Source organism: Nansenia antarctica (assembly GCF_963989245.1).
Source record: "Nansenia antarctica genome assembly, chromosome: 1".
Taxonomy (NCBI): domain Eukaryota; kingdom Metazoa; phylum Chordata; class Actinopteri; order Argentiniformes; family Microstomatidae; genus Nansenia; species Nansenia antarctica.
Genome location: NC_137674.1, coordinates 65,855,526 through 65,961,141, shown reverse-complemented (window position 1 = coordinate 65,961,141; position 105,616 = coordinate 65,855,526). Strand labels below are relative to the sequence as shown.

The 105,616-nt window shown below is 44.3% G+C and overlaps 2 protein-coding genes across 2 annotated transcripts; one reads left to right on the top strand and one right to left on the bottom strand.

The window, feature by feature from the left end:
• Window positions 1-32,214: 32,214 nt before the first annotated feature.
• Window positions 32,215-69,725, top strand: LOC308152186 (hydroperoxide isomerase ALOXE3-like; the record flags this gene model as incomplete). The annotated part of the gene is made up of 13 exons (XM_080525107.1): window positions 32,215-32,361; window positions 33,422-33,626; window positions 36,975-37,147; window positions 37,632-37,775; window positions 38,091-38,294; window positions 38,989-39,155; window positions 39,540-39,661; window positions 39,916-40,016; window positions 46,859-47,029; window positions 47,159-47,324; window positions 52,712-52,852; window positions 53,007-53,269; window positions 69,582-69,725. The coding sequence occupies 13 exons, from the start codon at window positions 32,215-32,217 to the stop codon at window positions 69,723-69,725; spliced, it is 2,148 nt and encodes a 715-aa protein (XP_080381233.1).
• A 2,936-nt stretch (window positions 69,726-72,661) lies between these two features.
• On the bottom strand, window positions 72,662-100,762 carry LOC308152175 (DBH-like monooxygenase protein 2 homolog; the record flags this gene model as incomplete). Its single annotated transcript, XM_080525095.1, has 9 exons — window positions 72,662-72,796; window positions 73,450-73,510; window positions 73,924-74,015; window positions 74,197-74,369; window positions 74,551-74,653; window positions 74,809-74,970; window positions 75,530-75,601; window positions 76,672-76,818; window positions 100,484-100,762. 9 exons carry the CDS (start codon window positions 100,760-100,762, stop codon window positions 72,662-72,664), a joined length of 1,224 nt encoding a protein of 407 aa, XP_080381221.1.
• Between the last annotated feature and the right edge of the window lie 4,854 nt (window positions 100,763-105,616).

Below are 105,616 nucleotides of genomic sequence, written 5' to 3'. Positions count from 1 at the left end.
CAAAATGCGTTAAGTTAAAACACACACCCTAGTAGCCTGTGTGCAGGTTGTTTCCCTCCAAATTGTACAAACATCATTGGCAATAAGACATACAGTTTAGGGGCAGGAGATGGGCACCTGCCCAGTAGTAATTAGCGGTTTTCTGACAATATAGGTTTTGGGCTGTTTTTTTGTGAATTTTGCCGGTTTTTAGACTGTGTTTAGGCTGGAAATTGTCAATCCCACCTGGCAACCCTGAACGCGAGCCACCTTGGTGAATAAAGAACCAGGAAGCAAGGAAACATGTCACTTACTTAGTTACTTTACTGTTTCCTTCTCATTACATTTCAGTGTAAAACATACATTAGGCATACATAATTGCTTGTTGTCACCTTGTGTTTCAAGAATGATTTAGGTTGTTGTGCGAAACTTTTTTTATTTGCATTTCACATCAACAGCAGAAGAAGTACTCGACCGAGAACAAAGTTGCTGTGTTCTTCTCCGTAGGTTACACTGCCATCTAGTGGGGGAATGGCATCTCAACTTGCCAGAGGTGATGTGAAGCACCATCCAATCAACTTTGCTGAATTTGTCTGAATCTGAGCAGACAGTATATCCCTAAACACTTCAGAATTCATCCGTCTGCTTCTGTCTTCTGTCACATCATCAATAAACACTAGTGACCCAGTGCCATTGGAAGCCAGGCATGCCCATGTCATCACACTGCCTCTACGTTTTTTTTACAGATGATGTGGTATGCGTCGGATCATGAGCCGTTCCAAGCCTTCTCCATACTTTTTTCTTCCCATCATTCTGGTACAGGTTGATCTTAGTTTCATCGGTCCAAAGAATGCTGTTCCAGAACAGGGCTGGCTTTTTTAGATATTTTTGGCAAAGTCTAATCTGGCCTTTCTATTCTTGAGGCTTATGAATGGCTTGCACCTTGTGATGAACCCTCTGTATTTGTTTGTGTGAAGTCTTCCCTTTATGGTACACTTGGATAATGATATGCCTACCTCCTGGAGACTGTTCTTCACTTGGCTGGATGTTGTGAAGGGGTTTTTCTTACCATGTAAAGGATCCTGTGATCATCCACCACTCTTGTCTTACATGGACGTCCAGACCTTTTTGTGGTGCCGAGCTCACCAGTGCGTTCTTTTTTTTCTCAGAATGTACCAAACAGTTAATTTGGCCACTATTAATGTTCCCGCTATATCTCTCATGGATTTTATTGCTGTTTTTGCAGCCTAAGGAAGGCCCGTTTCACTTGCATTGAGAGCTCCGTTGACTGCATGTTGTGCGTATAAAGCAACAGCTTCCAACTGCAAATGCCACACTTGGAATCAACTCAGACCTTTTACCTGCTTAATTGATAAAGAAATAATGAAGGAATAGCCCACACTTGCCCATGAAACAGCTTTTGAGTCAATTGTCCAATTACTTTTGGTCCCTTGAAAAAGAGGGAGTTACATATCAAAGAGCTGTAATTCCTAAACCCTTCCTTCAATTTGGATGTGAATAACCCTATCCTAAAGCTGAGAGTCTGCACTTTAAGCCCATATTCATTATATAACTGTAACTTGAAGATGTTTTGGTAAACAGTTAAAATAACACAAATTCTGTCTGTGTCCAAATATATATGGACCTAACTGTATGTCAGCTGCTTGTCTGGTTCAGGATCCTGACTTTAAGCAAAGACATATTACCGAACGGGCCTACCGGGCCCAGGCCCAGGGGCCCAAGAGCTCAAGGGACCCTTTGCATTTCTTGTCGCAGGGACGCCGGTAGAATTTTGGGCCCTACGAAAGAATATAGTATTGGACCCCACCAAAACAAGATCTTATCATAGCATTAGAAGCTCTTTTGTGGCTTCTGTGATTGGCTTTGGCTGCGGGTCCAGAAGTAGTAAGATGTTGACAGGTTCCGTGATTTATCTCCAATGGTCACTTAGTTAATCTCCTTCCATATTCATCCGATGTTATTGCGCAAGATTTCAGTCCTTCATAGACCTTCTTCAGGCATATCCGCTACCAAAAACAATTTGTATTGTATCCTACAGACTGTAGCAGTCACAGTGGGCATACACAGTGGGCCCGGTAGGGCATACACAGTGGGCCCGTTTGGTAATATGTCTTTGCAGGTAGGCTACCTGTGTATGTGCATTAAGCTGTGTATTAATGGATGGTATACGGTTTGCATATTCACTTATATTTATGAAACTATGAAGTAGTCTAGTTGTGTTAATGTATTGTAATAGTATAATAAGGCTTCATTATTTGAAATTGGCGGCTCAACAATGCCATTTTGAATCCCGGTTAACCGGAAGCCTGTCGGCTTCAATTTCTAGTTATTGTGCTGTTGGTTTTGAGTATTCCTGCGTAAATCCTGTTGAGATGCAGGTGAATGTTGGCTATGTCTTAGGTATATGCTGTTGGTATTATGTTTATGTGCACGGTAAAATGTTGTGTGTGTGCACTGGGGGGGGGCCCATTTTTTCATAATCCGTCTATGACTTTAAGCACATTTTTTTGTGTTGTCTTTGCCTGGTGATTCAGTCCCTCCCTTCTGTCTCCTTCCCCTGGCTCTCTTCACCGTCTTCATTTGCTTCCTAGGCGCCTTGGTTGCTGAGGTGTGCGGTGCCTGGGGGGGGGGGGGGGTGCTGATGTGGAGAGTTGGTTGTGGTGTCTATGTTCATTTTGTGTTTTGTATGTTATTTTTGTGTCCTGTATGTTTCGGGTCCTTTTGGTCCCTGATTTGTATGGGGGGGGGGGGGGGGGGGGGGGGGTGGTATTTAGGCTGTGCTGGTGCTCTCTCTCTCTCCATGCATGCAGGAGCATACTTTTGACCCTTTTGTTTGTGGCAGACCTTTTCTTGTTTTTACACCTTACAACATTCGTTAGTAATCAAATATTGAGTATTTTCTCTACCCCTGACTTGTCCCTTCTTGTCACTCCTTTGAGTTGGGTTAGTGACACTGTGCAATACATTTTACCAGAGTGAGATTGTTATCGCATTCTAATTCGGGGAATTGCTGTTGCATTAAATAGTATGGATCTACTGAAATTCTTTCAACCATTTGTGTTTGTGTTCGATCAACTGTGTGTGCATAAAAACAATGTAGGTGGAAATAGATATGAGTATTGAGGATATTAAGGAGCGTGAGAGGTTTATGTTTGAGAAAAAGTTGTGGGAAACCTGGAATGAGCTCATTATCAGTTCATTCAGTAAACAACCAATTATGCCCATTAAACTTGCTACAGCCTGTCACATCAACTAGGATGGAAACAAAATGAACGAGCCAAGTCGCAACCTCATCCTGTGAAATCAATTCTACCACCATGAGATTGTTATCGGTTCAAACTGCCGAACCGCCCCCGAGAATCAGTAAAGTATTCAGTAAACAACTAAAGGCCTACAATGTCCTATTTATAGGACAGTAGGATGTCCTCTTTACAGGACAGTAGGACTCAAATAGATTGCATAAATGGTGCTTGACTTAGTAACTTCCTGAGACTCAGCAATTCATTTTTGTCCTCTGTGGGGGACATGAGTCTGAGATCTCTAAGTCAAGCATCATTTATGCAATTTATTTGAGTCCTACTGTCTTGTACAGAGCACATCCTGGGCTTTCTAATAATATCACAGTTGTGTGGGTGTGGCTAATAGAGCACATGGACTTTTTTTTCCAAATGGCTTGTATCCCATCATGTTCCATGTTACACCCCTGCAAAGGCAGCATGGGCTGACCAGGCAGATATCTACTTTAAATGTGACATAGTCACATTTGTGGTCCATCTGCTTTTGTCCACTATGCAGAAAGGGAACATATTCCTTTGCGACTACAAAAGTCTTGATGGTCTTCCCACAAATGTGGACAATGGTAAACCACTGCCTCTCACTGCTGCTCTCTGCCTGCTCTACAAGAACCCAGATGACAAATTGCTGCCCATCGCCATCCAGGTCAACATTCAAGCATATGTCATGGACATAGGTGACAGTGCAGTATACATTACATGAAGACAACAGGAACCTGTGTTTATTTGAACCACCATTACTGTTCTTCCTTTTATGTGAGTTAACAGCCCAGTCAATCTGTTCCCCAGGGTTAAGGCCTTTGCACACCAATGCGTGCGTTTACGCCTGCGTATTTTTAATCCGTCATCCGAAAAAAAACGTTACGCACAGAGACCTTGCACACCGGTCCGTTGCGGAGTCCGTTGCGTTTTTTTACGTTGCGAACTTTCAGGGTCTGTTGACACTCCTACTCTCCTCTCCTCTCCTAACCCTTTCGCAATACGCAACATGGAGTCTTCAAGCAGTGAGGATGATTTTGTGCTCCTCTCACTTCTTGAAAATAGGAAAAGGAAAAGGAAATATTGGATCCACCCCATCGTCAGAACTCGTCGGCAGCAAGGGGAGTTTCAACTGCTAATAAAATATCTGAGGAATTATCCAGATCGTTTCCAGGTTTACCTCAGAGATGTGTGTCTCTCACTATTTACCGCAGAGATGTGTGTCTCTCACTATTTACCTCAGAGATGTGTGTCTCTCACTATTTACCTCAGAGATGTCTCTCACTGTTTACCTCAGTGTACATTCGTACGGTGGCCAGAGTTGGCCAGAGTAAAAAATAAAAAACTACTCTCAAAACGCTTTTGACGGACGCGAAAACGCAGAAAATCGAACCTGTTGCGTTTTTTTTTTTGACGGACGAATAATTACGGATTGGTGTGCAAGCGTGGTTGACACAACATGAGTTCTAATTTATTTTTTTAACGGACGTAAAAAACGCGCGTAAAAAACGCGTTGGTGTGCAAGGGCCTTTAGTGAGCAGTGGCCACTATGATCACTATGATACTATGATGTCATACATAGTAAACATGCAAAAATTAAGCTCATCCCATCCAAACGTTAAATCAGTTGTGACATTCATGACAAATATCTTCCTCTCTCACTCTCTTCTCTCCACTATCTTGGTTACTCTGACCTCACAGCTTGGGCAGAAGCCCTCAGAGCAGAACCCTATATTTTTGCCCAGCGACTCAGAGCACGACTGGCTCTTAGCCAAGATATTTCTGAGGAACGCAGATTTCAATGAATACCAGATTAACTACCATCTGCTTGCAACTCATTTCCTGGACGAGGCCTTCGCAATTGCAACCTTCCGCAACCTTCCTGCGGTACACCCCCTCTACAAGGTATGGTAACCAACAGTAGCAGAAATTGGGGGCCCAACATGAATAGTTTCCTAACTGGATGTAAGGGTCCATCAAACTTGATGTTGTCAATATAGTCATGAAGTGCCTTTTTCAACATTAGCTTACTTGTTATTGCTTATTTCAAATGAAATATGATCTAGCCTGCATTTATTGAATGTAAACATATAAACACGTATTTCTTTCCTATAAAATGCATTAATCACTGTGTTTTTTCTTCTTATGTCTCACTCCCTTCTTCTCTCTGTCTGTCCTTTTTCCAGTTGCTGAAACCTCACTTGTGGTACACCCTGCATGTAAACATTGTTGGTCGTCAGAGACTCATCGGTCCTATCGGAATCTTATCTAATGTATGAACCTTATGTAGCCAGTGGAATATGCTACTTCATAAATATAATTCAGATTGCAATGAATATAACCCAGGCAGTTTTTTTCCACTGGCTCCTGGAGGACCCTCTTCCACAGCACCTGGCCACTCAGGTGAGTCTACACGCATCCCTTCACCAAGTCAAATACTGAGTCTTTATTGCGATAATGGGCACAAGCTTAATACTGCTTTTTAGGCTTTCTTTTTACGGCATATTTCATTGGACGGACTCCACTGACCGCAGACAGGGCCACCACACTGTACTCTGAGTGAGGGATGGGGAGAGAGAAACAGAGAAGGTATGAACAAAAGGGAAAGAGATGCAAAGAAAGCATAGAGAACAGAGAGAAAAAGAGCAAGAGAAAGAGGGAAGGGGAAGGAGCAGGAGGAAGTGGGAAAGAGGATGGGGAGAGAGAAAGGAGAGAGTAATACAGGTGGGTTGGATTTATTGCATGTTTACAGTAAAATAGTGTGTCTCAGCAGCTTACCTGGACTAGCAGGATTAAATATGGAGATTAATATTACATAATGACAGATAGCCCACTGTGGTGTACGGGGGTTAGAGGAAGAGGGACATGAGAGAGGAAAACAATAAATATCAACGCTTTCTCTAAACCCCAATAATTTCCTTCAACAGCAGAGGCCAGTAGGGATGTCAAGTGGCATCCGTATTAACATGCCAAACAGGGGCGGCCAACTTGGCGACGATGATGACGACATACCTAGTAACCAGATGAAGACGACCACTGGCAGCAATATGCTGCAGTCACGGGTGAGCAAGCAATCCTATAGTCAGGGGTGCACATAACTGGTGCGCCAGTGCGCATGCGTCGCCAAAATGCATGCTGCGCGGCAGATCAGCCGCATGAAGGCGCTCTTGCGCACCCACAGCTGGAACCGCTGGGAGAGGAATTAACTTCCTAAAAATCCAACTGCTAACTGCTGACTGCTGCATCACTGAGGCACCCGATGACCGTCAAAATGTCCAAGAAGCAAGCCCTAAGTAAGGGCACTAAGTAATTATTTTGGTGTTCCGCCACCTCCTAAAAAAAAAACACCAGACTGAGCCATTACCTGAGCTGCACAGAAAACTTGCATTTGTTGAAAAGTGGCTGCAGGATGTCGGCTGGCTAATGGCTAATGATGAGCGCACCGTGATGTGGTGCAAAATATGCCGTGAGCATCCCCATCTGGCCAATAAAAGCAACGCTTTTTATTTGGGGACAAAGAATTTCAGTCATCCACCGTTTGATAAGCATGAGAAAAGCAAAGAGCACATTAAGATAGTTGAAACTATTGATAACAGGAGCAGCCAGGATCGCAGTCGCCCGCTTGACAGGTGGCAGGACAACATTAGTGAAGAACAGCGTCAAGGACTGTGTAATATATTTCTCCTGGCCTTTCACAAAGCGAAACATGCACGCCCAATGCGTTCATTTGAAGAGGACATTCCTCTATTCGAGAGGCTTGGAGTTAATGTCGGGAGTGCATATCATACACGAGAAGCAGGGTCCCGCATCGAGCAGACTATCGCACAGACAATCAGCTCGGAACTGTTTAAGAAATTAAAAGCAGCAGAATTCTGGGGTCTGCTCTTTGACGGATCAGAAGACATCAACAAAACCGAGCAGGAAATCGTGTACATTGTGTCGGTGTCGAGCAACGGAGAGGTTAGCTCAGATTTCCTTGGATTCATTAATCTGGGGGTGAAGCGATCAGCACAGGACATAGTATGCATTGTATCTATTTTGCAGGGCAGCCAAACTACAGAAACTACGAACCAACATTGTAGCTCTGCTACAGAAAGTACAGGAGGACTTTGACATAAACACAGATGATGAACTGGACGCTTACATAGAAGACTTGCTCACCGAAGAATGAACAGAGACAAACACAGACAAAGAGTCTTCACTCAGTTCCTTACTTGCAAGACAGCTCTCCACTCTATTTTATTCTAGACTCTGGTTGGTCTGTGCTTCCGTTCATATAGGGTGAGGGTGTCCATGTTTGTGGGGCAAAAGGTGTGGCCGATACATGCACAGTTCCCTGAGCATCTGAGGATGACCTCTGTTTGGTTTGTTTTTCATAAAACTGCAGTATCTTTATCTTTCTGTTTCTGTTAAGTTAGCATCTCCATCCTCTCTGGGTTTGTACAGGTTTTATGGTGGTCCGACTGAGACTAGCCCATTAGCGTGTAGCGCATGTCTCATTTTAGTCCTTTTATATAGCCGTTATGTATGCTAATCTGTATTAAACCAAGAAGTCTTGATTGACTGTAGAACAAAACAGTCTTGAATAGGTTATCCCAGTATTCCCAGCCCAGCCCAGTTCTAAAGCTTATCAGGTTTACCATCTCTCTTTGTGTATTGAATAAATCACTTTGAACAGTCACAAGCTTGCTTTTCCAACAGTGGATGTCCTACCCATGTGCTTTGCTTTTGCTCTGCATTAAGTCCAATACTGTTCAAGTTCCTCAGTTTACTATCTGTTTAATGGAAACTTGCTGTGGATTTGGGTGATTTATGGAAGTTAAGCTGAAGCCCATGTATTTTTCTTTTCGTTCACAGTGAACTGTGCTTTTCAAATTCTTCAGCCAGTGTTCAAGCATGATAGTCCAATGGATTCCACCTTTGCTGTCACATTACATTTCAATTTCTATGGTTTCACTGAGCTTTCTTTTTTGTAACCAAACCTGATGTGATGTATATTGCTCAGATTTTTTAGATCTCTATTCCTAGTCAGAAAATTGGATTTCTTGTTCAGAAGAGGCATGTTGTGGATTTGTCACCTCCGTTTCAGACATCATATTAAGGTTTTCCCATAGATTCCTCTAGTTCTGTTAGAATGCAATGAATATAACCCAGGCAGTTTTTTCCACTGGCTCCTGGAGGACCCTCTTCCACAGCACCTGGCCACTCAGGTGAGTCTACACGCATCCCTTCACCAAGTCAAATACTGAGTCTTTATTGCGATAATGGGCACAAGCTTAATACTGCTTTTTAGGCTTTCTTTTTACGGCTTATTTGGACGGACTCCACTGGCTCCTGGAGGACCCTCTTCCACAGCACCTGGCCACTGACCGCAGACAGGGCCACCACACTGTACTCTGAGTGAGGGATGGGGAGAGAGAAACAGAGAAGGTATGAACAAAAGGGAAAGAGATGCAAAGAAAGCATAGAGAACAGAGAGAAAAAGAGCAAGAGAAAGAGGGAAGGGGAAGGAGCAGGAGGAAGTGGGAAAGAGGATGGGGAGAGAGAAAGGAGAGAGTAATACAGGTGGGTTGGATTTATTGCATGTTTACAGTAAAATAGTGTGTCTCAGCAGCTTACCTGGACTAGCAGGATTAAATATGGAGATTAATATTACATAATGACAGATAGCCCACTGTGGTGTACGGGGGTTAGAGGAAGAGGGACATGAGAGAGGAAAACAATAAATATCAACGCTTTCTCTAAACCCCAATAATTTCCTTCAACAGCAGAGGCCAGTAGGGATGTCAAGTGGCATCCGTATTAACATGCCAAACAGGGGCGGCCAACTTGGCGACGATGATGACGACATACCTAGTAACCAGATGAAGACGACCACTGGCAGCAATATGCTGCAGTCACGGGTGAGCAAGCAATCCTATAGTCAGGGGTGCACATAACTGGTGCGCCAGTGCGCATGCGTCGCCAAAATGCATGCTGCGCGGCAGATCAGCCGCATGAAGGCGCTCTTGCGCACCAACAGCTGGAACCGCTGGGAGAGGAATTTACTTCCTAAAAATCCAACTGCTAACTGCTGACTGCTGCATCACTGAGGCACCCGACGAGCCGTCAACATGTCCAAGAAGCAAGCCCTAAGTAAGGGCACTAAGTAATTATTTTGGTGTTCCGCCACCTCCTAAAAAAAAAACACCAGACTGAGCCATTACCTGAGCTGCACAGAAAACTTGCATTTGTTGAAAAGTGGCTGCAGGATGTCGGCTGGCTAATGGCTAATGATGAGCGCACCGTGATGTGGTGCAAAATATGCCGTGAGCATCCCCATCTGGCCGATAAAAGCAACGCTTTTTATTTGGGGACAAAGAATTTCAGTCATCCACCGTTTGATAAGCATGAGAAAAGCAAAGAGCACATTAAAATAGTTGAAACTATTGATAACAGGAGCAGCCAGGATCGCAGTCGCCCGCTTGACAGGTGGCAGGACAACATTAGTGAAGAACAGCGTCAAGGACCGTGTAATATATTTCTCCTGGCCTTTCACAAAGCGAAACATGCACGCCCAATGCGTTCATTTGAAGAGGACATTCCTCTATTCGAGAGGCTTGGAGTTAATGTCGGGAGTGCATATCATACACGAGAAGCAGGGTCCCGCATCGTGCAGACTATCGCACAGACAATCAGCTCGGAACTGTTTAAGAAATTAAAAGCAGCAGAATTCTGGGGTCTGCTCTTTGACGGATCAGAAGACATCAACAAAACCGAGCAGGAAATCGTGTACATTGTGTCGGTGTCGAGCAACGGAGAGGTTAGCTCAGATTTCCTTGGATTCATTAATCTGGGGGTGAAGCGATCAGCACAGGACATAGTATGCATTGTATCTATTTTGCAGGGCAGCCAAACTACAGAAACTACGAACCAACATTGTAGCTCTGCTACAGAAAGTACAGGAGGACTTTGACATAAACACAGATGATGAACTGGACGCTTACATAGAAGACTTGCTCACCGAAGAATGAACAGAGACAAACACAGACAAAGAGTCTTCACTCAGTTCCTTACTTGCAAGACAGCTCTCCACTCTATTTTATTCTAGACTCTGGTTGGTCTGTGCTTCCGTTCATATAGGGTGAGGGTGTCCATGTTTGTGGGGCAAAAGGTGTGGCCGATACATGCACAGTTCCCTGAGCATCTGAGGATGACCTCTGTTTGGTTTGTTTTTCATAAAACTGCAGTATCTTTATCTTTCTGTTTCTGTTAAGTTAGCATCTCCATCCTCTCTGGGTTTGTACAGGTTTTATGGTGGTCCGACTGAGACTAGCCCATTAGCGTGTAGCGCATGTCTCATTTTAGTCCCTTTATATAGCCGTTATGTATGCTAATCTGTATTAAACCAAGAAGTCTTGATTGACTGTAGAACAAAACAGTCTTGAATAGGTTATCCCAGTATTCCCAGCCCAGCCCAGTTCTAAAGCTTATCAGGTTTACCATCTCTCTTTGTGTATTGAATAAATCACTTTGAACAGTCACAAGCTTGCTTTTCCAACAGTGGATGTCCTACCCATGTGCTTTGCTTTTGCTCTGCATTAAGTCCAATACTGTTCAAGTTCCTCAGTTTACTATCTGTTTAATGGAAACTTGCTGTGGATTTGGGTGATTTATGGAAGTTAAGCTGAAGCCCATGTATTTTTCTTTTCGTTCACAGTGAATTGTGCTTTTCAAATTCTTCAGCCAGTGTTCAAGCATGATAGTCCAATGGATTCCACCTTTGCTGTCACATTACATTTCAATTTCTATGGTTTCACTGAGCTTTCTTTTTTGTAACCAAACCTGATGTGATGTATATTGCTCAGATTTTTTAGATCTCTATTCCTAGTCAGAAAATGGGATTTCTTGTTCAGAAGAGGCATGTTGTGGATTTGTCACCTCCGTTTCAGACATCATATTAAGGTTTTCCCATAGATTCCTCTAGTTCTGTTAGAATGCAATGAATATAACCCAGGCAGTTTTTTTCCACTGGCTCCTGGAGGACCCTCTTCCACAGCACCTGGCCACTCAGGTGAGTCTACACGCATCCCTTCACCAAGTCAAATACTGAGTCTTTATTGCGATAATGGGCACAAGCTTAATACTGCTTTTTAGGCTTTCTTTTTACGGCTTATTTCATTGGACAGACTCCACTGGCTCCTGGAGGACCCTCTTCCACAGCACCTGGCCACTGACCGCAGACAGGGCCACCACACTGTACTCTGAGTGAGGGATGGGGAGAGAGAAAAAGAGAAGGTATGAACAAAAGGGAAAGAGATGCAAAGAAAGCATAGAGAACAGAGAGAAAAAGAGCAAGAGAAAGAGGGAAGGGGAAGGAGCAGGAGGAAGTGGGAAAGAGGATGGGGAGAGAGAAAGGAGAGAGTAATACAGGTGGGTTGGATTTATTGCATGTTTACAGTAAAATAGTGTGTCTCAGCAGCTTACCTGGACTAGCAGGATTAAATATGGAGATTAATATTACATAATGACAGATAGCCCACTGTGGTGTACGGGGGTTAGAGGAAGAGGGACATGAGAGAGGAAAACAATAAATATCAACGCTTTCTCTAAACCCCAATAATTTCCTTCAACAGCAGAGGCCAGTAGGGATGTCAAGTGGCATCCGTATTAACATGCCAAACAGGGGCGGCCAACTTGGCGACGATGATGACGACATACCTAGTAACCAGATGAAGACGACCACTGGCAGCAATATGCTGCAGTCACGGGTGAGCAAGCAATCCTATAGTCAGGGGTGCACATAACTGGTGCGCCAGTGCGCATGCGTCGCCAAAATGCATGCTGCGCGGCAGATCAGCCGCATGAAGGCGCTCTTGCGCACCCACAGCTGGAACCGCTGGGAGAGGAATTAACTTCCTAAAAATCCAACTGCTAACTGCTGACTGCTGCATCACTGAGGCACCCGATGACCGTCAAAATGTCCAAGAAGCAAGCCCTAAGTAAGGGCACTAAGTAATTATTTTGGTGTTCCGCCACCTCCTAAAAAAAAAACACCAGACTGAGCCATTACCTGAGCTGCACAGAAAACTTGCATTTGTTGAAAAGTGGCTGCAGGATGTCGGCTGGCTAATGGCTAATGATGAGCGCACCGTGATGTGGTGCAAAATATGCCGTGAGCATCCCCATCTGGCCGATAAAAGCAACGCTTTTTATTTGGGGACAAAGAATGTCAGTCATCCACCGTTTGATAAGCATGAGAAAAGCAAAGAGCACATTAAGATAGTTGAAACTATTGATAACAGGAGCAGCCAGGATCGCAGTCGCCCGCTTGACAGGTGGCAGGACAACATTAGTGAAGAACAGCGTCAAGGACTGTGTAATATATTTCTCCTGGCCTTTCACAAAGCGAAACATGCACGCCCAATGCGTTCATTTGAAGAGGACATTCCTCTATTCGAGAGGCTTGGAGTTAATGTCGGGAGTGCATATCATACACGAGAAGCAGGGTCCCGCATCGTGCAGACTATCGCACAGACAATCAGCTCGGAACTGTTTAAGAAATTAAAAGCAGCAGAATTCTGGGGTCTGCTCTTTGACGGATCAGAAGACATCAACAAAACCGAGCAGGAAATCGTGTACATTGTGTCGGTGTCGAGCAACGGAGAGGTTAGCTCAGATTTCCTTGGATTAATTAATCTGGGGGTGAAGCGATCAGCACAGGACATAGTATGCATTGTATCTATTTTGCAGGGCTCCCTACATGGTTTGTCCTCATCTCTCTTTGTGTATTGAATAAATCACTTTGAACAGTCACAAGCTTGCTTTTCCAACAGTGGATGTCCTACCCATGTGCTTTGCTTTTGCTCTGCATTTGTTACGGCTGGGCCTTCACACACGCCCTCCCCCGCCCCCACAGCTCGAGCACCCGCCCCCACAACTCGAGCACAGCGTGCTCTCCGCCGCAGGTGAAGCTCGTTCCCGGTAATTGGATGGTTATCCAGCCACAACCAAACCAGCACACCTGTCTCCACTCCCAATCAACCCTCTGGCTACATCTACCCTGGACTCCCTTCATTCATCGTCAGTTCTTCCCTAAGAATGACCTGGCAAGTATCCTCTGTGACTAGTCGTGAACTTTGCTCTCGTGCCTAATTTTGTGATTCGTTTATATCTTATGTACTGGCCTACCGTGGAGACTTACCCTGTTTTTCTGTTCCTCCACAGCCCACGCCAACCACTACCGCCAGCCCGCCAGGTTGAAACCCCCGGACTCATCCTTTCAGTTTTTCCACTGTAAATAAATACCCTACGGGGCTTCACAGTATTCTGCCTCCGTTGTCGTGTCCTTGAGCCCCCTCACCACCGTGGCATAACAGCATTAAGTCCAATACTGTTCAATTCCTCAGTTTACTATCTGTTTAATGGAAACTTGCTGTGGATTTGGGTGATTTATGGAAGTTAAGCTGAAGCCCATGTATTTTTCTTTTCGTTCACAGTGAATTGTGCTTTTCAAATTCTTCAGCCAGTGTTCAAGCATGATAGTCCAATGGATTCCACCTTTGCTGTCACATTACATTTCAATTTCTATGGTTTCACTGAGCTTTCATTTTTGTAACCAAACCTGATGTGATGTATATTGCTCAGATTTTTTAGATCTCTATTCCTAGTCAGAAAATTGGATTTCTTGTTCAGAAGAGGCATGTTGTGGATTTGTCACCTCCATTTCAGACATCATATTAAGGTTTTCCCATAGATTCCTCTAGTTCTGTTAGAATGCAATGAATATAACCCAGGCAGTTTTTTTCCACTGGCTCCTGGAGGACCCTCTTCCACAGCACCTGGCCACTCAGGTGAGTCTACACGCATCCCTTCACCAAGTCAAATACTGAGTCTTTATTGCGATAATGGGCACAAGCTTAATACTGCTTTTTAGGCTTTCTTTTTACGGCTTATTTCATTGGACGGACTCCACTGGCTCCTGGAGGACCCTCTTCCACAGCACCTGGCCACTGACCGCAGACAGGGCCACCACACTGTACTCTGAGTGAGGGATGGGGAGAGAGAAACAGAGAAGGTATGAACAAAAGGGAAAGAGATGCAAAGAAAGCATAGAGAACAGAGAGAAAAAGAGCAAGAGAAAGAGGGAAGGGGAAGGAGCAGGAGGAAGTGGGAAAGAGGATGGGGAGAGAGAAAGGAGAGAGTAATACAGGTGGGTTGGATTTATTGCATGTTTACAGTAAAATAGTGTGTCTCAGCAGCTTACCTGGACTAGCAGGATTAAATATGGAGATTAATATTACATAATGACAGATAGCCCACTGTGGTGTACGGGGGTTAGAGGAAGAGGGACATGAGAGAGGAAAACAATAAATATCAACTCTCATCATTGTGGACAACATTGGCTTACTTTTGCCATAGATACCTTTGCTGTTCCCCATTGAGCTGGAGGGTTGGGTGTCGTTGGACCTCTTGGTGACTCCTATCAGCACGTCCTCTACTGAGTCATCATCAACATCCCACAGTGCTAGAGGAGGTGACGTGACACCTTGACATAATTCAAAAAACTGTGTGTTACAGATGTACGGTTTGTATAACCAGTTTATAAGTAACTACACCTACAGTTTGTATAACCATTTTATAACTACACCAACAGTTTGTATAACCAGTTTATAACACTCTTCCTCTGGTGAGAGGAAGGTCTGGTGGTGTAAGCAGCAGCGCACAGACAGGCTGATAACTCTAGATCCTGTATAGTTTTTCTACGCTTGTAACTCACCTCCTACATCACCCAGCTCTCCCACTGCGGCCGTGTGTCCGACTCCCCCTTCTGGCAAGGCACCAGAAATGCACCGAGCAGCACCAGCAGCATGGCAGACACCAGAGGCACCAGGAAGAACGCTGTCCGGATGGTACTCCTCATTCTTGCCTTCTTCCCATCCAGATCAGCACCGGAGCCCACACCCAGTCCATGGCCCCCAGAGGCCCCAGGAATCCCTTCATCCTCCCCTCCCCCGTCCCTGCTCCCCTCCTCTTCCTCCACTTCATCTTCGTCCCCCCCCACTAGCCGCCCTGTTCTGCATCCCCGCAGCTCAGAGGACCCTGCCCCTATGCAGTTGCCCCTGCCGAGGCCGTTACGGGGATAGTTCAGGACCCTCGGCACATACTAGTTGTTTTGTCCCACCCCCCTACCTGGTCTACACTCTGAGCAAACGCAATGTTATTATGTCGCCCCCCCCCCCCCTCCCCCCCGCCTAAATCTACTGGTGTTTTTGTACCCCCCCCCCCCCACCATGACCACACACTGTACATACTTGTTGTTTTGTCCCCCTGCCCGAACTACCCACTGTACATACTTTTTGTTTTGTCCCCCGCCCCCACCTGTGGTGTATGTCCCCACCTGTCCTACCCGCTGTACATACCTTATGTTTTGTTGTATTGTTCTTCCCATGTTGGATGTATGTTTATCTTGTAGATAGTACTAGTTATTTGTCTGTATTATCTTGTAGATAGTACTAGTTTTTTTTTGTCTGTCTTACATGTAATGATGAATTGAGAATCAAGGACCCCAATTGAAATAAGCCAGTGGCTTTCTTGGGTTTTTATCCTGTTAGTTGACCTTGTATGTAATATGTACTTTCATGTACCTACTTCTGCAAATCTTCTAATAAAGTTTTCAATCAATCAATCAATCAATAGGCTAGGAAAAATCACAGAAGAACAAAGGTCGTCTCAGGGAGCCCAGTGTGTGTGAGTGCCAAAGTTATGAGGAGACGAGGTAAAGTTCATATGAATGTTTATATAAGAGCAATTAGAAAATAAGAAATAAACAAACCAAATATGGATCAAATATAAATCAAATAGATCAAATATAAATCAAATATAGGCCTTTACAGTTATACTATTTAGTCACACAAATACAATGTACAATGTTCAATGTAGTCACAATTCATAATTCACACAGTTACACAATTTAGTCCGTTCGTTATTCACGATTCAGATTCACACTTCCATAATCCATGTTCAAGTGGGAAGGTTAGTTTCCGTCCTACCACACAAAAGTTCCTTTACGGAAGTTCCATTATTAGTTCCATTCCATTGGGTTCAGGGTTAGCTCGCCATCCAATAAATCCAACAATCCATCCTGGTCCACAGGTATGAGGTAGAAAAGAGGTAGAAGAGAAGTAGAAAAACCTGACCGTTGAATCTCTGCAGAGGTGTCAAAAGTATTCACATTCATTACTCAAGTAGAAGTATAGATACTATGGTTTAAAAAGACTTCTGTAGAAGTTGAAGTATCAACTCAAGCTTTTTACTCAAGTAAAAGTATAAAAGTACTGGTTTCAAAACTACTTAAAGTATAAAAGTAAAAGTAATGTAAGGGGGGAAAAATGCCATTAAGGACAAAAGCTTAGGCCACGCCACAGGGGCCTATAGTGCACTACCCCACCTCCCCCCAAAAAAACATTTTTCTAAAGGCCATAATGACTATTATGTTATTATTAAAATGTTAATGTTGAAACATTTGGGATGCACTTGTTTCAGACGCATTTATGCCCATTGAAAATGAACACATTTTAGTACAATGCAAATACATTAAAGAACCATATATGTGTACTACTGAGCATTAACATGTGAACACGGAAGATATGATGACTAGTTGCCTAAGTATTGTAATGGTGCAAAAAGTCAAACGTCAAAAGTCAAACGTCAAAAGTCAAACGTCAAAAGTCAAAAGTCAATAGCCTTTATTGGAACTGTGAGGGCAAAACCATACAAACCATAACAAAGTAGTGATTCAATATTTCCTGAAAAAACACACACATACACACAATCTACATCAGCATCAGAGTTACCAATAAGCTTTGTTCAGCCGCAAAAGCAGCAGGTTCTCAAAGTTCTTTGAGCCAATGCATGCTCTTTTTGGCCTGAAGATCAGCCCTGCGACACTAAACAGTCTTTCACAGGCTGCTGAGGCAGGGAGTCCCGTATTAAGTTTGAGTGATAGTTGGCACACAGCTGGGAAGGTCTTCAGTACCTCTACTGTGTCTCCTGGGCACCCCAAGTACGCATCCAACTGCTGGGACGTTTCAAGAGGGCCGGTCTTCTTCAAGGAGGAAAATAAGTCCTCTTCCTCAGACGATTGGGAGCCCTCACTGAAGTGTTTCTCGGCCTGACAGTCCAAGTGGCTTCTGATATAGTGAAGGCCTGTGGAATAAAAAACAAAAATCATGACAATTTAGACTATATGGCAGTATTGTAACTGTGTATTGGATAGTGTTGTGTGTGTGTGTGTGTCATTAAATGTAATTTCAAACTAATTTCACTGTCTTCATAGAAATTACACATATTAAGCGGAAGTGAGACACTTACCAAGTTTGAGGATATTTTCGTCACTTGTCCAACAGGTCTTACATTTGGGAACTAGAATGGCTGCGGCTATCAGTTCTGGATCTGCAAGCATCTCTCCGAAGCGTTTCTCAAGGCCTGAAAGAAGTGCAGCAATCAAAGGCTCACAGAACTTGGAGGCGACTTGAAGGTGCTGTAGCTTGGTCCTTAGCAGAGTTATGGTGGGGACCAACCATCCCATCTGCACACTGGTTTCTCCCTGAAGAACATCCAGTGCCTTTGCAACTGGGCTCATTGTCTTCGCATATTCTGCAAGAAATGCAAGTTCCACTGGAGTAAACCTGTACAAAGAAGAAGAGAAAAACACAACATGGAACATTAAGTCTACTTGATGTAGCACCTTCAACTGGAGGAACTGATCATTAAAAAGGAAAAATATTGTCATCTGAGACTTTTAGAAATGAAGTTGTGTTGCTACAAATCACATTCATAGTAAATATGGGGACTGCATATTGGCATAGTGCATACGTGTTCTACAGTATTCCAAGTATAAAACTGTGACTTAATCTATTGTTAATCACTTCATTAACTGTAAGGCAGAAAAACAAGCACTTACTTGGGTGTATCTAGTTCACTGCAGACAGCTGCAAGGGCTCCCTCGTTCTCGTGTTATTCTCACTATTCTTTCTACGGCTGAGAAGAGTGAATTCCACCTTGTAGCAACAGGCCTTACGAGTTGGAGTTTGCAGTGGTCTTCAATTACTTCAGATGCGGTGGTTGATCTTGAACTTTTATTCCACAGGCTAGAGCATTTGGCAAATGTGGACCTTGACACGCGCTTGTACAGTGGGTTGACCTCTGCTTTTGAAGCTTCAACTGTGGACACTAAATTGAGGAGGTGGCAGGCGCAGCGATGGTGCTTGGGTAGCTGGTATTCTAAGTAGTCATCTTCTTCCAACAGGGCTCCGGCATCAACAAATTCAACACCCTCAAGGCTTTCCTCTTCTTCATCGTTATCATCATTTTGGCCACCATCATCCTCTTCTCCATCACCCTCTCCTACAGGTTCAGCATTGTTGTTCTCGTCAGTCTGCCCATAAACTCTGAAGGCTTTCAGGAAGTTTGATCCGTTGTCAGTTGTAGTGCGAACGATCTTCTCTCTGACATTGAATTCTGTGTGAATATCATTTAGGGCACCAGCCAGGGCAGAAAAGGTATGTGACCCTTTAAGTTGCTTGCATGCCAGGGCAGCACAGGATCTCTGCATGGTCTGGGGGTTAAACCAGTGCGCAGTGACACCAATGAAACCGCGACGGTGTGCCGTCCAGCAGTCTGTTGTTGTTGCTATGAACTCAATTTCACTAAGGGCAGCTTTCAGTTTTCTTTTCATTTCAACAGAGGCCTTTGTGACTTTGTTAACAACAGTATTACGCGTCATGACATTTGTATTTGGCTGAAGATGTTGCACAAGCTCAATGAAGCCCTGTTGCTGAACAATGTGTGGTGGGTGCAAGCCTTGGACAATGAATTTGAGGACTACTTCATCCACACTTGCCTGGGACACTCTTCGAGCCTCCCACAGCTTGGTTTGTTTGGAGGGTGGGGTCAAAGAACCTTCAGTGGATGACTTCCTTTTGAGGGCTGTTGAAGAAAGTTGCGTGTACCTCTCTAGACGAATGGGGTGTTTCTTCTGTGGAGAAAATGAATGCACAGGCACAGATTGAGATTCATATTATTTCTCTCAAACCACAAGCTGAGACTATCTAGGACTTCCGCTGTATTAAATGTCACGCTGGAAGTTCATGAATGGAGGTCAGACTACAAGTTAGGGAGCAGTTTCACTGGTCTATGCAATTATGTTGAGCAGACCAGAATATTGCCACTTAAAGCTGTTTTAGGACCACAAGCAGCTGCTGGTATGACTGAAAAGTAACATTATTGTTAATGGCACACACCGCGCACATTTCTTCTCCCGTGGGAACATAATTAACTCTTTACAGCAACAAACACGGTAAAACTCCGACCTCAACACATGAAGGATTACAAATGAAACATTGAATCATAGCCTACTGCTAGCAAGCAAACCATGGCATGTTCTTAGCCATAGCAAACATTGCAAATTTACCATTAGTACGTTACTAGGTTACTACAAAATGTCGACTGATAATAACAAACTTTCAGCTTACCTCAATATGCTTTTTCAAATTAGACGGTGAGTTTTTGAAGGCCATTAGCTCGTGGTACTTGGGTGCGCAGAGCTTGCAGCGCATTCGAAAGGAGTTGTTTTTGCATCCAACCATTTCAAAAAATTCTTCCAGGTACGGCCAGGGATGGAGAAGGGTTGGCTGATCTTCCTGGCTATCAACCTGGTTGATGCTGGTGCTTGGTTGGGACATTTCGCTGTTATTTTGAGTCTCTGGCACGGTGACGGACATCTTTGGCTACATACATCTGCTTTCCTTGCTGGAGTGTGATTTGTGTCATGTGCAGCAGATGGAATGCATCTCGTACAAACCAATAGGGTGTCGGAATGGTATAATGTTTATACTTCTCATCCAACCACAATCAAATTCACTCTATCCGGATGGCGCGACTTATCTGGATAGTTTTTTTTTGTGTGTGTTTTTTTTAACGATGAAAAGCTGTAATGAAAACAAGCTGAAATGAAATAGGAGTAACGAGGCTATTTTTAAAATGTAAGGAGTAGAAAGTACAGATAATTGCGTGAAAATGTAAGGAGTAGAAGTAAAAAGTCGGCTGAAAAATAATTACTCCAGTAAAGTATAGATACCCAAAATGTCTACTTAAGTAAGGTAACGAAGTATTTGTACTTCGTTACTTGACACCTCTGAATCTCTGTTCTATTAGTCAAACACCGCCGTAGTCACCACGCCAAACACACCAGCCAGCTCACAGGTAGAGAGGGAGTGACCAACAACTCTCGACCCGGATGTTATAGGCGTGCTGTGGAATTAGGTAACCAGTTGCTGCTGGGTATTGTAGTTTTAACCATGGGTTACACTTTCCCCCCCTGAATTCATGTACGTCCCGTCACATGGAGCTGGCTGGGTGTCAATAGTTGGCGGCGGCGCGTCACAACCCAGAACCTCTGAGTCAGATAGCGCACATGCAAACGCAGTGGCCAACTACTAGACCTGGGTCTATCACACTCTATATGTGCGTGGATCAAGGACTTCCTGACCGACCGCCCCCAGAGGGTGCGGGTGGGCCCCCACACCTCCACAGCCCTCAGACTCAGCACTGGGTCCCCCCAGGGCTGCGTGCTAAGCCCCATCCTCTACAACCTCTACACCTACGACTTCACCCCCGTCCACCCCAGCAACTCCATCGTAAAGTTTGCAGACGACACCACCGTGGTGGGATGTATCTCGGGGGGGGGACGAGGCGGCGTACAGGGATGAGGTAGAGCAACTGAGCAAGCTGTGCAAGGTTAACAACCTGCTGCTGAACAAGTCAAAGACCCAGGAAATCGGAGTCACGTGACCACTCGTTGACGATGCACACGTAGTCTTCTTGTCTGCTCAATTTGCCACTTAATTGCACTAATACTTTACAATTTATCGAATAATATATTAGAAACAGCAATGACCACATCCCTTGCTATGGGAAGTCGCAAAAGAGAGGTTGAAAACTCTCCAACTAAGAAGAAATGTAAAGATACATCCATCTCTAAAGAAGACCTCGACGTCGCCATTGCTGACGGTATCAGGCTAGCGCTGCAAGAACAGCAATCCATCCTGAACGCAGCTATTACTTCGGCCATCAAAGATGCTGTGGATTCCATCCTAACCCCTCAGCTTTGCTCAATCAAAATCGACATCGAAAAGACCAATGAGTTTGTCCGAGGTATGAAAACGGATATCGAGCACCAAGCTAAGCTAGCCCAAAAGACCCAGAGCCGCATCGACTCCGTTCAGTTGGCTGTGCGCGAGGACAGACATAGCATTGCTGAACTCCGAAAGCAGGTGGAACAACTCACAGAGAAAACAGCTGACATGGAAGATAGGGCTCGGCGAAATAATCTACGTCTGGTAGGCTTACCAGAGTCGTTGGAGGGCTCTGATGCTGCAGGTTACCTCAAAGCCAACCTGGTGAAGGGGATTCCCTCCTTGGCTGGCCGAGTCATCGAGATTGACCGTGCTCACCGCATATATAACGGCCGCGAGAAAAACAGCAATCGCCCCCGTACCCTCATCTTCCGTCTACTGAGATGGCAGGACAGGACCACCATCCAAAGGAAGCTAGGAAGATATATCCAGCGAAGCAAGACAAATCCACCCTCCTGTTCTTCCCAGACTACAGTGCCCCAACTACAACCAAGAGGAAGGGGTTCAACACGGTTATCAAGGATGCGCATGCCATGGGTCTGCAGCCTTTCCTAATCTACCCCGCTATTCTCAAAATGGAGCACGATCACAATAAGATGTCCTTCGACTGTCCGTCCAGAGCAGAGGACTTCATCCGATCCTTGAAGTCACCACTTCAGCCACACCAATCCGAATCCTACGCCGGTGCTGTGCGGCGCGACCCAACAACGAAGCTGTCTACAGGACCCGTGCGACCCACACCTGCCAGGCGGCCCGGCCGAGAGGACTCTACCGCTGTCAATGATCCGGTGATCGAGGATGGTGACGGGATGGAACTGACCACCTAATCAGCCACGACATTGCCATGGGGACTGCTTTAGATTTCAACGATAGAAATGACTATTTTACTTTATTTTCCCCCAGGATATGCAATTGCTTATGGATGTTTACTTTGACTAACGCTGGGTCTAACGAGGTATGGTTGTTATGTTCCCCTATCTCAAACTATCATTTTTCACCATTATGATGGCCTGCTGATATCCCGTTATTTTCATTATTTAATGCCATGTCTAGGCTACCTTTTTTTGAGGGGATGATATGATTCTTTAAGTTCGATAAAGACTCATTGTTATAACTAGCAGGTGGTGTATTGAGCCGATTTGTGGGCTACAGCGTTGCAATAGACTGAGTCACGTCTCAGAGAATGTTTATGTTTTGGCAAGCCTGTAGGTTACCTTCGCGGTTTGCTAACTTTTTTGTACATTGTATTTTTCTCTTCATTTGTTTTTCTCCCTCCCCACGGACAAGTCGCGTAACGGATTGGACTTTTACTGTACTGATAGAAATACTAAGTAGTCATGACCAAAACTTTCATTTCATTCAGATATTCTGTATTTGCTCATTAGAATCCCATGGCGTCTGACCTAACTGTTATGTGCTGGAATGTGAACGGGCTTAACTCGGCTATAAAGAGAACGCGGATTCTAGAATTCCTCCACCGTAAGAAAGTCTCCATAGCTCTAATACAGGAATCACATCTTAAGGAATGTGACGTTACACGTTTTCAGAACAAACATTCAAGTTATTGCGCACTCTTGCGCTCAAAATAAGACCCGGGGTGTGCTCGTCTTGGTTGACAGGAGGTTGCATTTGACTCTTGATCAGATAAGAAATGACAAACAGGGCCGATTTGTTTACATAAAGACGATAATAAACCAGGTTAAATTGATGCTAGCCTCCATTTATGCCCCTAATGAAGTCGACGCAGAGTTTCTACCAGATATCAGTAACACATTGTTAGAAAACTCTGTAGGCTATCATTTAATAGTAGGTGGTGACTTCAATTCTGTCCTCGATCCCTCATTAGACAGGTCCTCTCCAGTTAATGTAAGCTCACAATCAACTGCACTTCTAAATTCATTTATAACGGATTTAAACGTTGTTGATGTGTGGAGAATTCAGAATAATAAGGCCAGAAATTATACATTTTATTCTAACAGACATAAATCTTTTTCCAGAATTGATTTCATTTTTGTAAGCCCATCCCTCATTCCCTCCATGTCCCCAATTGATATTCTGCCAATACTGTTGTCTGATCACTCACCTGTGTCATGCAAGATTCAGCTCTCTGCTAATACTGACAAGGCCACTAGGTGGCGGTTTAACACCACTTTGTTGACAGTTACTTTTCTCACTTTTCGATCTTTCTTAAAGCTGAACTTGAAGTATTTCTTGCTATAAACAGAGCACAGTGTGACAATCCTCAAATTTTGTGGGAAACAACCAAATGTTTTCTCAGGGGCCTTTGTATTTCGTTCTCCTCCACTCTCTCTAAAGCACGTAACAAGCGTTTTAATGAGCTAGAGAAGGAAATAAAAACAGTAGAACATTTACAAAAACAAAATTTTACAGAAGATCAAGCCACACGGCTCGCTTGTCTCAAAGGAGAATATAATGCTATATCTCTCTCAAAGGCTGAATTTATCTTTCTTAGAACGAGACAGAGATATTATTTTGATGCTGAAAGGCCCAGCCGCTTATTGGCACTGAGACTGAAGGAGAATGAAAGCAAAGCCTCTATAAATGCTATTAGAGACTCTGCGGGCACTGTTCATACTGCTCCCCAAGCTGTGAATAGTATATTTCAAACATTTTACTCCAACCTGTACCAATCTGACATAGATTATGATACATCTCGCTGCAAGGCGTTCCTTCATGGCCTCAATTTACCTAAGATATCACAGACTGAAAGGGAAGTTCTTGACTGCCCTCTTGACTTAAAGGAGCTACACAATGCCCTTCAATCTCTACAGAAAGGAAAATCGCCGGGCTTAGATGGTCTTCCACCAGAACTGTATTTAGTACTTTGGGAGTTGATAGGTCCTCTTATTATGGACTCCTTTAATGATGCTATATCTAGAGGTGATTTTCACAGAGATCAAAAAGTTGCCCTTATCTCTCTTTTGTTAAAAAAGGGGAGAGACTCTTTGGAGTGCTCTAGCTACAGGCCTATCTCCCTGATCTCGTGTGACCAGAAACTGTATGCTAAGGTTTTGGCTATACGATTGGAGGCTGTAACAGACGCCTTGATCAGTGAAGACCAGACAGGGTTCATGAAGGGACGCCTTGCATCTGACAATATGCGCAGACTGCTTCATATCATCAATTTAACCGATAGCTCTCCCAGCCCCTGTGCAGTATTCTCGCTTGACGCTGAGAAGGCTTTCGATCGGCTTGAATGGAACTACATGTGGGCTGTTTTAGACCATCTTGGCTTTAGGGTTAATTTCATTGCTATGATTAAGACTTTGTATAATGCACCAACCGCTTCTGTTCTCACAGGTAATGTTATTTCCCCTCCAATCCAACTGGAGCGCTCGGCTAGGCAGGGCTGCCCATTGTCACCATTCCTGTTCTGTCTCTCTCTTGAGCCCTTAGCCGAGGCCATCAGACAGAGTACTTGCATTTCCACCATTTAAATTCTAGATCATAGCCACTACATCTCATTGCTGATGACATTCTATTATTTCTAGATAATATTGATACTTCTGCCCCCCATGTGTTAGAAATGTTTGAAGATTTCGGTAGATTGTCAGGCTATAAGATTAACTGGACGAAGTCAATTCTAATGCCCCTTAGTCCTTCAGCAAGAACCTCCTGTCTCCCTAGACATATCCCAGTGAAAGATAAATTTACTTACCTTGGCATCACTATATACCCAACCATACCACGGATAATTAAAGACAACTTTGATGTAACCTTGAACAAAATCAAAACGGACATTCAAAGATGGGATAGCCTCAAAATATCTCTTCAGGGCAGAGCCACGATAATCAAGATGAATGTTTTGCCAAGGATCAACTTCCTGTTTTCCATGTTACCATTACCCCCACCACCCAAATACTTTGATGATATTAATTCGTTGGTCTCAAGGTTCATATGGGCTGGCAAACGCTCGAGAATCCGTCTTACAACTTTGCAACAACCCAAATTGTCGGGTGGGATGGCAATTCCAGATTTTAAGATGTATTATTTAGCTTTCCAGACTCAAGCCTTACGCACCTGGGTGAATCCAAATTCAAAAGTACCTTGGAGGTCAATAGAGGCAGGCCTGGTCAGTCCAGTCAGATTAGAGGACTTACTTTTCTCAGGCACTGGACGTAGGACTCTCAGTCATAGATTTGGTTGCATTATAGATAACGCCCTTAAGGTGTGGAAAGCGTCTGAGAAAATCATGGGAGGTTCCTTGCGATTCTGTTCCTCCACTCCTCTATGGAATAACCAAAACGTAATGTCGGGTAACCGACCATTCACCCAGCAAACATGGAGCTCTCGGGGTGTAAATACTCTCAGAGACCTGTATGACAATGATGGCCTAGTTTAATTCCAGCACCTCCAAACTAAGTTTGTCCTTCCAGCGTCATCATATTTTGTCTATCTACAGCTGAGGTCCTCACTCAAGGCCTATGGAGTGCCTTGGCGCTCCCCACTTCCAACTCACCCCATGATAGCCTGGATTGAACATACCCCAACCTCTCGTGGCTGTGTATCCAGAATATATCGCAATCTAATGGACGCAATTAAAAAACCACTTGCGGTTGAGGCTTTATGGAGCCGAGAGCTTGGTGAATTGGATTTCCACCCAAACTGGGACACAATAACTTAGCTCATCAGTTAATTCATTTTAAAGTCATCCACAGGGCCTATGCTACACCATATAGAAGATACTTAATGAAACTACAACCCAACTACTACTGTCAATTCTGCCCTACCCCCACACCGGGTTCATTTCTCCATATGTTCTGGGAGTGTCCAGTCGTGGCCAACTTTTGGAACCATGTCAATTCTGTAATGTCCAAGTTATTTAAGATTGACTATGTTCCTAATCCATGTTTATGTTTGCTCAATGATGACTCTGATTTCGATTTAAGTATTACGCAAAAGAAAATGCTATTTGCTGGTTTCACCTCTGCAAAAAAAACTATTCTTCAACATTGGATGACACCTGATTTCAGTATGAACACTTTTTGGTTTTACTCTTTACAGGGGATTGTGAATCTTGAGTGCACAACGGCCAGATTGAACAAAGCAAGGCCCAGTACAGTTGATGCGTGGAAGGCTTATTCATTGAACTTGACTAACCTGACTGCTCTATGATTTGATTTTCCACTTACCCCAATCCGGATTGTGTTGTATTTCTACTATTTGGCTGTGACTTGTCTGCTACACTACCCCTTTTCTTTTTTGTTTTCTTTATTTTTTCCCTCCCTTCCTTTCTTGTTCTGTATTGTCGTTGTTATGTGTTGCTAAAAGCAATAAAAAATCTTGATCACAAAAAAAAGACCCAGGAAATCATCGTAGACTTCAGGAGGAAAAAGTCCGAGATCCAGCCCCTGCTCATAGACGGAGAGAGCGTGGAGAGAGTCTCAACCCTCCGATTCCTGGGGATGCACATGCGGGATGACCTGACCTGGAAGGACAACACAAAAGGCACCATCAAGAGGGCACAACAGCGGCTATACACCCTGAGATGCCTCAGGAAGGAACACAGCAAGCAGGAGATACTGGTGACCTTTTACCGCGGCGCAGTGGAGAGCATCCTCACCTACGGCATCTGCAACTGGTTCTCCAGCTGCACAACAGCGGAGAGAAATGCGCTACAGAGAGTCGTGAGAACAGCACAGAAGATCACCGGCGCCCCCCTCCCCTCTCTGGAAGAGCTGTACAACACACGCTGTCTCAGGAAGGCCTCCAAGATCTCCAGGGACCCGACCCACCCTGGGTACGTACACTTTACCAGGCTGCCCTCGAAAAGGCGGTTCAGGACCCTGGCCGCTAAGACAAACAGACTGAAGAACAGCTTCTACCACAGGGCCGTCCAGGCCCTGAACACAGCAAAGACCTAAGTTCTGGGCCCTGGACAGTCTGGACGGATTGTATGGCAGCTGCTGGACTGAAAAAATCAGGTGTAGTGCTGAGGCACAAACATGTACATTTCAAGCCTGCAAACTGTGACACTTTAAATAACGTGAAACAATACTATTGTGCAATATGACAACCCTAGTCGTCTATCTGTACAGTATAGTACAGTGGATTGTGTACATAGCCTTTATTTATGTAAACCAGCTCCTTCCCTTCTTGTGATTTTTTTTTTTTAAGTTTTTTTTTCTTTCCCTTTCCTAACACCAGGGGAGCCACCCCTCCTAAATTTCGTTGTTTGGTACCTGTACTGTAGCAATGACAATAAAGTCCATTCATTCATAAAGTCCATTCATTCATTCATTCATTCATTCATTCATTCAACCCCTGAAACAGCGACTGGACAGCATCTACCACAGAGTGTCCAGGCCCTGCACAGTCCAGTCGATCCGGAGGTTCCCCGGTTCCACTCGAACGTCCAGGGAGTCCAAGCTCGCCGTCGTCAGAAGATGCAAGAGAATTGGCTCCGTCTCCAGCAGCGTCAACGGCTGCCACATTTAAATCGGGCCCAACAGCCAAGTTTGAACGATCAGCAGCCTCAGCAACGTCAGGTGAGTTTGATCTCTCAGGGCTGTCATCTAGTTCAGACACGTCAGATAGACTCTGAACAGTAGGCTCAGCCCCATCCTCCAAAGGAGTAGGGACACCATTATAAGGTACTTTTGGAATGTCAATTACAGTTGTGAATCTGCATGGCTCAGAGCTACCCGACCCACTGTACCAGTGGGGTGTAAAGATTTCATCCTCCTCCAAGAGATCTGTAGAAGTGTCTGGATCCAGATTCAAGCGAGTTCTTGGTCGATTTTGTTTCACAGATGGAATTTCGGTTTCTTTTGGTGCAGGTAAGTACCCACAAGGAAGTAGAAGGTCTCTGTGTAGTGTTCGAAGAGGACTATCTTTATCTTCGGCCCTGACTGTATAGACAGGCAGAGTTCCAGCTCTCTTTACAACAACATAAACATCAGATTCCCATTTGTCTGCAAGTTTATGTTTTCCTCTCAGACGTACATTTCTGACCAAGACACAATCTCCCATAGTTAAATCAGAGGCCCTGACATGCTTGTCGAATCTGGTTTTGTTTCTTTGCATGACTTTCTCTGCATTTCTAGTCGCCATTTTGTAGCTTTCCTCTAAGTGAGACTTAAGATTCTGAACATACTGAGAATGAGAAGTATGTTGATTCTCAACAAGAGGTAGCCCAAAAGCTAAGTCGACTGGGAGTCGTGGTTGGCGTCCGAACGTTAGTTCGTAAGGTGAAAATCCGGTGACATCATTTTTAGTGCAATTGTATGCATGTACAAGAGGTTTCACAAAATCCTTCCAGTGAGTTTTGTTTTGATCCGTGAGAGTTCCAAGCATATCCAACAATGTCCGGTTGAATCGTTCAACTGGGTTCCCTCTCGGATGATATGGAGTGGTTCTTACTTTGTGGATTCCAGCCATGTCCAGTGGCGGACTGGCCACCGGGCAAGCCTGGCAAATGCCAGGAGGGCCGCGAGACTCTGGGCCGCTCAGAATGTATTATATAAAAAATATATATATAATTGTAATTTTGTCTCTGGTGATTTTCATTGAAAATAACTTACTTCAGCAGACCGCGGCCCAAAACATTTGATATCGTCCGGGCCATCCACGCAGTTCTGCATCGCGGATGCCCAGGGCCCTAAACCAATAGGAGCAGAGCTCCCCTATGGGGCGGAGCTCCATGATATAGAAGGATAGTTATGGAGATATACTCCAGTTCTATGAGTGGAGCGGAGCCCCATAGGGCTGCTGGCCCACTTCGACTTGTTCAAACCCGGCTGTATTGTATGTTTGGGAGAATGAGGGAACGAAGGACGTCCCTTTTATAGCACCCCAGGGCGGGCGCGGACATCGACAAATTCAGTCATTGGCTACTTTAGGTAGCGGGGTAAACCAATAGGAGCAGAGCTCCCCTATGGGGCTCCGCTCCACTCATAGAACTGGAGTATATCTCCATAACTATCGTAGTCAGCTCTATATCGCCAGTGGACACGCACCTCATGTCATCATTCCGTTTATAACAGCAGTTAACGTTACACTGCTTTCATTTTCAGAATGGGGGAATTTGATGAGAGCGATGCAGTTAATGTGCAACAACTGGATGCAGGGAGCAAGTGTAGTTGGAAGTAGGAATGCACCGAAATTCGCATGTATTGGGCCGAAAATAGCACAAAAAAGTACATTCGGTGTGAAAAGGCTATTGAAAGAGATATTGACTGATGACTGCCTACTGATAATACATATAATTACAGCAAACATGTCGGTAGTTTGGCATCTGTCCTCTGACTTTTTATGTTAACAATCCGTGTTGCGTGTTGCGTTTGGAAATAGGGCTGTTGTGTCGCAAATGCCAGGGCTGATTTTTTATCCCAGTCCGCCCCTGCAGGTAGATAATGACAGGTAGTGTAATGGGGGAGTGGTTGTCTTGAGGGTGTGGTTGTCTTGAGGGAGTGACTAGGGTGGAGTTAACCAGCTATTGTTCCCACCCATTACCTCTGTGAAAAACGTCTCTGAAGACTTTGAGGCTGGATATCTCAGTACAGTGGTTCAGGGGGTATCAACATTCAAATATCCATGACTTTCAGATTTCAATGTATGACACATCATTTTAAAGCTTACAATCTACCCTTTCATAATCTGGAAAAAACGATTTGAAAAATGATTTTGCCCTACTTGCGGACTTTTTAACCATGCCCTGTCACATATGGAGCCTATCTCCTGTTTCCGTAGCGTGAGGCGGCTTGATGTACAAATACACCCCCTGGACATGACACTAGTATGTCGTAGGGTCTTACCCCCAATCCAACCCTTAATGCTGAGTTATCTTCACCCCCCCCCCCCTAGGGGAAACACTGCTCTGCAACAGGATCCTAGACTTCCTAACCATCAGACCCCACCTCGTCATGGTAGACAACCACTCCTCCTCCAACACCAGCGTGCCTCAAGGCTGCCTGCTGAGCCCTCTCTTCTACTCCCTCTTCACCTACGACTGCGTGTCGATGCATGGCTCTAACTCCATCATCAAGTTCACAGTTAAGCCAGTTTCTTTTTTTTCGTGTTGTCTTAGCCTGGTTATTCAGCCCCTCCCTTCTGTCTCCTTCCCCTGGCTCTCTTCACCCTCTTAATTTGCTTCCTAGGCGCCATGGTTGCTGAGGTGTGCGGTGTGGCCTGGGGAGGACGCACACCGCCGAACTGCCCCCATCCAGGAATCTGTTAAGTATTCAGTAAACAACCAAAGGCCAGAATTAGACATGCTTCAGCCTGTCACACCTGCTAGGATGGATCCAGAATTTCCTTCCAACCTTCTGAGACCCAGAAGATTTTATTTTTTTGACATTCTGGAGCACTTTGAGCTGCAACGTTTGTTATACGCGTTATATATATAATTGAAGTATTGGGGTTGAAAAAAACATGTTGCAGCAACATTAAAAAACAAATTATGTCCCTTGTAGTGGACATCGGGTCCAGGTTTGATCACAGTCACAGAATATAATGTTGTAATGTAATGATTGCATACATTTTCATGTGGATTTCTGTTAAAATTATTGCACTCTGTTTAAGAGGTTTAATCTTCCAAAGGGCATCATTCTTTGTTGTTCATCCCTTTTTGACCATGAAAAGGAAAAACGGAAAATGTTCGATTTAAAAAATAAAATCCAATAACCACTATTTTTTGTTTTTGTTTTATATCCGTTTCTGAAAGGAAAATCGAATGACCAAGACTGACCAACGAACCAAGACGCAACCTGATCCTGTGCAATCAATTTGACCAGAGTGAGATTATTATCCCATTCTAATTTGGGGAATCTTTCTGACATTGCTGTTGCATTAAATAGCATGGATGTGTTGAAATTCTTTCAACCATTTATGTTTGTGTTCTAGGTGCATAAAAACGATGTAGGTGGAAATAGATATGAGTATTGAGAATATCAGGAAGGAGCAGGAGAGGTTCTCCTTCTCAGGTGTTGAGGAATGCTAAGTCTGCGACCTATGTGTACAACAAGTCCCTTACGAATGCAAGAGACCCCCATTATGACACAATTTCTTCCTCTTTTATCTCTCTCTCTCTCTCTCTCAAAATCCAGTAGCCTCTAAAAATGTGTAAGTGATGTGTACATCTCATTCAAGTAATACATACATATGTAAATGAACATACATACAATAATATTTAAATGAAAATGTGCAAGTGACATTTAAGTCAATACGTAATATCAATTGTAAATAACAATGCAGTAATGTGTCAATGAAAATGTGTAAGTGAGGTGTCAAGTAATGTATAAATAAATGTGCTGAATGTATGCCCTTTTGTGTTTTCATATGGGGGTAATTCTTTCAACCATTTATGTTGGTGTTCTATCAACTGTAGGTGCATAAAAACGAGGTAGGTCGAAATACATGTGAGTATTGAGGATATCAGGAAGGAGCAGATGACAGAGAAGTGCGCAACCTGGAATCAGCAAACAACCACCATAAACATGCTTCAGCCTGTCACAACAGATAGGATGAAACCAGAATTTCCTGCTAGGCTTGGTATTGGATACAAACGTATCAGAGTATAACATTCTCTGTCACTTCTCAGGTAAGGTCGAACGAGAGAGAGACAGAGAGACATTTGTGATATTGGTACGTTCTTCTTTAGCCTCTGTTTCTAAACCATTGGGTGAATTCTTAAAAATATGATAACGTGATAATGCTATCAAATGACTAATAATCTTGTAAGAATTAGAAATAATCTTTATTGCTACTTTCTCTGTGATTTTTCAGTGATCTTACACTAAACTGCCATGGCTGAGTACAAACTGGAGGTGACTACAGGTGATATGTCACTTGCATGCACGTCTGACTACATATACGCCACACTTTTTGGAACCGAGGGAGAGAGCGAGCGCACAAACCTGGACAGCTATGGCAGAGACTTCAGATCTGGGACGGTGAGATTTTTTGGGGGAATGAAGGTTTAAATATAGTAGTTAATCATGTTCACTTATTCTTTTATTAATTAATCACGTCAGATTATCAAAATAAAAAACAGGGTAAGACTTGAATACTAGAATGACACGATGATGTGGACATACAGCAGTGGAGGCAGAAATCGGAGGGGGTCTCGATGCAATGCATGGAAAGGAATCAGGACACTTTTGACACCTACTCTACCTATGATATTATGGTTATTGTATGTATGAATTATTTTTTTTACTGTGTGCTAATTCATTCCATTACAAGGAGCCCATCCTCCAATTTCTGCCTCCACCAGCCTGCACTGCTCTATATCGTATAAAAACATATACATTTCCAAATATGTTATTATTATTTCATTTTCCTGATCAATATCTATTGAAATCAAATATAGTTGTTATTAAAAATATATATATATTTATACAAAAAAAAAGTTGTATGTTTGTCCCTGCGGTCACTGTCCACCCTGTTAAGCTGTGATATTTAAAAGAAAACCATATTTCTCAATCACATCACTCTCATGAGGTGACATCACATCAGTGGAGGGGATTTCAAATGTGCTAAGCTGTGTGATTTTCTACCTCTTTTACCATCTGATTTTGATGTTTTTATCAAGTGAGTTTAATGTGGTTGACCATAACGTGTTCACCCTGTTAGGCCTAAATATTGAGGAGATCAATCAAATGTAATAATTTCAAAAAAAGTATTTAGTGCAAATTAGATTCCTCATCAAGTATTCATGGTCATTCTAGGCATTATGCTAACACAGGCAGGCTAAAGGCTAACTTTAACTCAACATGTCCACCCTGTTAGTGTCCACTCTGTTAGCCCTATTCAACTAACAGAGGGTATTCTAAATAAAATACAATTTAGGTGCCTGAGCTCGACCACTATGTTTTTCAGTAAGCTAGATATGTCCTTTATATAATAGAACATAAAATATAGATTAAATAAATTTCTTTTTCACAAGTTATGAAGTCCAAATGGCATCCTATAAAAAAAAATGACCCTGCTATGACTCCATTCTCCACACAGACGGGGACCTACACCGTGACCACCAGCTCCTGTCTAGGCCGCCTCCTTCTAGTCAAGCTAGAGAAAGAGCAGTACCTTCTCCTGCCGGAAGAAGAGTGGTTCTGCTCCAAGGTGGTTGTGACGACGCCCGAGGATGATGTCATCCTCTTTCCCTGTCACAGATGGGTGTCCAGGGGGGAGCTTGTGGAGCTGAGAGGGGGGAAAGGTTTGTCCTTAGCCCAGTATAGTCCAGTGTTCCCATCCTTGATGTCTGTTATCAGCAGATGTGATGATTATTATATCTTTTGACTGTTTCATTCTAGTCCATGGCCTTACATAAATGTAAGCAGCAGTTACATTTCCATATGTAAATGAAACAAGTTTGGCCATTTTCTCTGACTTGTCTCACCTAACATCAATTATTTGTCTTTGCTGTGGCCTTCTTCACTTCACAGCCACAAGATTTTTTGAGGATGAGCATTCCATGCTGGTGGAACACCGGATAAAGGAGGTGGAGCTTCGTAAGGAACTGTACAAGTGAGTGGTGACTAGGAGGGCTCCACAGAGCAACATGGCACACCATCAATCCTCATTTGTGCGATGTAGTTTTTTATGGGTTGTAGTATGCCCTCGCCTGGACCGGCGTCAACACACCCCCCGGCTAGAGATCACACAAGTCAGAGTACAGTATATAGAGTATTGGTAGGATTTCTCTACTGGTTCACTCGAACCCTGCCCTCGCCTGGAGGGGGCGTAAAAAAGGGTAATCCAAGGGTAAAATCCAAAAGGGAAAAACAGGAATAAACCACTGACATAAACCAGAGGGGAACACACGATTAGTCCATTAATATAATCCAAATGAGAAAACAAGAATAATCCAACAAGCAACAAGGGGTTAACTGATATACGTCCTCTCTCAGAGGGTAAAAGCAGATTTAAACTTCTGCGTGGCCTTGCGTTGCCTACGGAGAGGGTTGACGCGCACATCTCCAAAAATGTAACTACGCGTCAGTTTCTACGCAACCGTAAGCTCTGTGATTGGTCCGCTTGGTAGCACATGATTCCGACAAGATTCCGACTCTCGTAGGCCAAAATGCGGAAGCCATGACAGAAATGTCATTTACCTTTTCTGTAGTTACTTATTAATAAAGATTTGAAAAATTATGATAACCATCGTATTATCTTAGTTTAATGTCATTTCAATGCATCATAGAACTTTTATTTACAACAAGCATAACAAACAAAAAAAATCGCTATTATGCCGCTTTGAGTAGAGCACCCTATGGAAGCCTAAGCCTTCCTATAAGGAGCGCGATTCACATTTACGAGGCACCCTTTGCGGGTTAATAACTGTGGTTTACCGTGGGTTAGGATGACAATTCAAACGTGTCCGGATAGGGGAGAGGACAGGGAATCTGAAACCATTTGAATGGTGTCGATACGACACTCCTATCACGATCGACACAGCTAGGAGCGAATTCCCGGGAAGAACTTGCTGTCAACGGGAGTTTCATCCACCAGGAAGCGGTGGTGCGCGCAGCAGCGCGGGGGGGGGGGGACCCGTCACTTACGGCCGAATATCTCCGTGTCAGAATGGGTTAGAATTCCAAACTAAAATTCTCCATGACGAGAATAGCATGCTGAACACACTGAACTTTGAATGGAGTCTTAGTAATGTACCGTTAACGAGATAGAATAAGAAAAGCATATTTTCTATGCCGCTATGAGTACACCGACCAACGCGACGCGGTCCGCGGACCAACGTCGTAGAACTATAAACTTGGAGACCCCTTACGTAGGCTACGTAGGCTACGCGCGTAAATTCGACGCAGAAGCTTAAATCGGCCTTAACTTAGGATACAGTCCTTCACGTGCACCAGGCTGGCTCGCTCCAAGTCAGGGCAGGGGGAGGAGAGGGACTCAGGTAGCGCTCGTCTTGCGTTCGGGGTTGGGGGAGCCGTTCTCGTTCTGCGTACTCTCGTCACCATCCCCCCTCATCTGCTGGTTATCGGCCCCTTTTCAGCCCGCTCCTCCGAACCACCCAGATGCGCCGAGTCGGGCTGATTGGGTAGCGTTGCGGTGATTGCCTTCTCCGCGGCACCTGTTGTCTGGCCGAGGCGAGGGAATGCTACAGTGTGTATTTATGTACATAGAGTGTCACGACCAGAGGGCGGAACCCAGAAGCAGACACCAGAGAACAGGTAGTACAGCAATATAGTAATTTATTATATAAGGGTAGGGGTGTCAGGGGAAGCAGGCTGGAGGTTGGTAGAACAGGCAGGGGGTCAGGCAGGCAGGCAGGTAGTCAGACAGGCAGGGGATCAGGCAGGCGGAGTGGTCGTCAGACAGGCGGTGGGTCAGGCAGGAGGAAGGGTCGTCAGACAGGCGGTGGGTCAGGCAGGAGGAATGGTCGGCAGGCAGGCAGAGGATCAGACAGGAGGAGTAGTATCAGGCAGGCAGGGGTCAGGCAGGAAGCAGGGTAGTCAGGCAGGCAGGAGGTCGGCAGGCAGGGAATCCTTCAACGGGGAACAGGGAGAATAGGGTTAGGCTAGGGTAACGGGTAACGAGTAGAATAGAGGGTACGAGCACTTGAACCAACCATAAATGGCTACGATCTGGCATTGACTGGAAGCAGGTGCAGAGCTTAAGTAGAAGCCAGTCGCGGTCTTAACCGGCCACACCTGGCACCACTGATAGAAGGCTGATGAGCCAGGGGCGGAGTTGTGACATAGAGTATGTGTACCTGAATGTGTGTGTTTGTGTGTGTGTGTGTGTGTGTGTGTGTGTGTGTGCATGTGTGTGCATGTTTGCATCCTGCCCATAGGTGGACTGAGTATTCTGAGGGAGCGCCTCATTGCATCGTTGACAAAGACACCTCCAACCTTCCCTCTGAGGTTAAATTTTCCTTCTCCAAGATCTCAGAGTTTGTCTACACGAAAAAAGTAGCGTGAGTTCATAGTAGACAGCACCACCACTGCTACTACTACTACAGCACATTTGCCTTTTCAGAGATGAATGCTAAAAACCATCGCTCCAGGTCAACCCATAACACTTTTCACCCTGTCCATTCTAGATGATGAGGGGAGGATGGTGGAGGTAGACACCTGAGAATTAACACATGATGCCATTCCTTATTCTACTTCATGCATTGCAAACATACTTCAAACATCCCTGCATTACACAGGAGATATTGTTGCATTCTACAATATGTAATATAACCCTTGGGTGAAATGGTCACCATATTGCTTACACCCAACCAATCATTTCAGTTCTACTGGAGATTAGGGTTAGCAGTTGATTAAGAATTCAACATACAAATTGGAAATACAATGAATTGATATTTCCATGACCAACAACCCTTTACCCCTCTCCTCGGCTCTGTCCCCACTAGTATCGCTGAGCTCAAACTGAAGGGTTTAGCCACCTCCACCGAGAAGTGGAAAGACTTGGAAAAGCTTACGGAAGTATTTTGGTTCAACAGAACACCCATCTCAGGTACTAAGAGGGACACCGTTAAAATGAACATGGATATGCAAGACAAACTATACATTATTGATGAATGTCTCCCTCCTAGAGTATGTCTCTGAACACTGGAAGGAAGATGACTTTTTCGGGTCCCAGTTTCTGAATGGAACCAACCCCAATGTGATCCAGCGTTGCTCAAAGCTTCCTCACAACTTCCCTGTCACAGAGGAGATGGTACAGCCCTTCCTGGAGGGCGGGAGTTCCCTGGCAATGGAAATGCAGGTATGTAAATAAACCCTTAGGAGCCAAGGCTAAAACTTCTAAATATACTGTATGTTAAGGATTTTAACATACAAATGCAGCCCATGCTGCATTTGCCTGGCAACATTTTGCTTTGTTCACTATAATTTTATTAATAATTAAAAATAATAAATTGTCAGTCATAATCAGGGGGTGTAATGCAAAATAAATTAATCAGCAATTAGATTGTCCCTAACCAATCAGAGGCCTTTGACATAATTGGAAGCGCCACGATCCACACATGGGTTAAAGTTTCTGAAAGGACGCTGATTGGCAAGAATGGATTTTCATTTGGGGAGATCTCAGGGACGAAAGCATCAGACAATAACAATAATGGGCAGAGTGTTTTAACTAAGGATGGGTTGCCAGGCAAAGGCAGCATGGGCTGACTAGGCAGATATCTACTTTAAATGTGACATAACAATTTCCAGCATTTGTGGTCCATCTGCTTTTGTCCACTATGCAGAAAGGGAACATATTCCTTTGCGACTACAAGAGTCTTGATGGTCTTCCCACAAATGTGGACAATGGTAAACCACTGCCTCTCACTGCTGCTCTCTGCCTGCTCTACAAGAACCCAGATGACAAATTGCTGCCCATCGCCATCCAGGTACATTCAAGCATATTTCATGGACATAGGTGACAGTGCAGTATACATTACATGAAGACAACAGGAACCTGTGTTTATTTGAACCACCATTACTGTTCTTCCTTTTATGTCTGAGTTAACAGCCCAGTGAATCTGTTCCCAGGGTTAGTGAGCAGTGGCCACTATGATCACTATGATACTATGATGTCATACATAGTAAACATGCAAAAATTAAGCTCATCCCATCCAAACGTTAAATCAGTTGTGACATTCATGACAAATATCTTCCTCTCTCACTCTCTTCTCTCCACTATCTTGGTTACTCTGACCTCACAGCTTGGGCAGAAGCCCTCAGAGCAGAACCCTATATTTTTGCCCAGCGACTCAGAGCACGACTGGCTCTTAGCCAAGATATTTCTGAGGAACGCAGATTTCAATGAATACCAGATTAACTACCATCTGCTTGCAACTCATTTCCTGGGCGAGGCCTTCGCAATTGCAACCTTCCGCAACTTTCCTGCGGTACACCCCCTCTACAAGGTATGGTAACCAACAGTAGCAGAAATTGGGGGCCCAACATTAATAGTTTCCTAACTGGATGTAATGGTCCATCAAACTTGATGTTGTCAATATAGTCATGAAGTGCCCTTTTCAACATTAGCTTACCTGTTATTGCTTATTTCAAATTAAATATGATCAGGCTGCATTTATTGAATGTAAACATATAAACATTCTTTCTTTCCTATAAAATGCATTAATCACTGTGTTTTTTCTTCCTATGCCTTCTCCTCACTCCCTTCTTCTCTCTGTCTGTCCTTTTTCCAGTTGCTGAAACCTCACTTGCGGTACACCCTGCATATAAACATTATTGGTCGTGAGAAACTCATCGGTCCTGATGGAATCCTAACTAATGTATGAACCTTAACATTAACATTAATTCTTCTAGCAAATTAAAAATTCACAACATTATGTAAAGTGTAACTAAAGAGGCACAACCGGTAGATCCAAATGAATAATTAATGATTAATAAACTAATGCAGTCATACCTGAGAGCTTGATAGTAACCGTATAAACAGTGTTTTAAAAAAACGGCAATTTACATGTAGATAAAGGGAGCAGCACCAGCTAGGGGTCTAAGTCTAGAACAAAGGTAATCCTTGTTAGTTAATTCATGTACAGGCTAACACTAGCATGCTGCATCACAGTTAACTTGTAGGCCTATTCATTTCCTTAGGGGACTTTGACACCGGAGGCGTTCAAGAAACTGATAAAGACGTCTCACTCAGACAGGACCTACAGCTCTCTCTGTCTGTCGGAGAACATCGCTGCACGAGGACTGGAATCAATCCCTAACTTCTACTACAGGGATGACGGCCTGAAGCTGTGGAACATTATCAACAGGTGGCGCTATAGTGTTGGATATGCTGTTCATCATGTTGGTTGAAAAGTTAACGTCAGACACTATACATCACTAATTTAATGTCAAAATAGCACCATACCATGTGCATGATATGAGTGATGAATGTTACATTGTTCCCCACACTGATGTCTTTTCTGATTTCTTGAAGTATACAAGTGGAAGAAATACAATAAAAATGGTTGTATATAGACCTCCAGATTTCGCAAAGAGACCAATTCCTACCCTTGAGGAAGAATTCTTACGTCATGAAAAAGCTTTCACAGATTTGGGAAGTGTTATTGAAAATGTGAGGTAAAATATTATTTTAATGAATACTATGAGACATACTGATGTTTCAGCATTCTGTGCTGTGTTATGGTGTCCAGCTTTGTCCAGGGGATGTTGGAGCACTATTACCCCTCAGATAATGACGTGTCCATGGACTCTGAGCTTCAGGAGTGGATTGGTGAGATCTTCACCCATGGGTTCCTCGGAAACAGCAGCACAGGTACAGGATTTTTTAAAGTTGTGTGAAACTGTGCCCTTAAAGGTGCAATAATAAAGGTGCAAGCTTTAAAATGGTTGTAATGGCTATGTTTAATCGGTAGTGATCGGGAAATGAGATCCCTTGAAATAAATATTTAACTATTTATGTATTTAACTTAAATATTGCAACAGACTTACACACAGCTCCTTTAATGTGGGGCATTGAGACATGCTATTGGCTTCCCTACTCCTCATCCACCAATGTTACCCCCGCAGGATTCCCTCAGTCCTTTTGCACAGTGGAGGAGGTTGTCAGATTTGTTACCGTGGTGATCTTCACAGTGTCAGCTCAACATAACGCCGTCAATATGGGGCAGGTGAGATGATGTGGAAAACAATACTGGAAAAGTTAAAACTCTGCTATACAGTGAGTGCCCTCCATAAGTATTGGAATGAGGAAGCTTTTTGTCTTCCTTTAGCTCTATACCCTATAACAGTTTGGATTTGAAATCACACAATTACTATGAGGTTAAAGTAGGGATTCTCAGCATGTTTTCTTTCTTCAGAATGTTTTCACTATTTAGAAATTACAACCCTTTTTATACATAGTCCCCGTGTTTCAGGGACCCAGTACTATTGGAAAATTTGCTTGACAGTCTTTAGGTGTGTTCTTATGGAAGCATAGTGGACTTGCATATATGTTAATGCAATTTGAGATTGCAATTGCATGTTCCACTTTTGCATGCATTATTTCAGTCAATATTCAAATTCAAATGCAATCATATGATTTTCATGTACCTGGTATGCACATTCGCTGTCAATATTAAAATGATAATGCAAAGCCATTTGACATTTCATTTTAAAAGTCATGCGCTGCTTTATAACTGACAAAATTCAAAAGTTCATTCTAAAGTGACAATCCCAGGCATCGGGCAATCTCTAACAATGTTTCATGCTGGGACCAAACTATCAACATTCTCAAGACGCTACTATAGGCTAATCAATTTGCTCCTTCTACGGGGTCCTGTGGGGTGGGGGTGGGTGGCGGGGGGGTTGTGATTGGGCGGGTGGGTGGGAGGTATCTGGCGGGAGGGATATTTGTGGGAGAAGGGGGAGGTGGGACTACCCAAGTTAATTAATGGGGGGTAGTGGTGGTCTAGTGGATAGTGATTACACACAGTTGGACTTGTGATCGGAAGGTTGCGAGTTCAAATCCCGCCTGAAACCTCACCACTACTAGTGTGCCCTTGAGTAAGGCACTTAGCCTTCAGTTACTCCAGGGGGAATGTCCCTGTAATTCGTAATTGTAAATCGCTTTGGATTAAAAGCGTCTGCTAAATGGCAAAATTAATTAAATAAAAATTAATCAGGCACTTACGTAATTACACCCTACGTAATTACGTAATTACACCCTATCACATGATTTCACCCTCTCAGTAGGCACACATGATTAGGGCGCTTGGATTAACAGGTACGACCAGCCTGCCTTTGACCAACCCCACAGCTAACTTCCCCCAGCCTCAGATCCCACCAATTAACCCCGCTGCTTTAGACTATTTAAAAACCTAACCCCCCCCCCCTCAAACACAGACACGGACAATAACCACACACAATATATATGTTCACATTTAAAAAGGCACTTAACTTGCCCAGATGGCAAGACCCTCCCCCGGGGTCTGCGCATTGTGGCACCGTGTCGACTCGGCTCATAGTGACGGAGCCGTCGACACAGTGCTTAAGGTGGAACGCTCCTAAGCTGTAGGAGCGCCCCAAACTGGAGTCGGAGAGTGGCTGTATGGCACCTATTCCCAGTCCCTAACACTATTCTTAGCCTACCGGCCTACAAGAGATCTCCCCCTCACTCGCTATCTTCGCCGCCGGCAGCCCTAAACGACTGCGAACGGCCCCACCCCCCAGTATGTGCAGGACTTTCAGTAAAGTCGGTGTATATAATTCTGTAATAAAGTTTATCTGGTAGGTATGAAACCTGGATAGGCTGAGAGCCGCTGCCACCACCTTTGTTTTACCGGTATGGTCCGGATGTCAGAACCCTGAGAATACCACTCACACGACCACAGTGTACCAAAAAGATATATCACTTTATTTCGATACGCTATACAAATCAAATTTGATTTGAATTTGATTTATTTCATAAAACACAATTTAATCAGCTCTGCGCGGGTTACTAGTGGGCCGCTAGGAGACCGGCCCTGCCACGACCTATCCCCCCTCCACACAGTCTGTTTCCCCCCCCCCCCCCCCCCCGAGTTAACTAGTTCCTTAATTTAAGGCAATCCCATGCAGTTCACACCCCCATTGGACCAGGCATTAACACACACACACACACACACACACTCATGCCTATGTAGAATTTCCCCCCCATACTCAGCACTCCAAATGTCACCCTCTCACTGGGCACATAGTGTATCACCCTCTCAATAGGCACACAGTATCACCCTCTCACTAGGCACTCTGAGCACACCGTTTCACACACTTAGGAGGTCCTAATTAACGGGGACGACCAAACTGTATTCCTCCCTATCGACTACTAACTTTCCCCGGTCCCCCTTGATCCCACTAATTCCCCCCCCCCCCCCTACAATCGCTGTACAATAAATAAAACCCTACATTTACTTTTGCCCCCACCCAGACACGGACAACACGACCACATACAACAAACAAACAACAAGACACAACACTTCCTAATTAAAAGGACCACTTTTTTTTTTCTCCCGTGGTCCGAGATCTGAGCATTGGCGCTGGCCTGGTCTAGTCTCCCAAAAGTCTTTCAGACCTCCGATCCAGCGCAGTGAGATATCCCCCCAGGCAGTAGGAGAACCTCGTCCCACACTCTGGAAGCGGAAGGCACTCCTAGTCCCCGCTAACTTGCCCCCCTTAAGCCCAATTTATACTTCTGTGTAAAATCTACGCCGTAGCCTGCGTAGGCCCGGAGCCTACGCCGTACCTTTTCGGGCACCTCTCAGAAAATGTAACTACGCAGCACACCTACGCAGACCGTAAGAACTGTGATTGGTCCGCTTGGTAGCGTCACATGATTCCAACTTCTTTCTTCTGCTTCTCATCCGCTGCTAGACCGCCATATTTGAAACATGGATCAAGTGGAAGAGAGACTTGCCGAGGAGATCCGCAAATACGTACATTTGTACGACTCCTCTTCGCACAATTACAAAGATAGCCAGATGGTCGCCAATTCGTGGAGAGAGATTTCGCGATGTGACGGTGTAATTGCAGGGTGACGCAGACCGACCAACGCAGAACTATAAATTGGGAGAGCCCTTGCATAGGCTACGGCGTAGCCGCACGTAAATTTGATGCAGAAGTATACAGTAAATTGGGCTTTACCCTGCCTATCACTGGAACCTCGCCCTGCAACCCCGGCTGCCTAGCTTCGCGTCGGCAGCCCTACACAGCATGCGAATGGCACCCACCCCCAATAAGTTTGTTAAGTGCAATTGTTTGGTTGCTCGGCGGGGCATAAGCCCGGTATCATACACCAAGCTCTGCTCCAAGACACAAGCTGCCCTCGTTCGGCTCTCATTTATCCCTCGCATACCCAGCAATCAAAATCAGCTGGGCATGATCAATTCCGAGAGTCTCAGGCCCTGTCCACACAGCCCCATAGCCCCGCTGGCCAATCAGACGCCTCTGTCTCTCAATGTTCTCGATCATTAACTGTGCATTTATCTATAAACAGGTTAAAAGTCCAGTTAACAGTGAAAGAACTAGTTAGCCTGGGGTGGTCCAGTGGTCTAGTACTGCGGTCTACAGTGCACACATATGCCCATGTTGGCATGGGTTCGAATCCGGCCCATGCCCCGCTGACATGCCCTCTCTCCCTTCTTCTCCTACTTTCCTGTCTGTCTTCACTGAATCTGTCAAATAAAATGAAAAATATGAGTGGTACTGCCCCACTTAGAAAAAATTACTTAAAAAAAACAAACTGTGAAAGAACTAGAAGCACTTTGTTCACATCCATTTTCCTCGCTTGTGTTGCCTCGACCACCGTTGCCTGTTGTAAACAAAGTAGTTACTGGTGCCAGTATATGACGTTGGAGGGAACAGCAAACAGCTGCAGTGCACATGATCATAGAAATCTACGCGGATGATGACGTGACGAATACCAAAAACTCTGTTTATCTCGTACCACACGTCAAAAATATACAGCATTTTCAAAAATCTTCACTCTTGGCAGGTGTTTTTAAAAATCTTCATTTAAAAAAAAAAAAACTTGTTTGCGTCTGGACGAACCCCCCAAAACGAATATAAAAATCCAAGTTGATCAAAAAAACATATAGGTGTGGACAGGGCCTCAGTCAGTGAACCCCATATCCCTAATTACTTGTCCCACTCCCATGGGAACTAAAGGTCACTACAATTCTATGGAATGTCACATCCTCAGCGGTAGACACACCGCTCAGCCGCTCCCCTCCTGGCTCTGTCTATTTATTGGTTTCCATGAGCGGGTGCAGGTGCAGCTCATCAAAGCCTGCAGCGGTCTATAAAAAGGTATTGTGGCCAGATAATATGAATATTAGATAATATGAATATTATCTTGTCTCAGAGTTATTGCAAGTGGAATGTTTGGAGAAAGAAGGATCTGCCTGTCTAGTTGATGATGTTACTGCTGATGGCAGCAGCAAAATGTATTCTGAAGTGTACAGGAACATCTTGTCTGCTGGAGTACAAGCAAATAATTAATTGGATGGCGCTCCATCGTACAGTAAGATAATGACCCAAAACAGGGCCAAAAGTGGAAGATTCTTGACTGTTACGTTTATGCTAAAGTTTCAATGTGTATGATGGTGTTGGACCCAGGTGGGGTGCAGCTCAGAGTAACGGAGAGCGAAACGAGAGTAATAAAGTTTCTCTTTACTTGAGATAACAGCGCATAATCAAAACATGGCATGGGCACAGGTCAAAAGTAAAGGTGAGCAATAAAGGGCTCCAAACAGCGAGTAAACAATAACGTCAATACGAAACCAAACTTGCGACTCAGTTTGAAAACAAAGGAGAGCAAAACCAGGCTCCGTAAACTATAACAGCAAGTGGCTACGAAAAACAAGATAAACAAACAAACTATAGAAAGTCAAGGTACCTGAGTTAACGCAACAGGCAGTATTAGTCCTCCGGGGCCCTGTTCCTACAACCCTGATTAAATCTGATCCAGGTTTAAATCAGATCCGGGCGCTAATTTCAGCTTGCGTTCCGTTCCATCAATGTGGCTCAAATAATTTGCTGCTTGGTTGCTATGCAACCAATCCTTCTGAACAAACCTGGTAGCGACGAGGTTTACAGGCTGGTTTAGGTAATACGTGCGTCAGAAATTTCTCCACAGGTGGAAACTACATCCCGAACGACAGTTCCGTCAAGTGTCTTTTAGGAAATATTAGTTCCCACTTTTTACGAGATAGATAGATAGTTTGGTTGTGTGATAGATAGATAATTTGATATTTTGAAAGTGTGATCGATAGATAGATAGATAGATAGATAGTTTGATTGTGTGATAGATAACTTGATATTTTGAAAGTGTGATAGATAAAAAAGTGTAATTTAAAAAATAATAATAATAGGTATGTCTATCAACTTGCATTGCCATCATCACAGTGGTGTATTTGGCGCAGGGGTTTAGGCAGCCAGCTAGAGGTCCGAAGGTTGCCGGTTCGATACTTGATTTAATTTAATGTTGTTGTTTTTTTCATTTAACCGAAGCCTTCATGCAAATCGATTTACAATAACATTGAAAAAATGTCTGTCTAAGTGAATCATTTATCCATCAGTAATCATAAGAAAAAATGATCTATGCCAATTCCAGGGTCCAGTTAGAAGAACATAATTTACTAGTCAGAAAGGCTTCAAACACCATTGTAATCGTGTCAGTTCGTGTTAGCCTACACCATCATTTTATAGCCAAACTTTTTTAGATGAGATTTTAGATTAGATTCAGACAACGAAATGCAGTAAAAAAGTGTGTCAGAAGAGGGATTTGAACCACTGTCTTAAAATGACAAATTAATACTATGGCAGCGGTAAATACAACTATGTCGTCTGACAAAATGACTGTATGTAGTCTGCTGCTGATATCACCACAGTAGTAAATATTCATTTATTAAAATATGAACATATAACAATAACTGGGGCTAGTATGTCCTACGCATTTAATCGGTCAGCAATTTCTTGCCAAACCATTTTCCTCGCCTTGTTAATTGCGGCAGCATTGCACTGTTTTACATCTTATTTTTCATCTTCATAAAGATCAATAAGTAGACCACTGCGCAATAAGTGGGACCGCTGCGCAGGCTAGTATCTTCATTTCGACAGTTCGACTCTCTGGGCTCTTTATGTCTGCGTGCACGCGCCCAAATCGAGTATTTCCAAACCGGTGTTCTGTGAACACTGATGACACAAGGCTGATCCTCATTCGAGGAATCACTTGAGGCTTGAATCCCAATCACGAGTTGCCTGAACAAGGCTTTTATTTTAATCGCCGATATATATAGCCCCCTGGACAGGTTGTACAAAGTCTATTAGATATAGGCTATTCCAATGACAGGCAAATAATTCTCACCACGTATACAAGTATGAACGACTGACAAGGGAACAGGGAAATGGGACACACCTGTAGGCACATACAAACACACACAGGTGACAATCATCAGGTAATTAGTCCAGAGACAGTAATGCTCCACATCGCCAGCAGGAGGCATCGGGGAGTCGTCAATACTGACTCCCCTTGTAACACTTGACTGTCCAAGACAGTCAATCTTCAGATTTAAATCCAATTGAACATGCATTTCATTTTCTGAAGAGGGAACTTAAGGCATGGCAGAGCATCACCAGAGAATATACCCAGCGTCAACAATGGGGTCAATGGGTCACAGACGTCAGGAAGTTATTGCATGCGAAGGATTGTTGACCAAATACTAACCATGAGTGCTTTATTTGGACCTTATATGATTTTTTACAATATTTTTGGAGTATGTTTCAAAAGTGTTAATAGAATTAAAGCTGAAAATCTCTAATCTGACCCCACAGTAACTGTTTGATTTAAAATCCAAACTGTTGGAGTACAGGGTTAAAAGAAGACAAATGCTTCCTCTTTCCAATACTTATGGAGGGCAGTATATTAGATTCCCCATGATCAGCAATATATTGATCGTGTTACCATTGCCTTTTACATTACTGTCTCTCTCTTTTCTAGTTTGACTATGGCAGTTGGATACCCAACAACCCCTTAAGTCTATACAAAGCTCCTCCAACCACTAAGGGGAGCACTAGTATGGAAACCATTTTGGAGACACTGCCAAACATCGGTGTCTCAACCAACCTCATCGCCTCTGGATGGCTGCTTAGCAAGCAATTCTCAGACTTTGTAAGTTTGTTATAGCCAATGTTCCTCTTTTTTATCCAACATGGGTCCATCTACATGCATGGTGAGTTTATTTCCTTACAAATGCTAATGTTATGATGAAATCAGCCATGTTTGTTTTACCTTCCTCAGATTCCTCTCGGTACATACCCTGATGAATACTTTGATGAGCCTGCCCCCAAGCTGATGATTAAGACATTTCAAGCAGAGTTATCACTCCTCAGCAAGTTCATCATAGAGAGGAACACCAAGCTTGCACTGCCATATACCTACCTGAACCCCGCAACTATGGAGAACAGTGTGGCCATTGAGCTTGGGAGAATGGTTGGAAATGTGTCTGTTTGCCCCTCACAGTCACAAATCTTTGAATTTTTGTTGAGTACTCTTTTATGTTAAGCCTGTGGCATGAAACAAAAAAAACTTAGTATAAAACTTTCTGTATATCTTTACTGTAAACCGTTTCTATTATCTATTCTCTTTCGATTTATATGAAGAAAAAAAAATCTGTTTCTGATTGTTCAGTGTCCCCAGTTAAAGGGTTTACTGTTACTATTATTAGGGGGGGTTGTGGAGTTCAGACAGTTCTTAAAACTTAGTTTAGTAAAAAAGAAAAAGAGAGTGTATGTCAATATAATGTTGTATTAAATAATTTATTCCGATATAAACCACGATCAATTCAAGTCTTCTAATCCGAATACAGATGTTGTGGAAAGCAAAAAAAAAAAAAGGCCTTCCCCCGACCTGCAATGCAATCTGGGGGGTTATGTGGCAGGCGTCCATATATGATCTGTGTCTAAATTATAGGGTTTAAATATCCTACAAAGTGATCAGATATATGACCAATTACATAATCAGATAGTAAAGTAACGTAATCACTATACTAAGTATTGATTGTTTACTAACCAGTATAGTGTTTTTACTAATCAGTTTTTACAACAAAGTAACCATAATCAAAGTAATCAAATATGTCTAACAAAATGTACTTAAGAATGAATAATGTTGAAATCAAATGTATTGTTTAATGTTAATGGGATTTTGGGGGTTTTCTTAATTACTGTGTGCATGAAATATGTCTTCTTAATTTGGAGTATGTATTAAATGTTGACTAATGTTGAAATGTCACCAAGACTTGTACAGAACTAGACTCGTGAGCAGAGGTTAGTTGAGGACAATGCTGTTTAGCTGAGGTTAACGGAGGACAGTTGTTCACTAGAACTACAAATATGGTGAGGGTTTCAAGTCCTAAGTACTACAAATTAGAAATAACTACAAATCAAAAGCCCCAAGCCTATCAGAGCTGAGAGGGAAGGTACTGAGTTTCCAGACTAAGATAGTATAAAAAGAGATGTCAGAGGCATCTCAACAGGTTTTCCAACTCCGGGGAGGCATTGTTGAGACCTAGGATCAGGTCTAGCCCAGTCAGGGCAGGGTCTTGGTTGGCGAGGTTTTCAATGAGCCAAAGTCCTCTCAGGGAAATTCGGACCAGGAATCCCCCAGCCTATAAGTAGACTCCCTCGGCTACCTTGAGACTTAGCCCTCACTCTATCACCACTTGACATCGGCCATAGGTGTTAGTAGTTGGGACTTTGGCAAGAGGCTTGCTGGAGGTAGAGGTAACCGCTTCACTTGGAAGGGGAAGCGCGAGTCAAGGGCACAGCGTTGCTCCGAAGCCACAGTGTTGGGCTGAGGGAGGAACCGAGAGTGTTGGGTGGATGTATGTTGGCACTGTTCTGGGCCTCTCTAAATGTAGTATTAGTTCAGACAGAGTAGGAAGAGCGGTACGGTTTTATTCTATTTCATTTTATTTTCACTTACATTATCTGTCTGATTAATTTGCTAAGCTGTAACCCTTTAAAAGCTATTAATAAAGACATAACCTGCATTTAAAGAGAGTCTAGTTCTCAGTACCCCCCCCCAAGAAAAAGGCATTATTAAACAATCTGACAAGCAGTTTTAAACGCACTCAACCCGAATCTGGCGACAGTGGCAAGCCCATGGGCTCCAGGCCCGTAGCCAGCCTGGTGGAAGGGTTGGGTCTTTTTTCACAACCTGAGGGGTTGTGGACCATCTGAAAACATATAAGGCCTAGATCGATCTTGGTCAATGGTGTAGTGGAGGGTATCCACCACCATTTTGAAGGCATGCTTTGTGGTCAGTGCATGCTAATTTTAAACAGTCAACAACAAAGTCATGCACAAAAAAAAAAAATATATAATTTACTTAGTAAATGGAGAACATAGTATGTATTGGTGAAGAGATGTTCAACAGCGTGAGCTGTCAGATAAAATGCTGGCTGTGTTATCCAGACTGTAGGAGGAGATACTTAGCACTCAAAATGCTTACAGTAATAATATGTAGCCTAGATGACGTACAGCAAGACACTCTTTTACCTACAGCATAACCACTGAACCGGATAATAATTATATCATGGTGATCATATGATAATTAGAATAACTGAACGTTTTCTTCTCAAATGTAATTTTATTAATTAAAATAAAATACATGCCATCCTATTACAGTACAGCATTATAATTTGAGAAATGCCTTTTGCCAGCTGTGTTTTATTTTATTCAAATTCTGTATGTATAGGTTTTCTGGGTTACGACGAGTGTTTGTTTTGCTATTGTAGCTCGACAGCGCTAGAATCTTAAAAATTGCTATCTATACAGAGCTCTATTGAGAAAGCATTTTTAAATAAATTAATAGCTTGTAGTGACCGCTCATTAGCGAGCAAAGTATTCTTAATTCACGGCGTTCCAGCCTTATACAAAGCATTGTTATATGTTTGTGTTTACTCAATCACCCAGGCTGCTTAGCGGGTGATATGACGGGATATAAGTGGGAAAGAGATGAATGAATGTGGTTGTTGTCAGTACGTATGCAGAGAGTGAGAATAAAGCGCACATGATTGTTTTTCTACCGGCAAAACGACTACATCGTCCAGTTATTGCCGTCACTCCTACATTGGTGACCCTGAATTTCTCTCGAACGTTTTCGGAGATCATTGAACATGACAACAAAAAAAGAGTTTTGGGAACAAAATGCCATAGCATGGTTTGCACAAGCTGAAGCTCAATTCGCCCTCAGGGATGTTACCGTGGATAATACCAAATACTACTACGTGGTAGCAGCTCTTACCAATTCAACGGCAGCGAGAGTGGTGAGTCTTATTGAAAACCCACCGGCACAGAACACATATGTTACCTTGAAGGCACACCTCATAGATACGTTTTGTCTGTCTGAATCTGAACGTGCACGCCAGCTCCTCTCTCTCCCTGGGCTCGGTGACACAAAACCCTCTGAACTGATGGACCACATGCTAGCTCTGCTGGGCGACCATCAGCCGTGTTTTCTTTTTAAAGAGCTTTTTCTGCAACAGTTGCCAGACCAGGTTCGTTTTTCTATGGCTAATTCAATCACTACAGACATTCGGCATGTGGCGGGAAAGGACAACCCCGTAGCTGACTGCCTCTCTCGTGCCACTATCGGGGCTGTCCATCTCGGCATCGACTACGCCCGTATGGCTGCGGATCAGGCTTCGGACCCAGACATCCAGGAATGCAGGACTAAAGTTTCTGGCCTCCAGTTGGCGGACATCCCCTTCAGCGACGACTGCACGGAGCTGCTTTGTGACGTGTCCATGGAGCAGCCGCGCCCAGTGGTTCCACATGCTTGGAGACGGCAAGTTTTCGAGGTCATACATAGCCTCTCACACCCAGGCAGAAAACCTTCGCAGCGCCTGATTGCAGCGAAATTCGTCTGACCCAGGATGAAGGTTGACATTGGTGGGTGGGTCAGGACCTGCGTGCCATGCCAACGGGCAAAGGTCCATCGTCATGTTAAGGCCCCGCTGGAGCGGTTCACGGTCCCTGAAAGACGCTTCGACCACGTCAACATTGATCTGGTGGGTCCCCTTCCCGCCTCCAGGGGGTACACTCACCTTCTGACGATGGTGGACAGAACCACCCGTTGGCCAGAGGCCGTCCCACTGACGGAGACTACCACAGTTGAGGTGGCCCGCGCATTCATCGGCACCTGGGTCGCCCGGTTTGGGGTCCCCTCAGACCTGTCCTCTGATCGGGGGGCCCAGTTCACTTCTGGCTTATGGACTTCCATTACTCAGCAGCTGGGTGTCTCCCTCCACCGCACTACGGCTTATCACCCACAGGCTAATGGCCTGTGTGAACGTTTTCACCGGTCCATGAAGGCTGCTCTTAAAGCCGATCTCCGTGGCGGCGGCTGGGTCGACAGGCTTCCTTGGGTGATGCTGGGACTCCGTACTGCACCTAAAGAGGACCTTCTTTCATCCTCTGCTGAGCTGGTGTACGGCCAACCCCTCCGGGTTCCGGGGGATTTCCTCCCTTGTGCTACGGTCCCCTGGTCAGCACCAGAACAGCGAAGTGCTCTGCTGGACAAGGCCAAGTCGTTCCGGCCGATCCCTACCTCATGCCACGGCGTTCCTAAGGTACGTGTCCCGCCTGATCTGAAGGCAGCGGGGTATGTCTTCATCCGCCAAGACGCCCATCGAGCCCCCCTGCAACCGCCCTATGATGGTCCCTACCGGGTCGTGGAGACAGGCGACAAATTCTTTATTATCGACATGGGGGGTAGTAAGGAACGCATCTCGGTGGATCGCCTTAAGCCAGCTCATCTGGACTTGGACCGTCCCGTCGAGGTGGCCCTCCCGCCCCGCCGCGGTCGCCCCCCTGTTAAAACAGCCCCGACCCTAGCTCCTGCAGACCCCCTGCCCTGCCTTCCGAGGCCGGCCAAACGTTCGCCTGTGGTTTTTCCCCTGCCTCGGTCTCCTGTGCCTGCTCAAGGGCGCCAGAGTCGCTTTGGGCGAGTTATCAGAGTCCCTGACCGTTTTTTGGGGCCGGTTCTTGTGAATTCTGGGGGGACGTGTGTAGTGACCGCTCGTTAGCGAGCAAAGTATTCATAATTCATGGCGTTCCAGCCTTATACAAAGCATTGTTATATGTTTGTGTTTACTCAATCACCCAGGCTGCTTAGCGGGTGATATGACGGGATATAAGTGGGACAGAGATGAATGAATGTGGTTGTTGTCAGTACGTATGCAGAGAGTGAGAATAAAGCGCACATGATTGTTTTTCTACCGGCAAAACGACTACATCGTCCAGTTATTGCCGTCACTCCTACAAGCTTTCCTATCCTATATAACATCGGGACCTTGTTCCTCCGAATCCGACGCCGGGAGGCTGAGTCGGGATTACCAGCGTTATTAGCTAGCTACCGCGGCTAACCAGCTAGACACCTTTACACTTTTTAAACAGGCTTTTTTCTATCGGGATACCTCCCCGAACTACTAACAACCTTATATACTCTTATACCACATATCTCTGTAATACTCCTAGCTCACCATAATCAAATTGTTTTTCCATAATCAAATTGTTTTTCTCTCTCTGCAAATAACACCACTTTTCTCTTTCATGGCCTACCAGCGCTGCCTGGAGCTTAGCTACCAGGTTGAGGAGATGAAGGGACGAATCTCGAATCTACACCAGATCAGACAAGGGGAGTCGCTTCTTAGTTCACTTTTTGACACATTACATAAAACAATAATTACAGACATAGAAAGCACACAAACCACAACATCAACATCAAAGCCTCCACCTCCACCTGTAAGCCCAATCCCAGGTGAAACTCACTCTGTCCCTACATCACCAGGGACTTGGACCACCATCAGGAAGAGGAGTCGTACCATCAACTCCCCTGGCACCAACCCCCATGAGGCCCTCCTGCTGCGGAACAGCTACGAGGCGCTGCAGAGCCACCAGTCCACACCGAAGCCGAAGAGAGCCAGGGCCTGCACCCCCCCCCCCCCCCTCTCTCTCTCCCCCTCTCCCACCCTGTGTCCCCTACAGGTCCATCACACCGCCAGCCGAGGAAACTACGCTTCATGTCTCCTCCCCGCCCCCCCTCCGCTCTTCTCCCCCCCCCACCCCCCCTGTGCTTGTAATAGGCTCGTCCATGGTACGCCATGTTGCAGTCCCGAAGGCCAGAAACCTCTGCATCCCAGGTGCCAAGGTGAAGGACGTCGCCGCGGTCGTCCGGATGATGGTGGAAGAAGACCCCCAGGCCACCTCCGTCATCGTCCACGTGGGTGCCAACGACATCGGACGGGAGAGGTCGGAGGAGCTGAAGGACGACTTCCGAGCCCTCATCACCACCGTCAAAGATATAGGTAAGACCTGCATCATCTCGGGCCCCTTCCCCGAGTCCCAGGTATGGCGACACCAAATACAGTAGAATTCGAAGTCTTCACCTTTGGCTACAGGGATACTGCTGTCGTATGCAAATCCCATTTATAGACAATTTCACCACGTTCTTTAACCGTAGTGAGCTGTTTGCGAGAGATAGGTTTCACCCAAACAGGTATGGTGCCCGCCTGCTGTCCATGTCCATGGACCTCGCTGTCCAGCCCTGGACCTGGCCGGTGCCCTGTCGACGCTGATGTGGGATGAGTCCGATCCATTCCTCTAACACCAAACATGCCATCCAGACTATTGTCTCCCATCGGACTCCCACCACCACAAATAAGGTAATACATGGCGCAAATTTGAGAAACGTATTACCCATTTCATTAAGTATTCCCTCGAGTCAGTCCCAGTGTCAAAATGACATCTCCATGGCAATTTTGAATATCAGGTCCCTATCGAACAAAAAAACATTTATCATAAATGAGCTCATTTGTGATAGAAAACTCGACTGTATGCTACTCACAGAAACCTGGCTAGATGCAAATGGAGCAGCAGCCCTTATTGAGGCATCTCCCCCCAACTACAGTTTTTTCCAATCAATCAGAAATGGAAAAAAGGGGGAGGAACAGCTACCATAGCTTCAAATAACCTAAACTGCAGGAGCATATCCTTTGATATATTCTCCTCCTTTGAATATCATGCCACAGTTATGGCATGCCAACCACCTATTCTAACGGTAACTGTATACAGGCCGCCGAAACCAGCCCCTACCTTCCTACCTGACTTCTCTGAGTTCCTATCCATTATCCATCCCAACTATGATAGGATTATTATCACTGGTGATTTTAACTTTCATGTTGATAATGAGGCTGACTTGAGGGCTAGGAATTTTATTGACCTCTTGAAATCTATGGATTTTATCCAACATGTCAATGAACCCACTCACAATCATGGCCATACCCTTGATCTTGTGATTACAAAGGGTCTTGAGGTCTCAATATCAGGTATCAGCGACCTGGCCCTCTCTGACCATTTCTGTATTTTCTTTACCATTGTAACACGTAAAGCTGAAAGCAATGCTGAACGTGTTGTTAAAAAACGTTATCTTACCCCTGCAGTGGCTGAGAATTTCAAAGCTTTAATGAACAGTAATCACACAACTCCCACGTTATGTGAAAACGACTTAGTAATTACCTTTAACAATAAAGTAAAGATGGCCCTAGACTCCCTGGCACCTACCAAACTAAAAAAGGTTGGAGCCAAGAGGAGAGCACCATGGCGAAACAGTGAAATAAATCTCCTAAAGAGAACATGTAGGAAAGCTGAGCGCAGATGGAGAAAGAGCAAATTACAGATTGATCAGAATATTTTTAAAGAACATCTATCTGCCTTTAACTTGGCAATGCGAAATGCTAGGAAAAATCACTTCTCAAATATAATATCTACAAACAAGAATAACCCCAGGGTCTTGTTCTCGACAATTGATTGCCTTGTAAACCCTGCTCCTAGAACTCTAGACGGCGCAGCCTCTGTCACCAAATGCGAGGAATTTGCAGCCCACTTCAGGGATAAGATAACAAATATTAGAATGTGTATTACTCAGGAAAGACTAGGTTTGTGTAACACTATAGATCCGCCACCACAGAACATGACTATGAGCATGTTCACCATGATTAGTACGGAAACATTAGGTAAAATTGTGTCACAGCTTAAACCGTCTACGTGTCCTCTTGACCCTATTCCTACCACCTTTTTTAAGGACATTTTTGAATCTGTGTCTGATGACATACTAGGCATTGTAAATCACTCCCTACTTAAAGGGATATTTCCAGCGGCGCTTAAAACTGCCCTGGTTAGACCCACCCTGAAGAAAAGTAACCTAGATCCTTCTGATCCAAAAAACTGTAGACCAATATCCAATCTCACTTTTCTAAGCAAAATTTTAGAAAAGGCAGCGTACAAACAGCTTCATGAATTTTTAGTCTTAAATAATAGGTATGACCCACTTCAGTCAGGTTTCCGATCATACCACAGCACAGAAACCGCTTTGCTTAAGGTAACTAATGACCTTAGGATAAATGCAGACTCAAAAAAACTCTCGATTCTTGTACTCTTAGACTTGAGTGCAGCCTTTGATACGGTAGACCATTCCATACTTATTGAGAGACTTGAAAACTGGGTTGGCCTCTCAGGTCCGGTCTTAAACTGGTTCAAGACTTACCTGGCTGACCGAGACTACTTTGTAGCCCTTGGTGACCATAAGTCAAAAAATTATAGCACAACCTGTGGAGTTCCCCAGGGGTCCATTTTAGGACCGTTGCTTTTTAGCCTATACATGCTACCCCTCAGTTCTGTTATCAAGAAGCATAGCGTTAACTACCACAACTATGCTGACGACACTCAGCTTTATATCTCAGTAACTCCCAACGACTACAAGATGATCGACCACCTGATAGATTGTATTGCCGATATTAATATTTGGATGACACAAAACTTTCTCCAACTCAATCAAGAAAAAACAGAGGTATTGATCATTGGCGAGAAAACTGGGAGAGAGAAATTATCTGCACACTTGAAAACACTAGCTCTTAACACTAAGTGTCAGGCTAGGAATCTTGGTGTCATAATTGACCCAGATCTAAATTTTGAAACTCATATTAATAATACTATTAAAACATCCTTCTACCATCTAAGAAACATCACTAAGGTACAATCATTTCTCTCCCAGGCAGACACTGAAAAAATTATGCATGCGTTTGTTACTAGTAGGCTAGATTACTGTAATGCTCTCCTGACAGGTCTCCCCAAAAAAATGATTAAGACTAGAAATGGTTCAAAATGCTGCTGCTCGTGGCCTTACTAGGACCAAACGAAGAGCGCACATCACACCTGTCTTGAGATCACTACACTGGCTCCCTGTCAGTCATAGAATAGACTTTAAGATCCTTTTACTAGTCTACAAATCACTCCACTGTGATGCACCCAATTACATGGTGGACATGCTCATAAGATACACACCAGCTAGACCCCTACGGTCTAGTGGCACGGAACTTTTAATAGTGCCAGAGGCTAGGGAGAGGCTAAGGGAGACATTGGACATTATAGAACTAGGATCACTAGGCCATTACACCATACTCGTGTTTTGAGATTTGTGTTGACAGGAAAATGGACCCGGGTGCTGATGAGGCACTGTCAGCTCCCAGTAGCACCTAGAGCAGTATTGGAACCGGTACAAGGGTGTACCAGGACCACCATCAGGTTGTATTGCTGTCATCTTTATTGTCTTTATTGTGTTGTTGCATCATAACTGTGCTTAAGATTCTCTTTTTGCAGGACCTGTGACCATGCTGGATGCAGAACGATGCAGATATAACACTAAATTTATGGACAGTGTGTACGCCGATAATATGCAAGGAATTTTTCCTGGATACATGGTGTACAGGTTTTTGCCCTTGCTTGCTTGCTTTGTACCGGTGGTCCTTGGCCTCCCCTTGGGGCCCCCCGGGTGCCTGGTCTGTTCCGCCGCCGGGCACCTGCTTGGCCGTCCTTGTGCGGGGCCTCTTGGGTCTGTGCTTGCTTGGCTGGGCCGGGTGTGCTGGTGGTGGGGCGGGCTGGGTGCGTGGGGCTGCGGGGGCTCCCTGGGGGGGTGTGTGGGGGCCCACCGCTGGGTACTGGTAGGCAAACTGGCTAGTAGTCGCTCTATGTGTAGAGGGCTGCAAGGGAATTTTTCCTGGCTACATAGTGTACAGGTTTTTACTTTTGCCTGCTCGCGGCTCTGTCAGTATTGATTGATTGATTGACTGATTGACTGAACATTTTCATTGTGTGAAGCGCATTGAGTTGCATCTTGTAAGAAATGCGCTATACAAATAAAATTTGATTTGATTTGATTTGATGTAATAATTAATTAATGTGTATAATTTATTAATATGTAGCGCTTTGAGATTGCTTTGCAATGAATATCGCATTATAAATTAAATACATTTTTAGACCTCTATTTTGACTACATACAGTATATGTAGGTATGTGCAATATTTCTAGCGTATATATGTACAGTTTGACCTACTGCAGATTTTGTACTGCCATGAAAACTTCAATAAACAAAGTTGTGAAAAAAATAAATATATATACAGTATATATATATAATTAGCTTTAATTAAGCAATATCACATGAGAGGGAGTGCGTTATACTGAATATCAGCACGCTGTGATTATGTGACCTACGATCTACCCAATCTACCCAATCTACCCGATCTCTACAATCTACCCTTTCAGAAATCATGAATTATTATTATTATTATTATTATTATTATTATTATTGTTGTTTAGCTATTTAAACGTGTCAGCCCTGCAACAACCCCACTGACCGATGACAGGTAGGTAATGACAGGTAGTGTAATGGGGGAGTGGTTGTCTTGAGGGAGTGATTAGGGTGGAGTTAACCAGCTATTGTTCCCACCCATTACCTCTGTGAAAAACGTCTCTGAAGACTTTGAGACTTCATGGGCCCTATTATGCACTTCATCAATAAGACGAGGCGGTAGATCTAAACTTAAGACGTGGAGGCGTGGTCAAGGCCACTTTGCTATTATGCGTGCTGTAGTGGGCGCCTAAAACCCGGCGCTAAGCAAAGAAATTAGTCATGGGTGTGTTTTGGCCGTCTTCTCAATCAACCCAATCAGCGTGCCAGGTGCCATTCCCTTTAAGAACCGGCTGCGTTGAGTCATTAGCGCTATGCTATTATGGAAGTCCTGAGAAGGAGGTCAGCGCGCTTCTCTGCAGAAGAAAGTAACACGCTCGTGCATGAGGTCAATACTGCCTGACGGGTGAAGCGCAGCTCATACAAGCATTGCTGCTCTGTAAACAGAATAAAAGAATATATATATAGGCTATATTATACATATTTTAATAATAGGCTATAATATAATTGTAATTGCAATATATTATAGCATTATTAACAGTTGGATCACCAATTGAAAGCGCTAAAATGCTTAGATCACGAATCCAGGATTGATTTGAGATTTCAGCCCGAGGTAACAAAGTCGTTGCCGGTATATGCGCTCGGCGCGCCGTCTTCGTCTATCATAATTCCTTCATAGGATATATTCCATTGTTCTCTCTCTCTGGCTTAACATTTGCCAGTGGTGGCATTTATACTGTGACCGTAATTGACGTCTTGCCGTGGAGCTGTCTTGCCGTGGAGCTGTCATGCCAAAACCTGCCGCTTGCCAAAAGCTGCCGGGGGTGCGGCCAGGGCTGGACTGGCCATCTGGCATACCGGGCATTTGCCCGGTGGGCCGCGGTAGTTTTGGGCCGAGCCGACCGGCAAAAAAAAGAAAGAAAAAAAGAAGCTTTTTTATTTTATTTATTTTATTTTTTTACCAGCCGGCCCGGCCGAAAGCTACCATCGAACGGCCCATAAATCGAAAGCTACCATTGAACGGCCCATAAATCAGGGACAGCGGCCCATTGGCCAATTTTCTATACAGACACTGGGCTGGCCCAATCAACAGAGAGAAGGGGGGGGGGGGGTCAGGGGTCACGCACGCACTCAACACCAGACCTCCGTCTCAGTTTCGCGGTAGTTTTGGGCCGAGCCGGCCGGCAAAATAAATTTAGTTAGCCTGGATAGTTACTAGATAGATACTGAGAGAGATGGAACGCAAAAGCACACTAAAACGGAAGGGAGGGTGGGAAAAACTTAGGGAGAAAAACAAGAAGAAACTCGAGGCAGATGCTGCCAAATGTGTAAACATTAGGGACATGTTTGCTGCACCCTCAAGTTTACCAGAGCAGCAACAGGTTGAAGAGGAGGCTAGCAGGGAGGAGCGGGAGCAGGGTACAGATACAGAGGATAGAGAGGATACAGAAGAAGCGGGGCCGAGTCAGCCTGTAACCGTTGACCCGGTAAGGAAAATATAGGTAGCTGTGTAGGGGTGTAACGGATCGCCCCCCACGGTTCGGCACGCATGTGTACCGCGGATCAATTGCAAAATGTAACCAAGTAATAATATTACTTAATATTAGTTAATATCCCTTGTAAATCACAATGTAGAGTTGCCATGAAAAGATAGACGCGACAGTTGTGTGCTTTGTTTTACTCTAAAGCGCAATGATAGGTTGATAATGGAGAAAAAAAATCTAGAACAACAAGGCTGCGTTCGTAAATTCGCTCTGGAATCTGATCACTGAGTACACTGGTCTACTTGCACTGGTACCATTGCTTACTGTATGTAGTCGTCTTTGTAGTGGTTTGGGGGAATACTACAGTTTGTCATATGACTGTACAGCACAGTATATAAGACGAGTATATAAGGCAAGTATTTTTGTGCTGGTGGGTGTGGTCCGACCGATTGGGGTGGGCCTGTCTGGGCCAAAAATGCCAGGGCCTAATTTTTGTCCCAGTCCAGCCCTGGGTGCGGCCTAACGCGTCACGACCAGCTGGCACGCGCACGCGTCACGACCAGCTGGCAACTGTGACTCGTCAGTCTAGTGTTTTTGAAACCTCCGTTTTGACAGCCCATTAGCGAAAAGCTGTAATTTGCCTCTACAAGTGTTAATATGTCATTTTATGAAGTTTTAATATGTTTTCAGGAGGGAGTTAGCGATTAGCGATGTTTAGCTTAGCTTAGTTTAACAGAAGTATCTTCACTTTTAACATGACTTCCCGTGGTCGTAGAGGGCTGGTCGACGGCTTAAAATGACCGTGTAGACCTGTAGACCTTATCCAGCTATAGTGTTGTGTTTCTACCCCGGGCATAGCCGGTGTTATTCACGGACAAACACTCCTGTTAGAGTGGTTCTAGTACACTGGACATAGGTAACACATAGAGAGGCTCTATACACTGACATAGGTAACACATAGAGAGGCTCTATACACTGACATAGGTAACACATAGAGAGGCTCTATACACTGACATAGGTAACACATAGAGAGGCTCTATACACTGACATAGGTAACACATAGAGAGGCTCTATACACTGACATAGGTAACACATAGAGAGGCTCTATACACTGACATAGGTAACAACATCTCTTCTAAGCCCAGTTTATTCCGTTCTCTATTGGTTAAGTGCTCCCGGTTTCAAAAGAAAGAAACGGAGGTCTGATCAGCAGATCATTTTCTCATAAAGTTGCAAACGCAACTCAGCAATTCAACTTAATAAAAAAAATGCGCGTTTCGTTCAAGATCCATTAGAGTAGGACATGTACAGTTATGATAACTACAGTCATATGTAACTTTTGGACTAGTATAGTAGTTGATATTGTAATAAAACGTGCCAATGTCAGACGATGAACAAACACACCACGAGTGCACACTGATTCAGAAAACAGAATAAACTTTATATATAAATACACAACACTTCAGGGGGATAACGTTTGCAAAAGAACTGTACAGGTTACAATCAGGTATATAATAATAGTTAGGGAGTAACATATCATTCACAAATTCAACAATAATAGAACAGATAAATACACAGATAGCCCTGCTACGTCCTCCGCGAGGGCCCATTCCCCTGTACATAAGTCCCTGTCCAGCCCTGCTACATCCTCCGTGAGGACCACCTCATGTAAGACATCCACAACAAATACATCTTGTGTGGCGTACTTCACATTGTTAACTGTTAATTCTGAAACACACTGAATTACCTTATCTTCAAAAAACACATCACTAAAATATCGCTTAAGAGCACACCTAAGACTAAGTGGTAAGGAAGTAAATGGTGTGCTAATACTCCTTCCTGGTACTTTTTCAAAATCATCAAAAAAAGTATTTGTTCACCTGGTGAAGGAAGAATATGGTCTTTCTTCTACCAACTACCAAGTTTATTTTAAAAACATTCTTTACTCCAGTTGGTCTTAATAAGATGTCCCTGGAGTACTCTTCTTTATAAGAAGTATGGGGACATATCCTCATATGTTTTGGTTCTGTCCCAAGATCAAACCCTTTTGGCAATCGATCCACGCTCTGGTTGAATCCATACTTAAGCTCAAATTTAGCAAATCTCCTCTTTTGTACCTTTTAGGGGTTGATGCAAATGTAAATATGATTCCTGAACATGGGAAATTGTTTGACACTCTTAGATTTTTGGCCAAAAAGTGTATTTTAATTTTATGGAACACTGATGTAATTCCTACTGAACAGCTATGGTTCACCCAGATAATGTCTGTGTTGCCATTGGAGAGACTTAAATATGACCTGCAGGATAAGGCGGATGTGTTTTCTGAAGTGTGGTCCCCCTTCTTATCTTTTATGGAAGAGAATTCATGACAAATGAGGCTACGTTATTTTGAGACCCACTTTTTTACTTTCCTTTTTTTGGGGGGGTTTACATTTATCTTTTAGATATAGGAACTCTTATATCTACATGGTTGTTGATGGTGGTAATGCCCCCCCCCCTTTCCCTCATTGCACACACTTTTGTTTATTGGCATATGTATTTTTTTGTTTTGTTTTTGTCTCTTGGCTGTTGTTTATTGTCTTTTTGTTTGCTGTTGTGTTTTGTCTTATAATTACTTTATTTTTCATACTTTCTACTTTATGGAGTTAATTGTTTTCCTTTAATGTCTGTCCTTGTTGTGACGTCTAGATGTTTGTTGTTGAAAAACTTAATAATAACAGATATATATATATAATCTGAGGAAAACTCCCAGCATTGTTTTAACTGGTGATGATTGCTCAGTGTCGAGTCTCTAAAAAAAGAGTTATATGAGCTATTTTGCTTGTTTTGGTTAAAACTCTCTAATTGCTGGACTAATTGCAGCTGGCCAATAGCTTTCTTCGGAAGACCAGAAAGGAGACTGTTACAATAGTAACATTATAATAATGTATAACATCATAATCATTTCAGGACATGTGTATGTAACTCTAGAAAATACAAATCTCTATTTCTGTACGAAAGATAGACGCAGACACTCTGCGATAGTTTAATATCAAGACTGTGCCCTAACTTTCTTGGGAATAACAATCAAACACAAGATCGTGGTTCTCTCTCTCTCTCTCTCTCTCTCTCTTTCTCTCTCTCTCTCTCTCTCTCTCTCTCTCACCCACCAACACTTCCTCCTGACCCCCTCCTCCCACATAGTCACGCACTCTTCTCTCTCCCCAGAAACATTCCCATTACAATAAGAGTCTAACAGTATATCAAGTCACAGTAGACATAAGAACGTTGAAGAAACGTCCACGTTTCAAACTCGGAACCTAACATTATTCTGTAACCTGGCACAAGGCTTTGAAATGTCAACAAAGATAATTTTCTTTTAGTTTTTTCCTGGACTATTCACAAAACATACGGGAGATCCGGGGCTATTCACAAAACATTGTGGAGCTTAAATATTATTATTATATTACTGTACATACTTGGCATTCTATTGTAAAAGCTGTATATTAACACTGCTTTCCGAGGTAGATCTGTCCTGTCTTTTGCTGACTGAATATCTGACCAGTAGGTGACAGCAACACACTTTTTATACCAGTGATAGAGTAGTACTACTGCATGTACAGTGGGGGACATAAGTGTTCAACACATGTAATGGATTTTTCACACGTGCAACATTGTTGGGAGTCTGGTGGTGCTCCAGGGCCTTGTGTTCATGCACGGTGATGGAATGCAGAATTGTTATCAATGTTGTGACTATGTTGACAGTATACCCAGTACCTTGTCCGACATTGTTCCAATGTTCCAACATTTATGGAATGCAGACTCCTATTGCTGATGTGTCCATATTGACACTATATAAGAGATGTGTTGTGTGTTTGTGGGCAATTCAGTCTACCTTAAGTGAGCTGTGAAAGACAATTTTCTTTAATAAATATTATACCTAGATTCAAAGCAAGTTCCTATCTCGAGTCTCATTATTAATCCACAACACACACACACAAATGTTTTATTTAATATATTTCCATTGCATTCCAACACTCAAATCTATGAGTGTGCAGATGCTGTTCTTTAACACTCAAATCCATTAAAAAAAAGTGATGTGCAATAAAGGGTAATGACACAGGCTAACTGAAAAATAAGTATTGAACACGCTAACTGAAATGTGTTTAATACTTGGTTTTATCACACAGCACAAAGGCCACAAATGTCACAAGTTTTGAAGGAGCGTGCAATGTCCACCAGAGTGGTTGCCGGTGAATTGAATGTTAATTTCTCTACCATAAGCCGTCTCCAAAGTTGTTTCCAATTCCAATTCCAATTCTCTGAAACGCCATTGGAGAAGGCTTATGGTAGAGAAATTAACATTTAATTCACAGGGTACCGCACCATACGGCACAGCCGGCTCTGATCCAACACTGTTGAAATCCTTCCTTCCTTCTGCCCTTCCTTGCTCCCTAGCCACTACCCCTACCACTTGTATCCATGCAATGTATTTGACAGAGCAACACACTATACTGCACGTTTCTTACATTTTGGTCAGAATGGTTGGTGTGAAAATCATCATTGTATTCTGTAATTCAGATTACACACTGGTGGTAAATGTTATTATTTATTTATTTTTCCCAAGTATTTTTATTCAAAAGTTACACAATACAATATGATTTTCATTTTATTTTTTTTAACCCTTTTACACATTTCTGCCCACCCAACCCCAAACATTTCCTGCAGGGCCCTAAAGTTACATTGGCATAGTAATAACATTAAAAAAGGAAAAAGAAAATAGATTAAAATAAATGTTCACACTGGACAATAATAATGTTGTTGTATCACAGCTGCAACCAGGTAACTACCAAGACAGTACATATAGGATCTACAGAGACAGGTCGTCGCAACATTACATGGACCAACACTAGAGAGGTGACATGTCAGAAGCCTGCATCCCTCAGGTTGGAACTTCAGGGAGAGTCCATCAAAATATGCCAACACAGAGCCCCATGTAGAATAAAATTTGCTTGTGGAACCTCTAATTGTGTATTTAATTTTTTCTAATTTAAGATATAGCATTAGGTCTCTCAGCCATGCTGAGACTGTGGGCGGTTTCGGTGATTTCCAATCAAGCAGTATTCTCCTCCGAGCCAATAGGGAAGCAAAAGACATGCTATTCTTTTGGATGTTAGTCAGTCGATCGCTCTCTGAAACCCCGAAGATGGCAGTCAAGGCATTCGGTCGTACATCAATACCCAGTGCCTCGGACATCATTTTAAAGAAATTTGACCAATATCCAGTCAGTTGAGGACAGGTCCAAAACATATGGGTAAGGTCTGCTGGGGCATTGTGACACCGATCACAAATATCGTTAAGCTCAGGGAATATTTTGGTTAGTCTGTGTTTACTGAAATGGACACGATGAAGAACTTTAAATTGTATAAGTCCAAGTCGGGCACAAGAGGTGCTCCTATTTACTCTGTCTAATGCATTGTTCCATGTTTCATCCGCTATTTGTTGACCAAGTTCTTCCTCCCAGCTTGTTCTAATCTTATGAATTGACTCCTTTAAGGGACATTATGGTGTCATAGAGTCTCGATATATGACCTTTTTGACTGGTGGGAGTATCGAGGATTGTGTCAAGTACAGATAATGGAGGCATGTTAGGGAAGGACGGGCATTGACTTTGGATGAAATGACGGATCTGGAAATAGCGAAAGAGGTTCGAGTTAGGTAGATGGAATTTATTTGAGAGGTCACGAAAGTTTGCAAATATGCCATCTATGTATAGGTCTCCAAATTTTACAAGGCCCACCTGTTGCCAAAGACAAAAAGTTACATCTTGCTTTGCTGGAATAAAGAGGTGGTTGTGACATATTGGACTCTGGATTGAAAAGCTTTGAAGTTTGAAATGTGCTCTAAACTGGGACCATATTCGGAGAGTAGAGACAACAACTGCACTGTTGGTGTATTTAGAGGGAGATAATGGCATCTTAGATGTGACCAGGGCGTGAAGAGAGGACGAGGAACAAGACTTTGCCTCCATCAGGCACCAGCCTGCATCTGAAGAGTGAGTCCAGTGGACGACTTTCTGTATGTTAGCGGCCCAATAATAGAAAAGAAGGTTTGGAAGAGCTAGGCCCCCCATCTGTCTATGCCTCTGAAGTAGTTCTTTGCGGACCCTCTGAGATTTACCACCCCAAATAAAAGATGATATAAGCCTGTCTATAGAATTAAAGAAGGATTTTGGAAGGAACACGGGTAGACATTGGAATAAATATAAGAATCTGGGTAGGGCATTAATTTTGACCGAATTTACTCTGCCTGCCAAGGACAAGTGGAGAGCATCCCATCTCTGAAGGTCGGATTTAAGTTTGTTTACGAGAGGTTCGAAATTATGTTTGTAGAGGCCTGTGAAGTCACGGGTAATATTAACTCCTAAGTATTTAAAACCAACTTTGGATGTTTGAAAGGGCAAGCTACTCTAGGGGATCTGAAGCGCCAAGGCGTTTAACAGGAAGCATTCGCTTTTAGAGAAGTTCAGCTTATATCCAGAGAAGAGGCCAAAACTGGAGAGTAGCTTCGTGATGTCAGGCATACATGACACAGGGTCGGACACATATAATAACAGGTCATCCGCATATAAAGATAGCTTGTGTTCCGAACCCCATCTCTGTATCCCATGCATAAAGGCTGCAGATTTGAGTGCTATTGAGAGGGGTTCAAGTGCCAAGACAAATAACAAAGGGCTCAACGGACAACCTTGCCGTGTTCCCCTTGACAAGGGAAAGTACTGAGAGCGGGTCCCATTTGTGACCACCGATGCCCTAGGGGAGGAGTAAAGCAACTTAATCCAGGAGATATATTTGGGCCCAAAACCAAATCTTTGTAAAACTTCAAACAGATATGTCCACTCGACCCTGTCGAATGCCTTCTCAGCATCCAGTGAGACAACTACTTCTGGTATAGTATCAGACGCAGGGGAGTGTATCACGCCTAAGAGACGACGAATATTCGAATAGGAGTGGCGGCCTTTGATAAAACCAGATTGGTCTGTCGATATTATATCAGGTAGGATGGGGTCTAAGCGGGTAGCCAGAGCCTTCGCTAGTATCTTGGCATCCACATTCAAAAGTGAGATAGGCCTGTAGGAACCACAGTTAGAAGCAACCTTTCCTGGTTTAAGCATAAGTGTAATACATGCCTCTGTAAGTGTTTGTGGTAAGGTTCCTCTGTCCATGGAGTCCTTGTACATGTCTAGAAGCAAAGGGGCCAATTTAGTGGTGAATTTTTTTGTAGAATTCGATTGGATAGCCATCCGGGCCTGGAGCTTTCCCACTCTGCATTCCCCTAATTGATTCAATTATTTCCTGCATTTCCACGGGTCTATCTGCAATTTCTTTTTGAGAGCGATTCATTTGGAGAATATTTAATTTATCAAAAAACTTTAGCATAGGTGAACTGTCAGAAGGTGTTTCAGTAAAAAGTTTTGAAAATGTCATTAATTGCAGTTGGATTAACTATGTGTTCGTTTGAAGTATTTATAATCTCTGATATAAATTGAGTGGCAGACCTGCATTTGAGTTGATGAGCCAGAAGTCGTCCTGCCTTTTCTCCATGTTCGAATACTAAACCTCGTGAACGAAGTAATAGTCTCTCAGCCTGATCAGTAGAAGACAAATTATACTGTGTTTGAAGACCCAATCTTTCTTTGGATATCTCTGGTGAAGGGGATATAGAATATTGTCTGTCCAGTTCAGATATGGAGTTCAGGAGGTTAATCTGTTCATTTTGTTTTGCCTTCTTTAACTGGGCCGAGTATGCTATGATCTCACCTCTAATGACAGCTTTTAGTGTTTCCCATAATAAAGATGGGGAAGTTGAATCATTTTTGTTTGTTTCAAGAAAATTGTCAATTGTCACAGACACTGTCGAACAGAAATATTTGTCTGCAAGTAAGGCTGTATTTAATCTCCATGGTGGGCGTTCTCTTCGGTTAAGCGGGGTACACACATAAGGAATTTCAAAATCTTAACAGAAATCTTATCTGAGACAGACCCCACACATGAAGAAACAAAATCTTGGATTTGAACAGCCTTGATCGTGTTGTGTGTGGTGTGCGCCAATTTCCCCATTTCAGCACCCCACAGACATAAAGATGTTCGCTACGATAGACTCCAAACTCTCTAGTCTCGTTCCCCATGCTTCTTGATTGGCGAGCAGGGTTGCCAGATGGGAATGACATTTTCCACCCTAACCACAGTCTAAAACCGCTAATTTCACCAAACAATCTGGCAACCCTATGGTTTCCGATTGCCGGCCACGCCCATTTTCCGAGCAGGTTGTTGGGAGAGTTGATTGCACAATTGAAGAGAAATGACTCTTAACACACCTCACACCACAGGATTTTGTTATAGGAAAATGTTAAGAGCCATCTGATAACCGGGCGTTTTCTGTCGTTTTCAGACATCCCAACAAATCCTTATGTGTGTACCCCGCATTAAGAGAGAAGGAGAGATCCATCAAGACAGGAGAGTGATCGGATTCAACTATGGTTGAATATTTAATTTTCCTTATTGAGGGGAGAAGTGATTTGTCTATAAAAAAATAATCAATCCTGGAGTATGTGTGGTGTACATGTGAGAAAAATGAAAACTCTTTGCTTTGAGGAAAGCTGTATCGCCAGGGGTCCACGCATCCTATCTGGGATATAAAAGTGTTCAAAGCTGCAGCCATTTTTGAAGGGGACCTAGATTTAGGGTGGGACCTGTCTAAGCTTGGGTTGATGGCACAATTAAAGTCACCTCCCAGGATTAGTGATTGTGACTGCACATTAGGCATGGACATTAGGCATGGACTCTCTGAGCGAATCGACGAACGCAGCAAATGCCGTATGATATTCGTGGTATTGAAAGACCTTGCGTGCGTTCCTCCGCGAGGAATTTCTTTTGAGCAGGCATTACAAACTGCATATTTGTTGTCTCTTTCCGACACTGTGTAATATTGCCAGACTGGCGACGCCATTTCTCTATGTAAACTGATCGGCCGTGTTTGATCGGCCGTTTTGAGAACTCCGATCAAAACCGATCAAGGCCATATCGGCCGATATCGATCGGCGCCGATCAGATCGGAGCATCTCTAGTAAACATAAGACCGTGGGCAATAAAACAAAAAACAAATCAAATCACATCACCGTACTCCTCCGTGTGTGTTTTGCTGCCCTCTGGTGTTGAGCAGCTGAACGTCAGTACACAGTCTGTAATTCGCCTCCTCCGTGTGTGCTTTGCTGCCTTCTGGTGTTGAGCAACTGAATGTCAGTACACAGTCTAATTAGTGGTTGATACGTACCAGCTTGTAACAACAGTTCTTGACATTAAACTAGTCTTCTCCAGCTGTTGCAGTGTTGATGCGACGATCATAGAACTCTTTAGCCTCTTCGGGTGTCTGGAACTCGAATGTCTTGTTCTGAAAGGTGACGCGGAGTCTGGCCGGGTGGAGCAGACTGAACTCGATCTTCTTGTGAGAGCGCTCAAGTCTGGGTAACATCTGATGACTCTGTCGTGGTAGCGCAATTCATGCTGCCTGGCCCAACGCAGCGCACGCTCCTTCTCCTGATAGCGAAGGAAGCACACCACGAATGGCTGTGGGGGAGCGCCCTCCCTGGGCTTGGGACGGAGGGAGCGGTGCGCCCTCTCCAGCTCCGGTGGTCTGTCAAATACTTCCCTGCCCATGACTTCCACCAACATCAGATATGAATTGGATCGGGTCCTGGCCGTGTTCGCTGTCTTCAGGTATGTTTACAATGCGTAGATTAACCCGGCGAGATCTATTCTCAAGGTCCTCAATTTTATCCAAAAGGGATGCGTTGGCTGTTTGTAGTGACGCCACTGTTTTCTCCGTGGCATTGACTCGTTCGAAGTTTTCACCTGCTATGGTTTCCATCGAGACCAAGCGGCTTTGGAATGAGTTAACAGTGGTTCGCAGGGAATCGACAGAGTCTTGTAATGGTTTCACAGAGTCTCTGATCAGAGTGGACATATCTTCGAGGCTGGCACGTTGTTTTGCCAATTCCGAAATGAACTTCGTCATAGAGAGCGTGTCTTCACCATTGTCATCCTCCGACGGGCTAGCATTGGTGGCGGCCATTGTTGCTGCTAGCTTGCTGCTCAGGGTAGATCTAGTTTTTGTCGCTGTATCTGGTTGTTTTCCTTTATAGCTCGGCATTTCTTGTTTGAAACTGAACTATATCTTTATGCCCACAATTTGGGAGTGCTTCGTAAGAGATTAGCTACATGTACAAGTTAGAATATAAGTGAAATGTCGGGAGCTCCTCTTTTAACCGTCTTCCTTCTACATAGCCAAACCGGAAGCCTCGGTAAATGTTATTTCTAATAAATATATTGTACATCTGATGTTTCCAACCACTTACTCTCCTCTTATCCTGTCTTCTCCCCCCCACCACCCCTCAGAGAAGACCACTCAGCAGTGAGGACAGACAGACCGACCTGTCTCCTTGCTCAGACTCTTGTGTACACCAGAATCAGATGAACCAGTCTACTCAGCGAGACCACGCCTACTCCCACAGCCTCACTCAGCCCTACTCCCATGGTTAGATCTGAAAGGATTGGATATGTAGAAGCAACATGGCAGTTCTACTATGACCTGTGTTAGCTAGCTAGGGGGCATGTTCCCTATCTCACTTATACCAACCCAATCCTTTCAGTCATCCACATGTGTGGCGAAGAGGGGCGAGTGGTTAGGATGGGACCCGAATTGATCGTCGGATGCAGCGTCTGGCCGTCCACCCAAGCACTACACAAGTCCCCTATGAGGACCTCAAACCTTTCCATGAAACATGAGGGTGACTGTCTGCTTCACTTCTGTGTCAGGGTTAGGTGTTGTGTGTTTTGCTAGCCATGCTAACCGTTTGACCGGGGCCACAAGAGACCTGTTCCTGAATTGAATATTAGAACTATTCCAAAGCGACTGGATTGTCTGAAAAACATACTCTCTCTCGGCCTGTGTGCTTATGAGTCAGCAGCTAGAGTAAAATGTTCAACTGTTTCAAGCCTGGACAGCTCCATAAGTGTTTCTCCTCGACCTGTGTGAGTTCATACATAACTTACACTGGTAATGCCCATTGTAATTGAACAAAGACACACCACTTCAACCCAACACAACACAAATGTTAAAACAGCTGAAAATGCTACATGGTAAATCCCACCCCTCAACTTCCTAGCTCGTTTGTTGTGAAAAGCTGTATGACATGACCTGCAGGTCCTAACTAAATAAATATATTAAAGAGACACATAATCTATTGAATTCAATGAAAAAGCTCAAACCCAATAAAGTTGAAGGGACTTTAATCAATCAGATGTAAAAAACACAACACTTTTTTCCAATCAATTACTTGATACAATAGTAAATTGCCCTAAAATGTCTTTCAAGCCAGCATTCACTGAAGAACAGCCATCAAGACCAGCAGCAGTGCATTTCCAGATGAGGTCACAAACCAAGAACTTATTTTCCTGAGGGTGCTGTTATTTTGGAGTCTACCTTGGGCGATGTTGTAACCAGATCACTCCTGCAAGGCACTGATGGGATCACTTTTATGTTCTGGATCATTCCCTCATAATGCACTGAGAATTTAGCCTGTATAGAAGAAGCAAAGTAGAAGAAATAGGCTTAGACACTGGTAGCCAGAGCTGGAATAGTTTTAGAAAGTGTTTGGGGGAGGGAGTAGGGGTGAGATGGCTGACACAAGTGAGTGTGTCTCCTTTCTTCTGAAAGCATAGTGCTTTTTGTAAGGATATGTTACTATTGATCCTCTGGGGCCTTCGTAGTTCATGCCAGGTGGAAAATACACTAGTGAATTAATCAGTTTTGATTATACTAACATTGTCATCACATTAAATGGACATGATGAAGAACAGTCTTGGAAGAGAAGAGAAAAGGGACGTGGCCTGCAATGTTTCAGAGATGCTTACATTGTTTGAGATGTATCCGAATTGAGGGATATCACTGGTAGACACTGGTAGCCAGAACTGGCAAAGCTTTAGAAAGCATGTGGGAGAAGGGTGAGATGACTGACATGTGTGTGTCCTTTCTTCTGAAAGCATAGTGTAAGGATATGTTACTATTGATCCTCTGGGGCCTTCGTAGTTCATGTGAGGTGGAACACACTAGCTATACTATGAATCAGTTTTGATTATACTAACATTGTCATCACATTAAATAGACATGATGAAGAACAGTCTTGGAAGAGACGAGTATAGGGAGATGGCCTGAGATGTTTCAGAGATGCTTACATGTGATCGGATGAATTCGATTTGAGGGATATCCTTCATTGTGGCCTCATGTAGAAGAATGGCCTCCTCGTCCCAAGATTGGGTCATAATCTCCTGGATCAATCTGTGGGGTTCAAAGACATGTATAGTGCATAACAGGATTCAACAGTCAGGGTAGAAACAAACTACTTACGGCAGATATAAACTCCTCAAAAAAAGTTTGGAAACGTTATTACAGTCGATTCTTCCTCCCCTTTAATAATACCAATTGGTATTGTATATCGTTGGAAAGCCTGATTAGTCACCTTTACAACGAGGTACAACTTGTAAGGATCATACATTCATGGAATGAGTAACAGAGCTAAACGTGTGGATAGCGGCCCAAAAAACTTTGCCAAAATCCCCTGCAATATTCTTCTGTTGGTATTCACTCTCGTTTTGAGCTTCAAGTGCTGGCAGGTGTATGTCAGTCACAGGTGTGTGACTGGCGCCTGAAGCACCTAATTGACAGGAATGATATTCTGGGGCCAGTGGCGATCCCATATCTCCAGAATCTGGGACCATCTGGAACTCCATCCTCCAGGATGACAACGCTTGCCCCCACAGAGCCAGGATCATCACAGAGCACCTCCAGTATTTGGGAGTGGAGAGGGTGGAATGGCCTGCCGTGAGTCCAGACCTCAACCCAATTGAACACTTGTGGGATCAGCTTGGGCGTGCCGTACGTGCCAGAGTGACCAACGCAACCATGTTGGCTGACTTGCGGGAAAACCTAGTTGACGAATGGGATGCCGTCCCACAGCAGTGTGTGACCAGGCGCCAAGCTGTTGTGACTGCGTATGGATCTTCCACACACTACTGAGGTCCCTGACAGTGTAAAATTAATAAAGTGTAAAAATAGCCAATATGTGTTGTTTTTTCCTTATTACTGTGGGAGAGTGCAATCATTCAATCCACCAAGCAACTAAAAACGAGAGTGAATACCAACAGAAGAATAGAGGGGATTTTGGCAAATATTTTTGGGCCGCTACCCACACGTTTAGCTGTGTTGCTCATTCCACGAATTCATGATCCTTACAAGTTGTACCTTGTTGTAAAGGTGACTAATCAGGCTTTCCAACGATATAAAATACCAATTGGTATTATTAAAGGGGAGAAATAATCAACCAAAAAAATGTTTCCGAACTTTTTTTGAGGGGTTTAGTTTCAGTCGAACGGAAATCTGCCCTGAGTGTGTGAAACTGTGACCTTGTGACTCCATCTTACGGTTTTATTTCTTTTCCCAAAATGGCTGCCAGGTAGAGCAGGTTTGGGTAGCTCCAGCATTCATTGATGTCAATTGCTGTGTAGTAGAAGACAAAAGCCTTGCACATCTCATCAGTGGACGCGAATGCCATCTGAGAGAGGGAAACATTAGACATGTTACAATGAATGTACTGCGAGTGGAAATGTCTTTCATTATTCAATGTAAATTCATCATTCAATGTAAATACATGAAGTCATCAAATTACAATCATTCAATCTCTTGAGACGTGAGAAGTTATGGAGCAACCACAGAATATCAGCACAGGAAGTAAACATGATAGGAACCAGTTTGCTACGTTTGTATAGGCCTGCTGAGGGTTCCTCAAAGGGCTCTTCCACAGGGACAGCCAAGGACCATTTTAGAACCCTTTTTTTCTGACAGTGTATACAGTACACCAACCTTTGTTGGTCCTGTGCGATCAACAGTGTTATAGGTGCACTCCACCATAAGCTCATCACCCTGCAGTGGGAGAGAAATGTCTTCGCTTTAGAAGTAACTCCACAACCAAGAATTGACATCCACAGACCACAAACTCTACACATTGGAATGATCACTTCCACAGGAGGCCATTCAGTCACAAAAATGTACTGGATAGACTTGCAGCTGATTTCCTGTAGTTGGCTGGTGTTTCATATAGAATTACATGCAAGTAATAACAATGCTAACATTTAAAAACAGGAAATGTGGGCAGTGGATTACAATATTTACTGCTTTAATTGTCTTGATGTTTCCAAGGTGGTGAACCTGCTGATACTCAAAGTTGTAGTCGTCATCAAAGCCCAGTAGGTCGATCTGCTCTCCGCCCCTGTTCATGGTAAAACAACAAAGAGCTCAAAGAAAGACGCAGCTACTGTAGTTAACCCAGTACAACTTCTAACCATTTTATGGTGCCCAACAAGTGGCGGACACCTGTCATCATAACCAATCACGACCATCTTGTTCCCCAAAATTGGCCTTAGTTTACAAAAAAAGGACTAGGAGACATAGCCATTGGCTTTACCTCCCACCAGTGTTTGCACATCACACGTTTCTAATGTACACACGTTTCTAATGTACAGCCACACATTGGCAGTCGTGCAATTCAATTTGAATGATGACAAAAAACATTTCACTCCCACTAAGGCCAGTGGTTATTCCAGGCACGTGCATTAGCCTGGGGACGAGGTTCGTCATGACTCATTCTGGGATCAGCCCTCCAATGGAAGCCTTCCCCCTCACCTGAAGTGGCCGACTCGCACCTTCCTCCCGGCCAAGTGAGTGTGTAGCATAAGAGCAAACACCTGGAGGTCAGGCATAGGGTCAGCCAGGAACTGGGAAAGGGGAGGGAGGAGAGTCAGTGACAGGAAGAAGAATACCAGGCATCTTAAACAGGACCCTTGCCAAACTTCCCTCTCTGTTAAGACACCATGCTGGATCCCACCTCTGTTTCTCCAATGACTTTTGTAGCCAATAGTCTCACCTCTTTTACATTTTCATGGCATCTATACTTACCTCTGAAAGGTGTGAGGTGTTACACATGCCGTAGCTGTGGAAGGCTGAGGCATGGGGTGGGATGGCGTAGCCCCATGTGGGTTGCACCCCAATGCCTAAATCTAGGACACCCATGTCATGCTGCCTGAGCTGGGCAGTGTAGTACATCCTCATCCCTGAGTGGTCCCTCCGGCCTGTAGGGGTGACAGTAGCCAGGGTGATGGACACAGCCAGAGCTAAATACTGCATGCAATTTTAACTTCTAACTGCCACAGAGGTTCAAGCTTTAACCAGCACTTCTCTGAAGCATCAGCAACTTCTTGGTCTGCAACATAACTGATCTGTTCATACTTTATGATTTGACTGAAATGTTACTCGCTTCCTGTTTGACATTGTTGTAGTGTATTTCCAGCCTGTAGAAGGTGGGGTCATGATCTCCTCCGATGGAAATACCGCTATTTTCCGGAAGCTCAAACGCCTTGGATGGAGAAGATGGAGAAGATTCAGATACTCATTTATCACTTTTCCCTGGTCAAAAACATTACTCATCTAATTCTATGAATATGAATGTAGCATCTGTATGTGCGCACATGCGTTTGTACACAGCATCCCCAGAAGGGGGCAGTCCCTCACCCCTCCTCCTACTGCCCAGGCTGTCACCACTCTCCAACACTCCTCTTCTCTTTCGTCTTTCATCTCAAAGCACGTCCACTCGTCAGTCTTGGTCACAGATGATGGGCAGGCATAGAACAGCATGTGGTGGATCAGGTCAATGTTCTCAATGACTGGCTCAAACTAAACTCAACAAGTAGAGTGGGAAGTAGAGAGGAGAGTGTGAATAAGGACATAACATTGTAACCCTTGTTCAGGGAGTGAAACATTTTGTAATTACCAGGCTTCATAAAGTGGCAGAAAACCATTAAATGAGATACATTTACACGATAACAGTGATGTCTCCCATTCAGCTTCGGTGCTGCAATGATCTTGCATTGGTAGTGTGTGCGATTGGCAGGGACTATAAACTGCAAGGAAAGAGATTAGCCAAGTGGGTTACCATAATCATGCAGTAGCATTCCATTCCACAATGACATGTAGGTTTAAGATACTTGTACCATTACTAGTAGTACTTGCATAATACTGTATTTAGGGAAGACATTTTTGAACGCCAGACTGGTCACAACAGGTAATTCAAAGCTCATCCTCATTGTGGTTATATTATTATTAGCCCACAACATTATGCATCAACACATGGTTTGAGAGGGCACAATGTTGACCTCTTGGTGTGGGGAGCAACAAGACAAAAACATTCCAGAATTCCTAAGATCTCATTCCTAGTGCATCAAGTCAAACTTACATCGTGAACAGTGAAGTCTATGAAGTTGCTGTCTGGGAGGATGGCTCTGGGCATGTACTTGAGCAGGTTCACCTCCTTGGACGTAAGCATTATTTATAAAACGGGCTGCGCTTGTTTAAAATTGAGTACGTGCTTCCTTCTATAAATACCAACGCAGGTAAAATGAACACAGGTGAATGAGGTTTGTATTAACGCCCTGTGATAGCGGCAATTAATAAGTGCTATAATATAGGGTAGGCGTTCGTCTGGAAGCGGGAGGGGAGAGAAGGGTGGCTTCTCGGTAAGTTGCATTTGTAACGTTTGATCATGACAACTAACCAGGCAAATGCTTATGCTCAGTACTCAAGTTGTAAAAGAAAATCAGGGGAGGTGGTGGATTTTATCATGAGGAAAATGTTTGCATCCCCTCAGCGTCAGTGACTTCAGTGTCAGTAACTTGGTAAAAATGTCATTGCATGTGTGCGTGCCCACTCGCACCTTGAAATAGCAGTATTACCACGTTCATTGATAAAATGACATAAGATATGGAAAGGGGGGATGGCAGTTTTAGAAGGGGGATGATTTTGCCTGTTTTTATTTCAGGGGGGATGCCATCCCCCCTCAACTCGAGTGCTGCTTATACTGTAATAATATAACGGTCTTATTCTTATCAGGTGACATTGAAAACATGGCTGCGAACTCCCTTTGCGAACTCCCAGACACCAGAGAAAATCCAGTATAATTTAGCACGTGGCCGGGCAAGGTCCGTTGTGGAACACACTATAGGCAGGTTGAAGGAGAGTTAGACATCTCCAGAGGGATATAAAGACAGACTGAAATACAATCATAAACATCAGTTCCCTTTAAATCTTGAATTAAACTAATTTTCTCGGCTGAATGTATTACGAGCCTTCGCATGAATTACAGTAGGCAGTGCGGCTCACATGCTGTAATAACTCTGCATAACCAGTAGGTAATGTGCGTATGCACGGTCAATACCCAACGTAGAGCTACGATCGTTTCCACGGTCAAAATGACTCGCGTTGAAATGTTATAAATAACTACGTTGACATGGTTTTCTACGTACGACACGGGTAAGATCAAATTTGATCCAAAGTACTTTCTATAAATGAGGCACCAGGTCTGGTAAAGTGTTGGCTTACAGCGATGTGGAAGTCATCTGTGTCACATGTTTGGATCAACCTCTTGAAGGTCATGGTGGTGTGACCTTCGACCTCGGTCAGGGACAGGAGAGTGTAGCTCTGTTTAAGGTCTACCAAGGGAAGGCTGAACGCTGTGGCATGGCGATCCTACAGGGCAGACAAAGAAATAATGATGTGGCCTAATAGCTGTCATTACAATGAAACACTTAAATTACATCGCTCTTCTCATCAGCGAAGCAAAAGTTTGATTCTTGTCTATAGAGCTTTTCTCCTAGGAGTGAAAACCTTGAGGAATATGTTTCATGTCTGACTTCGAAGACTAGAAGACCAGATTTGGAATTTTGAAAATCAATACTGCTACTACTATTAAGAATGCTTCCTAAGCAACGACTCCAGGCGGGTGTGGCAGGGGGTTCAGCACATGGAGCAACGACTCCAGGGTGTGGCAGGGGGTTCAGCACATGACAAACTTCAGAGCCAACAGGCTCACAGCCGCTGAGGGCGACCCCCTGCTGGCGGAAGAGCTGAACTCCATGCCCGGTTCGACGAGGGGCAAACGGAGGTAACCACAACACAAACACCACTCTCTCCAGCTCTCAGCAGCCTCACCCTCAGAGCATGAAGTGAGACGCGTGCTGAAGGCGGTGGACCCCAGAAAAGCCTCAGGGCCGGACGGTGTCCTGGGACGGGTGCTGAGGGACTGCGCCGACCAGCGTTTTCACCAACATCTTCAACCAGTCCCTGTCCCAGGCCACCATCCCACCCTGCCTGAAAACCTCAACAATCATCCCAGTCCCGAAGAAAAGCATGGTGAGCTGCCTAAACGACTACCGCCCGGTGGCACTCACACCAATCATCATGAAGTGCTTCGAGAAACTGGTCCGGGCCCACATAGTCACATGCCTCCCACCCAACCTGGATCCATACCAGTTCGCCTACAGAGCCCACAGGTCCACAGAGGACGCCATTGCGACGACTCTCCACTCCACTCTATCCCACCTGGAGAGGGGGAACAGCTACGCGAGACTAGTAGTGTATATTGGGCACTTTTCTTTGATCTCGATTTCCTTTGTTCTTTTTTATGAGGGATGGGGTCATAAAACATGGGCTCTTTTACAGAAGGGGGGGTTTATTTACCCCCCGCGTTGTGGTTTTATTAACCCTCGCCATTTGCTCAGAACACGCAGGTGTTTAGGAAGGGGGGGCCAAAACGAATGTTGTTAGAAAGAGACTTAGGGTTAGAAATGAAATTAGAGGAAAAGATGCCCAGTGGGAGCGAACTCTCTCTCCGGTCGAGACAACATATAATAACATATAATACTCACATTATCATGTCCTTTCGGGCTTTCATGTGGCCAGGGGATGGCATACTGTCTCCCTAAAAAAGTTATCTGACTAAAGTCTATCTGACTCTAACTCTAACTCTTAAGAGAGTGAACGTGGGTTTCGTATCAGCAGTCAGATATGCGTTCAGACAGCCTCTGTTGTTAGAGTACTACTCCCACCCCCTACTCCCAACCCCTCTCTCTCTCTGAAGCGTCATTCTGACAGCAAGAGACAGGCCAGTAGTAGTGACTACCCCATCCCTGGCATATTACTTTTTCAGCTATCGCCAACATTCACAATGTTATTAACATGTTTATAGAAATAGACTGTAAATTGTAGTAATGACAACAATTGACTTTATCGCAACAATTATAATTAGAAATTCTGTTGAAACACTCTTGACTACAAGAGAACCACAATGAATGAATCAAATGAATCAATGTAATCGCGTTATTTCCAGATTGTAAGCTTTCAAATGATGTGTCATACATAGACATCGGGGAAAAATGTAAGACAACATGAGTATTTGAAACTTGTTAACCCTGAAAACTAAACATTTCAGGGTTGTAGTAAAGTCTATCTGACTCTAACTCTAACTCTTAAGAGAGTGAACGGGGGTTTCGTATCAGCAGTCAGATATGCGTTCAGACAGCCTCTGTTGTTACTACAGCCTCTGTTGAGTACTACTCCCAACCCCTACTCCCAACCCCTCTCTCTCTCTCTCTGAAGCGTCATTCTGACAGCAAGAGACAATCATGGTCTCTGACAATCTTGGTTACCAGAATGGTCCTAGAGTTTGCGTCGACATCCATTCCCCATTTTTGCCAAAAGGACACCCCCGCACTGCATACTACCTGAATGTGATACCTTCCAACCAGCTGCATCCCAAAATACCCTGCATCCCAAAATAATAGTAGTAGTTGTCATCAGTTGTCTTTTAGCGGCCCTCTTGGACACCCAATTTATGCCAAGTTATAACAATAGTAGCGGCCAATAGTAGTTGTAGTAGTTCAGCTATCGCCAACATACCCCATCCCTGGCATATTACTTTTTCAGCTATCGCCAACATTCACAATGTTATTAACATGTTTATAGAAATAGACTGTACTATTGTAGTAATGACAACAATTGTAACAATTATAATTAGAAATTCTGTTGAAACACTCTTGACTACAAGAGAACCACAATGAATGAATCAAATGAGTCCTGCTTTTTTATGAGGGTGGGGTCATAAAACATAAGCTCTTTTACAGCAGGGAGGGGAGGGGGGCTTATTTCCCCCAGCGTTGTGGGTTTATTCACCCAGCCAGTTGTTCACAACACAACACCTCCCAAACGGAGGGTTGGGTCAAAACGAAACAACCGATTGTCAAGTCAAAAACAGAACTGTATCATTTTACGCCCGAAAATAAATCCTTAGCCTACCTCACTCAATGAGCGACATCAGAGACAGCTGAGACAGCTGAGACAGCTGGAACAGCTGGAACACCTGAGACACTGAGACACCAGGTGTTCCAGCTGTTCCAGCTGTTCCAGCTGTCCCAGCCGTCCCAGCCGTCCCAGGTGTCTCAGGAGACACTTTTCAGGAACCCGCTGCCTAATACCGTCAATCATACTATCATATACCACATAAATTATTAGATTGATGGTATTTTATGCGGTATATGATAGTGTGATTGTAGTGCCCCATCGCAGACAGGTTTAGAGAGAACCACAATGAATGAATCAAATGAGTCCTGCTTTTTTATGAGGGTGGGGTCATAAAACATAAGCTCTTTTACAGCAGGGAGGGGGGCTTATTTGCCCCAGCGTTGTGGGTTTATTCACCCAGCCAGTTGTTCACAACACCCCCCAAACGGAGGGTTGGGTCAAAACGAAAGTTGACGTAGGTGTTAGGAAAGGGGATCCCCCCAAATGACTGGCAAGGTTGAAATGTATTTAAATAGACTTGCTGTATCTATCACTTTAATGTCAAGGACTCAACAATGGATACTTGTGATGATTTCGCATGTATGGATTTCAATGACATCGGATCAGACGGCGAAATCGACCGGCTGGGATCGCTAGTGTTGGCACCGCGGAAGAGGAAGAGGAATGATTATCGTGATCAGCCATTCGGGCTTTTCATGAAATCACTTCTCGATGAGCGTGCGATGGACGTCGATTGTGGAGTTCCAGATCATTTTATAACTGAAGAAGCCGGTGTGAGTGAAGCCAGCGGATTGAATGGATTGTTTGTACTCTCCAACCCTGCAAGCTCTAAAGAGAGTTTAGAGCCACAACCAGTGATCATGGACGACTTCGCCACGGGAGCCGAGTGGGAGACGCTGGTGGATCTTTCGGGAGGTCCGAAGCTCTCCAGCAGTGTGACAGCTCTGGGTTACAGACTTATCAAGGCTACTGTTTGTCGTATATTGGAGAATATCGTTGGAGCAAAAGTAGCAAAAAACTGTTATGGTTGTGAAATTAACCACCCCAGCCAGAAACATCATGCCTGTTTATATGAACCATGTGCGTACTATTACGAGATGAACATTGGATACATACGAGATCGTCTAGGCCTACACCGATCGAATGAAGATGGCTCGATGGACAGCGTTCTGCAACATGTCCTGAAAGCGCACGATTTGCATGTCGACCCCCTAGTGGTACGTGGAGTTGTGGAGTCCATACTATTTGAGCTGGAGTTAGTGAAATTCATATGTGCGCAATTGCAACAGATGTGCGAATGTCTTATTAAGCCAGACTGTGATAAAAGCGTCAGAGACGCATTAGACCTCTGGAGAGATAACATCTGACAGACACAATGGGGGGTTGTTTAATGAGCTATCTGAAGACCTATGATGCGCAGAGCATGAAGTTTGATTTATCGATGTTGCTATGCTGTGTCATCACAGATGATCCAACGAATATTGTTGTTAGAAAGAGACTTTCTAAACTTAAAAAAACCATGGCTGAAATTAGAGGAAAATGTGACGAGTGGGAGCGGATGGTGGAGCTTTGTGACTCAACACCTTGTGGTTTGCTAGTTACAAAATTGTTAAAATCTTATGGCAAATGTAACAATGTGGGGCGTATTGTGGGGCTTTGTACCTATGTGACAGATGTTTGTGTGTTAAGACTGTCTAAAAATGAATGTGTCAATGTCACAGAGGTCGTCGACGATCTAGCTGGGTTCTTGGTTAACGACGACATCGCAACTTGTGTGTTTTTTCTACAGTTCCTAGATGCAGTGTGATTGTAAATAAGTGTGGCTATGCTCTCTGTTGAAATAAAAACGTTGGGACAAAACACAACTCTTTTCATTAAGTGTGCTGAGTTGTGATAGATGTACATACAGACCATGGGGACCAGTATGAAGGATACATATTACGACCCTACTTCTACGGGGTGTTTTGGGGGAGAATCTCGATTAAAACGTGGTGTCCGTGAAGCTACAGGATTGGTTTTAAAGAGTGATGAAGCAACAGAGTGGTTATGTGGGGAGGACACTTATTCATTACACAAGCCTACACTAACTATTTTCCCGAGGAATAAGGTGTTAGCCTATGGAAAGGATAGACAATATCAGGCTGATTTGGTCGATATGGCGTTATATGCAAACGATAATGACAGAGTCAGATTTATACTGACATGTATCGATGTATTTAGCAAGTTTGCCTGGTGCATTCCATTAAAGAATAAGACTGCTGGGGCTGTCGCCCAAGGTTTTACAAATATTTTGGAATGTGGAACAAGCCCTCTGAAATTACAAACAGACAAGGGGACTGAGTTTTTCAACTCAACATTTCACAAATTAACAAACATGTATGATATACACCCATGGGCGTCACCACCATATATTTGGGGGGGGACGTGTCCCCCCCACCTTTGAAACAAGGTCGTTTGGACCCCCCCACATTTGCCATCAAAAATATGTTGCATGACTGGTCAGCGTTATTTTCATTGCTTCACAATCAAATCCGTTCCACTTTATGAGTAGGGGATTGCCCATATCCAGAAATCCACTCCGCGTTTTACTTCTGTTTTTAACACGGCAGCATCAGACACGCACGCAGATTCAAAACATTCAGACTGAGGCAAGACGATATTTAGATCATCCACCAAGATGGATATAAGGATTTTTTTTTCTAAGAAGAGAAAAGTAAGTCAAAGTCATCCAAGTTTTCCCGTGAGTGGCCAAACAGCAACATTGCGTTCTCCCAAGGTCAAACACAGCCAGCTTTTCTGATAAGAATGTTAGCACCTTATGAGACATTCTCTGTATTAGCAATAGAATTAGCATAGCCTACTAGCAACCAAATACGAGCTAGATCAGCGATATGGCACTAGCAGTTTTGTTAGGCATTACTAGTGCGGTTAGACATGTTTAAATGCAGAACAGACACAGGCGAAATGTCATCAAAAGCACAGAATGGCGACAAACACCTCACAGTGCTTACCTGTCCTGTCATTATTGCATCTCCTGCCTGTGTTCATTGCCCTGAGCATTTGCACTATTTAATTTGGCCATTGCACCCACCCAAAGAATCAATTTTGCATCTGATTGCTTGAGCTAGGGTTAAAAAATAAGAAGAAAACACCTGCTCCATTTATTTTTCTATTTCTAAAATGCTTGTGATTGTATTTTTTGTATTGATGATTGTATTTCTATGTCAAATGTTCTATTAGAGAAAAACAATATGAACAAGTGCTCAATGCATCCCCATTTCTCCTGATATAGGTGGTTGAGAGTGAGAGTGAGTCAGAGGCAGGGGCAGCAGGCAGGGGCAGTGGAGACAGCTCTGTTGCTGAGGTAAGTGCTGAAAGGTGACAGGCAGTTAAGGACAATTTAGCATTGCTTATTATTATTATTAAATATTATTATTATTATTAATAATAATAATATTTTCACAATCTTCTAATGCCCAGTCCCTCAGTCTATACCAACTTTTGCAAAGGCATAATTTAGCATGCCTGAAAGCATCAAAGTTTACTGTGAATTATGAAAATTGATAATCAAATTAAATGAATGGACAATTTCATTCTTATTTTAATTTCTAGGAACAGGAGACATTAGATACAGAAGAGAGGGAGGGAAACATTGAGAATGAAGAGAGAGAGACCCATTCTGATGGAGATGCAAGAGAGAGGGATGTTGAAAGAGGAGGGTGAGAGAAGCCAGTCTGAGAGAGACGAGGGTGAGAGGAGCCAGCCTGAGAGAGAGGAGGGTGAGAGGAGCCAGCCTGAGAGAGACGAGGGAGAGGATGTGTACCACAAGGCAAATCAACCTGACCCGAGAGTCATTCCACCCCAACGTCTGCTGAACAAGACTCTTACCTTTCAGGAAAAATGGTTTAGGGACTTTCCTTGGGTTCATTATGTGCCAAATGCTGGGGGCGTGTTTTGTTTCTATTGTAAAGAAGCATTCAAAAGGCAGGCAAGCCCTCTTGCGAAAAATGTGGATCTAGCCTTTGTGGTTTCTGGTTTTAAAAACTGGAAAAAGGCCATTGAAAAATTTCGAGCCCATGAAAATAGTCATGCACACAAAGTTGCTGTTACAACTCACACACACCTTCACAGGACAATAGAAACACAGTTATCATCAGTTAAGATGCAGCAGCAAAGAGGCCAGATCTTGTTTGCTGAAAATAATGCAATCAGTTTGTTTACTTGCCCGTCAGGGTCTAGCATTACGTGGACATGAGAGTGATGGGGGAAACTTTGTTCAGCTACTGAAGCTTAGAGCAGGGGATGATGAGGTTCTAAAGCGTTGGCTCAGTAAGGTTTGTCACCATTACACAAGTCCAGAAATGCAGAATGAGATGCTAACTATTATGGGCAACTCCGTTCTGAGAAATATATCAAAGGAAATACATGAGGTGTCCACACTCATGTACTCCATCATAATTGATGGAGTACAAGATTTGTCTGGGAATGAACAAGAGGCCATATGCCTACGCTATGTAGATAGTGATTTGCTACCTCATGAGGAGTTTTTGGGCCTCTATCAAGTCTCCTCAACAATAGGGAAAGAGTTGGCTCGGATGGCAACTGATGTCCTCCTTCGATTGAACCTGCCATTATCCTGCCTTCGCGGGCAGAGCTATGATGGGGCAGCCAATATGGCAGGTGGAGCTAAAGGCGTTCAGGCAGTCATAAAAGAAACACAACCTCTTGCTCTCTACGTTCATTGTGGTCCTCATTGCATTAATCTGGTGACTCAGACAGCCTGTAGCACAAGCACTATTGTGTCTGATGCGCTGGATTTAGTCCACAAACTTGGCAATCTGTACCATCTATCAGGGAAATACAAAACAATATTTAAGGAGGTTGCCCAGTCGGAAGCAGGGAGTTTCAGAACTCTGAGGCCCCTCTGCCCCACACGATGGCTCATGAGGGTGGTAGCTATCCAGGCAGTTGTAGACCAATACGAAAATATTTTGGTCAGTCTTGAGGAAATGGCACATGGCTCCTCTGACACTTGCATAACTGCAAGAGGGCTTCTGGAGAGGTTTCAGAAGGGGCAGGTTTAGCTTAGCCTGATTATGGCCCTTGAAGTTCTAAAAGAACTTGAATGTCTCAACCGCTCCCTTCAAAGCAAGACAGTGAGTGTCTCAGGGATGCTGGCTGCGGTTGATTGTGTGAAAAACACAATTCGGGTAAAGAGATGTGATGAAAAATTTCATCAGATATACACCAAAGCCTGTGACATGATCCAGGAGTTGGACATAGAGGCTATCCAGACTCCTCATATCCGGAGACCCCCAAAGCGCTTCACAGGAAATGCACCAGCATTTAGGCCTACCTCCCCTGAGGAGTTCTACAGGATAGAATTCTTTAAAATGCTGGATGTAGTGGAGATCCAGTTGACAAGGCGCTTTGACCAAAGCAGCTTCGAAACACTCAGTCTACTGGAAAGAGTGTTAATAACTGGAAAGGTGGAGGATGTGGATGTGGTCCGTTCGTACCCAGAACTAGACCGTCATTCATTGGAGGTACAGCTAGCCATGTTCAAACTTCAGTATCCCTGCAGCACAGTCAGTGAAGTGGTGGATACACTGAGAGCTATGCTGCCAGAGGTTCGAGGTCTGTTCACTCAAGTAGAGGTGTTGGTCAGGCTTCTTCTTGTTGTGCCATGTTCCTCAGCAGAGGCTGAGAGAAGTTTTAGTGCCTTAAGAAGGCTCAAGACGTGGCTGCGCTCTTCAATGTCTCAAAAGCGCTTGAACAATGTGGCTGTTTGCCACATCCACCAAGAGCATCTTGACAAACTTGACTTAAAGGAGATTTGCCAGTCATTTGTGTCTGCAAATGACAAAAGAGGTCACACTTTTGGAGCCTTTGTATGATGTCTTATGTTCTAATTGTAGAAATCCTGCTGTATGCATGGTACAGATAATAGAGGAGAAATATGATTATAGGAGGAGATATGGAACATTTAATGAAAGGACAAAAAAGGGGAATCTTTGACATTTTGGGGAAAGAATGGAGTAAAAGCAAGTCTTTAACAGGTTGTATTGAGTTATAGTTGAATGTTCTGCAATGCACTGAAGAGGGCTAAGTTTGATTGTAATAGGCTCTGAGTAGCCTAGGTACATATTTTATGTTTCCTCATAACTTTTTTTTCAATTTGTTGACTCAAAGTTACCTCATTCTTTTCTAATTCACTCTTTGATTATTTTTTTTGTTATAGTTGTATGTTCTGCAATGCACTGAAGAGGGCTAAGTTTGATTGTAATAGGCTCTGAGTAGCCTAGGTACATATTTTATGTTTCCTCATAACTTTTTATTCAATTTGTTGACTCAAAGTTACCTCATTCTTTTCTAATTCACTCTTTGATTCTTTTTGAATCTTCATATTTAATAAAGTACCCAAGTGTCAGTGTCAGGCCTCTGTGAGTTAAACCAAAACATAATAGTAGTCAGTAATTGCAGACCATGCCAGCTCCAAGGAAAAACAAAGAAAGAGGGAGATTATTTTGGGTGTAAAACGCACCAGAATGCAGGAAATTGAATCTACTATTTAAAAAAATTCGGGGGGAGGACCCCCAGACCCCCCAAAAAATAAGTGTCCCCCCCACATTCAAAAAGCTGCTGACGCCCATGTATACACCATTATGCTACGTCGAGTGAGTTGAAGGCTAGTGTGGTGGAGCGTTTTAACAGAACTATTAAGGGTCGAATGTGGAGGTTTTTGACCTATGCTTATTCTAAAAGATACATAGATGTTCTGCAGGATTTGGTGGGCTCATACAATACATCGTACCATCGTTCTATTAAAATGAGGCCTATCGACGTTTGTACCGAAAACGAAACATTGGTTTTTAAAACGTTGTATGGGGGGGATGACATTCGTAACTCAAAATCCTGTTTTTAAATATAATTTGGGGGACACAGTGAGGGTGTCTAAAATGCGAGGGTTTTTTGAAAAGGCTTATGAAGAGACATTCACCCGAGAGTTTTTTACAATAGAAAAAAGGATAGCTAGGATACCACCTGTTTACAAATTGAAAGATTAGGACGGTGAATTTATCGACGGGTCGTTTTATGAGGCCGAGTTACAGAAAATCAAGATTGACAGCGACAAGGCGTTTAAGGTCGAGAAGGTGTTACGTCGAAAGAAGCAGATGGGCGTGTGCATGGTAATGGTCAAGTGGCTCGGCTGGCCCCCGAAGTTCAATTCGTGGGTTCGTGAATGCGACGTCACCAATATATAAAAGGGTGTGGGGTTTCAGTCGAGAGAGCTCATAACACATAGTGTGTGAAGGTGTTCTGTAGAGTCATGGCTGAGAGTGAAGAGTTTTACATGACATTACCTTGCAATGCCTCTCAGAAGGTATATCCCGAAAACAAGATTTCGAACTATAGGACATTCTAAACCTTTAATACTAAAAGGCGAATGGCAAGTGGGATTAATAGAATTCCAATACCCTAGAACATGGCAGACATTTACAGTTGAAGACACTTTTTTTTAGAGTTAACAGATAACAGGTCATTGCGACTGACGTTACAGATACGTGAAGGTTTCTACTCAAAGATGTCAGAGCTTGTAGCAGAGATTGACAGAGTGTTAGAACCACACAACATCATATTCGGTTATTGCTCCATAAAACACAAGGTGTTCATGATTGTGGAGGATTTATACACTATAAAATTCAGAGGGAGATTAGCTCTAATACTAGGATTATACACAGATGGTATTAATGATGGGGAATATGGAGTGTTGGATTCGACTAGAGGTTCTATGGGTAAGAATGTATTGGCTGAAGAAGTTTTAGATTTGAACCAGACCAAGATATATGCACACCGCCCTGCAGATATTTATGGAGGATTCTACACTCTATATGTTTACACGGATATAATTAATCACCAAATCGTTGGGGATCACTACGTCCAGTTATTGAGATGTGTACATATGACAGGAAAGGATCAAGAGATTGTTACAATCACATACGACAGGGCCCACTATGTGCCTGTAACAAAAGAACACATCACAGATATCGTTATAGAGATCAAGACAGATCAGAACGCGTGTGTGCCTTTTAAATACGGTAAAGTTGTTGCAAAGCTTCATTTCAGAAGAGTGAAGGCTAGAGTGTAAGACGTCTAAAAGACTAGCGCCACTACTGCTACACCATGGCAATTTCGACCCTAGCCCCAACCGGTACATAGATTATTACAAAGCACAGGCTGGTAATGGTATACCGGGGTTTTCAGGGAGTGTTGTGATGCATGGAGCTGGTTTAGGGGGTATATTTCGAGGTTTATTCAGATTCGCAGCTCCGTTATTCAAACAGGGGTTCAACATAGCCAAACCACACCTCAAGAATGCTGCAAAGAGTATAGCGTCAGACGTGATCGCAAAAGTAATGTCCAGAGCAGGGGGTAGACAGGATGGTTCTGGGCTGGTTGTGATGAAGCGTAAGAGAGCAGCCAAGCGCAGGGCGGTGCAGCAAGGGCCTCCAGGTTCCCGTCCAAAGAAGAGGAAAAAGGCTGTTACAAGGAGTGTGAGGGCAGTTGTTAAAAGTGAACACAGGCGACAGGTCAGAACACTCGACGGAGGAGCAAACTACATATTCTAAAGATGGCGTTGCTACATAGTCTAAGTGGGGAGTGCATCAAATCCGAATTAGATCTTTTTACGATACCGTTAACACAGACAGCTATAGAGAAATCGACATATGTTGAAATTCCACCTATATCGGCGATAACTCCCACAGGGCCATTGGAGTTTTATATAGCTGGATCAGGCGGCGATTACATTGATTTAAACAATACCATGCTGTTTACACGACTGCAAATTGTTAAAGCAGATGGGACCGCCATAGGTGCTAACGCTAAAGTAGGACTGATCAACTATCCTGGAGCTACAATATTTTCACAGGTTGACATATCACTAGGCGATCGACTAATTTCACAGAGCAGCAACACGTATCCCTACCGCTGTCTTATAGAATGCTTGCTAAATTACGACATGGAGACATTAGTCATCATTCTCTACAGGGCTTTTTTACAAGGATACAGCTCGACACATGGATGTGTTAAACGCTGTAGACGGGGCTAATGATGGTTTAACAGCCAGACAGAGATACACAGCTCTGAGTGGCACGGTGGAGCTCATGGCCCCCATACACAGTGACATGTTTTTTCAGGAAAAGTTAATGCTGAACGGTGTTGATATTAAAATCCGTATGACTAGAGCAAAGGATGCATTCTGTCTGATGCGTGATGCTGCGGACAATGAGTTGTACAAAGTGAATCTTATCTCTGCGTCCTTATTTGTCAAGAAAGTTTCATTGTCACCGGCCGTACGCTTAGGACATGCACAGACACTGCTAACGAACACTGCCAAATACCCCCTGGACCGTGTCACCCTTAAGAATTTTTCCATTCCAGCGGGCTCAAGAGTGTCAAACCATGAAAATCTGTTTCTAGGAACCCTGCCCAAGTCTGTGGTGGTAGCGATGGTTGATAATGACTCTTTTACGGGCGACTATGGCAAGAACCCATTCAATTTTAAGAATTATAATCTAGAATATCTGGCAATATATGTTGACGGTGTCCAGTTCCCCACCAAACCATTACAACCGGACTTCCCTAATGGTTGCGTGACTCGTGAATTCTATCAACTGGTGTTATCAACAGGGAGACATTTAAAAAAACTGTGCTATGGCCATAGATCGTAACGATTTCCTGAATGGGTACACTCTTCATGCATTTAATCTGACACCTGACGAGGATAATAGTCAGCATCTATCATTGATCAAGAGTGGTAACATACGCCTGGAGACACGTTTCAGGAACCCGCTGCCTAATACCATCAATCTAATAATTTATGCGGTATATGATAGTATGATTGAAGTGTCCCATCGCAGACAGGTTTTAGTTGATTACTATTAAGCATCATGAATACTGTGGAACTGACAGCCATCATGGATACAATATCAGCAAACACCCATTTTCTAGGTGTTTTGGCTTGTGATAAACTGCCCCAGCAACCTCTACAAATAAGACCTAGTGCTATGATAATTAACACACACCCCTCTGACCAGCCTGGAGAGCATTGGCTGGCAGTTTATATATCATTGGAGAGAGTTGGGTGTTTTTTTGACAGTTTTGGAAATGCTCCAAATCATTCAAGATTTCCTAAATCGATTTATGACTTTTTAAACATGTCTTGTGACGAGATACATTTCTCAGACAAACAAGTTCAGGATGTCACATCGGTCACATGTGGTGAACACTGTATCTACTTCTTAAATCACATGTGTAGAGGCATCACCTATGATATGTTGATATCTAAATATTCTTCTAATCTGTTTAAAAATGACACAATGGTAACACGTTTTGTGAAAAAGTTGCAACCGTGTGTGTGTGTTCATAATGTGTTTAGTTGTGTTCAACATGTTCAGACAATTGTGTAAGATTGTGCAAGTCAATAAAATGTTGGTCAAATAAATTATCAGAGTTCATGTATCATTACAATCATTTTTATTTAGTCAAGCAAGGGGTTTTAGTCAAACTAATAACATAGTCATTCACAGTCATTCACAATAAAAATTAAAAATACAAACATTGTATACAAGTTGGTTGTAGCAGAAATACATTCACAATGTTAACAAGGGTTAAAAATGTTAAAACAAAAAACAAGTAAATAAATGAAATTAAAATAACAAATCTAGCTCCAATCATGCCACAACAAGCCTCTATGAGATTCTGGCCTTGATTTAGACTTGCGCCGAGATCGGCTGTCAGAGGCCGTTGTTCCTGAAGCCTCATACTCTAAGAATTTAGGGGCCAGAGCGAGACTGCGCCTAGAAGGGGTTTTAACAGCACCAATGGCAGCATCAACATTTGTTTTAGAATGTTTAACATCACTAATCTCGTCTTTGACATGTCTATTGGGTATTGTAGAAAGCGGTATGTTTAAAACTGAAAAACCCTGCACAAACTCATCCCAACCGTGGGGTCTGACGCTTGTTTTAGGTGCTTGAATCATGGTCGCTTGTTTAACAATATCTAAAATGTGTGACCCGGTCACGACTGCCCCTTTCAACACAAGTTCCCCAAATTCGTTCCACTCTAATACCCTTGATTTATACATCTTGGCCAAAATATGTTGGGCATTCTTCTTGCTCCTCAGGGGTAAATTATTTAAGACGTCTAAAGCTGTGTTATCTGTAGCAAAAGATGTAGACACCACTGGCTGTGGGGTCGCTTCATCCATTCCACCTATATCGGCGATAACTCCCACAGGGCCATTGGAGTTTTATATAGCTGGATCAGGCGGCGATTACATTGATTTAAACAATACCATGCTGTTTACACGACTGCAAATTGTTAAAGCAGATGGGACCGCCATAGGTGCTAACGCTAAAGTAGGACTGATCAACTATCCTGGAGCTACAATATTTTCACAGGTTGACATATCACTAGGCGATCGACTAATTTCACAGAGCAGCAACACGTATCCCTACCGCTGTCTTATAGAATGCTTGCTCAATTACGACATGGAGACATTAAAGTCATCATTCTCTACAGGGCTTTTTTACAAGGATACAGCTAGACACATGGATGTGTTAAACGCTGTAGACGGGGCTAATGATGGTTTAACAGCCAGACAGAGATACACAGCTCTGAGTGGCACGGTGGAGCTCATGGCCCCCATACACAGTGACATGTTTTTTCAGGAAAAGTGCTGAACGGTGTTGATATTAAAATCCGTATGACTAGAGCAAAGGATGCATTCTGTCTGATGCGTGATGCTGCGGACAATGAGTTGTACAAAGTGAATCTTATCTCTGCGTCCTTATTTGTCAAGAAAGTTTCATTGTCACCGGCCGTACGCTTAGGACATGCACAGACACTGCTAACGAACACTGCCAAATACCCCCTGGACCGTGTCACCCTTAAGAATTTTTCCATTCCAGCGGGCTCAAGAGTGTCAAACCATGAAAATCTGTTTCTAGGAACCCTACCCAAGTCTGTGGTGGTAGCGATGGTACCTGATAAGTGGAGCATAAAGCTGTTCTGAGACGATAGGCCTCTGGCGTTTTAGCTTTATAATCAACCAACAAATACCCATAAGGGGCTTCTGTAGCATCTTTAAATGACTCCATAAAATATTTAGTATTACCAGGATACATTTGTCTAGCCAATACAGAGATTTGATTATTATCACGTTTTTTTTTAAATAACACTAAATAGTTTGTGTTCAAGCTAATTGTCCTACTGGTTTTACCCTGGAAAAACAAATTCTGTACTAGATATAAAACACTGAGATTTCTATGGTGAACAACTGGCTGGGTGAATAAACCCACAACGCTGGGGCAAATAAGCCCCCCTCCCTGCTGTAAAAGAGCTTATGTTTTATGACCCCACCCTCATAAAAAAGCAGGACTCATTTGATTCATTCATTGTGGTTCTCTCTAAACCTGTCTGCGATGGGGCACTTCAATCACACTATCATATGCCGCATAAAATACCATCAATCTAATAATTTATGTGGTATATGATAATATGATTGACGGTATTAGGCAGCGGGTTCCTGAAAAGTGTCTCCTGAGACACCTGGGACGGCTGGGACGGCTGGAACAGCTGGAACACATGGTGTCTCAGTGTCTCAGGTGTCTCAGGTGTTCCAGCTGTCTCTGATGTCGCTCATTGAGTGAGGTAGGCTAAGGATTTATTTTCGGGCGTAAAATGATACAGTTCTGTTTTTGACTTGACAATCGGTTGTTTCGTTTTGACCCAACCCTCCGTTTGGGAGGTGTTGTGTTGTGAACAACTGGCTGGGTGAATAAACCCACAACGCTGGGGGAAATAAGCCCCCCTCCCTGCTGTAAAAGAGCTTATGTTTTATGACCCCACCCTCATAAAAAAGCAGGACTCATTTGATTCATTCATTGTGGTTCTCTTGTAGTCAAGAGTGTTTCAACAGAATTTCTAATTATAATTGTTACAATTGTTGCCATTACTACAATAGTACAGTCTATTTCTATAAACATGTTAATAACATTGTGAATGTTGGCGATAGCTGAACTACTACAACTACTATTGGCCGCTACTATTGTTATAACTTGGCATAAATTGGGTGTCCAAGAGGGCCGCTAAAAGACAACTGATGACAACTACTACTACTATTTTGGGATGCAGGGTATTTTGGGATGCAGCTGGTTGGAAGGTATCACATTCAGGTAGTATGCAGTGCGGGGGTGTCCTTTTGGCAAAAATGGGGAATGGATGTCGACGCAAACTCTAGGACCATTCTGGTAACCAAGATTGTCAGAGACCATGATTGTCTCTTGCTGTCAGAATGACGCTTCAGAGAGAGAGAGAGGGGTTGGGAGTAGGGGTTGGGAGTAGTACTCTAACAACAGAGGCTGTCTGAACGCATATCTGACTGCTGATACGAAACCCCCGTTCACTCTCTTAAGAGTTAGAGTTAGAGTCAGATAGACTTTACTACAACCCTGAAATGTTTAGTTTTCAGGGTTAACAAGTTTCAAATACTCATGGTGTCTTACATTTTTCCCCGATGTCTATGTATGACACATCATTTGAAAGTTTACAATCTGGAAATAACGCGATTACATTGATTCATTTGATTCATTCATTGTGGTTCTCTTGTAGTCTAGAGTGTTAACAGAATTTCTAATTATAATTGTTGCGATAAAGCCAATTGTTGTCATTACTACAATTTACAGTCTATTTCTATAAACATAAGATGTAATCCCTGAAAAAGTAATACGCCAGGGATGGGGTAGTCACTACTATTGGCCTGTCTCTTGCTGTCAGAATGACTCTTCAGAGAGAGAGAGGGGTTGGGAGTAGCAGAGAGGCGTGAAAAAGCAACTCCAGAATGACGCTTCAGAGAGAGAGAGAGGGGTTGGGAGTAGGGGTTGGGAGTAGTACTCTAACAGAGGCTGTCTGAACGCATATCTGACTGCTGATACGAAACCCACGTTCACTCTCTTAAGAGTTAGAGTTAGAGTCAGATAGACTTTAGTCAGATAACTTTTTTTAGGGAGACAGTATGCCATCCCCTGGCCACATGAAAGCCCGAAAGGACATGATAATGTGAGTATTATATGTTGTCTCGACCGGAGAGAGAGTTCGCTCCCACTGGGCATCTTTTCCTCTAATTTCATTTCTAACCCTAAGTCTCTTTCTAACAACATTCGTTTTGGCCCCCCCCCCCCTTCCTAAACACCTGCGTGTTCTGAGCAAATGGCGAGGGTTAATAAAACCACAACGCGGGGGGTGAATAAACCCCCCCTTCTGTAAAAGAGCCCATGTTTTATGACCCCACCCCTCATAAAAAAGAACAAAGGAAATCGAGATCAAAGAAAAGTGCCCCATACTCACTACTGAGACTGCTCTTTGTGGACTTCAGCTCTGCTTTCAACACTATCCTTCCAGACAGGCTAGTGACCAAACTACTAGACCTGGGACTATCACACTCCATCTGCGCATGGATCAAGGACTTCCTGTCTGACCGCCCCCAGAGAGTGCGGGTGGGTTCCCACACCTCCACAGCCCTCAGACTCAGCACTGGGTCCCCCCAGGGCTGCGTGCTGAGCCCCATCCTCTACAACCTCTACACCTACGACTTCACCCCCGTCCACCCCAGCAACTCCATCATAAAGTTTGCAGACGACACCACTGTGGTGGGCTGCATCTCGGGGGGGGGGACGAGGCGGCGTACAGGGATGAGGTGGAGCAGCTGGGCAAGGTTAACAACCTGCTGCTAAACCAGCTAAAGACCCAGGAAATCGTCGTGGACTTCAGGAGGAAAAAATCTGAGGTCCAGCCCCTGCTAGTCGATGGAGGGAGCGTGGAGAGAGTCTCAACTCTCCGATTCCTGGGGGTGCACATACAGGAGGACCTGTCCTGGAGGACCAACACAGCAGCAATCATCAAGAAGGCACAACAGCAGCTCTACTTCTTGAGAGTCCTCAGGAAATACCACCTCAGACAGGAGCTGCTTGTGACCTTCTACCGCTGCACAGTGGAGAGCATCCTCACCTACTGCATTTGCGTGTGGTTCTCCAGCTGCACAGCCGCAGAGAGGAAGGCGCTACAGAGAGTCGTGAGATCGGCCCAGAAGATCATCGGCGCCCCCCTCCCCTCTCTGGAAGAGCTGTACAACACACGCTGCCTCAGGAAGGCCACCAAGATCTCCAGGGACCCATCCCACCCTGGGAACGAACACTTTGTTAGGCTGCGCTCAGGCAGGCGGTTCAGGACCATGTCCGCACGGACAAATAGACTGAAGCTCAGCTTCTACCCTAGGGCCATTCAGGCCCTGAACACAGCAAAGACCTAGGTTCTAGGCCCTGGACAATCTAGACAACTTGATGGCAGCTACTAGATTGTAAACATAAGTGCAATATTGAAATACAACTGTGAACATTTCAAACCTGCGACACTTTAAATGAATGTGCAACAATACTATGTGCAATATGACAACCCTTGTGTACATAAGGTTCAGATATAGGGAAAGTTAGGACATTTATAGCATAGCATAGAGTACAGCACAGTGTTTTATTGTATAGTATAGCAGTATAGTAGATTGTACATAGCCTTTATTTATGTAAACCAGCTCTTTTCCCTTTTTTATTTTACCCTTAGCCCTCTTGTTTTTAGTCTTTTTCCAAGCACCAGGGGAGCCCCCCCTACTAAATTTCGTTGTATGGTACCTGTACTGTATTAATGACAATAAAGACCATTAATTAATTAATTCATTCATTCATTCATTCATTCATATTAGGATTCAATTATCATGTCCACTTATGCTACAACATTTCCACTAGGGTTACTGCTTCTAATACCATAACTACAATACACTACCCTCATTTCTCCTCCAATAAAAATTCCCCCAAACAAAATGTGATTTAAAATGTTGACTTTTACCGTGAAGTAGGAGCCGTTGGGTCCGACTCCTCCGATGACGATATCCGATCCCGGCATGCCCCCGTTTGGACTGAACCCGAAGCCCACCCAGGCTGTAGTCCTGACGGTCAGCTCAAACGTGATGGTACCCTGGACCTCACTGAACCCCCACCTCAGGGTGACTTCCCCATCCCGGTCCAGGTGCTCCGTGAAGGGCAGGACGTAATCCAGAGTGACGGGAGGGCCGTTTGGGAGATCGGCTGTGGGGTAATTGATTCTCCCTATTGACTACCTCTATTTGTGGTTTGCTGGTTGTACTGAAGTGCTTCCTCGTGCTTGCCTTGCAAATTGCAGTTTTTACTTAACACAGGGCTTTAATTGAAGGCACATCTCATGGGCACTGGCACCAGATGGTAGTGCCAGTCTCAGTGACAGAAAAATAAAGGAGGAGAGAGAGGGGAAATGAGAGAGAGAGAAGGAGAGAGATAGAGGGAGGGGGGAAGAGAGAGGGGGAGGAAAAAGGGAAGGGAAGAAAGCATTGCAGTTCAGTCATATCATTAGATTTCTAAAGTCAGCGGTGGATGGGATTTGCATAGCCTAGGGTTGGCATTGGCCCACTTTACCCCCTCTGCTTTCTGAAAGGCTGCCAATGCATTCCATTATTTGTGTCAAAGCGGATTCTGTGATGAAGAAAATCACACACACACACACGCTCACACACACACGCGCGCACACACACACGGTTCGGAACCCATCCCAGATCTCTGCAGGTGAGGGAGTGACGGGAGACACAAGGCACATACTGAGAAAGGGACGGGAGAGGCGCCACAGGCAGAGCTTAGTCCCAGGTTCTGAAAAACAAACAACCAAACCAGAGATGGCCCCCACAGTTAGAGTTAGATCACTGTGTTGAGGGGCAATGCAAGGACGCACCCTTGGGTGGAAAGTGCTGCGTAAATTGTATACATGCTGTGTGTGTGTGTGTGTGGCCCTACTGTATTTCCTTATATCAAACTTACAGCATAATTCTACTATCATTTTGAAGTATTTCTGACATTCATGAGGTATACCATTCTCATTCAGAGAGCGGCGTTTATTTTTCACTCTCTGCATATTTTCTGGGTTTTTAATCATTATTCCCCTGTGGTGTAGAATGTGCTGACCTAATGAGCAAAGCTGACTGAATGATATACAAGCCGTTGTAGCCAAAGATCAATCACAGCCGTCAATAAATTACATATTTTTATAGGGCATTTCCTTATTTCACGACCTTGAACAGGTTCACCTCCTTGGTTCCTCTATGTACATGGTGGTACTCGATTTGATCAGTCATTCCATAGGCGTAGATCAGCTTGATGGGACCACCCTAAAGACGAGGGAAGGGAGAGCGGACTTGATGGATAACAATGAAACTTAAACTTATACGGCAGACAACAGAACCTTACAACCATGGGCAATAACACCAAGGATCCTAGTCATATGTATTTAACCCAGGGGCCTCATTTATAAAGCTTCGCGTACCTACGCACCTTTGCAAAGCAAGAACATTTACGTCGCCAACATTCGGATTTATAAAACGGTGCGCACGCCAGTGGAATTTGCAAGTTCCACGCCTGCTTCCAATCAACTCTGTTGCACACGTGAATGAGCGTCTTGTCCCACCCTTTTTGACGCCCATAGTTGCCTATAATAATAATAATAACTTTTTATTTCTATGGCATTTTTCCTGCAAACGTTGCATATAAATGGTCAGTCAAACGGCCGACAGAACGCAGAAAAAAAATACTTTTCACCCAATCAGTACATTTCCGCGCAACGAACGTTCTCGCCAGACCATATATAACATGTTCCAGACTGCATCGACAACGGAATCAGTTTAAACGTGATTCGTCCTACTGTTTACCTTATTATTTATGATAATGTCATAACATCCAAGTATTTGTATAATATGTATAATAATTACAGATCCAATATGATTCCCGATTAAACTACAACATTTGAGAGGTTGTTTTGCAAAAACAGATACCTCGCTGTTATTATACTAAATCATTTCTCTTTTAGATTAGATTAGATTCAACCTTATTGTCATTGAGAAGTACTAAGACAAGGAAACGCAGATGCATTTCATGTTCGTCGCCCCAGACCGAGGGCGATTGATGGTTATTTTGTCTTTGTCATTTTCAAATAATCGCACAACAGTAACAAGCTGCTTGCTGATGGTCTTGTAGCCCATTCCAGCCTTGTGCAGGTCTACGATCTTGTCCCTGACATCCTTATACAACTTTTTGGTCTTGCCCATGATGGAGAGGTTAGAATCTGATTGATTGATTCTGTGACTTGCGTACGTACATGCGTACGTAAATCCTCCCGCAAATTTTGGATTTATAAAAAAGGAACTTGGCATGAAACTGTGCGCACCTCTAAGCACACTGGGACCCATGCGTACGCAAAGTAACTGGAGAAATGAGCAACTGCGACTCCGCTGGCAGAAGGATGAAAGAGGAGAAACGCTTTGAAATGGATACCATTTCCACCGACATAAGAAATATTGCCTCACGTATTATGAAGGAGTGCACACAAAGGATACGTGCACACTGCACATATCTTATTCGTCCTTGTCCTGTACGCATCACACTATATACATATATCTTTACTGTACATATCATATTGATATTCATGCAAATATATTTACTTTGTACATAAAATATTAATTGCACGTAGCGCGAGGTTGACCACCGTCCGCATTGACTTCACAGTAATGTACATCTTCACAAGAGTAACGTTCCCGATAAGTCCAATGATTGCAATATCCATACAGTGAAGAACACGAACAGGCCCACTGCAATTGACCATCATCCCCAAGTAGGCCTACACCCCACCCCTATGTATACGGACTACGAAAACTTTAAGCGCACAGATTACTGAACTATCTATTATTACTAGTTGCATCACTAGTGTATCCTGTCTTAGCCGTAATATTGTCACCTTTATCTTGTATTATGCCTATTGCCTTATGTCTTGTGCTGCCATGTCAGGAACCGAAGCCTATACGAATTCGACTCTCTTAATGTAACGTAACAATAAACTTGAAACATGATTGGCTTTTCTACGATGCAGGTTAGATGACGAACTGCATTTCCTTGTGACAAGTGACAACCTTGGTACTTGTCAATGACAATAAGATTGAATCTAATCTAAAAGAAAAAACATGATTTAACATAATAAATACAAAGGGAGATGTATCAATGTGCAGGCCACTATCGGTACAGGAGATATGTTGTAGGCCTACAGTTTAATCGGGAATCATATTTAATTGAATCTGTAATTATTAAACAATACTTGAATGTTATGAAATGTATTATCATAAATAATAAGGTGAACACGTTGTCGATACAGTCTGGAACATAGACATTATAGAGAGTTTCATATTGTTATGTGTTCGTTAAGCGGAACTACTGCGCAGAAATTGAGTGGATGAAAATGTTTTCACCTTCTGTCGGGCATTTAACTGATCAATAATAGGCAAAGCATGGGTGTTAAAAAGGGTGGGGCGAGACGCTCGTTCCCGTGCGCAACATTTAGGGTTGATTGGGATAAAGGGAAGCAGGTGTGGGAAGAGTGGCCCGCAAATTCCACTTGCGCGTGCGGTGCGCCTTTTATAAATCAGAATCCAAATGTTCTTGCTTTGCGTACGCACCGAAACTATCTTCTCTCGTCTATATAATATCTATGTTTCCAGACTGCTTCAACAACGGAGTCAGTTTAAACGTGATTCGTCCTACTGTTCACCTTACTATTCATGATAATACATGTCATAACATCCAAGTATTGTTTAATAATTACAGATTAAGTAAGACAAGATACACTGGTGGTGCAATTAGTAATAATAGATAGCTCAGTAATAAAGTGTCTGTGCGCTTAAAATGTTCGTAGTCCGTATACATGGGGTGTGCTTGGGGATGATAGTCAATTGTCTACAGTGGGCTAGTTCGTGTTCTTCAATGTATGGATATTGCGATCATTGGACTTATCGGGACGTTACCCACTGAGCACTCGGGAACAGTGAATCAGGAACGGTGCTCAACTTGTCCAGCCTCGCGCTATGTGCAATGAATATGAATATATAAAGTGTGCGTACGCAAGCTTTATAAATGAGGCCCCAGGTCTGGTGTCGTTTTACAGGCTGGAGGCTTACAGTGAAGTGGAAGTCATCCTTGTCAAATGATTGGATCAACCTCTTGAAGGTCATGGTGGTGTGACCGTCGACCTCGGTCAGGGACAGGAGAGTGTAGCTCTGTTCGTCATCTACCAAGGGAAGGCTGCGCCCTGTGGCATGACGATCCTACCCGTCAGACAAATAAATAATGATTTAGCCTAATAATAGCTGCTATTACAAGAATGCTACATTGAGTTTGGCATTGGTCTGGCATTGTTGGCAATGAGAAGCGCAAAGTGCTACATTTCACACACATATACATACACTGTAGAGCCTCTTCCTCAAGAGTGAAGATCTTGAACAGGAGCAACATGTGACTTCGAAAGACAAAGATCCGGTATGTTGGGCGTTTTGAAAATCAAAACATAACCACTGTTATGAGTGGACCCCACTAGGGTTGACGCTTCTACTACCACACCAATGGGCTGCGTTCGTAAATTCGCTGTGGAAATCTGATTACTCATGGAATGCTTCGTCCAATCTAATTACTTGGTCCCTTCGTGACGTTGAACCCAGTGGGCGCTCCGGCGCTCTCAGAACGAATTTACGAAGGCATCCAATAATACCAACAACAACAACAACTGCAATACACAGACTACCACTAGTGTATAGTGGATAGTGATGAAATTAAATTCCTAAAAAAAAAGCCTCAAATGAAATTCTATAAAAGTATTTAATACTTCTACTACTATTAGCAATCAATCATCATCCGCTTATGCTACAACATTTCCACAAGTGTTAGTGCTTCTAATACCATAACTAAAACTACAATACACTACAATCTGTTGTGTCTAGTGGTAACAGCTAGACATGTAGTAATAACATACAACTCCTCCATAATATAAATACTCAATAAAAATTCCCCCAAACAAAATGATTTAAAATTTCGACTTTTACCGTGAAGTAGGAGCCGTCGGGTCCGACTCCTCCGATGACGATATCGGATCCCGGCATGCCCCCGTTTGGACTGAACCCGAAGCCCACCCAGGCTGTAGTCCTGACGGTCAGCTCAAACGTGATGGTACCCTGGACCTCACTGAACCCCCACCTCAGGGTGACGTCCCGATCCCGGTCCAGGTGCTCCGTGAAGGGCAGGACGTAATCTTCATCTGCCCCCGTACACGGAGACCAGGCCAGGAGTAGAGAGAGGAGGACGCGGAGGAGGACAAAGCGCATGCTGTCACCCTGAGATATATTCTGGCACATCATGTGTTGTCACGGAGATGCAGCGAGAGAACGAGAGTCCCAATCCCAAATTCAACGCAACATCACACGACGACAGCGTTTTATATGCAGGTAGTGGTAATTACTATTTCCTACACCTGCGTGTGGGCGGTGCATAGTGAACAGTGTAGTCTATGAAGTTGCTGTCTGGGAGGATGACTCTGGGCACAGTAGTATCCAGCTGCATATGGAAGCATATAGTAGACTAAATTCAAATGCTAATGCAATATGAGATTGCAATTGCATGTTCCACTTTTGCATGCATTCTTCATTTTCATGTACCTGATGTGCACATTCGCTGTCAATATTAAAATGATATGGCAAAGCCATTTGACATTTAATTTCCAAAGTCATGCGCTGCTTTGTAGCTGACAAAATTCAAACTCTCTATGCAATTCTCATGTTCTACCGGCCTGTCAGTCATTCTCTGGGGGCAGGACAATGTTTAACGCGCCGACCGGAAATAGCGGCAATTCCCCCTATCACCAGAATGATCACGCCCCTTTTTGGGTGATAGAAGTGTAGAAGTTTGACTGGTGGTCAATGGGAATTTCTGGTCTTTGCTACTTTAATCCGATAAAATAAGAAAACCGTAGTGCTTTTTGAATATTGTCTGAAAGAATGCATGCAAAAGTGGAACATGCAATTGCAATCTCATATTGCATTAGCATTTGAATTATGTCTACTATATGCTTCTATAGCATAACTATAGCTGCAGACTCACAGAACAGTTCTATATCGTGGAGCTCCGGGAGCTCTGCTCCTATTGGTTTACCCGCTACCTAAAGTAGCCAATGACTGAATTTTTCAATGCCTGCGCCCGCCTGGGGTGCTATATAAAGGGGTGTACTTCGCTCCATCATTCTCCCAAAAAGTTCAGCACGGGTTTATATCTGAAGACTGAGAAGGACGACTACTAAGACTGGAGGACCCGCCAGACTTTTCCCTTCAAGATGGATCGTCCGCCGCCTATGGAGAAGTTCCTCCGGGACGCCTGCCGCTGCGACTTCCAAGCAGCGGAGGACACTTTTCAGCGGAGGAGACTTTTCCCTTCAGCGATGGATCGTCCGCCGCCGACCACGAAGAAGTTCCTATTGGACACCTGCCGCTGCGATTTTCTAGCAGCGGAGGACAAGCAAGAACGGCGTTCTGGGCAGGCACCTCCCCAAGTAGGGATGGTCCCGCCCGCTCAGCCGGCCCTGACATCACGCCGCCCTCACCCAGCTGAGTGGTCGGTGCCGGTGTCAGAATCAGAAAGCTCTGATGAGAGCGAGCGGCAGGTAGAGCACGTGCTCCCCGCCCTCGCCCCCCCATCACTCCACCACGACTTCCAGAGCCTCCTGGAAGCTGCGGCAGGCGTGTTGGCAATTCCCCGTCCCGCCTCCCCTCCCCCAACGGAGTCCTTCTGGGAGAAGGACCTGTTTTACGGGAAAAGGGCGAAGCGACAGGACCAACCTCCTAACGCTGTCCTCCCGGGCTTAGATAAGTTCGTGGAGGACAAGTGGGGAGAACCACTCACAGGCAGGGTGCCGGTGAAGGCGTTCTTGCCCTTTACCAGAGTGGAGGGGCTCGCGGAGGGGATGACCAACGGCTCCCCGCCGCTCGAACCAGCGCTAGCCGCCTACTTGGTACCGGGGTCCAGCGCCTGGTCGGTGCCTAAAAAACCTATGCCGCCCAACCAGCGTGACAGGTTTAACGCCACCCTGGTAGACAAGAGCTACGCTCTCGGTGCGCAGGCGGCGGCAGCGGCGAATAACATCACCGTGTTTAACGCCGCCATTGCGAAAATCACCACAGACCGAACCAACGGTTTGTCTGCAGCGGAGGCGGTGCTTCTGAGCAAGCTCAGTGCCGCGACGATGTACCTGGCCCAGGGCGTCGCGGTTTGTGGGGGTCGCCTGATGGCAAACGCGGTGGTGCAGCAGCGACAGATGTGGCTGTCTCTCACCACCATGACCGGGGCGGACCGGATGGCCCTACTGAATGCTCCAATAGAGAGACAAGGGCTATTCGGTCCCGCCATGGACACCTTGACGGTGCGCCTGGCCGCGATGGAGGAAGCTAAGAGGCACCTTGCCAGCCACCTCCCCCTCCAGCGACCCTCCACCTCTTCTTCTTCCGCCGTGGTGACGACTAGACCGTCAACAGCTGCGAAACGGAGGTTTCTACAGACCTCTACAGACGGAGCCATGCCCCACTCGGCATTCCCAGCCTCCGCCGCTGACCACTGGGAGGGCCCGCTACGGCCCCCCACGGCAGCGTGGCCCGGTTTCACTGGCGGAGGGGTCGGTAATGACCCCACCACCGGTTTCCTCTTCATGGCTGCTACCTCATAAAGAGGTAAAAGAAGGGAAATCCCCACCTTACTTTTTCAGTAAAGGTGATTTTCCCATGTTATCTACCGGAGCGGAGACCCGCCTGCCTTGTCGGAGCGTGGTCCAATCGCTACCGGTTAGAAACGAAGCGGAGACTGGCCCAGCGTACCAGCGTGTGGCCAGCTCTCTGCCTAACAGACTTACCCCTATCACGACACAAACGGGGTTAAACACCCCTGTCTGTAGCCGTATAGAGGGACCGTTATTTACATCAATAACCCCTCCATGTCTATCAGGATCTGGCCCAGCTCATGAGCGTGCGGCCGGTTCTTTGATTATCAGGCATAATAAACCTGCGTCAATAAAGGGCATTGTTACACATAGCAAACCCTCTTTACAGACGGCAGCCCATCCCTTTCTAAATGACCCCACCTTGGGCTGTGCCACCTCCTCGGTGTGCAGCGGCGGCTGGGGTCATACAGAAATTCAAGCTTTTTCTGTCGACTGCACCACAACAGACGGCCCAGCCGCTGTCGTTGCGTTATGCAGAATGGCTAGAAGGGGCAGGTATTCTGTCGGGCTGGCTGGACAGGACATTGAGGAGGGGATATGCACTACAGTTCATTCAGCCTCCTCCGCCCTTCAGGGGCGTGAGAGAGACTGTTTTGTCCTGCCCGATAAAAACACGTGCGCTCCAGGAGGAGATTACGAATCTCCTAACAAAGGGAGCAGTGACAATGGTTCCGAGGGACCAGTGGGACATGGGGTGGTACTCCCCGTATTTCCTTGTCCCAAAGAAATCCGGAGGCATGAGACCCATACTAGATTTAAGGGTCCTCAACGAGAGAGTGGCGAAACGCCCCTTTCGTATGTTGACGACGAGGCGCCTTCTGTCTTGTATACAGAAAGGCGACTACGGAATCAGCATAGACCTGAGGGACGCGTATTTTCATGTGCCAATCACAGAGAGGCACAGGAAATTTCTACGTTTTGCCTTCCAAGGGAAGGTTTGCGAGTACACGCGCCTGCCCTTCGGGTACGCGCTTGCTCCTCGAACTTTCTCCAAATGCGTGCAGACAGCACTACTTCATTTTGCCCCGGTGTTAAAGGATCTGGACGTGTTAGTCAGATCCGACAACAGGACAACAGTAGCATACATCAATCGTCAAGGGGGAGTACGCTCAGCGTCACTTCATCGCCTAGCGACAGATATATGGCTGTGGGCTGTCACACACCTGAGTTCACTAAAAGCTCTCCACATTCCAGGTCTGCTCAACGAAGGAGCAGATCTGTTATCACGGGGAGGCCCGAGGGACGACGACTGGAGGTTAGCACCCTCCATTGTGTCTCTGATTTGGGCACGGTTCGGGCAAGCAGAAGTGGATCTGTTTGCGTCCCGGACGAATGCGCAGTGTCGCCTTTGGTTCTCCCTGCGCGAACAGGACAACCCGCCATTGGGAGTCGATGCATTCGCACACCACCCATGGCCGAGGGTCCTGTTATACGCGTTCCCACCCCTGACATCTATCCTCCCACTGTTGGCACGAGTGAGGTCAGAGAGGCTAGAGTTAATTCTTGTAGCCCCGGACCGTCCCGGAGCCCCGTGGTTTCCGGAACTGATGGAGATGTTGGTAGAGGGCCCATGGCCCATACCTCATCGACAAGATGCACTCTCTCAAGCCAGAGGCTTGGTGAGGGGGCCGCCTATGATGGGGGGCCCCCTCATGGCCTGGTTACTGAGAGGGATTTGTTAGAACGCAGGGGTCTGACAGACGCGGTCATTCAGACCATTCAGAGTGCGCGCGCGCAATCCACTGCAAAGGGATATGCGGCGCGCTGGCGAGTGTTTACACAGTGGTGTGAGGGACAGGACGTTGACCCAGTCTGCTGTCGGGTCGAAACGTTCTTGGGCTTCTTACAGTCGCTGTTTGACAAGGGATTGGCGGCGGGAACTATTAAAGTTTATGCGGCTGCCATCTCAGCTTGTCATGAGGGTTTTGCGACAACGACACTGTTCAGTCATTCGCTGGTTAAGCGTTTTTTGACTGGAGTGTGTAGGCTTAGACGCCCTCATAGGACTCTAATGCCAAAATGGGACCTGTCGATTGTGCTAGAGGCGCTGTGCGTGCCCCCATTCGAACCCATTGACACTGTGTCGTTGCGTTTATTGTCTCTCAAGACGAGTCTACTCCTCGCCTTGACTACGGCTAAGCGAGTGAGTGATTTATGTGCTCTCTCGACACGGGCAGATTGTTTGATCATATCTGATGACGAAACAAAAGCTGTGTTACGCCCTAACCCGGCTTTTATCCCTAAGGTTAATCGTGGGTTTAGGTTTCAGAGCTGTGCTCTGAGCGCCTTTTTTCCTCCTCCTCACGACGGAGAGAGGGAGAGGCGTTTACATTGTCTATGTCCGGTGCGCGCGTTGGCACAATATGTGAAGCGCACGGCAGGACTGAGATCTTCTCCCCAGCTTCTGATCTGCTACGGC